Raw genomic sequence first — 144179 nt, 5'->3', positions numbered from 1 at the left:
TATGCTCACCACAAGTGTAGCTACCATCTATCATGATACAATGCTACAATAATATCTCCATATTATTGGAGGCTTCTCAAAAATTTAAAATATAAACACCACGTGATCCAATAATTCCACTACTGGATATTTATCCAAAGCAAATAAAAACACAAATTCAGAAAGATATATGCACCCCTTTGTTTACTACAACATCATTTACAATGGCCAAGACATGGAACCAACCTAAGTGTCCATCAGTAGAGGAATGGATGAGGAAAATGTGGTAGATGTACACAATGATCCATCACACAGCCATAAAACAGAATAGGATCCTTCCATTTACAACACCATGGATGGGCCTGGAGTGTATTATGCTAAGTAATATAAGTCAGACTGAGAAAGATAAATACCATATGATTTCATGTATACATGGCATTTAAAAAAATGAATATGTGAATATTCATTTAAAAAATGAATGAACGAATGAATGAACAAAACAAACAAAAAGCATGATCAGACTTAGACTTATAACAGACATAACTTATAGCAGAGAAGAGACTAACAGTTGCTGGAGGGTGGAGGGTGGAGATGGGCAAAATGTGTGAAGGGGAGTGGAAGATACCAAATTCCCACTATGGAATGACTAAATGTAGAAATAAGAGATACAACATAAGAAATATAGTCAAAGATATTATTGTAGCATTGTATCATGATACAACACTTGTGGTGAGCATAATATAATGCATAAACTTGTTGAATCACTATATTGCACACTTAAATGTGTGTCATTGATGTTGTGTGTCAACTATACTCAAATACAAAAAATTTTGAAAAAGAAAAAAGAAATCAGGATCTCAAAGAGATATTAGCCCTCCTTTGTTAACCTCAGCACTATTTGCAATAGCCAAGACATAGAAACAACACACCCAAGGGTCATGAATAGATGAAGAAAATGTGATATATACATAAATGGAATATTATTCAGTTTTTAAAAAGGTAATTCTGCCATATTTAATAATACAGATGAACCCTGAGGTAGAACATTAGGCTAAGTGAAAAAAGTCAATCACAAACAACCAAATACTACATGATTCCACTTATATGTGGGTCTAAGAGAGTCAAATTCATAGAATCAAAATGTGGAAGAATTGTTGCCAGGCGCTGAGGGGGAAATGGAGAGTTATAAATCAGCAGGGGTAAAGTTTCAGTCAAGCAACCTGAATAAGCTCTAGAAATCTGCGTATAACTTTGTATCTATAGTCAACGTTAGTATACTGTACACGTAAAAATTTGTTAAATTGGTGTTTAGTGCACTTTTTTAAAAGAAAAAGTAAAATAAAAAATATAACTGAGGGAAAGAGCAATTTAACCAAAATCTAGGATGGAAAAAGAGAAAGAAAAAAATTATCACAAGTTTTATTGTCATTGTTTCTTATAATTCTTAAATTCTGGGCGTAATTATATGCAAAAATGGAAGTCGTTTGGATGTTATCTTGAATGTAATAAGCATGTTTTAGTAAAATTCTCTTTATTCTTTACTTTGCATAAACAGTCATTCCATTTAATGCAAATATGTGTATTCACATTCAGAATTTTTAATTCTGCTACAATATTCCTGAAACTTTGTTAAAGTAATGTTAAAGTTATAGTAATGATATACATCATTACTATAGCAAAAAGGGGCTTATCTGCACATAGAGCTGTATCCCAAACTAAATTTTTGTTTAAAGTTTTAAAAATTAGTTTAAACCAGTTCTAATTTAGAACCTTTTCCTTGATTTTGCACCACATTTATTTTATATTCACACTGAAGTAGCAGAGTCAGATAAGAATTTTAAGTGATAATAGCTTTAATAAAAGAATGGGTCTTCACTTAAATAAAAACATTTAACTTAAACTATGACATTTAAACTAAATTATTTAAAGTACGTTGTAATTTGTATGATACAGACACACAATTTTTAATTTGTTACTTAATTGCTCCTTCTTTCATATGAATAGTAAAAAAGTTGAGGCAGGAATTCTTTTTAAGTTGAACCTAACTGGTTTATTATCTCCCAGCATATGTCCATACAACACTTAGCTCCACAAGATTAAAAAGCCTGATTGGCACTGGGCACTACACGGTGTAAAGGGAGAATTCTAAGTATGGATCTTCTCAAAGTCTTTCCATGTGCAGTTTAATTCCTTAAGAGAACAAAAAATCTCAGTGTTTCTCAAACGTATTTCTTTATAGAATCTGGTACAAGGATCTTGTGTATGATTAACATTCTACAGAACAAATTAACACCATACTAGGGCACAGGTAACATAGGACATATGACCAGGAGCCTTATATGAGGGAAGAACAGGCAACGACACACATCAATGGAGACAAGAGAGCCTGGGGCTTCAGGAGTGTAGACCAAGTGATTAGCCCCTGTACCTAATGAAGGGGATTAACCAAAAGCCAGTGTCTACACAAGCAGGGAATCGAGACAAACAAATTAGTACTAGGATCTGGAAAGATCATCAACTGGAGCCAAAATAATAAGATTTTTGTCTTCTTTGCTAAAAACCCAAGAACACTAATTCCCAAGCAGATGGGTGAACCTCAGGTCCTCCTGGCTCTGACACCCAGCTTCAGCTACCTGCTCTCTATGCCCTTAAAGCTCATAGGAGAGGCAGCTGCAGAAGCCCAACATCAGACTATGGAAGCACCTGATGCCATCAGCATATTAGCACCCCTGGTTCAGATATGTTAAAGAACTGTGTCTCGAACTCTAACACATGGAAAATTGTCCAGGGATCATGTTCCAGTACAGATTCTGATGAAAAACATCTGGGATGAGGTCTGAGATTCTGCATTTCTATTCAGATTCCAGGTGATGCCAGTGTTGCTGGTCTGTAGACCAGACTTTGAGGAACAAGGTTTTAGATTATCATAAAGGGACATTTTGCCCCAAACTTTTTTTTAATTTGTTTTTAATTTATTTTCAGCATAACAGTATTCATTGTTTTTGTACCACACCCAGTGCTCCATCAGATTGTTTGCCCCAAACTTTTTATAGTTCACTTCTATCTAGGAAGAGTCCATGCCCATCCTTGTATGCTAGACTTCTCGGTCATGGCTATTGTTTCAAACATCAATTTGACTTTTACCTTGTTAAATCCAGTTGTCAGTTAGCAATGGCCAATTTTCAGTCTTCATCACACTTGACCTGTCAGCAGTGTTTTACCTAAACAATGGTAACTTCCTTGTAGAAATATAATTCTTTTAACTGGGTTTCCAGGATGCTGTACATATCTCATTTTTCTCTTCCTATAGTTTGTACCCACATCTCCAGTCTCTCAAGATTGAAATGCCTCCAGGGTTGACAGCATTAATGCCCTGTTGAGCATATTTCATCCCCAAACATATGTCTTCAGCTGGGATCTCCCTCACACCCCTTAGGTCAATTTCAGTCATAACTCCAGCAACCTATGTAAATTTTACAGATGGATATAACAATCTACTTCAACATGTTCTTCCTTCATAAACTTGTTCCAACCAAACCCTGTTCCCTCTCAGTTACTGAAAGTTTCTGAAGTCAAAAACCTTAGAAGCATTCTTAATGTTTTATTTTCTTTTATACTTCACCTTAAATTCATAGACAGATCCCTGTGACCTCTACTTTACAAATATATCCAGCATCTGATCATTCACCAGTTCCATCTCTCACCCTGATTATGGTTGTCATCTCCTAACTGGTCTTCCTGTTTTCTCTCATGCTTCCCCATAGCTGATTCTCAATACAGCAACCAATGTAATCCTGTAAATAAATAAGACAAATTATGGCACTTTGTTGCCCCAAATCATCGATGGTTTCTCATATTACTCAGGGTCGACATTCTTAAAATGGCTTACAAGGATCTATAGGATCTATCTTCTCCTTTATCTGCCTAATCTCCTGTCTTCTGCTTCCCCTACCCATTCTTACTCTGTTCCAGGACACTGTTTTTCTAGCCACTCCTTGAATACTGGACATATGCCCACCACAGGGCCTTTGCACCTGCTGCCCCTCTTGCCCCTGTTGCCTAGAACTATCTTCTCCCAATATTTGCAGACTGGCTTCCTTACTGCTTTCTGGTCTTTCTTCAGATACTACCTTTTCAAAGAGACTTTTCTTAACCTTCCTACTTAAAATTAATCCTCAGCATACACTTCCTATCTCCCTTTCCTGTTGTGTACTCCTTTACACCTCATTTCATTATCTTACTCACATACTTCACATCTGACTTACTTGTCGTGTTTATTGTCAGACTCCTGCCAACCCTCCCACAAGAATATGGCCTTCCTGAAAGAGGAGCTTTGGAATGCTTTGTCCACTGCTGTATTCTCAGCACCTACAGTTGTTCTGGACACCTAGTCCTCATCAGAACTTCAATAAATATTTGTTAAATGAATGAACAATGAATAAATTGACATCAGCAATATAGTGTTATTTAGTGATTTCTGTGTTAGAGTTTGTGAAGGTCTCCAGTGCAGTTGACAAAATGGCATGACCCTGGGGTAGTTATTGTCATCTCATCATCTCCTCCCCTTCCTCTTCTTCTTCCTTCACTTAATCCCCTGACACTCACTAACTCTACCATCAGAAAGGCCAGTGCCCTCTTGAAGCTCTCCATTTCTTCCTATCCTTGTTTACCAAAAGCTAGGGATTGCCTTCAAAACAAAAATTTTAGCCTCATCCACAAATCTTAAGAGAGAGAACTGGCACCACACAGGGCCCATCACAACCTGCTCTTGTCTCCTGTTGTCTGACTGTGTCATTATTAAACAATATTTTAGGGCTCTTTGTCAGGTGGCAATTTTCCACTGCTTCTAATTTGCCCTTTCCTATCTCATTCCTGACTGGAGCCACAGGAGTGGTCCTCAACGGGTACAACAATTACAACCCTGCCCTAAAAACTCCAGCAATGCTCCTAGAAGCTCAACCAATGTGTTCCAGGTGGAGCCCAGCCTGAGCTCCTTTTACCCTGAGCAGAGGTCAGGTTAGCTCTCAGCTTTGAAGAAACTGGCTGGCACAGCAACCTGTTTCCCCTAAGATCAACAAATTTCAATGTATTTATTTCTTTTCTTGCCACTGAGCTTTGTAATGGAAAACCCTAGTCTATTTTGATAGTCCCCAAATCTCCAAAGTTTTAGAGAAATGGTGTGGTGTTCCACAGGATACTTTTTACCCAAATGACTTTTGCCTCCTTATAGATTCTACATTTTCCCCATCAACCAATTCTGCATAAGAACTGGGACTCTTTCTGGAAGGGGGGGAAAAAAAAAAGAACAGGGACACAATTTCATCTAAGTTACAAAAGCAAAAACACTTTTTTAAAAAGATTTTACTTATTTATTTGATGCAGACAGAGAGAGAGAGCACAAGTAAGCAGAGAGGCAGGTAGAGAGAGGGGGAAGCAGACTCCCTGCCCATCAGAGAGCCAGATGCGGGGCTCGATCCCAGGACCCTGAGATCATGACCTGAGCCGAAGGCAGAGGCTTAACCCACTGAGCCACCCAGGTGCCCCCAAGCAAAAACATTTTTAAGAGTCATCCCCCAGTGGGTTAATTCTCATCTTCAGTCACAGAACTTAATCATAGCATCTGCTTCATGGTGATATTGTTACCTTATAGCAAAGCACTTGTCAACATTGAAATGGCATGTCATTGTCATTATTTTTGGAAACACTTAAGATAACCAGAAACATTGTTAAACAAGATTTTGAATTTTATTCTAAATGTACTAAGAATCATGCAGCAGTTTGAAACATGGTAAGGGCATAATCTGATTTACGTTTTAAGAAAATAATACTGGATTTGCAACGAATGTATAATAGAAGATCCAGGTTAAGGTTACAAGTAGTACAGATAAGAAATGATAAGAGCTTTGGCTGTGTTTGTAGTAGTGGACACAGAAAGAACCAAAAAAGAGTCAAAATATGTTTTGAAGAATAACAAGAATGTTGTTGGTTGGATGTGAAAGTGGAGAGGTACGAAGGATAAAGGATGGCCCCAGGCTTCTTACATGAACAATTGTCTGGGTAGTTCCATTTATATACACACACACACACACACACGCACGCACAAATTATATAAGTATATAATTTATAAAAATATATAAACTATAAATATGTATACTTATATATTTGTATATTATATAGAATATATATGATAAATATAAAATATATAATACATAATATTTAATGTTTGTATATAAAATATATTATATTTTATATATTTATATATAAAATGTATTTTTATATTATATATATTTCTTTCTTTAAGTTTTTATTTAAATTCCAGTTATTTAAATACAGTGTAAGATTAGACGTACTATATAGTGATATGACACTTGCAATACCCGGTGCTCAACAAAAGTGCCTTCTTTAGGGGTGCCTGGGTGGCTCAGTGGGTTAAGTCTCTGCCTTCCACTAGGTCATGATCTCAGGGGCCTGGGATCCAGCCTCGCTTCGGGCTCTCTGCTCAGCAGGGAACCTACTTCTCCCTCTCTCTGCCTGCTTCTCTATTTGTGATCTCTCTCTCTGTGTCAAATAAACAATAAAAATTAAAAAAAAAAAAAAGTGTCTTCCTGAATCCCCATCATCTATTTAACCCATGCCCCACCCATTTCCCTTCTGGTAACCCTGTTTGTTTTCCATCATTAAGAGACTGTGTTTAAAAAAAAAAAAAAAAAAAAAAAAAAGAGTCTATGCCTTGGTTTGCTTCTCTCTTTTTTTCCTATGTTGATCTGTTTTGTTTCTTAAATTCCACAAGAAGCAACAAGTATTAGCTAGGATGTGGAGAAAGGGGAACCTTCTTGGAGTATTGGTGGAAATGCAAACTAGTGTAGTCACTGTGGGAGAACAGTATGTAGGTTACTCAAGAAGTTAAAAATGGAACTACCTAAGATGTAGCAATCAATCTATTGGGTATTTACCCAAAGAATACAAAAATACTAATTCAAAGGGAAACATGTACCCCATGTTTATAGCAGCATTATCTGCAAGAGCCACAAGCATTATCTACAAGTTCTGTGAGGCAACAGCCCAAGTGTCCATCAACTGATGAATAAAGAAGTCGTATATATTAAATATATTTTAAAGACTTGTGAAGATGTCATATATGATTGGAAACATAATCATCAATTCAATTTGAACCTACTTATGCTGAGAATTCTGTGAGACATTCAAGAGGAAATATCAAATTAAATCATTGGGTATGCAGGTCTAAAACTCAGGAGCAAGATTTAAGCTAAAGAAATGTTTGTGAGTTATCTGGGTGCCTGGGTGGCTATGTTGGTTAATCAACAGCCTTCAGTTCCCAGAGTACCAGGATTGAGTCCCACATCGGGATCCCAGCTCCATAGGGAGTCTGCTTCTCCTTCTGACCTTCTCCTCTCTAATGCTCTCTCTCACTGTCTCTCTCTTAAATAAATAAATAAAATCTTTTAGAAAAAGAAAAGAAATATTTATGAGTTATTGACAGAGAAGATGACTTAGTCTAAGGAAAAATTATTAAGAGAAGGAAAGGATTCAGTATTGGGGGTCCCAGAAACTCAAATATGTGAATGAAATAGTACACAGCAGGTGTGATCAGGAAACCAACCCTGTCTTCATCAAGGTCAGTTTTGTGATGGATTTCAGGATTGTAAGAAAGTTAGAGAAGGTCTTGAGTCTAAGGAAAGTGTCAAGAAGAACATTTATATCCCTCACTTCTCCAAGTATAGTCCATGGACCAGCACGGACATCATCTCAGAGCTTGTTTGAAATGCGTACCCTCAACCCCTAGAACTTCTGAATCAAAATCTGAATTTTAATGGGAATTTGTAATTTATAAGAATGTTAACACACTTGAAGCCGAACTACAAACCTTGCTTCTCCACCTTGGCTGTACATTATATTCACCAGAGAATATTTTAAATCTTCAAATATCCATAGCATACTTTGGAGAAATTCATCACAATCTCTATGGGGGTATGTGAAGGAGGTGAGACTCAGAGGTCAGCAGTGGTTTAAGTTTCCTGTGAATCCAGTGTGCAAATAAATTTGAGAACTACTAGTCTAAATGTAAGCAAAATTAATCTGGGAAAAAATGAGTGCCTACTGAGGGAATAAAATTAAGCTACAAGTTTCAGGTGCGAACAACAATATGCTGCTCTGTTCTTTTCTAATTCGAGAATGCTGACACATCTCCAACCCAGTCAAGTTGGCAGGGAATCCTGTCCCAGTCCTACATGGGAACTTTTCTATATGTATACCTGTATCTGTATCTACATCATTTATATCATTTATACCAAAGCAAGAGAGCAGATATGTGTGACTCCAATTTTATTGGGTTTCAGAACAGGCTAAAGTATTCCATGATAACAAAAATCAGAAAATAGTTCTGTCTGGTAGGTGTGAATGGGAATTTAACTGAAAGGGGTCACAAGGATACCTTCTGGCATAATGGAAATATTTTATATCTTCACAGAATTGAATATTTGGTCTGTATATTTTACAGCATGTAAGCTATACCTTATGAGAAAATATAACTATTAGGGGACAGAAAGTTTAGGGACAAACAAATAGCCAAATGAAGGATGCCATACACCAGTATAGATTTCAAGTGAATTTATGATCTTGAAGAAAATAAAACTATAAAAGGGTAAATAGAAAACATAGCAAAATCCATTACAACTTTAAACAGGTAGGGGTCTTTTTTTTTTTTAATTTTATTCATTTATTTGACACAGAGAGAGATCACAAGTAGGCAAAGCAGCAGGAAGCTAGAGAGGGGGAAGCAGGTTCTCTGCTGAGCAGAGAGCTCCATGAGGGGCTTGATCCCAGGACCCTGAGATCATGACCTGAGCCAAAGGCAGAGGCTTTAACCATTGAACCACCCAGGCACTCCAGTAGGGGGTCTTTCTAACAATGATTCACGTCTACAAGCCCTAAGAAAAAGACAAAAACAGTCAAATATTCTTGTGGAGCTTCTTGTTTTGTCTAGAGTTTCAAGTATTTTTTTCTCATCCCAGCATGTTTAGCTTGCCTCAAAGTCTGGTTGGTTGTGAATTAGAAACATATCATTATAGTTAATGGTGAGCTAAGATGGTGAAATGATGGCTTTAGACAAATGTGGGTGGGAATGGGCCTTAAAAAATGACGCATGAGGGGAGCAGGATGGGAAGAATGGGGTGGCTTAGTGATGGTGATGGACATTGGGGAGGATATGTGCTATGGTGAGTGCTGTGAATTGTCTAAAATTGATAAATCACAGACCTGTATCCCTGAAAAAAATAACACATTTTGTGTTAATAAAAAAATTAAAATAATGGGAAAAAATGATGGCTAAAAACATGCTGATCATTCTCAGGGTCTGAAAACTCCATACCTCATGCGAGGCATGGTGAAATTCAAGATGGTTGAGGTAAATACCATAGAATTTGTAGACAGAACGTCACATCACCAAGGGACCCTGGCTGAGATGGAAGAGTAAAAGGAGGGCAGACAGAAGGTCCTTCAAGGCAATGCATTCTCACCGAGGGAGTAGGGAAGCCTGAAAACTCTTGATTGTTTTCAACCTTCATAGAGATCTAGGGCAATTTAATTTGAAGGATTTGATATTTTTCCCAGTGTACCTAATTTATCAAATTATCAAACTGGAAAAAAAAAAAGAAAGATGATCTCAGTGGTGATGAGGTAAAGATAAACATTTTATAAATGTGTGTGCTGGTGTAAGAGTATCAACTGATGCCACCACCCTGAATGACAAATAATGTTGGTAACCACTGTTGAAAATGTAAAAAATTTGCTTATGGATATCCAGAAGGTTATATTTGTTTCTTTTGTTGTTGTTGTTGTTGCAAAATAAAAGTTAACACCATAAAAAATAAAAACTTTGGATCAGGGTATGTCAAGTATATAGATGTGAATTAATTATGAGGAAGAAATATGAAAGTTGTTATAACTGAATCGTGTTAGGTTCTGAGCTCCCCAGCAGCTAACCCATAAAGCTAAACACTCAACTTTTTAATTTCCATTCCCAAGAAGATTAAACTACATCATCTCCAAGGGAAGGAAAGCTGTAAATGGAATTTTTCACCTGAGATACTTCTCATATCAGTTTTATATCTTTACTCTTTGGTTCCACTAGCTTTTTGTGTCTTTTAAGTAAAAGGGATATGATTGGGAACTTCCGTTATTTCAAGGTTTTTTTTTTAAAGATTTTATTTATTTATTTATTAGAGAGAGAGCATGAACACAGGCAGACAAAATGGTAGGCAGAGGCAGAGGGAGAAGCAGGCTCCCTGCCAAGCAAGGAGCCCGATGTGGGACTCAATCCCAGGACGCTGGGATCATGATCCGAGCCGAAGGCAGCTGCTTAACCAACTGAGCCACCCAGGGGTCCCAGGTTTTTTTTGTTTTGTTTTGTTTTGTTTTTTAATGGGAGCAATATCTATTCTAACTTTTAAAAATCACACGTGATAAAGTAACTTCTCAGCATTCAGAGATTTTCATGTATATTTGTCACAAAATTTATTATTTCTAACTTTAGCAGGACTTTTATCTTCAACAACCAGAAAAACAGATTATTCTTAATATGTTTTTTATTTTCCATTCTTTTGTTTCTTACCTTTCTTACTGGTTTCTCTTTTCCTCTTTTAATGATGCTAGCAATATGAACTGACAGACTCTTAAGAAGTTATTTGAAGGGTTAGGTAAATAAATCCATTTTCTACTTTTAATAAGCAGATTCTATCTGTATGGCAATCTTTTTAGCATCTGCTTTCAATATTTCTGGTTCAACTTGCAACTCCATAAAATGTTAAAAATATTCTGATTTAGGTTTCTTCTGGTGGTAAAGAGTTTTAACTGATATCATAGTTAGAGCAAATAGCCATTTAACTCCAGATTTTTCCTTTTGCCATCCCATTTAAAATATCTCAGCATCTGATTTTTGAAAGACCAGCATCAGTTTGTGTTCCATTTCCTCCCATCCCAATGTGTTTTCTCCTCAAAGTGCAGTCATATAAATAGTGCCTCATTAAAGGCAGGCAGCACCTGCTTTGCCTGGCACAACATTCACAAGTTCAAAACGTGACAAGCCAACCTCACCTGAATTTCCTCGTGTAACTTTGTGAACCTTCCATGTCTAGTCAGGATTCTAAATCACGTCTGTGTCTTTAAAAACAATAGCAATTCTTTTTTTTTTTTTTTTTTTTTTTTTTTTTAACAATAGCAATTCTTAAAGGAGCCTTTAGCAGCAAAATGGGACTTATGCCCCCATCTCTAGATCAGTTTTTCCCAGTTGAATTTTTCTCCTTGGTCACTTGATAAGATGCTGAAATGAATTATCCTAATATTCATGATTGTAAACATGCTCTGTTGATAGATGTGCCTATCTATAAGATGTTTGGTGAATGCTTTAAAAATCATACGTTTAAATATATATATTTTTACATGGGCAAACTCTTTCTGGTTTTACCATGAAGAAAAATAGGTTCTAGGCAAATGAAAACACAAAATCAGGTTGGAAAGCAAAATTACTCTCCCAGACACTGAGCATCCTGATGTTAATCAAGACACAAGGAGCTAATAGCGTACCCTCCCGCCCTGGCTCTCGCTTTCCTGCTCAAGCGCCATGCCAGAAGATGTAGGCTAAGAAACTTTGGTCATGCAGAGAAGGACTGGGAAGGAGGGAGAGTCCATGGAAAAGTTATACTGATACAAGTGTGGGTCTGGAATAAAGAGTCAAGTAAGAATGAGAGGGGCCAAGTAATGCAAGCACAGACTGATGGGGCCAAGCTAGGTTAGAGGAGGAGGGGAGAGACTCTAAAGGATGTCAGTCAGATCCTAAACCGAAGATGGTAAAGATGGATGCAAGGCTGGAACAAGAAGGAGAGCACAGACGGAGGCCGTGGCCGCAGAAAACAGGGTAACAACAAGGTATCGACTGGACATGACATTAAAAAAGAGGCACAGTTTTAGAAAGTGGGACGCTAAATATTTTGAACCTTTTACTCCATCTGTTGTACTTATATGGGGCAAGCAGGATAGCTTATGGAGGTTCAAGTCTGCCATGGCAAGATACCACTAGCTGGGTGACTCACAGTTATGGAAGCTGGAGTCTGAGATCTAGGTGCTGACAAGGTTGAGTTCTCTCTCTTGAGATCTCTCTCCTTGGCTTATAGATGACTGTCTTCTCATGATATCTTTGGAGGTCTTCCCTCTGTGCCTGTGCCCTAATCTCCTCTTCTTATAAGGTAGCCAGTCAGATTGCATAAAACCTACCCTTAATTTCTCATTTTACCTTAGTTACCTCTTTAAAGATCCTGTCTCCAAATATGGTCGCATTCTGAGGTACTGAGGTTAGGACTTTGGTGAATTTTGGGGGAATGCAATTCAGCTCATATCACAAGGGAGGCCCTTGACAAACATAAATAAGACATAAAATGTAAGAAAAGTGCATACATTTCAAGATGTTCTCTATGGCCTGCTTCCTATAGACAGCAATGGAAAAAAGTTCACAAAATGTTCCTCTGAGAGAATGATGGCAGCATGTAGTTCTAATGACTAATTACCCAGTTCTTTGGGCCATGTTTATTTGCATGACAGAAAAAGTATGCACCAATATGAAAAGAGGATCTTCAGCTAGTCAGTACAACTACCCCGATTTTGCATAAGTTGCTAGACATTGTCTTCCTTTAATGCCAAATGACTTTCCTAGAGACAAGTATAAGTTCTCCTTTTCTTCCCCCCCCCTTCTTTCTCTTTTATTTATCTTATTTCTTTTCAGTATTCTGGAATTCATTGTTTATGCACCACACCCAGTGCTCCATGCAATACGTGCCCTCCATAAAATACCCACCACCAGGCTCACCCAACCTCCCACCCCCACAAAAACCTCAGCTTATTTCTCAGAGTCCACAGTCTCTCATGGTTTGTCTCCCCCTCCAGTTTCCCCCAACTCACTTCTCCTCTCCATTTCTAATGGTACTCAGAGCTGAAGCTAAACGGTCAACCCTCGGGACAGTTTAGCACATCCTTGCAGCATAGCACCCTGACTTGATTCTGTTAGTCTCAGCTACTCCTCACTTACGGAGAGCTTTGTTTTCTCTCTGCACATTGGACTTCAGGTGGGTCTGTATTCAATGGCAATCTGGTGCATGGAGAAAGCTAACACCTTGCTCATCAAATGACTCTTTCACCAAGTATTTGAAATTTGCAGAGACTATTTATAAATATGGTAGAATCTGAACAAGGTTTCTTGATAGAAACATTAAAGTTTGGGATATTAATGAACCATGGGGAGGGTCTGTTTGAAGTCCTGCAGGCAGGGTCACTATTCAGTGCGTCTGTGAAAGTACACCCGTAGCAGTTGTTAAAATATTCAAAAACATCACTATTTGATGGATAGTTCCTTATTCCCTCACTGTGTCAGTTCCCAGCCCTCTCCTTTGGATCCTCTCCACTAGCACTAGATGGTGATTAGTGTCTGATATGGCAGGAAGGTCCCAGGACCAGCTCAGACCTATGCCATCCACAGAGCCCACATGGATGGCTGAGGTCAGAGCCCTGCTGGCTAGGTGTTTTGAAAATTACTCTTCCCTATAGGCACGTGGTACAGTGGGTATCTGTTTATTGGTAAAGGAAATGGAAGAAAACTGGCAAAAAGGCACACATTAAATTCAACAAATGGTTACAGATCACCTACTAGAGGCAGTGTGCTACTAGGTAATTTGGGAAGCCCTGAAATGAATAAAGCCTAGTCTTTGAACTCACAGAGGTTACAGTCTATGTAAACTGTGGTTGTTACAACTAACAGAGTTGAGATTTCATGAACATATTTGCTTTCTTAGATTATTCTGATTATGATCTTTCTTCTTAGATTGATCTATTTAGGTTTATGGACCTGTTTCACCGGTCTATTCTCTGCATGATCCTCCCTTTTCCACAACCCTTTCTGCCCAAAACTGCAGTGAAAAGTAAATGGACTGATGGTGGTTTTTTCTAATCTTATCAGAGCACACCCAGAAAGGGACACGGAGTTCTTCTGTCACGCCTGCCCTGCCAGGCTTTCAGCAAGCACAACATGCTGTTGTGTAACATTTAGTTTCAGTCTATCAATTCCCTGTAAACACTGGCGAGTCAAGGTCTGCATGAGCTCCGCAAGCAGTATCCATGACAACCGTACCTACAGCAGGGTACTTCGCATATGGGAAACAAGAGATCTCACCTCTCTCTCTCTCTCTTTGTCTCTCTCTCTCTCTCTCTCTCTCTCTTTTTTTTTTTTTTTGCAATTGCATGATGAATAATTGAATATTAGAAATGAAAACACTCCTTTTATGCTACCCAATATTACTTTGATGTTACTTTTTAACCTGTAGTTTATTCACACTGTTATACAAAAGTAAGATTTAAAGGGAAAAAAAGAAAAAAAAAAAGGAAGGAAGAAGGACACCCTGCTTGGCTTTGATTTAAAACATTTCCAGTGACTTTTTTCTGAAAGAAAAATACAATAAAGATGGTCTTGTTAATTTATGGCAACTTCAGCTCATAGAATAAGTCTGTGGAAAATCTTAAACATTTTCAATAAATATCAAATGATAATAGTCTCATGATGACACATAATTGAGTTGCCTTACACACCTCTGCTGCTCACATGAATATCCTGCTATGGCAAAACACTTTGCATGCAAACGTAAGAAAGAGGGCAGGAAAGATAAGACAAGTGACTACCACATTACATCAATAAAATTAATCATCAAATTTTAGCGTTACAGAAATGGTTGTAGCCTATTGTACCATCCCTTTGTGCCTCAAAGGGATAAGGACATTATTCTCAAATAGCTGGAAGTCTCATCCAGCCTTTATTTCGTTCTTACCCTCCTGAGTAATACAAGTCGTTTTTAGACGTGCTGCCCCAATCTCCTGAGATGGAATCACAACTTTTTTTTTAAGGGAAAAACTTTGATTTCCCCTATATCCTTTTATATCTCCAGCCCATCTTCCTGTCGGAGTTGAATAAAGTTCAGAAAATGATTAAAGTTTACCAAAAAAAGGCAATGCCTACAGAGATTCAAAAGGGATTTTATTGACATTGACAGTAGATCTGTCAGGATCTTTTCTTAGCTGCATCACAGACATTTTGTTGTTGCTTCTAATTGATGTTCACTATGAAAATTAATACCACATTTTGGCAAGTGATTTTTGCAGCCAAAGGAGGAACTTTTGTGCTGTATGTGTTAAGCGTATCTCCTGTCATCAAATAATAAATGCCTGGCATGTAACTAGATGTGCAAATATAGCTAGAGACATTAATAAGAAAAATACATGAGAACATTTTGTTTCATGAATAAGTACAGTTCTAAAATTTTAAATGAGTCTCCAAAGTATTTACATATTTATAGTCTTCTCGTATATTTGGAATTCTTTATCACTAAATGGAATCTTATATTATAGTCTGCATTTCTTGCTCATATACAAAGTTTTTTTTCATAGCTCATGTTTTTGTGAGACTACTCATTATTCCGTAGAGTAAGATTACAACTATTAAAATGTTGTAATCTAAATTTTCCTCCTCTTCAGTATACTACTCTATGTAGTACAGAAAGAGTAGTGTTGATCATAATATGTTAAAACCATTGAAAAGACAATTATGGGTCACATGCAAACTTTGTGCAGCATTTTAGAAGGGTGACATATCAGAGAATAGATTCTAAAATGTATACTTATGCTAGAACTGGTTGCATCAAAACAATAAAATAGGCTGGCTTAAGAAAGTTTTTGCCTCTTGATAGCATAACTGTTCTGACTGACTACCTCAGAAATTGTTAAGATAGATGAGAACAGTTACTCTGAAACTCACTGGAATCGGCAAGCATGTTTACACTCAATCCCACATATATCTAATGAAACATGTTTTTCACTAATCTAAGCTCATTTTCTCTTCAGCCAGAAGCTAGAAAACTAGTTTTCTGAAACTATAAAAATGAAATGTTAAGCCTGAGGAAGAGAGTTTCTGGCACATGAGTCTGACATTGATTGAGATGGAATGGGTTCGAGAATGTGGCTCTGGGTCTGAACCCAAGGCTGAGGCAGCACTGTTTTTATAGAGCAGATGATTATAACAACAGGTGAGGCAGAAGATGATGATTAATGTACTGAGGAAATTAAAAAAAAAAAAAGGCTCAACCACTATAAATGTGTAATGGCATTACTAACTCTGCATATTTCCATTTATTATCTTTCTTGTTCTTTTTATTATATTTGACCTTGCTGATTGCTCTTCTCTTGAAAAAGTAATATATATTATATATAATATATGTTAAGTGCATAAAAGTAGAATTCATCAATGAATTAAGATATGTGTGTGTATGTATATGTGTGTGTATGTGCGTGTATATGTATATATATATATTCCTTTCACTTCCAGAACACTATGGCCTCGTCCCCTCACCTTCTAGCCATACCTGCCCAGCCTCCTTTGTATATTTCTCTTAGTCAGCTTTTCTTAAATGTTGGTGTTGCCCCCAGTTTCTATTCCAGGCTATTTTTGCTTCTGAATTCATACATATTTTTGCCTACTCCAGAGGTGTACATTAACTGTGACTATAGTAGCCCAGAAAGCTTTATTTTCAAACCAGATTGTTCTTGTGAACTCTACACCAACTACCTAATTTCACCTTGCACATGTCCCAAGATACTCCAATCTCAAATTGAAAATATCCTTTTACTGCTGATCTACCTGAGTTCTATATCTAGGTTGATATTACTGCCAATTCATGTGCCCAAGCCAGAAACTTGAACATCACTCCTCTTTCCAACTCTACCCAAGATTAGGCCTTCATTTCTCTTAACCGCCCTGTAGCTAACAGTTTTTTTTTCCCCTTTCTAATTTATATTCCACATATATCTAGAGACATCTTAATAAAGCATGAATATGTCACATGATTTTTTCCCATAAACCACTGTCCGCTTTTCATTACTTTTAGGATAAAATCTTAACTACATGACATTGTTTTAAAAACCCTGCCTTACCTCTATTTTGTCATTCAGCCCACATACCTTACCCTTCAGGTATGCTGAGTTTTTTCCCAAAATAGAGCACTTGAATACATAGTTTTTGTCGAGATTGTTACTTGGACACTACCTAGAATACTTCACTGCTATCATATGCCTCCTAACTTTCCCCAAATAAACTAATAATTTTTTTAAATTTAATCATTCTAACTTTTCTGCAAAGCCTACACTGACCAGCCACCCCACAGCCTTGAGTTAGATGACCTTAAAACAGTCATACACTCTTAATTTTTTCTTTTATAGAATTCATCAATGAATTACGATGTGTATTTAACTTAACTGTGAGAATGGGGATCATGTCAATATTACTCATTGTTATAGTCCTAGTTGTTAGTGCAACACTTTAGTAGGCCCAAAAGTAAATGCATGTGCTTTTAGAGTGAAAAAATACATTTCTTGGTTCCCTGGGTGGCTCAGTCAGTTAAGCCATCTGACTTTAGCTCAAGTCATGATCTCAGAGTCCTGGGATTGAGTCCTCCTTTGGACTCCCTGCTCTGTAGGGAGTCTGCTTCACCCTCTCCCTCTCCCCTGACTCATTCTCTCTCTCTTTCAAAAACATTAAAAAAACTTAAAAAAATACATTTCTTCATAGTTCCACATGTAAATATTAAACTATTCAACTAGTAACAAACATTGTTTTTCTTTAGCAGGTTTTAGGTTTGTTTTTTATTCCATTTTAAATAACTTGTCTTGGGTTACTTAAAATTGGGGCAATTGATTTTATACAACACTATTCAGGAGTTCAAAGTACATTTAGTGACACACTCAGATAAGAGGACCTGGTTAAAGAGAGGAAATGACTGGATAATGAGACTTTGCATCTGTGACAGACTCATCTCAGAGCCTAGGATGAGGATGAACTGATTTATTGATTAAATAAACTCATCGGTGCCTGGTATCTATTGTTTTATAAGGTTTCCCTTAAAAGGACAATTATATAAAAGGAAGTAGTGAGGTCAAGGTTTCACTTCTATGCAGACAGCACATGCCGTATGACCAAGCTATGCTCAGTGAACCGTCAAAACACATTGTAGTTCCTGCTTCAAATGTTAGCATTTATCTAACAACTATTTATTCCTTCTAATTTACTACAATAGCACTGGCATTGAACTCCCAAACTAGATAGCTACTGTGTGGTAAACAGGCAGAAAACCACTAGCAAAGGAAAAAGGCTCAGGAAGGAGAACACTATGAGAAACCTTTACCAGCCTAAAAATGGCCACTGCACCACTACAAAAATAGGGAGCATCTATTAATGGAACATAAATTGACTGTTTTAAGCACAGTGTGTTCAGCTTGCTTGCAGGTACTTCTGATTATCTTTAAAAGATGACAAAGTTTAGTTCTGTTCTGCACAGTTTGGCAGCTGAAATAATAGAACATTGGAAATTTCCCTTATTGGTAATTTCTTTTATTGCATTATAAATTGTTTTTCCTATAGTAACTCACTAGGGAAAGAATAATAACCATGCCAAATGTTAGAGTAAATAATTAAAAACAACTACAATTTTAATATGTTTTGTTCAGTACATTATTTAATGCTAACTTGCGTGAAACTGCTGAGGAAGTGTTGAGTTTGTATACCCAGCAAGTACAGGAATTCCCTTTGATGATAGAGATGCAATAAAATAAAATCAATGATCATAATGTTATCTCAAATGACTTACACTGAGCCCTGAAGACATTCCATCTATTTGTCCTTTTGAAGCATGCTTTAGTTTATTATTTCTGTAGTCTGTCATGACTAATAAGTATTGTCATAAATTGTGTTTTCTGAGTCTAATAAATTAATATTATGCTGTTTCAATTATTTTTATTTTCTACAAGATTCATTAAAATATACTCTGGAATTTTAGAAATATTGAAATCAACACGGGTTGTCTAGTTGCTTCCATGTTGCATAATTAACTTACCCATGTCTTACTTGGCTTTCCCTTGAACATAGACCAGCCTGAAGGCAATTGGAAGTGCACCCCAACAGCACACTCCACTGAGGAAGCTTGTCAGGTTTCTGAAGTTAGCATTCAGTCCTTTCATTTGTTATTTGTCCTGGTATTATCTGTAAATTTTAATAATTCATTGATTCTAAAAACATTTACCATGTTCTTGTTATGTATAAAGTATATTTATAACATTCATATAGGAAATGCATAGTTGATCCTTGCCTCCAAAGGGTTCACAGTCTGGTATGATGGTAATATAATATGTTGAAGGCAATAGTGGCATCATACACATAGATTTTTACTAGAAAAAAAAATATTTCTAACTGGCCTTGGGAAGAGAGAGGGATAAAAGAAAACTTTCAGAAGGTGGCGATTCAGGAGTTGACTATTAAGTGAAAGTTATGAGTCAGCTAGGTATTAGAAGAACCATAAAGGAGACAGAAAGTAGGAAGGTATTTGTCCTTCCCTTTTCCTTTCCTTTTTTTTTTTTTTTTCCTCCTTCTCTTCCAATAAATACCAATTGAAACATTGTATGTGCCAGGTGTACCACAGGTGAATGAGATAAAATCTAAAGAGAAGGTACAAAGAAGCAAAGAGATAGAGGCTAGAAAGATATGGTGTGAGTGTAGAAATACACAAAATTCTGGGGCAAGAGTGGGAAACTAGCTAGAGATCAGTTTATATCGGGTTTTATTTTTATGCCCAGAGATGGAGTTTGGACATTATCCTATATGTAAAAGTTATCTATCTTTTAAACATAATTAATATTAATTATGTTGTAAAGATAACTAATGGACTTTGAGGGCATTATACTAAGTGAAATAAATCAGACAGAGAAAGACAAATACCATATGATCTCACTGATATGTAGACCCTCAAAATTCACACACACACACATAACAGCTCACAGGTATAGAAAAGACGTTGGTGGTGGGAGAGAGTTGGAGGTTGAGGGGTAGGTGAAGTAGGAGAAAGAAGTAAAAAAATACAAACTTCCAGTTATAAAGTAAGTAAGTTCTGAAGACCTAATATATGGCGTGTACATTTAGTTAACAATAGTTGCTAAAAGAGTAAATCTTAACAGTTCTCATCACAAAAATGTTTTAACTATGTGAGGTGATGAATTTTAATTAGACTTACTGCAGTGATCATTTTGCAATATATACTTATACTGAATCATTATGTTGTACACCTGAAACTAATAAAATGTGTAACAGTTATATTTCAATAAAAAGAAAAAAATAAACAAATAAATAAAAGTAATTACTAGATATAACCAAATTTGTGGCTGGCATTATAACTGGCAATGGTGTTGAAAATAGATTTGAAGTGCAAAGAATGGAGATGAGGTGCGGTTAGGCAGTTATTTCAGCCCTCTAAGGCAATAATCATCAAACCTTGAAATAGGAATGTGATCATAAGAATGGAGAGGAGAGAAGAGATTTGAAAATAAGTTAAGAGAGTGAATAATTTGAATCCAGAGGTTTGATGGATAGATGTGGAAATTGAGGAAGAGAGGAAAATAAGAGATGACACCCTGTATTTAGACTGGATAATGTGGTGGCGCCAGCAGGGAAGAACAGGTATGAGTATGATTCAGTTTTGAACATGCTGTGTTTAAGACTACTAGTGCACCCAGGTAGGGTGTCCATGAGGCAGCAGTTTATAGGAATCTGAAGGTAACTATAGAGTCTTGGGTGCATATTTAAATTTTAGAGTCCTTGATTTTTGATTGATAGTTGAAATACTAAAAGCATATGATATTATTGATAAAGAATTGAAGAGAGAGAAAAAAAATGTTCCATGAATAGTGGTGGAGGATTTTATTTTAGGGACTGATGAAAGATAAGGAAGGAACTACTTGATAAGCAGAAAAAAGGGAAATCAGAGGAGGATGAGAAAAATTAGTAATGCACTAAAGGAATGGAGAGCTTAAAAACAGATTTGGTTGACAACTGGATGGAACTAAAAGGCCAATAACATGGCACCTGAAATATGAGTGCTAAACATGGCTTATTGACAGCGGTTCCTGACTTTTCACAAAGGAAACATCAGTTGGGTAGAAAGGGAAGAAGCAAATTTGGGACAAGATGAAAAATAAATGGGGCATGAGGTAACTGAGTCTATGCTGTTGTTTATGCTGCTGTTTTAGAAGTTTGGATGTGGTAAGAGGAGACAGATTTCCAGAGGAGGCTGTGGAATTGTAGAAAGTCTCTCTAGGATGTGAAGGAGTGGAGACCAAAAATGATCAAAAATACCTGGGACAGATACTGTTGGAAAGGGAGAGTTTCTAGTACCAGATCTAGTTCATGAAATTTCCTTGATGGTAGGTCTTAATGTGGTTAGTTTTAGATATAGAAGGAGAAATAATGAAGCAAGTTCCCAGAGGAGGAAAGGCAGAAGAGATCACAGGCAGTGAGGCTGACTTTGATCAAGAGTACAGTACTCTAGGAATCTTAGAGACAGGTTAAGAAGGATGAATGTGGGTGTAGAGAGGTTGCCAGCTGGTGGCACGGAAGGAGGGCAAAGGCTGGCTATGGATGCTAATGGTTTATCTTCTGAATTTGGAGGGGTAGTTAGGAGTGGTCCTCTACTAAGAGTTGATGGGAGGCAGGTTGCAATCAAATATAGGATTTCCAGGAGCAGCAAGTGTTCTGTATATTTGATAAAGAGAAGAGGAATGGGAGCTAGCAAGGACAAAGGAACAGAGACAGCAACACTGAGGCTGACTGTAGTCCATGAATTCATTCTCCAGTACCACTCTGGCTACAGAAATGAGTGAAAACAGATAGCAATATAGATCTTGGACTGGACTTTTGGTGGGGTGAGGTGGAGCAAAAGGCTACGAACATCAGGGGACTGAGAGTACTCATGAAATTCTAGTTCAGGTGATCAAGCATGGATTTGTGCATCTACCCTGGGTATGCCTGAGGGCCAGCTGAGCAAGCACACAGCCCTGTCCCAGAGTCTCAGGGCTGGTTCAGTGTCGCTTCTCTTGCCACCATGACAGAAGTTGCAAGAAGAGCAAATCTCAAAGGCAGTACTGGTAGTGGAATTAGTAGAATGCTAACTATTGATGAAGCAAAGCAACCCTCATAAAAACTTCCAGTCATAGTAGGGATATTAAAGTGCAATAGGTCAACAAACAAAGATGCTCTTAATATTACACTCCTCTAGAAAAATACCAAGAACCGTGTATGTATGTCTGTGTGTGTGTGGTGTATGTATAGGTATACAAACATCTTAAAGTTTCACTAACCACATTTCTGTGATTATTTTCGAGTGTATGTTGAGTGTATTCTTTCAGATAGCCTTTTGAGATTGTCATCCTCATTTGGCAAATCATTAATCATTTGGCAAATATTCTTCACTCTTATATTCTCTATCCATATTGACTTAACTAATAATATACTGTAACCAAAGAAAATCCATATTTAATAGATTTACCGAGATATAATTTACATGCCAAAAAACTCACTGATTTGAACAGGAAAATTCGATGCTTTTTAGTATATTCACAAAGTTGTACAACCATAGTTAAGCAGCCACTACTATAATCAAATTTTAGAATATTTTCATCAGCAGCAAAGAAACCTCACACCCATTAACAATCCTTCTCTAGGGTCTCTCAGATCTAGGCAGCTACTAATCCACTTCCCATCTCTATAGATTTGCTTATTCTCTTTTTGATGACATTTCTTCTTGAGCTTCCTGAAAGCTGCAGTTGTGACTTGTTCCTTTTTCAAGAAACTTGGTCCACAACTGTCATATCGTTGCTCTGTGCCATCATCCTTGGGATTCCCTGTCTTGGATTTCATTGTCTTTTTCTTCTTGGATTTCACTTCTCCATTTTGGGGAGTCATACCCTTCAATAACCTTCTGAGAGAGGATTTGTAGATAATTTTTTGAAATGTTTAATACTTGAAATTGTTAAGTTCATTTTCACTCATAATTTATATTTTGTTGGGCAGAGAATTTTTGATTAGGATTAGTCTTCCTTCAAAATTTTCAAGGTAATGTTCAATCATTCGTAGTGTCAGTGTGGAGAAGACTGAAGATATTTTGATTTTTAATCTTGCTTTTGCCTTGCCTTTCTCTAAAAGCTTTTAGAATCTTCTCCTTATTCCCAGTTATATTAGAAAACCTAAGTCTCTTCTTTTTCTTCTTATACAGAACCTTTCACTTCTGACATTTCTTGTCACCAAAGGTGTGGGGTTTCTTCCCCTACCAAGTGGTCCTGTGATACTAGCTGGGTGTCCTAGAATTTAAACCAATCCTGACCCTATCTACCTAGAGGTAGCCTCAGATCCCACAGATTAAGGGCTACCCCCAAGTTCCAATGTCATCACAAGTCCATGTTGTCAATGCTGCTTCTTACTGACTGACATGATAAATCTGAGTTTCCCTTGACCCCTCCTCTGGTTCAACTAATTTTCTAGAGTGGCTGTCAGGACTCAAGAAAACACTTGGTTATGTTTACCAGTTTATTAAAGGATATAATAAAGAACACAAAAGAACAGCCAGATGAAGAGATACATAAGCTGAGGTCTGGGAAGGTCCCTAGTGCAGGATTCTGTTCCTGTGGAGCTGTGGTGTGTCACCTTACCCATACATGCATGTGTTCCTTGACATTAAAGAACACAGAACCCACAGTTTTAGTATTTTTATGGAGGCTTCATCACGTAGGCATAGCCAATTATTAACCACATTTCCAGCCCCCCCCCCCCTATCTAGCGATGTGGAAAGTAGCAGATCTTAAATTCTAAGTTTCTGATCTTGGCTTGGCTTTTCTAGTGACGAGCCCTCATCCAGGAGCTATGCAGACCCCACCCAGAGTCCCCTCATTAAAACAAAAGGCAGCCCTAGGGCTCTTATCACTTAAGAAATTATAAGGGTTTTGGGAGCTCTTTGGCTGGAACCTGTGGCAGAGACCAATATATCTATTTTTTTCTTAAAAAAAAAAAAAAAGATTTTAGGGGCACCTGGGTGGCTCAGTGGGTTAGAGCCTCTGCTTGGGTCACGATCTCAGGGTCTTGGAATCGAGCCTCACATTGGGCTCTCTGCTGGGCAGGGAGCCTGCTTCCTCCTCCTCTCTCTCTTCTCTCTGCCTGCCTCTCTGCCTACTTGGGATCTCTATCTGTCAAATAAATAAATAAAATCTTTAAAAAACAAAAATAATAAAATAAAATACAATTAAAAAAAGATTTTATTTAATTATTTGAGAGAGAGAAAGACAGAGAGAGCACAAGCAAGGAAGAAGGAGAGGGGGAAGCAGACTCCCTACTGAGCAGGGAGCCCAACACCTGGCTCAATCCTGGGACCCTGGGATCAGGACCTGAGCCACCCAGGCACCCCAACATATTTTCTATTATGAACCTCATAATGTACCTCATACTAGTATTCTTAGAATGTATCTTGAGGCAGATCTATTTTTGCCCCATTTTGCAGAAAGTCACAGAATCCTTCTGTCTGAAAATTTATATTCTTTAATTCTTAAAAGATGTCTTTAAATATATCTTAGATGATATATCCTCATTGTATTCCTTTTTCTATTTCTGGAATTGCTTTAATTTGGCTGTTAGACTTTCTAGATTGACTGTTTAATATTCTTATATATATTTTCTCCTTTTACTTTCCATTAGAAGTCTTTGACTTTAATTTCTGAGAGATTTTCTCCACTTTATCTTTCAGTTCATCCATTTAATTTTTAATATTTGCAACACATGGGGCACCTTTGGTGGCTTAGTCAGTTAAGCATCTGCCTTCAGCTCAGGTCATAATCCTGGGGTCGGGGATCTGAGCCCTGTGTCTGGCTCCCTGCTCAGTGGGGAGCCTGCTTCTCCCTCTCCCCCTGCCCCTCCCCCTGCTCATGCTCACTCTCTCTTTCACTCCCTTGCTCTGCACTCTCTCTCAAATAAATAAATAAAATCTTTTAAAAGAAATTTGCAACACATCTTTGATTTCTACGAGGATTATTTTCCCTCTGAAAGTCCTGCTCCTCTTTTATTTATAGCACTCAATTCTTGTGTCTGCAAATGTAATATTTTTTCTTACTCCACTGAGGGTATTGTTGCTAGCTTAGTTTTAGAAGTTTTGATATCTGTGCTGTGTGTAGTATCTATTTTCTCCAAGTTGCTTTTTCTCATTGTTCTGATCTCTTTCATACAACAGACTTTCCACAGATACAGGATGATCCTTGACTGCCTACCTGTATTGAAGACTGGGGCCCTAAAAAGCTGGTTGGAAGTTCTCTACCCATACTTAGAGCTTATGACTATAAGTTCTTATTGTGGTAATGTCACTAAGGCATTCTAGAGAGAAATACCAAATTGCCAGTATCTTTAGGGTTTTGTCCTCCTGCCTCCTTTTGAGGGTTGGATTGAATTGGCATCTTCCCCAGAGAAAAATCTTCTAATCTCCTCCAAAGCCTATTGCTTATGCATTATGTGTTGAAAAGGTAAGAGGTCTGGGTGTTTTACAGAATCCCTATGCTGGCTTATAATTAACATTTCTTAAGTTTTACAAGCCAATTATCACTTTTTTGGCTTTCAAAATTTTGCTGATGATTCTCTTCTTTTATTCCTTTGGATTTATTAGTTTGTAACTTAAAAAAAATTCTTTTCTTCTTTTTAGTAGAGCTTCAAGAAGGAGCAAGAGTCTATAAATTAACTCTCCACTTTTTTCACTTAATCATCCACAGTTAGGTTCTATAGCTCACACTTCTGTACTCCAACTTACATACAGACACATATAATTTTGAATTGAACTTAAATGCTATAATAAAGGAAAGTATCAACTGTGTTTAGTACATACAGGGTAAAAGTGAACTCAATTAGAAAAGTTCAGAATTTTTTTTTTCTTTTTTCGATATTTGGGCTAGGACTTAAAATATAAAATCATCTTTGCTATTCATTGTAGAAAAGGAAAGAAATCTTGACCCTAGGACTTTAAATTGGGCAGGTACATTTCTGGGTAGTTCATAAGGCTTCAGCTTTATATCCTTAAAACAATTCTCTCAATTGGAATAATATTCCATATTGTAGATAAGGAAAATGGAGTCCAGAGAGTTTTTTTTTTTTTTTTAAGATTTTATTTATTTGACAGAAAGAGAGAGAGATAGGGAAAGAAGCAACACAAGCAGGGGTGAGAGAGGCAGAGGAAGGCTTCTGCTGAGCAGGGAGCCTGATATGGGGCTCGATCCCAGGATCTTAGCTAGGATCATGACCTGAGCCAAAGGCAGATGCTTAACGACTGAGCCACCCAGGCGCCCCAGAGAGATTTATTTTTAAAAGATTAAAATTATCTAGTAAGAAATGATTGAGCTTGAATGGAAATATAGTTTCCCATTTCTCCAAAGCTATGCTTCCGGTGTTAGAAATGTACCAAGAGTAAAATAGGCATCTTTATCAGAAGCAAAAATGGCATTGATCTTTACTGAGAAATAGTTACCCCTCAAAATTGTTAAGAGTGATTATCCAATTTATGTAATACCTAAGTGTATCTTCTCCCCTTATCTCACTGATAAATATCTAACTTTGGAGGTTTTTTTTTTTTATTTGTTTGTTTGTTTTACTACTTTCCTGCTTTTGTACTCATTTTGTGTACAGAAGAGAGGGAAATCCCCCCCCCCCACCCCCGGGCCTTGTGGAAGGAAGCTAAATCAAATCATTTAACTTACACTTGAGGACCTGTGGATTAATTCTTCCAGCCCCTTTCTGTCTAATGTTTACAAGCCCCCCCTGACCTGACACCCGTAAGTGTTAGCAGAGGCAGAACTATAAAGCATTTTTCGGGCATTCAGCATTTACAGATGTGTGAATATTTTTTCTACCTGCTCCATCTTCCGTCTTTCCTCCCCTTTAGGGGCTTATCATCCTTGCTTCTTGATTCAGCCCTACTAAACTTTCCTTCTGTGAATTCCTTTCCCTCGGGAATCACTGGTTTGGACACAAGCGGCATGACATGTATCTCCTGATAATCTTTATAGTATTGCAGCAATACCATTTGATCAATCCTTTGCTCCTCTGGTCCCTTACTTGACCTTTGATGAAACACTGAACCCAAACTTTGTCTAGGGAACTGATTACAGGTAGGGAAACAGAAATGGCAAGATCTAGAATTCACTTAGTGCTTATTTTGCAGTAGATCCATTCTAAATACATATACTCTCTAGGTTCTCATATTTCATACTTATATAAATGTCCATTAATTGTTGTTATCATTAAAAACAATTGAGAAATTGTTATCATTAACAACAGATGAGAAATTAAGTAACTTCCTCCAACTCCAGTACAGAGTGTCAGGTAGAGCCTATATTTGTATAAGGATGGTCTAGCCGGAAAGAAGTTTCCACCCAGCACTCTGCACTGCAGGGTCAAGATTAACTTTGTTCCTGAGTGACTCCTTTGGCACTTACTGCCTGGAAGTTTTAGTTAACATTTTAAACTTATTAGTGGTTTCATGGACATTTTATAAGCACTCAGAGTAGAGGCCCTTCAGGCAAGCAGAATAACAAAGTAGGCACTTAGAATTTATAGAGGACTTTAGGCCAAATGCCCTGAGGGCCAGAAAGCTTTCATGAACCTCATTCTATACCAACTCTAGGTCATTGTTCATTGTTCAGAATGCTGAACAAGACTTGGAATTCTTTGTCTTAATTCTGGCTCTTTCTCTTATTTCAGTATGGGCATGGGGAATTGAAAACCAGTCACTTACTCTTTCTGCACCTTGGATTTTACATCTGTAAAAGAGTGAACAAAATATTTGACAACCTACCTTGTATTGTTTGAGTATAAAATTAGACAGTATATGGAAAAGTTATGCAAACTTCAAAGTACTAAAAGAAAACAATCATTCATAGTGTCTATGTGAAAAAAAGTAAGCAGCTGAGCTGTAAATGTAATCATACATTAAGTCTTGTTTCCTCTTCTCCACATTGGAAAGATTGTCATTTGTCTTCCAGAAGACATACTGTATCAGAATGTATCAGAAAGAATGGCATTTAGAAATCTTGGACTACAGGGAAGGTAGGATTGGATCTACAAAGCTACTGTCACACACATGGTTAAACTGCTGGTTTCCAAAACTTTATGTAGCTCCTGTACTACAGACCCAGGAGCCAATCTCTGACTTACCCTCATTAGGAAAACAGAGGAACTTTTGGAAAAAAAACTCTAAAAATCAGAATTTTCTATTATCTTTTAAAGATTTATTTTTAGGTCTTCTCGGGTAAGAAGGCAAACATTTTCATGTTCTCTAGGGTATTTCTACTCCTCCTTAAAAATACTTGACACTCCTTTAGCCAGTGATGACGAAATCCATTATTCTGTAGTTGAGAAAGAAAGAGACCCCAAATCTAAATGGTTTTTCAGAACATTTGTAGTTAATCTAAGTCTAATCTAATCTAAATTCTAATAAAGTAATCAAGCGATAAGTATAAATAGCTATTATCAGATGCCTTCCTATTTCCAAAAAAAAGGAAGAGTATAAGTCACTTAGAAGGCTCAAGATTCTGGATTTTAGGATCACACCAGTGAAGGAAAGGGACACACAGTAGGAGTCTGAAAATGACAGCGGTAAATGTTTAAACAAAATTGCAGTCATCCTTGTTTATCTTTGACAGACAGAGGTTTTACAGGCTTTGTCTGGGGACAGAGAAGAGGTGGCACTGAGTCACAGATGGGCCCTGAGTCAGTCCTTCCAGCATGCTGGAGGTCATCGAGCAGAGCAGGATGAGGACCCTTCTAGAGACTGAATGCATGTATCCACCTAAAATTTATATGTTGGCTCTTAGTCCTCAGCGATGGTACTGGGAAGTGAGGTCTTTGATAACTGCTTAGGTCATGAAAGTAGAACCATCATGAATGGGATTTGGGCCCTCCAGTGTGTGAGGTCATCACAAGACGATGGCTGTCTATGAACAAGGAAGCAGGCTTTCCGCAGACACTGAGTCTGTCAGTGCCTTCATCTTAGAATTCCCTGAATCCAGAACTGTGAGATGAATGTTTGCTATTTATAAGCCCATGATCTGTTATAACAGCCTGAATGGATTAAGACAGACCCATGGGTGTTGCTGCAATACCTTTAGCCATACTACCTCTGTTTTCCACTGGTATCTACTCTGTACTTTAAAAAAAAAAAAAAAAAAAAGTCATTTTTTATATTAATAGGAATAATTAACCAAATATTATTGTTCATAAAACAAAATTAATTAATTCTTTAATCAAATGATAAGAGTTCAGCAAACTACTTCAGCTTAGCCTATGGCACCAGAAGGAACAGCTTGTATAAACACAGTTCTCTTTGCTGAGTGGAATGAATTTCTTACTTAATTTTCCACTCTATTAATTGGCTATTTTTTTTTCAGAAATAATTCCCATTTTATGCTTATTTTCAAGGTTTATGATGATATCTACTTGTAAAAATACTCACCACTCATAATTCTTTACATCATCTGTGCCCAAGTACACATATGGGCACATGAAACAGACTGAAATCTAAGGGTATGAGAAAAAAGTGTGCTTACACAAAAAGTGTTCTACATAATCTCTTCCATGGTTTAACAATGTATTTATTCAGGTGTCAACCAAAATAGCAAAGATCATGACATATTCTAATTGTAATTTGATGGGTTGATTAACATTTTGACCATTTGTTTTTAAAATAGAACATAGAATTGTTCTCCACTCAGTTCAGAGCCTAAATTAGATAAAACCTCAACTGTAACAAGTCACACAGAAAAGGATTATCAAGTTTCATGACCTTGAATATAAATGTCTTTCTTACTTACAATGCTGGGATTTATATTGTTAGTCACACATCTTACGGAATAAAACAAATAGCATTGCCTATTAAATCTTTGCATGTTAGAGAATTGTGTATTTTTTATTGATTCTCAATTCACTGGACTATTAAATTCATTTTAGTCTGTATTTCGTGGAGTGATCTAGAGAAACTGTGAAATTATCTCATGTTGTTAACAGAAGGGGCAGCTTAAATCTATAAACAACTTGTTAGCACAGGTTTTAAACCTTTAAATATTCATTTGGTATGAATCATGTTTCAAAGCCTATCTTCCATATTATTTCTAAATGCACAAAAACAGAATCAATTGGTTACTGGAGCCAGCTTCATAAACTTAGCCCTTAGTATTTTCCTCTCTTGGTTTATCAATTTCTTTAGGCTGGGTGACAAGAATATCCCCTTCCCTTGTTCTTGTGCAAAAGCAAATGGAGTACTGCAGATGCATTCCAAGGTATTTGGAAACCTCATTCTAACATAAGGATCATTTCTCCTATTGGAGAGAACACTGAGGAACCACAGATGGTTCAGGAACAGGCAACTGGGCCAAGTTTTAACATTTTAGTGTTGCCACATTGGGTTTTGTTTCCTACTAATAATGCAGCCAAGTATCTTGAAACTTTTGCCCCCACCCCCCCAGCAGGAGGCTGCTTCCCAGTGGTCCTTACTCAGGAGATCAGAATCCCATTTTTTCCTTCATTCGATGGATATTAAGTCAATGCACAGCTTAGTAATATTTGGCCCAAACATGTCATATCTCATTTTTAAGTTAGACAACTTATAGCTCCTGGAAACATAAATAATTGAAAAGCACTTTATATTTTATCGGTTTCTCACAACACCTTTATGAAGTGGTACAGTGTTACTGAGATATCATTGCAAATGCAATGATGGGTGATGTGTTTCCTTTTCACATAATAAATAGCAAAATGAGGTCATGAATGGGAAACTCTAATCCATTTAGATATTTTTTCTTTTAAAAATGATCATTATCACTTATCAGAATAAAATAAATCACCTTAAATTGAATGTGGCCTGTATTTACATCTGCATAGTAGGTGCAGAAGAGGCTAGGGCTCCCAGTGACCCAGGTGAGGTAAGAGCCAGGAGGATGTGAACGGAAGGTCAAATCTTCTGCATGCACCCATATTATAGGAGGAGGAAAGAAAACCTGGAATCTAATGGGATTCAAGCTCCTAATTCCTCAAGATACGTATTCTTTTAAATCATGAATTGCAAAGGGAGATCTGTAGAAAGTCTCAGATCCTGCAACAGAAGATGAGCCACACAGTGGAGGCTGTGACTCACTGGCTAAGGTAATGTTTACCTTTTCCTTGGTGTGCCACTTTCTCGTGCTCCTCTGGAGCCTTTTCTTTTAAATTGAAACCAGTCCCTAAAAAATGAGAAATCAGGTAATGGGAAAAGTCACTTCCTTAAGCACCAGATTACTATAATAGCCTGGGTTTCTGTCTCTGGCATTTTCCCTCCTACCTAGCCCTAGTCCACTGCCACGGGTGTGTGACTTTGTTTATTGGAATGGAAAAAATGCATCTTTCTTTTCAGTTGAGCTCTTTTTACATGCCAGCTGTGTTGTGTGCTGAGGCTCTGTCTGGCTTGGTTTGGCTGATGGCGGAGCTGCTGAATCTCACTGGAAGGACACAGCATGAAGCAGAAGTGCACTTTCAAACAAGAAGTCCCTGAGGGCACACTCCAGTGGTCTAGCATGGCAGGTCCCCAGGGGAGAAGAGAGAAGCACAAGGATGGGCTCTGACTGCCCTCTTAATTCCCAACCTCTGAGTCAGGCTAAGTAGCCAGGGCAGAGGGATGGTGAATAAGTACAAATAAGTGATCTGAATTACCTCTGAACTTGTGCAAACATGTCTATATGATTCTTAAATCAACACCAGTTTCCTAGTCTTAAGTACTTCATTTACTGTTTCATTCTAGAAGTACATCTGGGGACTTTCCGAACGTAGAGACTCTAAGCATTCTGAAAGCTAAGTCAGGATAAGTCCAGGTAGGTTCCTCAGTTATGGGTTTATGTGATGGTGAACTTTGTCTTTGTGACAAGTGTACTGAGAAAAGTCCCTCACAACTCCTGTGGTTCTAGCTTTGTGCTTCAGGTAGAGAGGCATTAAAATAACTCAAGATATGTGATAGCTTTTCTGCTTTAGAATGTCTTTAGATGGTCTGTCTTCAGTTATAAATCTATTTTTTGAAAAAGAAACTCCTAGGTGGAAATTTGCTTAAACATTTACATTAAGACTTCCTTTGAGGGACGCCTGGGTGGCTCAGTTGGTTGGACGACTGCCTTCGGCTCAGGTCGTGATCCCGGAGTCCCGGGATCGAGTCCCACATCGGGCTCCCAGCTCCAAGGGGAGTCTGCTTCTCCCTCTGACCTTCTCCTCGCTCATGCTCTCTCTCACTGTCTCTCTCTCTCAAATAAATAAATAAAATCTTTAAAAAAAATAAAAATAAAAATAAAAGACTTCCTGTGAAATACTAATAATTATCTCCAATCCTAACCCTGTTTATTATAATGACAACGACCTGGAAAGATGAGGGATGTGGAAAAAAAAAATTAAGTGCATGTTAAATTCTTAATCTTCTAGAAAAAAAACATAATGAAATGAATTGTTCTTACATATATTAATGATTATTATTTTTTTTTCTAAAGAAGTGGGAAATACTTGGATCCTGTTCAGGTCAAACACGTGCACCTTCCTTATTGTCAGTAAAATTGAATATATAGAATATACTCAGCAAATAATATGTGGGTCTTTGACCCCAATCCCAAAGGATTCCTATAAGCTAAACTGGCTCTTGAGGACACCATTGTTCCTTAAAGCTGGTGGATTCAAGAATTTATTATTGCCCTAATACCACACCTGAGACTTCTGGTAAGTCATTTAGTCCAAAGCCACAAGCACTAGGAGCTGATTGCCAAGTGGTATGTACAACACTGTTGCCACTGCAAGCAAAAAAAGGGAAGAACTGGCAAGGAGGAATACAACACTGATACCTTAAAACCTTGATGTGTTTCATCGACTGGGATTGATTCAGTAATACCTTTGATTTCTTGGACTACCTGTGGTGAAGACAGAGTGTAGCCTGTCAAAATGCAGATTTATTGACCATGGATGAGTGAAGTGCAGGGTTGTAACTGGCAGACTGGAAGCAGGGGCTCCATACCTTTCGGCCGGTTCATCTTCTCTTACATTTTCCTCGAGACTAGAGCAGGGTGCTCACACACTTGGGTTCACTTCCTCCACAACTCACTGCCAAAGTGGAAAGGATGTTCATATTTCCTGGCTACCATTTTGAAATCCTAAGGGAGACTCTTAATAGGGTCACTTTTAGCAATTATTTTGGCCGGGGAGATTAAAGACTGAAGACCCCGTCTGATTTTGATAATGTAGTATCTAGGGGTTAAGTTCTGCTTCAGTGTACACATGGGCCCAGTAGGTGGATGTTTACTGAGAGCAATTGTTGATGCTGCTGTGGCTGATAACTCAGACAATCAAAAATCTGTAGAAATATGGGGCAAGATCTGGACAAATGAAAAGCAGAAGCTTCTAGGGAGGGACTGGGGATATGGGATGAGCAGATGTGGGGCAAGGAACACTTTTCTGCACCAGCATTTCTTTTCTTTTAAATTAAATTAAATTTCTTTTAAATTAAAATGCAAAAGTTCAAAATCAAAAAAAAATGTTGATGCTGGGTTGGCATCACCAGTGTTTACAACCCTTGTTCTGAATATATTGAATTAGATCTCTATTTTTTGCCTTGGGTAAATTAAATGTAGTAAGAGAGGACGGGAAGAGTCCAAATAAATCTTATCTCTTTTCTTTCTCCCTGTTTTCCTTCCTTCTTTCTTTCCTCTTTTTTTTTTTTAATAGTAGGAAAAATTTACATGTTTCTAATTGTCTTTGGCAGAGGTTTTTTTTTTTTTTTTTTGGCAGAGATTTTAAGAGCATATTTGAGGTGTGAAGAGGTCTTGAAATAAGACAGCATTCAGATTCCCTTTTAGCTCTTTGTTTTACTGGTCTTGACAGCACATTCCGAGGCTTCACTAGTATGTTTTTAACAGTACACAATGCTGTACCTTTATTTCTCCCAATGAGCATAATTATAATTTAGTATTTAAAAACAAAAGTTGCTACTTGATTATCTCTTGGTATGAACCACGGGCATTAAAAACTGAGAGATTTTTGGCTTTTTGTTTTTCGGTTTTTGTTTTTGTTTTTTACTCACTCCTCAGACTTAATTAAAATTTCCATTTTAGTTAAGAACTGTTAAAGCTAGAAGGCTCAGAAATGTGTCATACGTCACATTTAAGTGACAGTGACAGTGACAGGATCTTCTGGCTCTCAATTCAGTATCACGTACAGATTTGCTGTATCATGGAGTTTTGTGTCTTATCCATGCAAAGTTTGGCATTATAATTAAAAAAAAAAGTTCTATATACCAAATATTTAATGACTTTCATAATAATTTCAGTGTGTGATAAATGGAGACAAAGAAGAAGTTTATATAGATTCTTATATAGATTCTTATTACTCATTGTATTGCTATGTAGCCAAACCAAATATTTCTAATCTCATATTAACTTCCTAATGCTGCTGTAACAAATTGCCCCCAAATTAGTTGCTGAAAACAACATGAATCAATTATCTTACAGTTCTGGATATTAGAAGCCCTAAAATGAAGGCAAGTTTGGGGCTGCCTTCTTTCTGGAGGCTGTAGGAAAGAATCCATTCCTTGCCTTTTCTAGTTTTTAGAGGTCACCCACATTTTCAATTTTAGGTACCAAATCACTGCAACTCATGCTTTGATCACATCTTCTCTGATCTAGACGATCCCATTTCCTTCTGTAATTTATAAGAACTTCTGTGATTAGCCCATCCAGATAATCTAGGATAATCATCCCAAGATCCTTAACTTAACCCTATCTACAAAGATCCCTTCTATGTAAGGTAAGACAGTCATGAGTTCCAATCATTAGTACTTGGATATCTTCGAGGACCATTACTTTACATACTACAAAGGTCATCTAGAAATAAACATAGAAATCTGAAAAAGGAGAAGCAGCCCCAATGTACCTCAGAAATTCCTATGTAAACCACCGACCTTAATGGGAAGGTACCATGCAGAACACAAGGTAGTGAGAATCCTCCCCTTCTTGACTCACCTGATCCCAAACCAACTAGGCTGTGGGGTCGGGTTTTCATTGGAGGTCTTCAAGGAAGACAGAGATGTGCAAAGAGAGAGGGTTTTGTTTGTTTGTTGGTTTGTTTGTTTGTTTTTTAAGTGCCTAGAGGATGAATCTAGCCAAGCTGAAGATCTGCTCTCTGGGGATTTGTGTAAACTAAGGAGAATGAGAACATATTCCTCATGAAGCTGAGGGACAGGAAGGCAATGGGGGAAACCTATCCAAAGAAGGATGGGTTTGCTATGAAGTTATTATCTCAAGGGAAAAAGGAAGCCCTTGTTGTTGCTTTCGTTTCATCGGTGACCAATCTTTTCTCTTTCTTCATGTCTCATTATTTTATTATTGTAGTCAAACATTTGCTATCAGACGGTCACAGTTAAACTAAGTCATAGTCTTCAGGTTGTTCATGCAAGCAGAAACATTTGCCCCCACTGCTGGCCAGGTGGTTTGGGAGGATTGCTAAGGATACCCATAGGGTTAGCCTGCAGCTGAAGCAGGGGGCAGGCTCAAGCACCCCTCACTATTCTTATGCTTCCCCGGTTGATTAAAAAAAAAATCAAAACACAGTGACAGGAATAAAATCTCTCTTTCAGGAAGGATAAATGTCTTTAATATGTACTCATATTTTTAGTAAGCATTTGTAAGCAGGACTATATTTATACAAAGTATTGATGAGTAACTCCAGATACATAGATTCATTTTCCCAGTAGAATCAGAAGACAGGCAGCAATCTGTTCCTGAGGGGATAGCAGGTCAGGGAGTTCCCTAGAGACTTGATCAAGAGTCTTTTCGCATGGTGAACAGAAAGTCGAGTAAATGAAGTAGAATATGAATATTCCTTCAAGATAAGAATAGTCAGGGGGATTTACTGGGTAAGAGGGCATTATGAGAGGTGTCTGTGCAATAGGTCCAAAGTCAGACTCTCTTAGAGAACAAAGCCTATGGATTATCAAATCTGGACTCCCTTATGCATTTGAGCCCTGTAACAAAGTAACCCTATCATGAATCTACACTCAACAAGCAGCGTCCAACTTCCTCTCTCTGGAATTGTTCCTGAAATAGTCCTGTGCACATGATGACTTTGACTTTACTGGACATCATGACATAAGCAGTCCTGCAAGACTGGGTAAAGTCCAGGATACTCCCAGGCTTGGGATCTAAGAGAGTGAGGGTATCCTTTGGTCAGTGCTGCTGTGTGCTCACCTCTGAGCAATGCATATTTATTTTCAGGTTTTTACACTTTTTTTTAAAGAATTCCCATTTTTATCCATACCTGTAGAAAGACTTTTATGGAACATAGAACAGGGAAATTCCCCTCTAATTAACAATATACTTCTTATTAATGCATAGTGTGCCAGAGTCCCAGGTTATTCCAAAGGCTGAACTCGATGCCTCAGAATTCTACAGCAGAGCAATGAGGCAGCTTCAGAGTCCAGTGGTATCTGCCTGTATCTCAGATAGACCATTGTAACCTATTGGTTTCCCTGCCTGTCATACCGAACATCACCCTCGGGCCCATCAACTCACCACTTTGTTGAATTCCTCCCCATAGAGAAAAGCCCAATGCAAAAGCTTGCCAAGGAGACTGATGTTTGCCATCATCTTGACCCTATGGGAAATTTGATTTGGTGGCCTTTCACGGCCCTTTAGAAATCACTTTACCATTTATCTTTCCCTCTGAGGGCATCTGGGTGGCTCAGTCATTAAGCATCTGCCTTTGGCTCACATCATGATCCCAGGGTCCTGAGATGAAGCCCCACATTGGGATCGCTGCTCAGGGAGACTGCTTCTCCCTCTCCCACTCCCCCTGCTTGTGTTCCCTCTCTAGCTGTCTCTCTCTTTGTCAAATAAATAAGTAAAAATTTTAAAAAATCCCTCCCTCTGTTATTTGATACACTTATGTTACATTCTGGTAGTTCAAAATCCCCACCTTTTCTGGTCTAGGCTTGTATTTCAATAGCAAAATGTCCACAATCTCATCCAGTGCTGTGTCCTCAACATACCTGTAGTACCTGGGGCCTGATCAAAGTAGATTATTTCTGAAAATGGGCTAAAATTTACCTAGTCGGTGTTTTAGTTTCTTGAAAAAGAAATTGACTGACTTGAAGAAGCCTCCTATATAATTTACATGTTCGACATTTCAACAATATGGCACAATTTGTCTCCCATACCATTTTAGGGAAAGCAGCCCAGGTGTGTGGTGTGGGCAGAGGGGAGAGAGTGAGTGTCTGGGTGAATGGACTCTGGGAATGGTGCAGAAGCCCATTTCTCTCACTTAGTCGTGTTCAGCAAATGAGCAGGTGCAAAGTTATTTTTAATTGAGTTCTACCCAAGGGCCTACACTGAACCGAAGCTGTCTGTTGTGACCAGCTTTCTGAACATTCAGAGCTACTCATGCATCCCCTGAGGACGCTTTTCAGTTCATCCACGGTGTTATCTACAAAGATGGAAGCATTAAAGAAAAAGTACTAACCACTCCCAAACAGTCCTCTTCTGAGATAAAAATCTAATGTTTCCACTGACAATTGGTTAATACAACAATTGCACTCTGCAAGAGAACTTTCTGTGGTGATGGAAATGTTCTCTATTTGCTGTTATTGAGCATTTTAAATGTGATTTGTGTGAAAGGAGAACTGAATTTTTTATTTTATTTAATTTTAATTACTTTTAATTTAAATAGCCAGATGTGGCTGGTGCTATTTTATTATAGTGTGCAAGGGTAGTATGGTTTGAATAATGACAATAAAATCTATCCAAATAGCTACAGAATTGAATGTAATTACTTAAGAATCATCCTCTTGCTAATCTGCTATATATTGGGGATGTCTTATTATTTCCAATCAAAAAAGGAGTGTGATGAGACTAGATAAATTTTGCGACTTTAATCAAATGCCTTTCACTTGTACTTATATTTGGATAAATAAAGAAGATTTTATCTGTAAACTACATTTTAAGCTAGTATAACTTCCAGTGGAGATAAAATGACTGTCTTTTTCAGTACAAGAGGTTAATGAAACACTATAATGTCTTACATTTATTTGAGAAGATTTTGATTGCCAAAATAAAGAGAAGGAAATCTTTTTTTAAATGCTATGTTTGTGCAGCATTTCAAAAATAGAAACTTTGGGAGGAGAAAAAAATTTTTCAATTACAGTTACTTCTAGTAGCATGGAAGTTAAGAATGCAAGTCCCTAAACCCCTGAAAATGTTTTATTTAATCGGTCTGTTGCTGAAATTTGTATTTCCCTAGCAACAAAGCAGCAGATAGTGTTCTCCTTCCAAGGTAATCAGGCATGTACTGAACAAAACCACATTTTATGCTATTCTACCATTAAAATAACAACAGCAAACATTTATTGAACATTTACTAAGTGTCAGGCACCATTCTTTGTAGTTTACATGTATTAACTCCTTTTATCCTTATTACTGTCATTATTCACATTTTGTAGCTGGATAAACAGAGAAAGAAGTTGGATAAGTTTCCCAAGGTTACAAAGTAGTAAAGAAAGAGGTTTCTAATTTTGTGATTTTTATTTACATGTTAACATATATATTTAGTTTCTGCAACTTGATTATAATCGTACTAAGCCATGAGAATGTAAAACTGAAAGAAAACATTTTTTCATACTCCTGTCTATTCAGAGAGATAAGTAAACTAAAAGGTAAAATATATTGTAAAGAAGTGCTTATGTTTTTGCAGTTACATTCCCTACTTCCACTCACATTTGTTTTTCCCTTTTATAGCAATTTGGTTCCCTCCCCTATAGATCTGTCTGTAGGGACTGTTGACCAATAAGGTCTGGGGTAGATACATGCTGGAATAGGACTACTCTGTGCTCCTGAACTCAGAAGCATGGGCATCACTTGAAAACTAGCTAGAGGGGCACCTGGGTGGCCCAGTGGGCTAAAGCCCCTGCCTTCAGCTCGGATCATGATCTCAGGATCCTGGGATCAAACCCTGAATCAGGCTGTCTGCTCAGTGGGGAGCCTGCTTCCCTTTCTCTCTCTGCCTGCCTCTCTCTCTGCCTACTTGTGATCTCTCTCTCTCAAATAAATAAAATAAAATAAAAAGAAAACTAGCTAGGAAATGCAAATTCCCAGACCCCACCCAGAGATACTCATTCAAATGGATGTTGAAGGGTGAGGTGACTTTTGGGTTCTTTCACTTAGCAAAATGCGTTTAAGATCTGTCCATGCTCTTGAGCGAAATCAGTAGCCCATTATTATTTATTGCTGAGTATTATTATATTTTACGAATATGTCACAGTTTATTTTATCCATTACAGAATAGGGAACATCTTGCTTTCAATCAGTGGGTCTCATGGACACAGGTTCCATTGGCTTTCCATTGGCTTTCAGTGCTAGATGTTTTGGGAGTTTGTCCCTCATGTGCAAGTCTTAGTTATTTATTTATTTTAAGATTTTATTTATTTACTTTTTGACAGACAAAGATCGCAAGTAGGCAGAGAGGCAGGCAGAGAGAGAGGAGGAAGCAGGCTTTCCGCTGAGCAGAGAGCCCAATGTGGGGCTCGATCCCAGGACCCTGAGATCATGACCAGAGCCAAAGGCAGAAGCTTTAACCCACTGAGCTACCCAGGTGCCCCATGTGAAAGCCTTTAAAGTGGGGTCCTGGGTATTGGATTTAAACCCTTTGCTCTTTAGGGAGGAGCTGGGGTTTGTGATTTCCCACCCCATTATGTTTCCATCCCCAGGGTGGGGTGGTGGTAAGATTGTTTCTGCCTCTCCTATCCAGTTCAAGATGAGTTTTCTCCTTATTCACCTGATATGTAGGAGTCACTCAGCTAGTTTCTGGATTTCTTTCAGAGGGAATTCTTCTGTATGCAGCTGTAGATTCAGTTGTCAGAATGAAGAGATAAGTTTAGGAGCCTCTCAAGTCTCCATCTTGAACTAGAATTTCATTCAATTTCTATTGAATCAAAATACTTTTGATTAGGGAAACCGTATACTTAGTTATGTAGTTTTCTTGTGACTGTCAAAGTACTGAATCTCCGTATGGCTATGCTTCAGCCATACTATTGGTGTGAAGATACTATTCCTTTCTGTCGGATTTATAGTCTCCCTCAGCAATGTCCCAAATATCACCACCTACTCTACTCTGCTACTTCAGATCCTCTCAGCCCTTCTACCTCTACTTCCTTTCTGCATTGTTCCAATCTCGCTGGCTCCATATAGGCATAACCCAACAGCATCTTGCCTCCTGCCTTCAATAGTCATTTTTCATCACCTTTCATAGGTTTGCCTATTGGCATTGAGGCATAAGATTCCACAGGAAATGCTCTATACCTACCTCTGTGCAACTGGAAATGCTGGGACAACAAAGTACTTTTGGGATGATCCTCCAACCCATAGGAAGTGAAGATCAGTCAATACATTCTTATTCCTTCCTTTCCCTGTTTCAACCATGCTGAAATATAGGCATTCGCATTGCCTTTCAGAAGATGAACCCATATGGTTGAACAGTCATGTTGATGAATGAGATAGCTGGTTCTTCCTTCTTCCTTGTCTTGCCACCTTTCCCCTCACTCCAGCTTTCCTGGAATTGTACTTTCTACGTAGTAATACATAACTTTTGCTTCAGGCTTTGCTTTCCAGGGAACCCTAGCTAAGTTGTCATTCTTTCCTTAACAAATATAAATGTGTAAAGGTGAGATGACACCAAAGGCAATGCTAGTAAGAAAAAATTAAACAGAACATCTTACTAAGAAGCCTAGCTTACGATCTCTGCCCTTCTAGGGTTTGTCACTCATAAAGCACTGCCTCATTCTTAAATTGTCCCTGTGGGAAGCATCTCAAGGAAGCCAAGATCTAAAATGTACCTTATGGGAATACAGCCCAAGTATTTTAGCTTTCATCACTGACAGAGCAGTGGAAGACAACATTTTAAAATAAAATGTATTCATTTAAAAAAAGCTAGTTATGCAAGATGAGTAAGTTCTAGAGATCTGCTGTACAACATAGAGCCTGTGGTGGACATTACTGTATTGTGCCCTTACAAATTGATTATGAGGGTAGATCTCGTGTTCAGTGTTTTTATAACACCCAGACATACACAAACACAAAGGGGCACAAGGAAACATTTTGGAGGTGATGGATATGTTTATTACCATGTTTGTGGTGATGGTTCCATGCATATGCATGTGCATATGTCCAAATTCATCAAATTATGTACATTAAATATATGCAGTTTTTGCATATCAATTATACCTCAACAAATCTGTTAAAATAATAATAGGGAAGCTGAGTACTGAAGGAGGAGATAAATGCAATATCTGTGCAATATCTGTTCAATTTTTCTATAAACCTAAAACTGCCTTAACAAAATAAAGTCTGCTGATTACAAAAATAAAAGCCAACTGTCCCAAGTAGACGTAAGTGAAAAGTTAAGTCAGAGGCAGACAGTCAAAAGGTGAGAACACACAGCCTAGATTAGAAATGAAAATGCGAGAATCTGAGCTTCCTAGGGACCAGTTCCAAACACAGAAGAGTGATAATAACGTGCAGTCAAAAAAGCGTGAAGAAGACTAGAGGGGGAGAAAAAAACCTGCAGAGCTGAATACTAGAAAAATAGCATAAAAATAGCACAGAAAATGGAAAGAAGCCTCTTGCAAGCTGACTGCTTTTTAATCTCAGAGGAAAAACTCATAGTAGAAATATGGGGTGGAAACCTCCAAACACCTGTTTTCTAAAAAAGTCCTTCCATCTCAGAGCCACCTTTGAAATGCAACTTTCTATTTAGATCTCATCTTGTCATACACCTGGCTTTTTATGTTTTCCTCTGATACCTGGTCCTGTGTGTGGCAAATGAGATCTACTGAGTGCTTCCTGGAAGAAATCAGAGGTAAATGTAAGTTTTCCATTTTTCTGTAGAGAAAAACATGTGCAGTATTTTTTCCTGGTGAGCATGAGATGTCAGTAGGGTGGAAAAAGATGTTTATAAATCCCAGCACAACCTTGATATCACAGAATGCTTCCTAAGTTTTCACCTATTTCAAGCATTGAATTGAATAAAAATTATTCAGGGAGTGATATGGATCAGCTGAAAGAGATTGTTCTGAATGTAACACTATTGTGCATGATAGAAGGTGTAGGGAAAAGCAGCAATTATTTACTGAGTACTAATTATTTGCCAGGACTCACTCTACCGAATGCATTTGACATCAAGCCTGAGAAGTATACACTACTTTAATCCTTTTTAAACATGAAGAAATAGACTTTGTACTCACATAAGGAGTACAGAAAGCAGAGGTGTGAGTGACACAGGGCATCCCCTATATTCCATATGACGTTTATGTACCAATAGCCACTGATGAAGGAAATCACTCTGTGTGCTATGGTTTACAGAAACTATTTGTAATTCACACAGAACTTTGTAAAGCAGGTGGTTATTGTTATTTTACTGATAAGAAATCTGAATTTCAGTAAGTTGAATAGCTTAAAGAAGGTGACACCGTAAGTAACTGGAAAAGTCAGAATCTGGACTAGTTAACTAGACTTCAGAATGTATGATGTCACTGCCAGTTATCTTACCAGCAAAAGATAGATTTACTTGGCAATAGCAGAAAATTGCAATCCGGGGCTAGCAAGCCACAGAAAAATCTTAAGTGATTCCAAAAAATACAAAAGAGAGGCACATTTTATAGAGAAGAAAGAAGCTGGAGGGATTGTTTTGAAAGAAATTCCACTGGAGAAAAGCAAGAGCTCAGGGCGATGACAGTTTCTCATTGGCTGAGTTGCATGGGGAGTCAATTTATTGTAGAAGATGCAATGTACATCTTTCTCTATTGAGACCTGTAACATGGTTCTTTCCTATTAAGGATTCTTCTGTTGGGTCTGTAATTGACGGTTCTTCCTGTGAGCCTCACTGGGTGGTATGGCTCCCCCTAGCTGCCTCCCTGTGTAGCATCCTGAGTCCACTGAAGTGAGTGAACTTCAAGTCCACTTAAGTCCACTTTATTTATTTTCACAATGGGACTCTTGTGGGTTTTGTTTGTTTGTTTGTTTTATTTTTAATATACTAACATCATTATATATTTATATTATATATATTATATCTGAAGCTTCTCATGTATAACTGGACCCACTGTGGATGCTCAACACATATTGGTGTTCTCTTCTGCCTGGTCTTAGACAAGTCGGTTATCTCTGTCTAGAGCTAGCCAAACAATAGCAATAACAACAACACAGCAGTGGCCTCTAAACCCTTAATTAAGCACAGCGAATCTACCATTCCTTGTCAGTTTGCCTGTCAAAGTTCTAACAAGGTATACCTAATCGATATAACCCATTCCATTTCTTTGTATACCAGGAAGCACTTGGAAATCAGTAAAGCAACTATAATTTCCTGAGACACAGAAAGAAACAGCTCCAGGAACTGAGAAGCCACCGCTGGTGTGTCACCATTCAGTTACACGGCACCTACCAACTACTTGTGTTATTTATATAACCAGCAGATTAGAACACCAGGGCCATGATTTGTCTGGGTGTACCCTAGAAGGAATCTCAGAGATAATCTAATTTACCCCCCCAACTTTCCAGATGAAAGCATTATTGTTAGGAGTTAATTGGACACTTAAGTAATCAGGGCTAGGGTCCCCAACAAGAAAGAAAGAAAGAAAATAAGCTAAGACAAAAACTCACTAGCATCTTCTTTTATAGCTTAGACAAGACCATAATAACATCTTGTCTAGCAGCCTCTGCAGAAGTGACTTTTTTGCAAAACATCCTGAAACAAAACAATTAACCATAAAAACATTGGTCACTATCACAAGTTGAGGCAGTTAGTTTCCAAATGTCAGCCCAAAGGCCATCAACATGTGAACAATAACCCAATAGGTAGACAGGTGCATGATCAAACCCCTAATTGGCACACCTTAGCAGTCAGTCCACAGCGGGCCCACACTTAGGATGATCAGGATAATTTTGCAAAAGAGTTTATAAAAACCCCTAGATTTGAACACCAAAATGGCAACCCTCTTAGGCCCCCTCCCTGTCTGGGAGCTTTGTACTATCACTCAATAAATTTAGCTTTGCTGCCCACAATTCTTCATCTGGTCTACCTCCTCATTCTTAGAACTGTGGGCACTAGGGAATTAAAATCCTGTAACATTAAGACTCTGAAAGATGAAACGTCTAGCTAAGTTCGTGTGTTTTGAATTCCTCTTGTCCTTTATTATGCTCCGTTTTCAGCCTGAAGTCCAGGAGCTGGTCAACACTGAATGTTCAACAGGCTGGGTAGATTGCAGCCCTGAGAGAGGTCTGTGGTGACTGAAATCAGAAAACCAATAGGTAGAGTAGGGTTGATCTGAGAAGGGTCTACTTCACCTCCCAGAACGTTTTCCTGCCCCTGGCTGGAGCAGCCATTCCTCTACCCCGTCTCCAGGAATACTCCTGTACTCACTTTGTAGCAACTGAGAGGGAGTAATATCCTCTGTGTCAGCATAATCAATCTTCTCACATATAATCAGAGACAGAATCTTGGGAACTAATATTCAGGGAACAAGTCCTTTTTTTTTTTAAGTTAACACACAATGTTGTATTAATTTCAAGTTACAATATAGTGATCCAACAACTCTATGCTTAGGCTGTGCTTACCACAAGTGTAGCTACCATCTGTCACCATATAATGTAACCACAATACCATTGATTACATTTCCAGGGATCATATCTTATATTGAAGATGGTAACTTAGTACTTAACACACATTATTTTATTTAATCCCCCTAATGACATTGTGTAAGGTAGTGATTATCTCTGTACTAGGGGGGAGAAAACAGAGGCTCACACATGTCCAGAGGGTTTTTTTTGTTGTGTTTTTGTTTTTGTTTTTTTCTAATTCCCTTTTAGGAAATGGGTGAACACAAATCTGTGTGATTCCAAATCCTAGACATCCTGAGAAGTGTTTAGTTAGAATAACATCCTCGTGTTGAAGTGACCCAAAGAACAAGTAAAATTCCTTTTTCCAAGTTTGTGATTTACCCCATGACACTTGAAGATTTTCTTTTCTCTCTCTCCCTCTCTCTCTCTCTCTTTTTTAATTAGAGGACTGATAATAGTAAAATTGCAAAATGGAAACCCAAGCTGGTAAATATGTGAAAAAATGGACACTTAGGCCACATTTATATATCTACAGTCAACATTTAGAGAGTGTAGATTAATAGAGCAAACAGTGATGGCTATTACCCTGGTAACAAAATCTCCATTAAGCCTTGCTTGAGGAGAAAATGAAAAGCTCCGACATCTGTCAGGTTCAGCCAGAGTTCATTGAGAATAGAAAGTGTTACATGCTTTGCTTTTTATTTTCTCCCTTAGAATCAAACCAGCATGAACACAGATCATCTAGTGTCTGGGAGCCCAGGGGTCCGAAGCTCCCACTAACGTCCAGGGAGCTTAGTGGAGTGACCCAGGGGTGCCCACACAGCCTCTAGGGCTCAAATCGGGATTATTTTCATGAAAAAACAAACCATTGCCAGAAATTTTAACATTTCTTTAAACCAAATTTAGTCACCAATTTTAGGCTCAGTTTTAAGGGAACTGTTAACATAGGAGTTGGTTATTTTTGCCAGAGCTATGGGGTCATTTTTTCAGTTGCCGTTCTTGTCTGACTAGAGGAAGAGCTATTCACCATAAAAATTAGCTTTTCTTATCTTCTTGGGCAGAACAGTTGAATTTAAGCAAACCCCCTCACATGAAAAGAATAGCAGTTTTATTCTGGCATTTATTGAAGACTTTCCCCACTCCCACTCACTTTTTACACTGCCAACATCTACTATCAGTTTGTTAATATCTTGCCATGCTTCTTTTTTTTAATTGAAATATATTTGACATATAACATTTATAATTTAAGGTGCACAACATCTTAATTTGATACATTGATGTACTGTAACTTCTATGTTACATTAATTATCATTTTTTTAGTGATTGGAGTAATTACATTTGATGATTATAACTCAATATTGTTTTCTATATTCACTATACTGTGCATCCAGTCTCCAGGGCTTATTTACTACTTGTTGAAAGTTTATGCCCTTCAACATCTGTCCTACCCTCCCACATGTCTTGGTAATCACCATTTCACTTTCTTTGTTTTTACAAGTTTAGCTCTTTAAAATTCCACACAAAAGTGATATCATCCAGTACTTGTCTTTCTCTTTCTGACTTATCTCATTTAGCATAATGTCCTCGTGTTCTATCCATGTTGTCACAAACAATAGGATGTCCTTTATTCTCATGGCTGAATAATATTTCATTTGGTCAAAAGGAACAGAACACGATGTTCAACATCACTAATCACCAGGGAAATGTGAATCAAAACCCCAATAATATATTACTTTATACCTGTTAGAATGGCTATCATCAAGAAGACAAGAGATAACAAGTGCTGGCCATTATGTGGAGAAAAGGGAACTCTTGTGCACTGTTGGTGGAAATGTAAATTGGTTCAGCCACTATGGAAAACAGTATGGCAGTGACTCAAAAAAGTTAAAAATAGATCTACCAAACTGTCATACTTCTTAAAGACATGTAGACACATAAACATACCCACTAAAGTTAGTATTTAGTGCTGTTTGCTATTTTACATATCATTTTGCAATGGTGGTTTTTTTTTTTTCCTACCAAATGGGATGTTTTGGAAGTTGTTCATTCCATAAAAGTCTGCCTTATCATGTCCAACTGCTACAGTGTATTCTCAAGTATGCACTATCCATTCCATTGTTGATAATAGCATTTTATGATTTTTTACAATTTACAAACAAGAGACTAAAAAAATACCCCGGGTCATGCCTACTAATTCATGTTGGGTTTCCCTACAGTACTGTGACAGATTTTGTTCTAATGATTCACACTGCATCATGTCCATCCTACCTTTGTCATGCCTTCCAGCAAACAAAGCACATTCCCTGTCCCATTATTGTCTTTGAACATGGGGTGAGCACCACATCCGAAGGGAGATCTGCTGGTGGTAGTGTGGATCAGCTCTACATGCCGCTTTTTTTCTCTTTGCCTGAGGAACAGTTTATCTGAGATAAGGGCTGCTTTTCCTCCACCCACAGCTCCAGAATGGGAGCACATGCAGAGAGGACCAGAGCCAACCCACAGCCCCCATGTGGTGTAATGCAGAAAGAGATGTTTCTTATTATTCCCACTGGGATTTTAGGGTCATTCAATACCATAGCAGAAGCTGAAAATTGCAACTAAATTCTAAGAAGTAGAATGATTGAGTCATAAGTTTAAGTCAATTCCACTAATATTTTGCAGTAAAATATTTTGAACCTATTGTTCTGGATTCTGGGGTTCAGGGCAGTGTAGAGCAGTGAAGAAAATCAAATTCCCACTATTAGGGTATTTATGTTATGTACATGTTACAAATTTTCTTAAGTTTTAATAAATGTCATCCAATTGCCTTCTCCCTACTGCATATTTATAAAGGAGTGGTTTCACTGTAAGATTGGGCTCAGCAAAGCTGGATGTACAGCTAAGTCTCACCCCAGCAGACCCTGGTAGCAAGTCTAGCTGTGGATATTCCACCTGGCAATATTGTCTTTCAGCTTAATTTTGACTACTCTTTTGCATGAAGGGATGACTCTAACTCTACTCATAGCATAGCGACAAATGAAATTATGGAAGGTCATGTTTTACAGTGGCTTGAAGTCTTGGGCCTTTCCATGCTTTCATGGCTCTGATAGTCCACAGAGCTGAGGGAACTCAGTGCAGTGGAGTGAATGGAGAGGTTGGGGAGAGAGCAGCTGGTGCTTTAGGGCAAGTTCAGCAAACAGGGGCCCAGGGGCCATGTCCCAGGCAAAGATGCAGGAGGGGCCAGAAAGAAAAACCTGACTTTGGAGTTCATCCTGACCTGGCAAAGATGTATCTCAGAGGTCCGCAATACCTTTGTTGCCATTGTCCTGATGTCCTGGCTGCCTTGGATGAGCCTTGGCTCCTGAATGTCCTGCATGTCATACACTTCTCGCCAGAATCTTCTGTTCTTTTCAACATCTTCTTTTCAATATCTAGCGTCCTACTAAGGTGGTGGCCCTTTTCCTGATGGGCAACTATTGTCAAGTTCTGTTTTAGAAAAACTGAGGTCAGCTGCATGAGTTCTTCAGAACATCCATCCTGGCTAGGGCCCTGTGAGTCCAGCCTGTCTCCTCTTCTTTCCCTGCATTCTGCCTCTGCTCTGCTGCATCTGTCTGGGCTCTTTTAGCCTGTATTCTAGATAACTTCTTCCAGCTCCTGTTTTTAGCAAACCTGGTTTGCCCAAGTGGTCTCTATCACTGAGCTAAGTGCCCAGGGTTATAACCAACATGCTCCTGTGCTCTTGAATTGCCTGAATCCCATTTTTCAGAAAAATGCTTGGAGAGGTCTTGATTTTGATTTTGAATCCCATTCTGAATGGGAGAACACACCTTCTCGAAGTCAGACACAACTGCATAGTAACAGCAGCAAATATGTGTATAATGCTCACTTTTTGTGTGTACTATTCTAAGAAATTTGCATATATTAATCTTCATACAACTCTGTAGAGTAAGTACTGTTATTATCCTTTTTATTTTATTTTTAAAATATTTTATTTATTTATTTGAGAGAGAGAGAGCCCAAGCAGGGTGAGGGGCAGAAGCAGAAGCAGACTCCCTACTGAGCAAGGAGGCAGATATGGGGATACAGGGCTTTGATGGTGGGACTCTGAGATCATGACCTGAGCCAAAGACAGATGCTTAACTGACTGAGCCACCCAGGCAACCCTGTTATTATCACCTTTAAAGGTGAGAAAATTGAAGCACAGGGAAGTAAAGTGCCTCGCTCAAGATCACACATTTAGAAGCATCATTGAAAGAAGTCTCAGAATAGTCCCAGGTGATATAATCCTGGAGAGAGGAAAAGTAATTTTTTCCCACCAATGGAAGAATTTCCTGAACAACATCTTGAAGATTACTTGAGTATTTCAAAGGCTTATGAGCCCAAGTTTGTTGCTACATTGCCATACTTACTGAATATATTTTCTGGATGAGTAGTTTGAATTTACTCTCAATTTTTTAAAAAATTATCTCATTCCAAAGTTTGTCCCCAAAACTGCCTTTATTTTTTTTTTAGAAAGAGTGCACCCATGAGCAGGGGGAGGGGGAGGGGTAGAGGGTAAGGAAGAGAGAGAATCTTAAGCAGGTTAAGCAGGATCCATGCCCAGCATGGAGCCAATGGGGGTTTAGATCTCATGACCCTGAGATCTTGACCTGAGCTGAAATCAAGAGTCAGCACTCAACTGAATGAGTTACCCAGGAACCCCTCAACAGCGCCTTTAAATGAAATATTAAAGGGGAAAATAATGTAGTGGTGACTGTTAAGGGAAGAAAATTAGCAGAATTCTCTAATGTATTCATCACAAGGAGTAAGGGTGAAAGGCAATAAAGAATGACTTCCAAGTTTCTAGTTTAGACTGAACCTCCTGGTACTTGTGAGAGACTCAAAAGGCAGAGTCACAGGCCTTGGAATACTAGGCCGGGTGCTAAGTTTGGGACTGCTGGATGCTCGGTGCTCAGGGACTGCTAAGTGGACCACAGTCGCTCAGCTTGTGCCATGGAAAGTCAGACTCCAGACTGTATCTGGGCCCCAGCCCTTTGTCTGTGACCTGTGACAGTTATTTAATACTGAGACCATCATATTCTCAACTATGACATGGGCTGATGGTAATTCCTGCTTCATAGAATCATTTGATATGGAGCTATAAACTACAGATGACACTATAGGCTTGAGCATTGCTGTGTAAAGCCCACATACACACAGGCATAGTGGGTAGCAGCTTCCAGGCAGAGAGTCCAGAAAGCCATTGGTGTGTTTGCCCCTTTCAGTGAGGAGGTCAGTCCACCAGGTAAGTGCTTGGTGACATTCCAGATTCCTAAACTTTAGAGCTTTCCTTATATAGAGGTTTTAGAATTTACTTGCTTTTTGGACAAACTGAATCTCCCAATATATATCAGTCTTACAAAATAAGCAATAGCAAAATAACTTAGTGGTAAAGGCCAACTCACTTGTGACCTAAAATTTCAGGAAAAAAAAAAAAATCTGAAGCTGGAAGAGGAGTTCTGTGTTCCTTGAGAGAACATAAAGCAAGATGGAAGTGGAGGTCATAATGGAACAGCAAATACAGTGACAAGAACACCATCTTTGCTGGGAAGGCATGCTGTCCTTTTATTTGACAATGCTGGAAAAACTATTAGACAAAAAGAGAAACAAAAAATTGTGGCACTGATGGCACATTCAACTGGCGTCATTTAAGTCTTGCATATGAAATGCTAGCTTGGAGGGAAATGGGAGAACACCCCTTAAGTTCTAGACTCCCTCTGACACCCAGAAAAGTGAAGCTTGGAAGTGCAGAGGTAGGGGCCTAGCACCCAGATCTCCTGTTTCCTGGTCCTACTGATCTTTAGTATCCAGGTTTTATTTTTATTTACCTCTTTTATTTTTAATTTTATCTTATTTTTTCAGTGTTCCAAGATTCATTGTTTATGCACCACACCCAGTCCTCCATGCAATACATGCCCTCCTTAATACTCACCACCAGGCTCACTTAACCCCATAACCTCCTCCCCTCCAAAACCTTCAGTTTGTTTCTCAGAGTCCACAGTCTCTTATGGTTTGTCCCCCCTCTAATTTCTCCCAATTTACTTATTTACTTCTTGTTTTCTAGTGCAATGCCTAACTTGTCTGTGCAGTATCCCTTGGCCCTTGTGACGACCTACAGAGGTGTCTCTCCACTCTGACCTCCATGTTCCACTTTCTGACACCCTTAGGTAGTGACACTGCTCTGTCTTTTGTCATTTTCCCTCTACCAAAGACTCAACACGTGCTTCAACCTTCTGTTGCTGGGGCACCTGGGTGACTGAGTTTGTTAAGCGGCTGCCTTGGGCTCAGGTCATGATCCCAAAGGTCCTGGGATTGAGCCCTGCATTGGGCTCCCTGCTCAGCAGAGAGCCTGCTTCTCTCTCTCCCTCTCCCTACCACTCTGTCTACTTATGCTCTCTCTCTGTCAAATAAATAAAATCTTAAAAAAAACAAAAAACTGTTGTTGTGTCACTTTGTTGACTACAAACAATGGCCCTGTACACAAAAGTTCACAAAAATCCAGGATTGCTTTCTTTCTTATCATGCTTTCCCCTCTTGGGTTCAGATGACCCATGGAGGAAAGCAGAGATGATTTCCTTTTACAAGATTACTACTGCTTCTTAGAGACATTGTGCAAAGGAGGAAACATACCTGGTTTACACTGGAATGTAGGAAGTAGCACTTGTTTTAATAATTAAAATTTCTTTCCCATAGTTCACTGGAAAAACCCTAGCATAGGATGGCTGGTTGTCATTCGACATCAATAAAAATAGCAGCTGTTTACTCTTTTGGTTAAGAAACTGAAATTTCCTTGAGTTGCTGTGTTTTATGATAAATCCACATTCAATTTTCAGTATGGGAAAAGAGAAACAAAAAGTTTCAAATATAAAGGGATTTTGCACAATGCAGTATGCGTTTTTTTAATTATAAGTATTAGGAACCATAAAGGCAAGGCATTGAGCAGTCCAGTATCTGTGAAACCTAGTTACTATGGCAACAATGGTGATTACAATGTTGTAGTTACATAGCTGTTCTGGGTGGACCTATGCATTGTACAAAAGGAAAAGAGGGATTTGAAGGTGTGATGTGCCCAGCTCAGAACATGGTTAGAAAAATCAGCCAGTCTCTGAGTGACATCTTTGCTTTCTTTAACTGCAGGGCAGATGTGAAAACCAAGCCCACTTTCCTACTATTAGTAGTAGAGTTGCAGTTCCATTTATTTATGTATTTGCCTACTGTGAGAAAGAGTTGTTAGTTGGTGATGACTTTTTCCCATGCTTTTATTGAGATATAATTGACATATAACATTGTGTTAGTTTCAGGCATGCAGCATAATGTTTTGATATATGTATATAATGCAAAATGATTACCACAATAAGTTAACACCCATTACTTCACATTTTTTTTCTTGTGATAAAAACTTTTAAGATTACTCTCTTAGCAAATTTCAAATATACACACAGTATTATTAACTATAGTTTCCCTGCTGTATAGTACATCCCCAGAACTTACTTATATTACAACAGGACATTTATACTTCGATCACCTTTACCCATTCCCCCTACCTTTCAACTTGCCTCTGGCAACTACAGTCTGTTCTCTCTTTAAGTTTCTTTTTATTTTAGTTTTTGCATATAAGTGACATCATGAGGTATTTATCTTTCTTTGACTTGTTTCCCTTATCCTCAGTTTCCATCCATGTTGCTGCAATGTGAGGATGTTCTTTCTCGTGGCTGAATAATGTTCCATTGTACACATACATGACGTTTTATTTGCTCATGCGTCTTAGATGGGCACTAAGGTTGTTTCCACGTCTTGGCGATTGCAAATAATGCTGTGTTGAACATGAGGGTACACAAATATCTTTGAGATAGCTATTTTATTTCCTTCAGATACATACCTAGAAGTGAGACTGGTGGACCATATGGTAGTTCTATTTTTAATTTTTGAGGAACCTCCACACCGTTTTCCATAGTGGCTGTACCAATTTATATTCCCATCTACAGTGCACAAGAGTTCCATTTCCATTTAAATTTACAACCTCGCCAAGTCCCTTGTGTTAAGATCAAGATACTTGTGGAAAAGACTAAAGACTAAAAGTTCTAAGATAAGGGATGGAGATTGTGCTAAACAGATTCTGAGGTGTCCTTCATGATCACCATACCCCAGTGTTTCGACTATTATATAATCCACTCCCTTTGTCTGTGAGTGGGAACTGTGACTTGCTTCCAAACTTTGGAAGATGGCAAAGGGGACAGAATGCATGTGATTACATTTCATAGGATTGTAATTTGTCTTGCTAGGATACTCTTTCTCTCTATGAATTTGAAGAAGTGAGTTGCCAGATTGTGAGCTACCACAATGGAGAGTGCCATGTGGTAAAGAGCTGACATATGACAAGCAAGAGGCTGAGGCTCTTAGTCTGGCAGTCTATAAGAAATACTATCAACAACCACATGATCTTAGAACCAGTTCCTTCCCCAGAGCGTTAGATGATATAGCTAGCAGCCCCAGCTGACATCTTGCTTGCAGCTTGTGAGACCCTGAAGCAGAAAACCCAGCTAATTCATGTCCAGCCTTCTGACACAAAAACCACGAGACAAGAGATTTTTGTTGTTTTAAGCCAGTAGGTTTGCAGTAATCTTGTTATACAGCAATAATGCATGGGTAGAATTTGGCCAAATAGAGATAGAGCTAATGATTGTGACCCCACATTCCAGTGAATTTTCCTCCTGACCCAACTCTCCCGCCCCCAAGTCTGAAGGACCAATTTTCTCCAGCAAAAAGTCTTTTCAGTGGCTGCATTTAAGGCAATTGCCTCAGAAGGAGATGCTAATTTTTCTCAGCACTCCTCATGGCATCCAGTTCCATATGGGTATCAGATCTCAGCATAGCAAGACAGAGAAGAACTAGTCATCTTTATGAAGATAACACAAATACCAAAGTTACTGTAAGATCTCGCCAATTTTTATCTGCAAGAGTCAGAGGGAACATGCATGAGAGCGAATTTTAAGAATATTAGACCAAAATGGCCAAAATCTGAAATGAGATTGGACTGAAATTACTAATACCAATGTAATCACGTGAATGTAATTTGTTGGCTTACCCACAGGGAATGGTATCACCAGTCTGCTAAAGTGTAATTAAAAGCTACATTCAACTGTTGCCCACATTACTGAGACTGAGAAGTCAAAAGCTTCCTGGCAACCTCTAGAGGAAGGAGTACAAGAGTTGAAGAGATGGGCATTTTGGAGTGTATCTCATGTGCAACCTACTTAGCCAGTCCTTAAACAGCTTCACAGAGGACCTGGAAGATAATCTTTTCACCAAGACACAAAGAATTCATTGGTGTAGATGGAACTAATATACTTGAAAAATTCATTTGTAGCTATCAGTTGTAGCTGGAGATTAACAGTAGAAGGTGCTACATTGGATGGAGGATTCCCTATTCCCAATCAGAATAGTATGATTCTGGAATGGTAGAGACCAAATAATGGAACTAAAAAGATGGAAGATTAGCAATTAGAGTGCTTTTTAAAGGAAAAACATTCATTTTGGAATATTTTTAGATTAAATGAAAAGTTTCAAAGATAGTACACAGAGTTCTCATATATAGTTCACCCAGCTTCCGTTAACATGAGCGTCTTCTGTGTCCATAGTAAATTTGCCAAAACTAAGAAATTAACATTACATAATACAACTAGCTACAGAATTTACTGGAATTTTTCTGGTTTCTCCTCTATTATCTTGTTCTGCCCCCAGATCTAATCCAGGGATACCATGTTGCTTTTAGTCATCTTGTCTCTTCTGTCTCCTCTGAATCTATGGCAGTGTCTTTTTTCCTCACCCTGTGATTTTGATGATTTTAGGTAGTATTTGGGCATGTGGACAGGTATTTTGTAATGTGCCCTTCCATTTGGATTTGTCTAATGATTTCTCACAATTAGAATAGGGTTAAGGACTTTGGGGAAGGATACCATAGGGCGTACAATATAGCAACTGACTCATTACTAATGATATTAACCTAGATAACTTGGTTAAGATAGTATTGATGAAGTTTCCTCACTATAAGGTTGATATTTTTTTTTCTTCTTTTTATACTTTCTTGTTTGGGAAACTCACTATGTCCAGTCCAAACCCCAGAGTGGGGAATTAAGTACTATCTTTTGGAAGGAAGAATAATTTTATTTTAATTGGAACTCTTCAGCAAAAAAGATTTGTACCTTCTCACATTTATTTACTTGTTCAGTTATTTATTTACATCATTGTAGATTCATGGATTTTTTTCCTTTGGATTATAATTCAATATTTTCATTATTTATTATACTGTTCAAGATGCTTCAGCTGGGGCAACTGGGCTCAGTGGGTTAAGCCTCTGCTTCAGCTCGGGTCATGATCTCAGGGTCCTAAAATGGAGCCCCGCATTGGGCTCTCTGCTCAATGGTCTGCTTCTCCCGCTACTTCTGTCTGTCAAATAAATGAATAAAATCTTTTTTTTTTTTTTTAAATGCTCCAGCTTTGACCATTGTGAGTGCTTTCAGGATGGTCTCTATATCTTTTTTATATCTAATCATTTCTTTAAGCAGTTCCAAAATTACTTTCTGGCACAGCAAGATGCACTAAACTATCTTCTATTTCCCCTTCCCCAACCCTAGAATCAACCATTTCTCCAGAACCAAAAACGTGGTTCTTTTTATTGGAGAATAGATTTAGAAACCGAGATCTAGGTGCTGGGTATGTCATTACTAATGTCTTGTTACTGCTTCTAGACCGTCTCTGTAGACACAGATAGGAAAAAGTATATAAGTCTATTATCCATGTACACATATATGCATAATTATCTTTCTCTATAGACCTACATATCTATCTATACAATTGATATGCAGGTAAAAATTGGCATGAGTTCATGATATTTCTCAATACTTAGGATTTATTCCAGCTTTCCTTTTCCTTACATATTATTAACTTTATTTTTGACAATGAGAAACCTGGTTTTTATTTTCTACAATTTAATTATTTATTTAGCTCTATTATACATAGAGCAACTTTAACTCAAAAGTTATGTATAACTAATTGTTTATGAACAGGTTTTTTATCTTTAACCTTACAATATTCAGTCAAAACAGTTTTCCAAAATTCTAAGTTAGCTTATTTTTGCCATGTTCAATTTAATGGGATTATGCATACATTTATAATAGTTAGATTCCTTTATTGTAGTATGCATCCCATCCTGGGATCTCCCCAGTCTTGGATAATTCATTTGATATTTCCATACAGTTAAGTTTGCTCTGTAATATACAGTTCTATGTTTTAATAGATACATGGATTCATAGATCTACCATCATAGTACCTCACAAAACAGTCCTATTACCCTAAATTTTCCATGTTTGCTCTCTTTGGAGTCAACCCTACCTGCATCAAACCCCTGGTAACCACTGATCTGTTTTCTGACCCTATAATTTTGCCTTTAAAAAAAAAAAAAAGTTTTATACAGGGAATCAGGTAGCCGTTTGAGTCTTGTTTCTTTTATTTCACACAATTTATTTAATATTGACCCAATAATTATTGATCCAATTTATTTAATATCAGTTGTGTGATTCAGCAGCTCATTTGTTTTTATTGTGGAATAATATTCCATTGTATTACATACCACAGATTTTTTGTTTTGTTTTTAAATCCATTCATTAGTTGAAGGGCATCTTGGTACTATTTGGACATGAAGTTTTGTTTTTGGTGGTGTTTTGGTTTTTTTGGGAAGTCTTTACTTTCAAATTCAATTTATTTAATAAATATAAGGCTTTTCAGGTTAGCTATTTTATTTTGAGTGAGTTTTGGTAATTTGAGTCTCCCGAGGAATTAGTCTATATCACATACATTTTCAAATTTAGGGCCACAATGATGTTTGTGAGATTCTGTTATTGTTTAATGTCTGTAGGACCAGTATTAATGTTGCCTGTTTGTTTCATGATAATTTGTGTTTTCTTTCATTTTTTCTTTATGGTCCTCACTTGAGGAGTGTCAACTGTATTGATCTCTTTTAAGAAACAACTATGACGATTTTCCCTATTCTTTTTCCATTTCTATTATTAATTGTATTGACCTATTCTAATTTGTCTTATTTCATTCTTTCTGCTTATTTCAGTCTCAGGTTTTTTTTTTTTTTTCCTTCTCTAGTTTCTGGTTTTTCTAAGTGGAATGTGAAGTTACTGCGTTTAAATCTTTCTAATAAAAGCGTTTAATGTTCTGAATTTCCTTCTAAAACACTTACCTGTATTTCCTTAATGTTGACATTTCCTTTTCATTCTCTTTTTTCTTCTTTTAAATTAATATATTTTAATTTTTAGAACAATTTTAGGTTTACGAGAAAATTGAGTGGTAGTTCAGGGAATGCCACTATACCTCTTCTCACCTCCCCTGTACACTAACATGTTTACCCTATTATTAACATCTGGAATTAGTGTGACACATTTGTTACAACTGAGTCAATACTGAGGCACTCTTAAAGTACATAATTTGCATTAGAATTCACTCTTTGTATTAAACATTCTATGGGTTTTGACAGATATGTGATGACATTTATCCTCCGCTGCAGAACAATACAAAGCAGTTTTACTGCTGTGAAAATCCTCTGTGCTCTGCCTATCCATATCTCTCTTCCCCCTAACCCACGGCAACAACTAAATTTCACTGTCTCTGTAGTTTTGCCTTTTCCAAATGTCATATAATTGGAGTCATATAGTATGTAGCCTTTTTATATTGGCTTCTTTCACTTAATAATATATATTTAAGGTTCCTTCATGACTTCTTGTGGTTTTATGGCTTATTTGATCTTTACTACTAAATAATAGCCCATTGTATAGATATACCACAGCTGGTCCATTCACCTATTAAATGACATCTTAGGTGCTTGCAATTTTTGGCAATTATGAATAAAGGTGCTAAAAATATCCATGTGCAGGTTTTTGTGTGAACATAAGTTTCAACTCATTTGGGTAAATACCTAGGAGTGCAATTGCTGGATCATATGGTAAGCATATGTTTGATTTTGTAAGAAACCTCCAAACTGTCTTCCAAAGTAGCTGTACTATTTTGCATTCCCACTAGCACTGAATGAGAGTACTTGTTGTTACTCCATATTCTTGCCAGCATTTGGTGTTGTCAGTGTTTTGGATTTCAGACATTCTAATATGTGTATAGTGTTATCTCATTGTTTTAATTTGCAATTCTCTAATGACACATGATGTTGAACATCTTTTCATGAGATTCATGTGCTTATTTGCCATCTGGGTATATTCTGTGGTGAGATGTCTATTCAAATCTTTTTTCCTTTTTAAAAAATGGATTGTCTTCTTATTATTGAATTTTAAGAGTTCTTTGTTTATTTTGGAATCCAGTCCTTTATCAGATATACATTTTGCAAATATTTTCTATAAATTTGTGGTTTCTTATTTTTTAATAAATTTTTGCAATGCAGAATCTTTAAAATTTTGATGAAGTCTAACTCATCAAATTTTTCTTTCATGGATCATGCTTAGGTGTTCTATCTAAAAGTTCATCATTAAACTAAGGGTGACCTGGATTTTCTCCTATGTTATCTCCTAGGAGTTTAATAGTTTTGTATTTTACATTTAGGCTTATGATCCATTTTAAGTTAATTTTTATGAAAGGTATAAGGTCTATGTGCTTTTTTTTTTTAATGTAGATGTTCATTTGCTAAAAAGATGATCTTTTTTTTCATTGAATTGACTTTGCTATTTTGTCAAAAGTCATATTTAAGTGAGTGTTGTGGGGGCCTCTTTATTTTGTTTCATTGATTTACTTATCCATTGCTTTACTAATACCACATAATCTTGATTACTGTAGCTTTATTTTTTAAGAGTTTATTTATTCATTTATTTGAGAAAGAAGTAGAGAACATGCACAGGAGAAAGCATGTGCAAGAGGAGGGGCAGAAGCACAGGGAGAGGGACAAGCAGATTCCCAGATAAGCAGGGAACCTAATGTGGGTTTTGATCCCCGGACCTGAACTGAAGGCAGATGCTTAACTGACTAAGCAACCAGTCGCCCCTTGATTTCTATAGCTTTATAGTAAGTCTTTTTTTAATGTATTATCTCTCTTATATTTGGAATCTAAAGCAAAACAAAACCAAAAAACAACAAAAACAAAAGGAGCTCATAGCTACAGAGAACATATAGTGTTTGCCAGAGGTAGTGGTGGGTGTTATATGCAACTGATGAGTCATTGACCACTACATCAAAAACTAATGATGTACTATATGTTGACTAATTGAACATAATAATATAAAATAGACCTCTAAATTCATTTGAGGTTGTTGATCTAATTCTTTCCTGTAAACATAGGCCCTTAGGCCAGAGATTCACAAATTTAGCCCTGCATTAGAAGTGGTTGGGGGCTTTAAAAAGTCCCAATTCCAAGTTGCTTCTTTATCATTTATTATTTTTAATGAATCACTCTAAAGTGTTTTAGCATATATATAAGTATGTATATGTTTATATATATAATGTTAATATTTTGAAAATGATTTAAAATGTCTATATCTATTTTACTTAAGCTGCATTTTTTTTTCATCATACCTGTTGACTTTCTGATCTTTTCACCCATTTCTTCCATCTTGAAGTTGTGTAGAATCGGTATCCCAAAGTTGTTCTACTTCAAAATTATATTGGTTTTTCTGGATCTCTTGCCTGTCTCTATAAACTTTAGAATAAGCTTTTTGATATCCACAAAATAACTTGCTGTGATTCTTACTGGGATTATATTGAATCATGTTGGGAAGAACTAATTTAACAAGATTGTTTTCTTATTCATGCATATAGAATGTCTATTTATTTAGCTTTTCTTGATTTGCTTCATTATTTTTGTAGTTTTCCTCATTGAACTCTTGTACATATATTGATAGATCTTATACAAAATTTATTAGATTTATACCTATTTCTTTCAAAGGGGTGCCAATGTAAATTGTATTATGTTTTTAATTTCAAATTTTAATTGTTCATTGCTGGTGTATAAGAAAGCAATAGATTTTTTTATATTAACCTCATAGCCCACAATCTTCCTATAATCACTTACTAGTTCCAGGAGTTTTTCTGTTGTTGATTCTTTAAGATTTATATACATAGACAGTTATGTCATCTGTGAAGGAATTTTTAATTTTTTTGCAATCCTTTTCTTGTCTTATTGCATTTTCTAGGTCTTCCAATAGGATGTCAAAAAGAGTTGAGAGAAGACATCCTTGCTTTGTTCCTGCTCTTAGCAAGAAAACTTCTAGCTTCTGACCACTAGACAGGATGTTAGCTGTAGGATCTTTTTTAGATGTATTTTATAACTTTGAGAAAGTTTCCTTCTACTCCTTAGTCTGCTGAGAATTTTTATCATGAATAGGTATTGGATTTTATCAAATGCTTTTTTGCATCTATTGACATAATCATATTATTTTTCATCTTGAACCTGTTGATGTGATGGATGATTAAATGTTTTTTTTAATAATAAATTGGTCTTGCAGATCTGGAATAAATCCCCATTTGGTAATGATATATTTAATTCTTTTAAACATTTTGAAACCAATTTGCTAATACTTTGTTGACATTTTTACTTTTTATTATTTATTTCAAAATATTATTTTAGTGTTCTCTTGAGACTTTCTTTTAGACTATGGGTTAATTTTAGCATTTTTTTTTTAAGTTCCAAAATGGGATTTGTCAGATATCTTCTTTTGTTATTTCTAGTTTAAACTTTTTGGAGGTTAAAAACATAGTTTGTATGATTTCTGCGCTTATAAATTTATTAACTTTTTTTGTAATGGTCTGATCTGGGATGTGTTATGTCTTGGTGAATATTTCATGGGTCTCTTGGTGTTATTGAATGGACTGCTTTATAAAGCAATTAGATTAGGAGGATGGATAATTTCTTGTCCTCTATATATAACCCTATTGATATTTCATCTACTTATCCTATCAACTATAATTGTATATTTGTCTATATTTGTTTTCAAATCTGCCATTTTTTAACATCATAGAATTTGTAGCCATTTGTGATGTCATTTCCTATTTGTTCATTCTTAAAAGATACTGCAAAAATATATCAATAATTCTGGTCTAACAGGTTATTTTTCTTTTAGCATTTTATAGTTTAAGCATAATACTCTATTTATTTTCTTGTTTCTGTGATTTCTGATGAGAAGTTTACAGTCATTCTTATCCTTATTTCCATTTAGGTTATGTACAGTGTGTGTGTATGTTTCTCTGCATTGTTTTGGTATGTACCACTAATCTTGGAAGATTTTCTGCCATTTTTAAAAAATTTATTTTATTGTTTCAATGTTCCAAGATTCATTTTTTATGCACCACACCCAGTCCTCCATGCAATACATTCCCTCCTTAATACCCACCACCAGGCTCACCTAACCTGCCACTACTCCACTCCAAAACCCTCAGTTTGTTTCTCAGAGTCCACAGTCTCTCATGTTTCAACTCCCCCTCTGATTTCCCCCAATTCACTTTTCCTTTCCTTCTAATGTCCTCCATGTTATTACTTATGCTCCATAAGTAAGTGAAAACATATGATAATTGACTCTCTCTGCTTGACTTATTTCACTCAACATAATCTCCTCCAGTCCCATCCATGTTGATTCAAAAGTTGGATATTCATCCTTTCTGATGGAGGCATAATATTCCATCATATATATGGACCATATCTTCTTTATCTATTCATCTGCTGAAGGGCATCTTGGCTCATTCCACAGTTTGGCAACTATGACATTGCTACTATGAATGCTGGGGTACATAGGGCCCTTCTTTTCACTGCATCTGTATCTTTGGGGTAAATACCCAGTAGGAAATTGCAGAGTCATAAGGTAGCTCTATTTTTAATTTCTTAAGGATTTTCCACACTGTTTCCCAAAGTTAGCCATTATTTTTCCACCATTTCTGTTGCCTCAATCTCTCTTTCTTATCTTCCTGGGATTTCCATTACTCATATGCGATGTCACATATCTTGAATTCTCTGTTCTGTGTTTTGTTGGTGAATAGGGTTTATATTTTCTTGGTTTTGGTTGCTCATTATTTGTTTTGTTTTGTTTCTTTTACTTTATTTTTTTCCTTTTTGCCTTTAGTAATTTTTATTGTACTATATCTTAAGTTTACTGGTTCTTTGTTGGGCTGCGTTTAGTGTGATGATGAGCCTATTGATATTCTCTATATGTGTAGCAGTGTTCTTGCTGTTGTTGTTGTTGTGGTTGTTTTCATATTTCTTCATTCTGCTGAATGAATCTTGGCTCTAAAATGCTCTCTACTTTTTTTCATTAATTACCTTAAATTCCCTGATAGTTTCGACATCTGTGTCCTGTATAGGTTTGTTTTATTTCTTTGTTTCAAAGAACTTTTTTCTTCTCTTTTTTTTCTCTCCTTTTTGTTCTGCAATTTTTATTGAAAGTCAGACATTTTTTTTATATTTTTCACAAAGACAACAATTTCTTTTATTGCACTTTAATAGTTTTTTTTAATTTATAATTTTTTATTTTTTATAAACATATAATTTTATCCCCAGGGGTACAGGTCTGTGAATCACCAGGTTGACACACTTCACAGCACTCACCAAAACACATACCCTCCCCAATGTCCATAATCCCACCCCCTTCTCCCAAACTCCCTCCCCCCAGCGATCCTCAGTTTATTTTGTGAGATTAAGAGTCACTTATGGTTTGTCTCCCTCCCAATCCCATCTTGTTTCATTGATTCTTCTCCTACCCACTTAAGCCCCCATGTTGCATCACCACTTCCTCATATCAGGGAGATCATATGATAGTTGTCTTTCTCTGCTTGACTTATTTCGCTAAGCTTAATACGCTCTAGTTCCATCCATGTTGTCGCAAATGGCAAGATTTCATTTCTTTTGATGGCTGCATAGTATTCCATTGTGTATATATACCACATCTTCTTGATCCATTCATCTGTTGATGGACATCTAGGATCTTTCCATAGTTTGGCTATTGTGGACATTGCTGCTATAAACATTCGGGTGCACGTGCCCCTTTGGATCACTACGTTTGTATCTTTAGGGTAAATACCCAATAGTGCAATTGCTGGGTCATAGGGCAGTTCTATTTTCAACATTTTGAGGAACCTCCATGCAGTTTTCCAGAGTGGCTGCACCAGCTTGCATTCCCACCAACAGTGTAGGAGGGTTCCCCTTTCTCCGTATCCTCGCCAGCATCTGTCATTTCCTGACTTGTTGATTTTAGCCATTCTGACTGGTGTGAGGTGATATCTCATTGTGGTTTTGATTTGTATTTCCCTGATGCCGAGTGATATGGAGCACTTTTTCATGTGTCTGTTGGCCATCTGGATGTCTTCTTTGCAGAAATGTCTGTTCATGTCCTCTGCCCATTTCTTGATTGGATTATTTGTTCTTTGGGTGTTGAGTTTGCTACGTTCTTTATAGATTCTGGACACTAGTCCTTTATCTGATATGTCGTTTGCAAATATCTTCTCCCATTCTGTCAGTTGTCTTTTGATTTTGTTAACTGTTTCCTTTGCTGTGCAAAAGCTTTTGATCTTGATGAAATCCCAATAGTTCATTTTTGCCCTTGCTTCCCTTGCCTTTGGCGTTGTTCCTAGGAAGATGTTGCTGCGGCTGAGGTCGAAGAGGTTGCGGCCTGTGTTCTCCTCAAGGATTTTGATGGATTCCTTTCTCACATTGAGGTCCTTCATCCATTTTGAGTCTATTTTTCTGTGTGGTGTATGGAAATGGTCCCATTTCATTTTTCTGCATGTGGCTGTCCAATTTTCCCAGCACCATTTATTGAAGAGGCTGTCTTTTTTCCATTGGACATTCTTTCCTGCTTTGTCGAAGATTAGTTGACTGTAGAGTTGAGGGTCTATTTCTGGGCTCTCTATTCTGTTCCATTGATCTATGTGTCTGTTTTTGTGCCAGTACCATGCTGTCTTGATGATGATAGCTTTGTAATAGAGCTTGAAGTCCGGAATTGTGATGCCACCAACGTTGGCTTTCTTTTTCAATATCCCTTTGGCTATTCGAGGTCTTTTCTGGTTCCATATAAATTTTAGAATTATTTGTTCCATTTCTTTGAAAAAGATGGATGGTACTTTGATAGGAATTGCATTAATTGTGTAGATTGCTTTAGGTAGCATAGACATTTTCACAATATTTATTCTTCCAATCCAGGAGCATGGAACATTTTCCCATTTCTTTGTGTCTTCCTCAATTTCTTTCATGAGTACTTTATAGTTTTCTGAGTATAGATTCTGTGCCTCTTTGGGTAGGTTTATTCCTAGGTATCTTATGGTTTGGGGTGCAATTGTAAATGGGATTGACTCCTTAATTTCTCTTTCTTCTGTCTTGCTGTTGGTGTAGAGAAATGCAACTGATTTCTGTGCATTGATTTTATATCCAGACACTTTACTGAATTCCTGTACAAGTTCTAGCAGTTTTGGAGTGGAGTCTTTTGGGTTTTCCACATATAGTATCATATCATCTGCGAAGAGTGATAATTTGACTACTTCTTTGCCGATTTGGATGCCTTTAATTTCCTTTTGTTGTCTGATTGCTGAGGCTAGGACCTCTAGTACTATGTTGAATAGCAGTGGTGATAATGGACATCCCTGCCGTGTTCCTGACCTTAGCGGAAAAGCTTTCAGTTTTTCTCCATTGAGAATGATATTTGCGGTGGGTTTTTCATAGATGGCTTTGATGATATTGAGGTATGTGCCCTCTATCCCTACACTTTGAAGAGTTTTGATCAGCAAGGGATTCTGTACTTTGTCAAATGCTTTTTCAGCATCTATTGAGAGTATCATATGGTTCTTGTTCTTTCTTTTATTGATGTGTTGTATCACATCGACTGATTTGCGGATGTTGAACCAACCTTGCAGCCCTGGAATAAATCCCATTTGGTCGTGGTGAATAATCCTTTTAATGTACTGTTGAATCCTATTGGCTAGTATTTTGTTGAGTATTTTCGCATCTGTGTTCATCAAGGATATTGGTCTATAGCTCTCTTTTTTGATGAGATCCTTGTCTGGTTTTGGGATCAAGGTGATGCTGGCCTCATAAAATGAGTTTGGAAGTTTTCCTTCCATTTCTATTTTTTGGAACAGTTTCAGGAGAATAGGAATTAGTTCTTCTTTAAATGTTTGGTAGAATTCCCCCGGGAAGCCATCTGGCCCTGGGCTTTTGCTTGTTTGGAGATTTTTAATGACTGTTTCAATCTCCTTACTGGTTATGGGTCTGTTCAGGCTTTCTATTTCTCCCTGGTTCAGTTGTGGTAGTTTATATGTTTCTAGGAATGCATCCATTTCTTCCAGATTGTCAAATTTATTGCCGTAGAGTTGCTCATAGTATGTTCTTATAATAGTTTGTATTTCTTTGGTGTTAGTTGTGATCTCTCCTCTTTCATTCATGATTTTCTTTATTTGGGTCCTTTCTCTTTTCTTTTTGATAAGTCGGGCCAGGGGTTTATCAATTTTACTAATTCTTTCAAAGAACCAGCTCCTAGTTTCTTTGATTTGTTCCATTGTTTTTTTTTTTTGTTTGTTTCTATTTCATTGATTTCTGCTCTGATCTTTATGATTTCTCTTCTCCTGCTGGGCTTAGGGTTTCTTTCTTGTTCTTTCTCCAGCTCCTTTAGGTGTAGGGTTAGGTTGTGTACCTGAGACCTTTCTTGTTTCTTGAGAAAGGCTTGTACCGCTATATATTTTCCTCTCAGGACTGCCTTTGTTGTGTCCCACAGATTTTGAACCGTTGTATTTTCATTATCATTTGTTTCCATGATTTTTTTCAATTCTTCTTTAATTTCCCGGTTGACCCATTCATTCTTTAGAAGGATGCTGTTTAGTCTCCATGTATTTTGGTTCTTTCCAAACTTCCTTTTGTGGTTGAGTTCTAGCTTTAGAGCATTGTGGTCTGAAAATATGCAGGGAATGATCCCAATCTTTTGATACCGGTTGAGTCCTGATTTAGGACCGAGGATGTGATCTATTCTGGAGAATGTTCCATGTGCACTAGAGAAGAATGTGTATTCTGTTGCTTTGGGATGAAATGTTCTGAATATATCTGTGATGTCCATCTGGTCCAGTGTGTCATTTAAGGCCTTTATTTCCTTGCTGATCTTTTGCTTGGATGATCTGTCCATTTCAGTGAGGGGAGTGTTAAAGCCCCCTACTATTATTGTATTATTGTTGATGTGTTTCTTTGATTTTGTTATTAATTGGTTTATATAGTTGGCTGCTCCCACGTTGGGGGCATAGATATTTAAAATTGTTAGATCCTCTTGTTGGACAGACCCTTTGAGTATGATATAGTGTCCTTCCTCATCTCTTATTATAGTCTTTGGCTTAAAATCTAATTGATCTGATATAAGGATTGCCACTCCTGCTTTCTTCTGATGTCCATTAGCATGGTAAATTCTTTTCTACCCCCTCACTTTAAATCTGGAGGTGTCTTTGGGCTTAAAATGAGTTTCTTGGAGGCAACATATAGATGGGTTTTGTTTTTTTATCCATTCTGATACCCTGTGTCTTTTGATTGGGGCATTTAGCCCATTAACATTCAGGGTAGCTATTGAGAGATATGAATTTAGTGGCATTGTATTGCCTGTAAGGTGACTGTTACTGTATATGGTCTCTGTTCCTTTCTGATCTACCACTTGTAGGCTCTCTCTTTGCTTAGAGGACCCCTTTCAAGATTTCCTGTAGAGCTGGTTTGGTGTTTGCAAATTCTTTCAGTTTTTGTTTTGTCCTGGAAGCTTTTAATCTCTCCTTCTATTTTCAATGATAGCCTAGCTGGATATAGTATTCTTGGCTGCATGTTTTTCTCGTTTAGTGCTCTGAAAATATGATAGCTCTTTCTGGCCTGCCAGGTCTCTGTGGATAAGTCAGCTGTCAATCTAATATTTTTACTTTTGTATGTTACAGACTTCTTTTCCCAGGATTTTCTCTCTGTCACTGAGACTTGTAAATTTTACTATTAGGTGACGGGATGTGGGCCTATTCTTATTGATTTTGAGGGTCGTTCTCTGAACCTCCTGAATTTTGATGCTCGTTCCCTTTGCCATATTGGGGAAATTCTCCCCAATAATTCTCTCCAGTATGCCTTCTGCTCCCCTCTCTCTTTCTTCTTCTTCTGGAATCCCAATTATTCTAATGTTGTTTCGTCTTATGGTGTCACTTATCTCTCGAATTCTCCCCTCGTGGTCCAGTAGCTGGACCCTCTTTTGCTCTATCTTTATTCTTTATTCTCTATCATTTGGTCTTCTATATCACTAATTCTTTCTTCTGCCTCATTTATCCTAGCAGTGAGAGCCTCCATTTTTGATTGCACCTCATTAATAGCTTTTTTGATTTCAACTTGGTTAGATTTTAGTTCTTTTATTTCTCCAGAAAGGGCTTTTATATCTCTCAAGAGGGTTTCTCTAATATCTTCCATGCCTTTTTCAAGCCCAGCTAGAACCTTGAGAATTGTCATTCTGAACTCTAGATCTGACATATTACCAATGTCTGTGTTCATTAGGTCCCTAGCCTTCGGTACTGCCTCTTGTTCTTTTTTTTGTGTTGAATTTTTCCATCTTGTCATTTTGTCCAGATAAGAGTATGTGAAGGAGCAAGTAAAATACTAAAAGGGTGGCAACAACCCCAGGAAAATATGCTTTAACCAAATTAGAAGAGATCCCAATTCGTGAGGGGGGAGAAAGGGGATAAAAAGAGGTTCAAAAAGGAAGAAAGAAATAAAAACAAATAAGAAAAATATAAAAAAATATATATATATATTAGATAAACTAGTTAAAAAATGTTAAAAAAGAAAAAGGTAAAAGTTAAAAAAAAAATTTAACCAGAAGGTGAGAAAAAAACAAAAAATGAAAGAGAAAAAAATTAAATTAACTGAAAGACTAAAAAAAAAATACAGGGAAAAAGCCATGAGTTCCGTGCTTTGCTTTCTCCTCCTCTGGAATTCTGCTGTTCTCCTTGGTATTGAAACCGCACTCCTTGGTAGGTGAACTTGGTCTTGGCTGGATTTCTTGTTGATCTTCTGGGGGAGGGGCCTTTTGTAGTGATTCTCAAGTGTCTTTGCCCCAGGCGGAATTGCCACGCCCTTATCAGGGGTCGGGGTGAGTAATCCGCTGGGGTTTGCTTTCAGGAGCTTTTGTTGCCTGATCAGCTAGAGCGCTTTCCGTAGAGTTCCGGAGGATGGGAATACAAATGGCGGCCTCCTGGTCTCCGGCCCGTAGGAGCCGAGAGCCCAGGGCCGTACTCCTCAGTGCGCCCTCAGAGAACATCGCCCAGTTACTCCCGTCTGCCTGACCTCTGGCCACGCTCTGAACTCACCGAGCCTGCGACCGGTTCAAGGTAACACCGAGCTGTGAGCTTACTGTCGGCTCTGTCTCTGTAGCCGGCTTTCCCGTTCCAATACCCGCAAGCTCTGCGACACTCAGACACCCCCGATCCTTCTGTGACCCTGCAGGACCTGAGGCCACGCTGACCCCCATGGGCTTCGCCCCGGTTTAGCCTCTGGAGCGATGTCCCTCAGCGGAACAGACTTTTAAAAGTCCTGATTTTGTGCTCCATTGCTCCACTGCTTGCCGGGAGCCGGCCCCTCCCCCTGGGGTCTATCTTCCCGTCGCTTTGTATTCACTTCTCCTCCGGTCCTACCTTTCAGAAAGTGGTTGTTTTTATTTCTAGAATTGCTGTTCTTCTTCTCTTCAATCTGCGAATGGATTTTCAGGTGTTTGCAAACTTCAGATAAGCTATCTAGCTGATCTCCGGCTAGCTGAAGTAGTCTCAGCCTGCTACTTCTTCGCCATCTTGACTCCTCCCGAAAGTCAGACATTTTATAGTCTATTTGATATTGAAGTAAATAGCTTTCATGCCTAGAGATGAGTATGCCTTTTCTTCTGCTAAGCATTTAGTGTGAGCTCTTTCTAAAAAAAAAAAAGAAAAGAAAAGTTCTCATCATAAACTTTACCATCTTAACCATTTTTACTGCACATTGCAGTAGTGTTAACTATATTTACCTTATTTTGAAACAGATCTCCAGAACTTTTTCATCTTGCACAAATGGAAATTTTGTACTCATTAAACAACAATTCCCCTTTACTCCCTCCTCCAGTCTCTGGTAACCACCATTCCACTTTTTATATTTGTGAATATGACTACTTTAAATACCTCATATAAGTGGAATCTCAAACATTTGTTCTTTTGTGACTATTTCATTTCATATGTCTTCAAAGTTCATACATATTGTAGCATGTAATAGAATTTCCTTTTTTTTTAAGGCTGCATAGTAGTCAATTGTGCATATATACCACATTTTCTTGATCCATTATCTATTGATGAACATTTGAGTTGCTTCCATTCCTTAGCTATTGTAAATAACGTTGCTATGAACATAGGTGTGCAAATGTTTCTTCAAGATTCTGCTTTCAATTCTTTTGAATACATACCCAGAAATAGAACTGAAGTGTGGAATTTTGCATTAATTTAGTTAGAGGTTGGGCTGAGTTTGAAGTCTATTATTACTATGATTAACCTCAGTACACAATAGACCTCAAATTCAGTTTCTTTAGGGATATGCTGGTTTTGTCTTCCTTTTATGCTGCTCCCTAGAGTCTATCTCTTGTAGCTCTCCAGGTCCCACTCTGTTATTATTTTTATCCTACACTTGTTAGTGGGAGAATGACACTTGTTAGAATGATGGTGAGGGTTGAGGGACTCTCAAGTGTTCCTTGCAAGATCACACTTTTGACCCACATAACTGAGGTTATGGTCAATTGATCATGGATTTCTTAAAAATGAAACAGATTATATGTTGATTAAAAATTTTCAAGGCAAAAAAGCACTAAGCTTACTGGACAGAAGCTTGCTACCACTTGCTCTAAGAAGATTTATAGACTTTCTTTTTCCCTCATTGACTAGACCTAAGACCAGTTCATGTAATTGAAGTTCTTTGATTGAGGAGTCGCTGGTTCATTTTGAGGCTGGACCTGACCATAGAGTTCTAGCTATACTGTGCATCTTCCTCTAAGCCTTCCCCAGAAGAGCATGCTGAGTTATTTGCCAGAATTTACCAGATTTATTTGTTAGAATTATTGTACATTAAGGAAAGGAAAATACTCACATTTTAGCTCTGAGATCCCTGGAAAGCCACTGTGATCCATCACTCAGAGAATGTGCCATAGGTAATATAGGTGAAAGGTACTTGGCTTGAATTCAACTTATATTGGAACCTGTGGTGATGTGGACATACTATGTGGTTGCTCTCTGAATCACAAAACATAACTGGGAATAGTTACACTTAGGAACATAGAGAGTCCCCACAGTGGCTTCCTGATTTATATAATGGTTATTTTGGTAGACAAATCCAGATAGATGGAAACCCCTAGAATGCTCCTTCTACAAGTTATTTAACAAAGTGAAACCACATTCCTGGGGAAATTTCAGAGATTAATGCCACTATATAGCTTCTGAAAGATAAAGGGTTTGTTAATTTTAGTGTTTCTCAATTAATTCTCTTTTATAAACCAGTGCAAAAATTGGAAGGATCTTGGAGAATGACCAAGCACTACTGGACACTTACTCAGATAGTGATGTTCCTCAGGATAATATTTTAACTATAGTATATCACTCTAGTACCTGGCATCCACTATGCAGCTATTGAACTAATATTTTCTTTCTAAATCTCACAAGCAAACATCATTGTTTTATGCAGTTTGCTTCACATGATAAGGACAGCAATGCACCTATTTTGTTGTTGTTTTAACCCCAGGCTATATTTGCTTTCTTATTCTCTTTCAATATATTGTTCGGAGAGAGCTTGATTATGTTAATGATCCATAGAACATCACATTGGTCCATTATAATGATGTTATCATGCTAAATGGGTCTTGAAAGTAGAATGTAGTAAATAGCCCTGGTGAGATCCAAGCATATCCAAGGCTGAGAAATAAGTCTTCCAAAAGTTCAAGGACCTGATATATCACTGAGTTGTCCAGGAGCTTGTGAAAAGAAGAGTGAAATATAAAAGTATTTAAAAAAACAAAAATAGAAGAGCGGGAGAAAATCAGACTTCAGAAGACTCAGCATGTCAAATTATAGCAGACATTTAAATGGGAAATACTTCTACAAGACTGTCAAGGTTAATGAGTTTATACTTAATCTGTTTACGATAGAGAAAGAGTGATTTTCTCACATGATTATCATATCCATAAAGACATGACATATCTTCAGATATACTCAGTTATTAAAGATGAAGATTGAGGTTGCCTGGGTGGCTCAGTGGGTTAAAGCCCCTGCCTTCGGCTCAGGTCATGATCCCAGGGTCCGGGGATCAAGCCCCGCATCCGGTTTTCTGCCCAGCAGGGAGCATGCTTCCTCCTCTCTCTCTGTCTACTTGTAATCTCTGTCAAATAAATAAATAAAATCTTTAAAAAAAAATAAAGACAAAGATTGAATTTCTTTTTGTTAGAGAATCAGCAACTGATAGGAAATTCTCATGGTTTTATTTATTCTGGGGACTAAAACTATACAGGTTATTTTTGGTTTATCTCTGGGAACAAAGTGGTTTTTTTGGTGTGGGTTTTATTGTTTGTTTATTTGTTTGTGGGATGTACCCACAGGGAATGCAGGAAAAGGTGTCATTTTTGCCCCCAAATAGCACATATTAGGAGTTGGATTGAAAGGTTTGGAGGTTCTGGTGATCAAGAAAGAAATTTTTCCACTAGAGAACCCATCCTCATGGCATTAAACTGAAACTGTCCATCTGGGGCTTCAAATGCCAATGAAACTACATGCAGTTAAGTAAGTTTACTCTACTGCTCAAAGTACTTCAGGTTTGAAGTATGGGAGACTGATTTGATATCTCCCCATGGTGATCCTGTAGCTGATGGGACTTTGTGTTTTCCCTTGGCTTGAACACTTGCTTTTCACACAAACATAGACATAAGTGGAGGTTGACACAGAAAAGTAGAGGACTATGCTGGCTATCTTCTTTTGCTTTTTTGGCACCACCTTCCACTTTCCACATCCATCTGTGTTCAGGATGTGCTGCTTTACGGAGAACTACCATGGACCCCCTTATCTTTTGACTTCCTGTTGAGCTCAAGAGAGTACAGTGTGGGGAGAGAGTGCCATTATGCCACTGGGCCCCTCCATACTGAAATCCTGGGTTGGAAGTGGCTATTTCACTTTTCTGATAGCTTCTGTGCTGTGTCTTTCCCTTAAAACAGCAGTTTCCTTTATAAGGTTTAGTGGTCCCTCTCTCCAGTGGCCTCTCCCGTGGTCCCTGGGAAATTTGGGGTTCTTGCTGTTGCTGACCTTGGTGTACCTCACCATTCTTTGTCTTTTTCCATAACCCTGTTCATGTTAAATGACTGGATGTTTTACTGAAGCTTTCCTCAGTGTGCCACTTGTTTCCTCTCAGGAGACTGATGTGATGGTAGCCACAATTTCAGAAAATACCAGGAGATGTAAGGGATCACATAAAAGCCATGTAAAAAACAGTTTCTTCTTCACTTTTCTTCTTCACTGGAATTACTCATTAAGGTTAGTTGACATGCAGTCAGCTCTGCAGTGACTCAGTTGAGAATGTAGTGGGAAGTAAACAGGCCAGGAAGCTCAGACACACCATTGAAACTAACACATACACCGCATGCCAAAACCAGTCCAGGTAACACCTCTGGTTCCATCTTAACATGTCCATGGGAAATACCACCACACCCAAACCTCATCCAACATTGTCCGTCTTTAATTCGTGCTCAAAGCCAGTCTGGGGATGCCTCTTTGGAAGCAGTGTGGTCTAGTTTCAAGGACACTGGGAGTCAGGGAACCTGGGTTCTAGTCCCAGCTCCAGCGTTCACTTGCTGTGTGACTTTGGGTGAGACACTTAATCTCTCTGTGCCTCAGTTTTCCCTATCTGTAAAATGTGGGTAATAAGTTAACCTACCTCACAGGGCTGTTATAAGGAATAGCTAAATGATTGTAAAGCACTTTGAACGTATAATTGCTTATTATTAAGACTAGAACAATAATAAAGAAAATTGATGCAGAACTGAATAAATCAGTAAAGTTTGGTGATCATCCTTAGAGCTCTGGAGAAGAACTCAGACATTGGACAGTCATTGGACTAAATGAGCTTTAGTGTTCTTCCAACCCTCCCAGCACAGACTTTTATTGGTTCCACCTGGACTGAGGAATCAATTTTATGTTTTCTTACCAAATGTGTGTTATATAATTACTTATAAGAATATGGTTTTGGCAGTAAAGGGCTCTGATATTTTTCATAAAGCTGGTCATATAATGTACAGATCCAGAAACAGACACAAGTCATCTATTATGCTTCCATTGTAAAAGTCAGTTCAGAGATGCTGGTCAGGAATGAATAATAAAAATAACAAAAACTCAGAAATAAAGAGTAGAGTGAAGGACCAATAGCTGTGCAAAGACGAAGGATGGATTAGACTGCTTGATTCAGATTGCCGTAACAACTGAACAGCCTCGAGTAAGATGGGTTGTGGAGGGAAGCTAGAAACCTTGAAGAGGCAGACTAAGCAAAGCCATAATTTATATTTGGTTAAATCATGAAGAGAATCTTATGTACAGTTGACCTTTGAACAGCACAGGTTTGAGCTTAAATACAGTTTTGTGGGGGTTTTTGTTTTGTTTTGTTTTGTTTTTAGTTAAGGACAGTGCTGTCAATGTGTTTTCTCATGATTTTCTTAACATTTTCTTTTCTCTAGCTTAATTTATTGTAAGGGTACAGTATATAATATACATAATATATAGAACATGTGTTAATTGACTTTTTATGCTATTGATAAGACTTTCAGTCAACAGTAGGCTACTAGTTAACTTTTTGGAGAGTCAAAAGTTATACACAGGGTTTTAGACTGCACAGAAATCAGTGCCCCTAAATCCTGTGTTGTTCCAGGGTCAATTGTAATTATAAGGCTTTGTTTTTTGATCTTTGGCTTTCTATTTTGCAAAATTTTTTTGACATTTAAAACACTATGATGTGTGTGGTAGGTTCTTAACGAATATTTGTCAAGAGGAAGAATATTATTTCTATTTAAAATTGTAAGAGTGATCGTAACAATTCCTGTAATTGGCATAAATATGTCACATTAAGAAAAGTCAGAGAGTATATAAAGTAGTTTACTTCTGTTTATTATATCAGGAAGGCCAATGTGCCAGAAAGAACTAAGCCCTGTCACATGTGTACCCAAAATTCTTGCACAGTCATGTAAAAGTCTACTCATAAATATCAGGCGTATGAGTGAGGGGAGGAGGGGTGATGAGAAGAGAAGATCTTCCTCTGTTGGTAACTCAAAGCTGGATGACAAAGGAAATCACATTTTCTCTAGCTTTTCAAAAGATTATACTCAGTTCCATTTCTTCTTCCGTTATGCTTTGGCATCTTCTATTCTCATCACCCCAGTCAGTATAGTTGTTAAGCAATTAGAAGCCAAGAAAAAATTGCTGCATTGAACAAAACTATTGTCTTTCACCCCATGAGCCTAAAAGTGACAGAAAATTTCCTCATTTTATGGGCAGAAGATATGAACAGACACTTCTCCAATGAAGACATACAAAGGGCTATCAAACACATGAAAAAATGTTGATCATCACTAGCCACTAGGGGAGATTCAAATTAAAACCACATTGAGATATCACCTTACACCAGTTAGAATGGCCAAAATTAGCAAGACAGGAAACAACATGTGTTGGAAAGGATGTGAAGAAAGGGGAACCCTCTTACAACTGTTGGTGGGAATGCAAGTTGGTGCAGCCACTTTGGAGAACAGTGTGGAGATACCTCAAGAAATTAAAAATAGAGCTTCCCTATGACCCTGCAATTGCACTACTGGGTAGTTACCCCAAAGATACAGATGTAGTGAAAAGAAGGGCCATCTGTACCACAATGTTTCTAGCAGCAATGGCCATGGTCACCAAACTGTGGAAAGAACCAAGATGTCCTTCAACGGATGAATGGATAAGGAAGATGTGGTCCATGTACACTATGAAGTATTATGCCTCCATCAGAAAAGATGAATACCCAACTTTTGTAGCAACATGGACGGGATTAGAAGAGATTATGCTGAGTGAAATAAATCAAGCAGAGAAAGTCAATTTTCATATGGTTTCCACTTATTTGTGGAGCAAATAACATGGAGGACATGGGGAGATGGAGAGGAGAAGGGAGTTGAGGGAAATTGGAAGGGGAGGTGAACCATGAGAGCCTATGGACTGAAAAACAACCTGAGGGTTTTGAAGGGGCAGGGGATGGGAGGTTGGGGCAGCCAGGTGGTGGGTATTAAGGAGGGCAAGTATTGCATGGAGCACTGGGTGTGGTGCAAAAACAATGAATACTGTTACGCTGAAAAGAAATTTAAAAAAAAGAAAAAAGAAAAAAATTTCCTCATTTTACATAATGTCTATGTATGTTTTATTTCTTTTATAGTAGTTGTACATGCATTATTTCAGTAGTGCTACATGAGCTGCTTTGAACTACAGGTGTAGCCCAGCTGTTGCTCTGCTTTTCCAGGGAGAACTGGGTTATCCACACTGTGGGTTGTGAGATATTGCATAGAGCTCATATCCTCTCAGTGTAGTCACTGAGTGCCTGCCATGCTTGTCTACCTTCTCAGTGGTTAGACTCATGCAACAATGATTGAGGACAGAAGAAAGTAGGTAAGCTAAACACAATACTGTAGGCATAAAATTTATTTTGAAAGTGATTGGCAAAAATGCATTTAACTTCCAAAATTCTCTGAAATGGATCTCTAGATATCAGATATTTTTTAGTAGCCTGGGAGGAGAAGTTATATCTGAATCTCAGAATACTGCATGCTTACATCTTTTCTTGGGAAACTAGTAAAAATGGCATCCTTGATTTCATGTAAAGTATATTAAAGGTAAGTCATCTTAAGTAATAAAACAGATCACTTTATCTCTTGTTTTTAGTGTTTGGTAACCATGGAAGTACATCTTGATTTTTATAGGATATTATTTCTAAGATAATTCCTTAAGGCTATTTAGATGTAGCACATCCTACAGACTATAATTTTGTATAAGAGTACTGTTAAAGGATCTATATTTAAATATTTTAAAATCTTTAATAAATGCTCAGCTTCACGAGCTATATAGGTCCAAATTCTAGGAATTAAAGGCAGCATTAAAATTCTGTTGTACATATATCTTTCTCCAGCCTGCGGAGTTCTCAATCCTGACACTGTGGTAAAATCTCCTGGGGGAGCTTTTTTTATTAACTATTGATGCCTAGGTGCTAACTTAATCAGAATGTCTCAGGTGGAGGAGGGAATCCATGTCTATTTTCTAAAAGCTCCCCAGGTGATTCTAATGTGTACCCATGGGATAGTACTCTTGACTTTAATTCAATGAAATGAATCAAGAGATTAAATTAAGTTTTAACAACCCAAAGCTCATGAAAATTTACACAAGAATTCCATGTCATAATCTCTTCTGTTAGTATATAGGAGATCAGTTAGGAACTAGGCATCCTCTGACAAGTAATTACCTTCCATGGAGAAGATAAGGTTGTCAATAGCTGGAAGGTGATGAAGGGAAGACAAGGGGTACCATGCCACACTGGGTGAGGCCTCGTATCTGAATTCATCTGAGTTCCTCTGCTGTAAGCAGAATGTCATCTGAAAATAGCACAATCAAATGAGATACCTAGAGGGAAAAAAAAAAAAAAAGACTAAACTGCTTCCTCAGCATGTCTCTTCTCCTGGTACATTTATTGGTTTCTATTATCAACTATAAATCAAGTTTGATTTAAAACTAAGGTCTGCTTTATCAGGATTTTTCAGTTACTCTATGGGAATTCCTTAATATGATTTTATAAAAAAAAAAAAGTTAAGGCTTCAGAAAGTGTATTTCTGGGAATGTACAGCAATTATTCTGGCTTTTATTGTCTATATGTTTATATAATACATTTTTTTAATTAAAAAATCTTTAGAACTGCCACAGAAACATCAGTAAGTGCAGTGACTTGAAGAGATTCAACTAAAATTGTCTTTCAGTGCATAAGCTGTCAAATAATGACACTAACAACTTTCATAACAGGAGCTTCCACATACCTCACCAAGCTTATGTGCTTTGACTTTTTACCTTGTCAAAAGATACTCTGAAAAGACTGATCAGTCTGATTCACCTAAAAATCAAAGAGAATTTCCAGCATGCATTAAATACAGAGAAAAGTACAAAACAACCCAGCCAGCACCTTCTGTGCTCTATCCCCTAACATTAATAGCAAGGAAACCTTATACAGAAAGGTTCAAGAAGATTTCTTAAGATAGACATGAGTCATCCTCAGAAGAAAGATTAGCCTTTGAAAAGAATTACTTGGTCTTGAATGAAGAGACTATCATTGTATCTAAAACCCACTAGAAATGTTCTCACTAGATTTTAAAGCACCCCTTGCTCTCTCACTCTCTTTTTTAAATTTATTTCTTCTTTTAAAGTAGGTTCCACACCCAACATGAAACTTGAACTCACAACCCTGAGATCAAAAGTCGCATGCTCTATGGACTGAGCCAGCCAGGCACTCCTTATTCTCTCTCTTAATCAGTATGTTCAAAAGATGAGTAAGACCATCTCTCAACGAAGTATAGAACAGCAACATATCATTCTTGGCTTTCTTGTCTTGCCTTAGACATGCTATGCAGTTGAGATCTGAGGGGGCTTGAGACAACTCCAACTTCAGTACAGAGGTCTAAAATTTATATCCACCAAAAAGTATACAGATCAAACATGTACTCTTCACAGAAAGTGTGACCAACAAGAATTGGTGTGCCAGATCCTCCTAGTTAATCTTATAAGAAGAAAAAAATGGGCAATACAACAGATGATAAGAAATGGCTGGCAAGAATAAAAAAAGTAACTTCCTTTTTATTAAGGCATTATGCATTAATGGAGAAGGCATAAAAACTTAGAGGAGGTTATAAAAGTTAAATGTGGACATTAGATATGCTGATGTGATGCATTATGTTTAACAATATTCAGCCCCCAATGCAGACATATAGAGAAGAATGAAACAGGATTGTTTTGTGCTCTTAACTTCTTAGAATGGTTTGTGTTATAAATAAACAAATAATTAATTGATTAATAAGGTGGTGATGTTGGAGGTGTAAATACTTAAGATTCTAGGTGCATACTGTGTACAAACACTGTTCTAAGAACTTTATAAGTGTTACCTAATTTAATCTTCATAATAACCATATGAGGCGGGTATTGCTATTATTCTCCATTTCACAAGTAGTTGAGGCTCAGGGATATTAAATACCTTGCCCAAGGTTATATAGCCAACAATGATAGGGACAGGAATGAAATCCAATTTGGAACCCTAAATCTATGCTTTCAAAGCATGTAGCAAAATGTTGTATACAAATATATGGCAAATATATTATAAAATACCTGTACAGTATTTTGCTTCCCTAAAATAGAACAAAATTTCAAACACGAAATTTCCATGTAGACTCTTAAACCAATTATGTTTGGGTCTTATCCAAACAGTATTTTCTCTTACATATAGCTGATATCACTTTCTCAGGATGCCTGGTCACAGTAACTTCATCATACCCTCCTTCCTCCCTCTGTGGGACCTCATATCACACAGCATTCTGCATAATTATTATTAGGTAGTTTCAACCAGTACCTGGAAATCAAGTGGGTTTTTTTTCTTGACAAATGTTTTTCCTTCAGCATTTATTTATTTTTTTTTTTTAAAAGATTTTACTTATTTATTTGACAGAGAGAAATCACAAGCAGATGGAGAGGCAGGCAGAGAGAGAGAGAGAGGGAAGCAGGCTCCCTGCTGAGCAGAGAGCCCGATGTGGGACTCGATCCCAGGACCCTGAGATCATGACCTGAGCTGAAAGCAGCGGCTTAACCCACTGAGCCACCCAGGTGCCCTCCTTCAGCATTTAGACAATGATCATTATTGGTATTACACTCTGGCATTCTGACTAATGTTAATTAACATGACCCCAGGAAGTACAGAGCAGGTACAGATCAAAGTACGTCTCCTTTGTTCATATTTCAGGTGACATTCTCCATACGTTTCACTTAAAGGGACAGGATTAGGGCTCTGTGGAAATATCTTGTTATTATCCAGATCAAAAGAAAGGCTGTGAAATCCGTTATCACCTTCATCTTTCTGTATTCATGGAAGTGGCACAGAGCTAATGCAGTCACATGATTATGGTCACAGAGTTAGGAAAAGCAGACTAAATTTTAGCATTCAAATGTCAGCGCATCTTTAGCTGTAAAATAAGCTGCAGAGCTATGAACACATCCAAGGCACCAGTCCAGGTGCCCAAGGGAGCAAGTGGTAGTTCAAGCTGTTGGCAGGTTGTCGTCAGAGCGTCACTCCAGGGCTGCTTTCCTGGGACCTCTAGTTGGAAAGCAAAAGAGGTTTCAATGACACTGTTTTTTGTACCCTTTTATTCATTCTACAAATATTTATCGAACATGAACTATAGGACCCAGCAGACAGGTCCTGGCCTCAATATGCTCACAGGACTCATGCTCATCATGCTCAAAGGGCATGATCGAAAATACCACCTGTGTGGTTTATGAGCATAGAGAAGGGACTTCTGATCCACGGCCATAGAAGCCTTTCTTCCACAAAGAAGCCAATTGATAGCTGCATCCTGAGAAATAGTACTAGTAGCCCTGAGAAAGGAGTGCTGCCCAAATGAGGGTAAAGCAGGTAAAAAGCTTAAGAAAACAACCTGCTCAAGGAGCTTGATGAGACGAGGACATAATGGGCATGTGAAGGTGTGCCTGGGAAGAAACGGGAGTGGGAGTCAGATCATGGAAAACCTATAAAGAAGTTACCTTGGAAGACCATAAGAAGATCTGAGGAATATTACTAAAGAAAAGAACACAGGCTAAGTTTTAGAACTATGAGATACCTGCAGAGGCCAGGCAGGAAGATGGAGACTTGAGTGAGAAAATCATCTTAGAAGATTATGGCCTCATTAATAATGAATTCTGGAACACTAAAAAGAAATTTAAAAAATAAATTAAAATAAAAATAAATAAAATATATGTATTTTTATATATCTTTTAACGAAGAAGAAAAAGAGGATGAGGGCGAGGAGGAGGGGGAAGGGGAGGAGGAGGGGGAGGAGGAGGAGGAGATTATTATAGCCTTGGCCCAGAGCAAAATCTATTGGGAAGCAGTAGTGGTGATGGATTTGGATGGGGTGGTTGTTTGATATGTGGGCCCAAATATGAAGACTGACTCGGGTATAATTTTGATAATCGTGTAGAAGATATTTCATGCTAACTAAGCAAATAAATACAAGTGTTTGGGGACCAAAGAGGGAGGGAGTAACATTATAACCTCAGTTTGAAATATGATGGGCTTAAGGTGTTTGTAAGATGCCGAGATGAATCTGAAGCAATGTGTCTAGAGTTGAAGAAGGCAGACAGAGTTGAAAAGAGGAATTTGGAAGTTTTTTGCAGTATGTTGTAAATGAAGTCATGGAAGTGAATACATTGGGCCAAACAGATTTTATCTCATAAAGATGAGACCCAGGGGCAAAATCTGGAGGAATAGCAGTATTCATGTGGCTCCAAAAAAGAAGAGGTGGGGAAAAAAAAAAGTGATCGGTTAGAAAATATTGGCCTGAGTAGGTGGAAGAAACCCAGCAGACCAGAGCATTATAAAAAGCAAGAGAAGCCTTCCAATTCAACTCAGACATGTAAAGCACTTGGAAGTTTCTTTAAAATAATAAAAAGTTGGACAAATGAAAAAAATGTTGACTTTTCTTGAATCTACCAGGGAATCGAAGTTGCTGGGCAAATCATCATCACATGATCATGAGAGTCTGGTATATGAAGAGAGCTATAGCTGTCAAGATTGGCTTACCTGGGGGGGCCTGGGTAGCTCAGTGGGTTAAGCCTCTGCTTGCAGCTCAGGTAGTGATCTCAGGGTCCTTGGATCAAGCCATGCATGGGGCTCTCTGCTCAGTGGGGAGCCTGCTTCCCTCTCTCTCTCTGCCTGCATCTCTACTTACATGTGATCTCTCTCTCTGTCAAATAAATGAATAAAATCTTTAAAAAAAGAGAGAGAGAGAGAGAGAGAGAGAGAGAGGTTGGCTTACCTGAAGCAGAAGGCACTGGATGCTCTAAGTTGGTAGGAACACTCACATAGTAATTTTGATGATTTGCTGGAGTTCCTGGGGACTGTAGTCATAAGAGAACTTCCATACTTTTGCAGGCTCTTCCTCTAGAAATTCCACCAGATTCTCATTGAAGGGATCCAAGAAAGCTCCTAACAGGGCCCTGACAGGAGAAGGGGAAGAGCAGCAATCTTGAAACTCTTCCAAACCTACCAAACAATAAGCAATTCTAAAACCCTATCTCTCTTGGTGGAAGGGACATCTGTTCTACTCCACGCTGTTCCAACTTTCCTATCCCATACACACACACACACACACACACACACACACACACACACACACACAATGCATCAACAATAGGAGAAAAAGCTTAAAGAAATGGACCAGGAATGCTAGAATCAGGAAAGAGAACAGGGGTTGGAAGAGGAAAGATGTTTGAAACCTCAAAGATGAACAGTCTTAAAACACTTCTGAAGACAACATTCCTGAATCACAGGACCACTAAAAGACTGACATTTAATGAGAAGATTAGAGAATGTCCTACTCTCCCAGCTATATCCTTTTTTTTTTTAAAGATTTTTATTTATTTATTTGACAGATTACAAGTAGGCAAAGAGGCAGGTAGAGAGAGAGGTGGGGAAGCAGGCTCCCTGCTGAGCAGAGAGTCCAATTCGGGGCTTGATATCAGGACCCTAAGATCATGACCTGAGCTGAAGGCAGAGGCTTAACCCACTGAGCCACCCAGGCACCCTCCCAGCCATATCCTAAAGTAAAACAAACAATCCACTAATAATCCACAAATAATCCATTAATAACAGTGGATTACAGTTAAAGAACTGCAAGACACATACTGTATGAGGACAGGACTAAGGGAAACCCAAAAGACAAGAGAGAATTAAAAAACAAGTTCACTAGAGAAATTTGAAGCCTCTGCTACCTATAGCTACATCAAACATTAAATACAGCCCAAATGATAAACAGCCCAAATGAAATAAATTCTTATATGAAAAGAGCTTGCCTATTATCCTATAAAACATGGCTGGATTTCTACAAGTATTGGAAAACATGCCAGGAGTGCCTGGGTGGCTCAGTTGGTTAAGCAGCCAACTCGTGATTTCCACTCAGGTCATAATCTCATGGGTCATGGGACTGAGCTCAACGTTGAGCTCCATATCAGCAGGGAGTCTGCTTGAGGGTCCACCTTCTGTTGCCCCCATCTCCATTCTCTCCCTCAAATAAATAAATAGATATATTTTTTAAACATTTTATTTATTTATGACAGAGAGCGAGAGAGGAAACACAAACACAGAGGAGCTGGAGATGGAGAAGCAGGCTTTCTACGAAGCAGGGAGCCCTATTTGGGACTCAATCCTAGGACACTGGATCATGACCTGAGCCAAAGACAGATGCCCAATGACTGAGCCACCCAGGCATCCCAATAAATATATCTTTAAAAAAAAAAAAAAAAAGACATGCCTGTAACTGTCCCTCAGAACAATGTATTACTTAAGGTATAACTTATAAGAAATTGTACAAAAGCATGCTTAAATATTACCTTAAGAAAAACATGTACCAGCAACAGGCCTCTGGGGGAAAGGATGATATATATCCTTGAAGCCGAGCAGCTGGGGATGCCTGTCCCACTCAGGGTGAAACACCACCTGCTTCTTTTTTCTGTTGTCTCCCCTTCTCCAGAGATTGCTGTGGTGAATTAGATGATCCCTTTGAATGTGCTTGCCCAACTATAAATTCTATACTGCTTGACCAGGCATATCCTGTTTTTCTTCTTGCTTATCTATAAAACTTATAATCAATGTATAACTCATATTCCTTCTTGTTTATCTACAAGGCAAATGGTTAATGTATAACATTCTTTGGCTTCTTTGTTGATTACAGTCCAATAAATATGAGACTGAGGAGTTGTTTGGGATGACCGTCTTCTCTATCTTCTCGACCCCTACTCCCTCTCCCTTCCAGCTGAGTTGTTTGTGCCTCATTCTTCTCCTGTGCGCCATCAGGAAGCAGCAAAGCCAATAAGCAAGTAAAAATGTCATGTGATGACACAAAGCAATCATGAGAACCAAACTCAGATATAACACATATCTTGGAATTATCACATGAGGAAATTATGGCAAGGCTACTAACAAATAGAGAAGACAACATACACAATCAAAAAGTAATGGTAGAAGAGAGAAACTATAAAAATTAGAAGGAAATACTCTGAATCAAAAGCACATTGATAGAAATGAATACTTTTGACAGGCTCCTCAGAAGACTCAACATAGCTAGGAAAAAAATCAGTGAACTTGAAGATAGGTCAATGGAAACTTTAGAAATGGAAACACAAATGTAATGTAAATACTTGAGAAAACTTCTCAGAACTGTGGAAAATATAACTAAGTGTGAAATAAACATAACTGGGATAGCAGAAAGAACAGAAAGAAAATGGGGCAAAAGAAATATTTGAAGAAATACTGATTGAAAACTTCCCCCAAATTAATGGCAGATTTAAAACCGTGGTTTCAAAAAACTCACTGACTTACCAGCAGGATACAGAGATTTTAAAAAATAGACAAATCATTTTCAAACAGTGGTCATAAAAAGAGAGAGAGAAAATCTTGAAGGAAGCTAGAGGGAATAAAACACCTTACTTATAGAGAACAAAGATGAATTACAGCGGACTTCTCATCAGACACCATCCAAAGAAGAAAAGACTATAGTAAAATTTTTAAATTGTTGAACGAGAAAGACCATGCCAAACTAGAATTCTACATCTGATTATATTTAAATCCAGTTTTTTCTTAATAGTGAAAGAAAAATATTTCTTAACGAAGAAAATCTGAGGGGGTTCATTGCCAGTAGACCTGCCATATAAAAAATGTCAAAAGATCTTCAGGCAGAAGGAAAATTGTATGTCAGTAACTTGGATTAACAAAATGAAATCAGTGAAGAATAAGTCCATGTGGACAGACTTCCCTTTTAGTAGGAAAAAGTCAGCCCTGAATTGCCTTCATTTGGTGGGTGAGGATGTAGGATGCCCTGCCACCCTATTGTTCCTCTAGTTACTTACCAGTTCACATTCCGCTTTAAGTTGCTTTTAGCTGTAGGCTTTTAGGCACCTAGTTTTTATCATGAATAAATTTTGTCGTTTCCATAAAATATGTTCACATTTATTGAAATATTACATGTTTTTCTTTTTTGTTGTTGTTGATTTGGTGATTTACATTACTCTTTATTATTATTATTTTTTTTAATGAAAGACCCTTGCTAATAACACCTTGGTGGCTTGGTATTAGGGTAATGCTGGTCTCATTTAATGACTTAACAAATTTTGTCCTTTTTTTTAAAGACTTTATTTATTTGAAAGCCAGAGTGCATGAGTGAGAGGGGTAGAGGGTAGGGGGCAGTGACGGAGGGAGAGGGAGAAGCAGATTCCCTGCTGAGCAGGGAGCCTGGGGCAGGGGGAGGGCCTTGATCCCAGAACCTTGGGATCATGACCTGAACCGTAGGCAGACTCTTAACCAACAGCAACCCAAGCGCCCCTCCTATTGTATTCTCTTAAGAGATTGTGTGGCCTTGCTACACATTTTTCCTTAAATGTTGTGTTTGCCAGTAAATCAAGTCAAAATGCTTTACTATTTCTTATGACTTCTGCTTTGACCTATGTGTTATTTCAGCATGTGTTATCTCATTTTCAAATAATAGGGGTTTCCAGGTAATCATTTTGTTACTGACTTATAATTTAATTCCATATCATCTCAGTTCTTTAAAAAACTGTGTTTTGTTTTATGGCTCAGAACATTATCTCTCAGTGACTATTCCACATGCAGTTAAAAAAAAACATACATTCCCTTGTTTCGGGATAGGGTATCAGTTAGGTGAAGTTGCTTGACAGTGTTGTCCAGGTTTTCTATATTTTTGCTGATATTCTACTTGTTCTTTCAAATACTGAAAGAGGTGTGTTGGTCTCCAACTATAACTGTCATTTGTCTATCTCTTCTTTCAGTCTGTTAGCTTGTGCTCCATGGCCTTTAGAAGCTATTTTGTTGAATTATGTTTTTGCTGTGAATTATCATTATTAGGATTATTATAAATCAACTCATTACTGTGTAATTTACTTCTTTATCTTTGGCCTATATTCCTAGTTTTGAAGTCTGCTTTGATATTAGTGTAGGATGCCCTACATTGGTACATTGCCTGTACCACTCTTTCTTTTTACTTTTTCTGGACATCCAATTACATGAATTAGACACTTTTTTAAAAGGATTTTATTTGACAGAAAGAGACACAGTGAGAGAGGGAGCACAAGCAGGGGGAGAAAGAGAAGGAGAAGGAGAACCAGGCAGGAAGCCTGATATGGGGCTGGATCCCGGGACTCTGGGATCATGACCTGAGCCAAAGGCAGATGTTTAATGACTGAGCCATTCAGGCACCCCATATTAGACATTTTGATATTGATTTTTGACTTGAGGATCTATAGATTTGTTTTTCTCTCAATACTTTCTATTTCTTTTTCAGATTAGTTAATTTCTAATAATTTAACATAAAGTACAATGATTCTTTCCCCTGTCATCTCTATTCTGCTATTCAGCCCATACAGTGAATTTGTTATTTCAGATATTTCAGGTTTTCATTTCTGATTTTTCCATTTGTTTCTTTTTTTAAAGCTCCTATCTCAAGAATATGCATTGCTCCCTCTTTGAGTGTAGCTTTCTCCATATTGGCCAGCACTGAAAATCTTTATACTTTCAACTTTTATTGTTTCTTCATATTTGAGGACAACTCATTATAAGCAGTATATAATTTGTCATTCTAAAATTGATTCTGACAATTTTATTGTTTTACTTGGAGTATTTATAACATTTTCATATAATGTAATCATGGATATACTTGGATTTATGTCTGTCAGCTTACTATCAATTCTATTTGACCCCCATGTTTTAGGCTCTTTTCTTCTCTTTATTACTTTCATTCAAATTAGTTAAAAAAGTATCTTATCTTAATTAACATGCTTATTTTATTTTTACTCTTCTTTTTTTTTAACATTTTATTTATTTATTAGAGACAGAGAGAGAAAGCACAAGCAAGAGGAGTAGCAGGCAGAGGGAGAAGCGGGGTCCTAAGCAGGGAGTCTGATGAGGGGCTTGATCCCAGGATCCTGAGATCAAGACCTGAGCCAAAGGCAGATGCTTAACATACTGAGCCACCCTGAAGCTTCTATTTTTACTATTCTTAATCACTTTTTTACTCCATAAACATAAAAGTATTCAGAATAAGGATATCCATTTTATTGATTTATCACAGTGAAAACCAATGCAAAAACTTCCTTGGCCATGAAAAAAAATATTGTCTACTTTCAATTACTCTCCACCCACTTCTTCTTCTTCTTTTTTTTTTTTTTTAAGATTTTATTTATTTATTTATTTGACAGACAGAGATCACAAGTAGGCAGAGAGGCAGGCAGAGAGAGAGGAGGAAACAGACTCCCTGCTGAGCAGAGAGGCCGATGTGGGGCTCGATCCCAGGACCCTGGTATCATGACTTGAGCTTAAGGCAGAGGCTTTAACCCAGTGAACCACCCAGGCGCCCTCCACCCACTTCTTCCTTATATTAACTGCAATCCTGATTTATGATAATGATGTCCTAGATTTTCTTGATAGATTAAGCCTGCAAGCATGCATCCCTAAACATTATCATTTAATTTGGACTGTATGTTTTACGTATTCTTTTTTTGTTGTTGTTCAACATTAAGTTTGTAAAAGTTAGGTCTGTAGGTATTATACTGTAAGTTTTCAGTGAGCATATATGCCAATGTTTAAAAAAAGAAGTGAAAGGATACACCTGGGTGGCTCAGTCAGTTGGTCATCTGCCATCCCAGTCTCCTGGGATGAACCACTGAATCAGGCTCCCTGCTCAGTGAGGTGCCTGCTTCTCCCTCTCCCTCTGTCATTCCTCCTGCTTGTGCTCTTTCTTTCTGTCAAATAAATAAATAAATAAAATCTTTTAAAAAAGAAGGAACTAGAAGTGACAGAAGCTTTGGAGAACCTTCAAGAGCTATGCTTTAGCTATTTTTCTTCATTGAATAAACTGATATACAATTTCTAGAGAGATAACAGAACTAAACTTTAATCTCTTTGAGAAGAGGCATTGAATCTTTGACTTTAGTCATACACTATAGTGATGCTTTATATCCATATGAAAGCTTAGAACACTAATGTGAGAGTAAAACTGTTACTTGCTCTATAGAAGAGGAAAATTCTACATTTTAAAGATGATTTTTATTCTCTGTTAAATAGACCTTTATTTTATACATAGATTTTTCTGATGAGTTGGTTGGGGGTTCCAAAGGACTCATAGGACTCAGAAAAGCTGACTACACTCCTGGTTAGTTTACTACAGCAAAGTGACAGTTTAAAATTAACAAAGGGCAAAGATGCATGTGGCAAAATCCAAGAGAAATTGAGTTCAAGCTTCTATGTGTCCTTTCCAGTAGGGTCTAAGGCAGTTAATTAACTAATGCAGTTAATTTTCTCAGTAATGGTGTGTATGAAAATGGGCGCAAAGTGGTACCCACAAAGAAAGCTCACTTGAACTTTGATATCCAGAGTTCTCATTAGGAGTCAGTCATATAGGCATGCAACAACTGCATTACTTACCTCTGCTACCCAGACCTTTTTTCCCAGCCTCCTTTGAGCAAAAATATTTACAAAAGTCATATCTGTTAGCATAAATTCTAATCAAACTAGTAATCAAACTAGACCATAATACATGGTCTCACACATACAAAAACACTGTTATCAGGCATAGTATTCCTAGGGCTAAAAACTCATCTCTCAGGAGCTGGCTAAGGAACTTTACTGGGATGTGCAGGATTTGAACAACTCAGGTCTACGGAGTTAACCCTTGTCAGTATAGGAAAGGATGAGCTAAGGTCTTTCAAATTGTTCCTTTTGTTTTTCAAAATCCGAAATTTCTCCTTCTGGGTTCTTTTAATCAGTCACCAGTACACAAAGAATTCATCTCCCTTTTCAACATTTACTCCCTTTCCATCCCAGAAACAATGCATTTGGGAGACTGTTACTTCCATGTAATCCCCATGTAATTTTTAATCTCTTCCCTAAAATCATTTCTCTGAAATACTAAGACTCCCCTCTAAAGTGTGATTTTGTTCAATCTTAGGCTATCTTTTTTTTTTCCTTCCTCTTCCAGAGTTTATTCAGGGTCCTCTTGCTTGTTCCAAGTTCTTAAACTAGAAGATTGAGCTACAGCTCCACTAAATTTAGTGATTTTCATATTCCCTGTATCTTCTTTGTATAATAAATATATATGTAAGTATTTTTATTAAAGTACATATTTTATTTGTTTTTTAAAGGTTTTATTTTTATTTATTTACTTTAGAGAGAAAGGGAGCAGGAGAGGTGTAGAAGGAGAGAATTTCAAGCAGACTCCCTACTGAGCAGAGCCCATCATAGGGCTTGATCCCATGACCCTGAGATCATGACTTGAGCCAAAGTCAGTCAGACACTCAACCAACTCAGTGTCTGACTGACATAAGGCACCACTTAAAGAATATATTTTAAAAAAATTAAAAAATAGAATCTATATATCCTGTTTTGTAACCTGATTAATATCATTTATTATATTATAAAAGCATTTCCCTGCAGGTGCCTGGGTGATACCATGGGTTGAGTGCCATTTCTTGGTTTCAGCTCAGAATGTGATCTCAGGGTCATGAAATGAAGCCCCATGTCAGGCCCCATGCTCAATGTGGAGTCTGCGTGGAATTTTTTTTCCCTCTCTCTCTGTCCTTGGCACTTGTGCTCTCTCTCTCTAAAATAAATAAATAAATCTTAAAGAAAAAAAAAACCCACACTACATTTTCTTGTCAAAAAGTCCAAATCATCCTATTAAGTGGCTATCTTGTATAAATATATTTAATGTCCCCTTCTTGGTTGAATGTTTAAGATTGGTTCATTTTCTGAATATTTATAAAGAAAAAAACTATAGTTCCTTTAAGAATCCCTGTGTTCTCATCATACTTTATCTTTTATTTTTCTATATAAATAAAAATATATCTCAAATTTCATCTACAAGTTGTTAACATGGCTATTAATACAATTTGCTATCCGTGTGAGCTGTGTTAGAATAGGTCATTAATTATCGCTGCCATTAGACAATATGAATAGCTCTTGTTTAGCCTACTCTGCACTCTTTTCCCCTTGAATCCAACACCAATACAGGAGGCAAAAACAGAAAAAAGGAACTTCTTTGATTTCAGATATTCAAAGTTCAGTGATTTTAATAGAGTTCTGTGAATTTGAGTTTTCATTTGTGAAAGGAACCATATTTCAGAAATTTCACTTTTTAGCTTTGAGCTATATTTCAATAAACACAAATCTGATCCCAGGTAAGAACTGTGCTATTGCATTCAAAATAATGAAAACTCTTGCTTCTGTTGTAGTCTCAACACAAGGTACGGTTTTCATATAATTGGATCATAGAAAGAAAAAGAAATATACACAAAAACTACAGTTTAGAATTAAATGTAATTTCAATTCAGTGCCTATTTTATTTTTCATAATTACTTGTTCAGTTTTGAAATGCTAAGTGGAAGCTACACATTCTCTTTCTGTTCTTGGTGTCTTTAAGTTATTAATACACATGCTTCAACAAAGTAAGCAATTAATGTCTGTATCTTCTCAAACAAGATAAAAGTCCTAGCATGATACAATGTCTCTACCCATCTTCCTCCTTCCGATAATATTTGATACTTTATTATAAGATGTATACAGTAAAAGTAAAAAACAACTCCCTTAGGGGCGCCTGGGTGGCTCAGTGGGTTAAAGCCTCTGCCTTCAGCTCAGGTCATGATCCCAGGGTCCTGGGATTGAGCCCTGCGCCAGGCTCTCAGCTCAGCAGGGAGCCTGCCCCCCCCACCTCCTTTGCCTCTCTGCCTATTTGTGATCTCTGTCTGTCAAATAAGTGAATAAAAATCTTAAAGAAAAAAGAAACAATTCTTAAAAAAAAACCAACAAACAAAACAAAACAACTCACTTAGACAAAAGGATCATTCCCAAATATCTTTTTTGTATTCTAATTATCTTCTTTTCATTCATTTGCTGAAATATAATTTCTGTTCATTTTCATAGTTTGGTAAAAATTCTGAGTTCTTAATGATCTAAGAGTCCTCATTTTACTCTCACATTTGAATGATGGTTAACTGGATATAGAATTTTAGTTTAAAAAGACCCTCCTGGGGCACCTGGATGGCTCAGTGGGTTAAAGCCTCTGCCTTCTGCTCAGGTCATCGTCTCAGGATCCTGAGATCAAGCCCCACATCGGGCTCTCTGCTCCATGGGGAGCCTGCTTCCTCCTCTCTCTCTGCCTGCCTCTCTCTCTACTTGTGATCTGTCTGTCAAATAAATAAATAAAATCTTTAAAAAGACCCTCATTCTAACACTTTTAAAATATTACTCCATTAATATTCTTGGGCTAATTGTTGTTAATAAAAGACTAATGCTAATTAAGTCTTGCCATTTGTAGGTTATTTGTTTTCATCTTTCTGGTAACTTAGAATTTTTTTTTTTTTTTTTACATTTGATCATGTACAGAAAAGTTCGCAAAATATAAATGCACACTCAGCAACTTAGCACAAATATGATACTCTGTGTAACACCATCCACAAGAAGAAAAAAGAAATTACCAATACCCCAGAAACATCACTTATGCCAGTCATCAGCAAATTAAGAATAAAAAGAATTATCCTCAATGCAGTAAAGAACATCTACAAAAATCCCTACAGCAGACATCATATGAAAGCTGAATCCTTTCCCACTAAAGTGGAAGCAAAGCAAATAATCTACTTTTACCACTCTTATTCAACACAGTGCAATAAGGCAAGAAAAAGAAATAGAAAGCATACAGAATTAGAAAGGAAGAAATAAAATTACCCTTATTTTAGATGATATGATTGTTTACGTAGAGAATTTCTAGTAGTCTACCAAAAAATGAGTAAGCAAACCAAAAAGCCTCCAGAACTTAGAAGTATGTTTAGGATATTGCAAGACACAGATTTACACCCCCAAATTAATCTCATACCTATATACTTAATAATGAATGTGTGGAAATTGACATTAAAAACAGTACCATTTACAATCACTCCACATTAAATTATATACTGAGATATATAAGAGCTGCATGATGAGAATGACAAAATGCTGTTGAAGAGAATCAGAGAAAAAGACATGCTGTGTCCATGGACTGAAAGACTTGGCATCACCAAATTGATCTAGAGGTTTTACACAATACCTATCAAAATCCTATCAAGACATAGAGAAGTTTATTCTAAAATTTATATGGACAGGAATAGACCCCAAAGTAGCTAAAGTAATCAATAATTAAGAATAAAGTGAAAGGAATTACTCTACCTGATGTTCAAGATTACTGTATAATTCCAGTGGTCATACTAGTGTGGACAGTGTGGAGGGGGACATGTAGAGTAATGGCACAAAATGGAGAACCCAGAAACTGATACACACAAGTAGGTTCAGTTAATGTTTAACAGAGATGCAAAAACAATTTAATGTACAAAGAATAATTTTTCAACTGATAGAATCACTTGAACATCCTTAGGGAAAAAATTAACCTCAACCTTAACCTCATACCCCATTAAAAATTAATTCATAGTGGACCATAAACTTAATTTTAAAATACAAAACTGTAAGTCTTAAAATAAAAAAATAAGAGAAATCCTTGGGATATAGGAATAAGCAAGATTCTCAGACTTAACCCAAAAGTACAATTCATAAAAGGAAAAAAATCAATAAATTGTACCTCATTAAAATAGAAAACTTGGCTCTGTGAAAGACCATGTGAAGAGGATGAAAAGGCAAGCTACAGACTGAGAGAAAATATTTGCAATCCACATGCAAAGGACTAGTATCTGAAACATATACAACATATAAAGATCTGCTAAAATACAAAAGTAAAACAAACTAATTAGAAAATGCACAAAAGACATGGAGAGATTTTTCACCAAAAAACATGTACAGATGGCAAGTAAGAAGATAAAATGATATTCAACATCATTTGCCATCGGCAAAATGCAAATTAAAACTGCAATGAGATGTCGCTGCATACATATCTGAAGAGCTGACAGAAAAAATACTGACAACACCAAATGCTGGCAAGGATATGGAAAAATTGGATCTCACACATTGCTAGTGGAAATATAAAATGGTATGTAGCCACTTTGGAAAACAGTTTGTCAGTTTCTTATAAAACTAAAGTTAACAATTACCATGTGAACCAGCAACTGCACACCTAGGCATTTATCTCAAAGAATTGAAAACGTTTTTTTACAAAAACCTGTGCACGAATGTCAGTCCCCTGATTTGTAATTGCTAAAAACAGGATTCAGCCCCCATGTCTTTCAATAAGTAAATGGATAAACTATTCCACATACACACCATGGATTATTACTGGGGAAATTAAGAACAATGTATTGATACATGTAACAACTTGGATGATCTCCAGGGAGCTATGCTTAGTAAAACAAAACAAAACAAAACAAAACAAAAACAAGAAAACTAACCCCAAAGTGTTACATACTATATTTTCCCATTTACATAATAGTTAAAAAAAAAAAAAAGGAAAGAAAGAAATGGAGACCAGATTAGTGGTTGCCAGGGTGTTGGGGGAATGAAGTTTGCATAGTTATAAAAAAAAGTCAACACAAGATATTTTTGTGGTATTAGAACTGTTCAGTGCCTATCTTACAGTGGATATACCAACCTCTGCGGGTGATAAAACTGTAGAAACTGTTCAACATATACACATGAGTACAGCTAAAACTGGGAGAATCTGAATAAGCCTGGTAGAGACTGGTAGATTAAATCAATGTTAATATCTTGGTTGTGATATCAGAATGTAATTTTGTAAAATGTTACCACTGGAGAAAACTGTTGGAACAAAATAAACAAAGGTATTATTTCTATAGTTACATGTGATTCTGCAATTATCATAAGAAAAATTTCAACTAAAAAAAAAAAAAAGGCAAAACTGGCACAGACTAATGAACCCTTGCTAGGAATAAGTAGTAACTTATTCTTAAGCAAAAGAGCTCTACCTTGTGACAGTGCTAAAACCAGGCACTGAGTTAGTCAGCTCTCAGAATGGGAACCATTTGTGACTTTACAGTCGTGATGTACAAACCCCTATAGATTAAATACCACACACTGAGCCACATTTCACTTTTGGGAAATGTCACTTTGTTCATATGAGCTAACTGCTGAGGATATGTAATTATTTTCTCTCTAAGAGACAGTCTAAAAGCATGCATGGGGGAAGTTAATATAGAATGAATAAACAAGGAAGGCACATGGGGAGGTTTGTGTGTACTTGACTCTTTCAAGAATCAAATATTTTGTCCCATGATCATCACAGTCGAGGGGGACTTCATTTTTCAATATTCCAATTTGATTCTATCAAGACAAGTAGGACTTGAAATGATATGGGCATTTGTTCTCAAATATGTTAAATATTTTCATTTTTGTGCCATTCCACAAATGTATTTTGTATTTGGAGTTAAGTAAATGATTCCCGCTGCACGCACAGATCCCTTCAGTAACTCCTTACAGTTGAGTCACTTTGAATCCAATCTTTAGACTCCATAGCCCTAATCACAACTTACTGAAGCAGACATGGGACTGACCCAGGGTGTGCCATCCAAGCAACAGCTTGGTGGGACAACAGTACTCAAAGTGGAGTGGAATCCTGAGTAAGACTGGCCAACCCATTCAGATGCCTCATCATACATTTTTAGAAATCAGTATTAAACATACAGAAAGTTTCTAGAAGAATCCATGAAGCAGTAGAAGCCTCAGAAACAAAGGAGGCTCCTGGGTGACTCAGTAGGTTAAAGCCTCTGCCTTAGGCTCAGGTCATGATCCCAGAGTCCTGGGATCCAGCCCAGAGCATCAGGCTCTCTGCTCAGCGGGGAGCCTGCTTCCCTTCCTCTCTCTCTGCCTACTTGTGATCTCTGTCTGTCAAATAAATAAATAAAATCTTTTAAAAAAAACAAAAACAAAAAACTGAAGACAGGAGAGAGAAAAGTTATAGACAATGGTAGAATAAGGAGACTCAATAAGGATCACAGCAGGACTTCTAAGCCATAGGCTGAGCCATGAGCCACACAGTCAAGACAGTCAGAGCTGTGGAGGAGAGCAGATGAGGCCAGTTTCTTTGCTGGATTCCTGAATTACTATGGAGAAAATCAGGCTCCCTGCTAAGCAAGGAGCCTCATGCGGGACTCCATCCCAGGGCCATGGGATTATAACCTGAGCCAAAGGCAGACACTTAACTGATTGAGCCATCAGGCATCCCTAGAAATTTGTTATATTTTTATGCAAATGACCTTTGACATAGTTTGAAAATAGCAAATATGAAAGAATTTGGAAAATCCAAATTTGGATTTGAAAAACCCAACTTTGGATTCGGTCATCTTACTTCCCTCCCTCTTTCACACTAGTTTCCTGTTTGTCCTTCCAGAGATACTTTGTGCTAATATTTGCCACTATGAATATATATCATCTTCTTTCAGTTATGTATAATACAGACTAACCCTAAATTTGTGTGCTTTCTATTAATTTCTGACTTCTACAAATAGTTAGACACTACAGTGAACACCTTTGGCAAAAAACTGATTTACTGGACAGATATTAAGATAAAACAAACACAAATTACAGCAGATGACAAAATAAATAAATATCCTTGAGAGAAGAAAAACTAAAAATACATCTCAATTTTTTTAAAAAAAGCACACATTGTTTTTCTAAAATCTAAGATAAATGTGAGTTTGTGATTTTATAATTCTTTTTAAATTAGGAAAAATTAACCAAAGCTAATTTATGATTTAATATTGAAGCAAAGGCCCTAAAAGCAAGGAGGCAAGGACTGATTGCCTATATTTTCCAACACAAAACACACTGGCTGGCACATAGTAGGTGTTCACCTATGTAGGTGTTCTCCTAAATAAAAACCTCATAAATTAACAATGGGGAATGAGGTTTTTTATTTAGAAGAGAGACAGATCCAATAATATAGTAATTATGAAAAGTCAATAGTACTCAAAGAAAAATATACTAGACCTGTTTTATAATACTGTTTAATAGTTTTCCCATGTATTAAAAAACATATAAAAATAATGAAATTTAAGTTGTGAATCAAATCTCCCTTAAATTCATGTAAGGCTATATGTGTGATTTGAGAATGGTTGCCACTCTTTCAGGTTCTCTAGCTGCTTTAGTTCATATAATTGTGCACCATCGTGGAGGGAAAAACGTAGGCCCAATGTCTCTGATCTCTCCAGTCTGAGATAAACCAGTGAATCAAATGTGGATCCTATTCTCTCCTCAATGGGGCAGCACATCCACAGTCTCCAAACACAATAGAGAAAACACTAAGCTTTTTATAGGACATTAGTGAAAAATTGGGAGTAGTGTAAAGCAGCCATACTCTACAGAATGCTCTTTATTGCACAGACCCATCCCCTCTTGAGGTCCTAGGGTGAACCAGGCTCCTTCCTCACTCCTACCTTCCTGGCTGACCAGGGGAAGCTCAGTTTTCAAATCCAGCAGGGTCAAGAAAAATGTCTGCAGTCTAGTTCCTTCTCAAGTTTGTCCAAATCCCTAAACAGATGGTGTGATAATCATTATTTCCTTCCATGGAGAACCCACCTTTACCACACTCAGAGTCTGAGTGGGTCTGGTTCCACAACCATGTGCTCGCTTCGGCAGCACATATACTAAAATTGGTTCCACAACCATATAGGCCAGCACTTCATGGGTATAGCCAGTCTGTGTTACTCAGGCTTCAAATCAGCATATATAGGAAATCAACAGCACAACCTAGGGACTGCAGGAAGCTCAGACATTTCCTTTTAGTTCCACCTTATCAAAAGTGCAGGACCCCTGAGTTTCTTTTCCCACAGCAGTCACACATGTAAGCCCCATGGAGAACTAACATGTATGAGAGATCCTAGCAACTCCCATCTCAAAAACAAATTAGGCTGGCCAGTGCCAGCCAGGATTGCATCCCACCTTGAGCGCTTATTTTCCAAGGAGCTTTTACCTGGATGGCAGCAGCTGGGTCAGACCCACCTCTGCCTCAGTAAATCCTGACTAGGGCTGCAGAGTCTAAAGACCAAGGTCAAAGTGATTCAAGTGTAAGAAATTACTGAAGGGGTTTGTGGGTACAGCAGGCCTTAGCAAATCATTTACTCCACTCCACAAACAAAGTGCACTTATAGAATGGCATAGATGCAAAAAGATTTACTGCACTGGAGTAACCTAGACTATTTGCTCTATAGCTTCTCACTCACTGAAGTCTGGTATATGTCTCCACCTCCATCAACAGCCACCTCTACGTTCTTTACTATCTATATTAAAGGACATATCACATTTTGCCTTGAATCATATTCATTTATGTTTGTATCTATTTCACCCACTAGATTGAAGCTTTTCACAGGTCCATATTGTCATTATGCATAGCTCCTAGCAAAGAGGCTTGCACACTGAATGATTTCCATAAATATGTTGTATGGATTTAGCTGACTCATACTCTCACCCTTACCCAAATTTATAAATGGAAAATAATAAATGTTAGAAGTACCATTTTTTTTTCCAGCTCAGTGGTGAGACTGCCATAGACTTGCCCATCTAAAGTCTCTGATATTGCTGTAAGGGGCTGTGGGGAAGTGGTAGTTAGAACCCATGGAGGAAACAACACCAAAGAATAGCACATCAAAAGATCCTTTGGGGTAAGCAGATCAATGTTTCTCTCCACAAAATTCATCTGTGTGGAAAGAAGTTGTGTTGTTTTTTTATCTAATCCAGGCATGTCAGTTGCCTATACCTACAAATAACACATTTGAAATTTAGTGTCTTTAAACAAAAACCATATAGTATCTCTCACAATGATGTGGGTTGAGTCCCTAGTTTCTCCATGGACTATGCCTGAGATAACTCGTGCAGTTGCAGTCAGTGAGGGTCAACTGTGCTAAAAGGGCCACGGTGACCTGACTCATGCACTACCATTGGTGATGGCTATTGGCAAGGTGCCTCAACTCTCCTCCATAATTATTCTCATCACCTGTAGGTCAGACTGGCTTTATTTCACAGTGTTCTTGGCACTAAATTCCAAGAGGATGAAAATAGAAGATGCAAGATCTATTAAGGCCCATCTTCAGAAGTTTTAGAATGCCACATCTGCCACATTCTATTGAATAAAGCAGGTCACATAGTCCACATTTGGTGGAATGTGTAAAAAAGCCACATTCTGTGCACACCAAGATTGAAGGAATATGTGGCTATTACTAGTCTACCACACCAAATATCTATGTGATATAACCACATAGTTGTTGTATACAACAGTTGTTGTTGTATACAACCAGAGCCCAGGAGGCCAATAGAACACAAGCCAGATCTTTCACTTTAGACAGGAGCAGCATCAGTCACAGTTCCAGAACCCGTAGTTTCCACGTTTCCCATTTCTCTAGAGTAGAAAACCCAAAGGGTCTCTCTCAAGTGGCATTGTTCTTTGTGGGCACAAATTATATTTTAGAACAGATTGCAATCACCCCCCCCAACAATGCCTGTGGAGACCTGTCTAGGAGACTTTCCATCCCTTCATCTGGGGGTAAAGAAGGAAATCCTCTATCTCGGAATTAAGAACGATGGTAGCATGAAAGTGGCTCTAGATGGATGCAGTTGCTTCTTTTATCTTTCCCCCAAATTTTCAGTGTTTCTCCATAATGCACAAAATAATCTTTAATGTGGTCTTTCCAGACCCTTTTCACACCCACACATCCTGCCCCAACTCAATTTTCCAACTTATTGCCTGCTATCTCCCTTGTGATCCTTTATTCAGCCTCAGAGACTTTTCAACATTATTTCCTCTGTGCTGTACTTGTGCCTTCTACTAATTATTGTTTTCTTTTCTCATCCCTGTACCAGTAAGAATGCCACCTCCTCAAGCACAGTAGAATAGATTGTGTAATTTTCCAGCATTCACTGTCAGATTCATCTCACTCCTCTGTGTCTCCAGGCCAAGACAAATCTTCTCTGTGACCCCTTCCCACCAGCATGGTGCCTTATGTAGAGGCTTTAGGAAAGACAAACAAGCCTGGACCATTGTTAGATCAGCCGGTGAGTTAGCTGAGAGGTAAAATTAGACTGTGAAAGCCTCAGCTTCCACCTGTACTAAATAAGTAAATACTGACTTCCTTCATCATGAGGCTGATCGGATTTAGTGAGGTAGCCCATGTAAAGCTGAGAACCAGTCGGCAATAGCTGCTAGCAGCCACAGAGCAAGTAGTACAAGTAGTAGTATTGAAATATAGTTCGGTCCTGATTAACCTTCAAGCTTTGATATCAGATAGTCTTATCAGTCCCTCTCCCTCTCCTCACCAGGAATTAGATTACATGTCCTTGGGGGATGCTTAGGTGGCTCAGTTGGTTAAGCATCTGCCTTCAGCTCAGGTCAAGATCCCAGCATCCTGGCATTGAGTCCCGTGTTGGGCTCCATGCTCAGCGGGGAGCCTGCTTCTCCCTCTGCCTGCCACTCCCCATGCTTGTGCTCTCTCTCTCTACCTCTCTCTCTCTGACAAATAAAAAAATAAAATCTTAAAAAAAAAATACATGTCTTTTCATTCTCTACCACAAAGCATGCCCATTTTCTCCTTTACATTCAACTCATTTAGGGTAGGAAAATCATGCAAATTATAACAATTTCACACTGAGCACTCTTGCACTTTTTTTGTCTGGGTCTCTGGACATTGCATATAATTTTTACCTAACTCTTGAGTCATGCTTCCGTATTGGGAGTGTACTTGGATTTTGATGAAGATGATAAGCTTCTGTGAAGTGGTCTGCTTATCTCCTAGAGCTTTTTTTCCATTTCACCCTAACCTCTCTTCTGCTCTTTTTCTTTTTGTCCTAGTCTTCAAAAAAAACGAAGTAGGCTCTACCATATAAAAAACACTGCAAGTAAAAAGATCGGCAGTCATTCTTTCAAGGAGTTCACAGTCTGAAGGATGAGGCCAAGTAAATCAGTAATTCTATCACAAGAAGCTAAATGATAGGGAGAGAAATCCATGGGAACCTAGAGAAGGGATATTCCCTGAGTTTAGGGAAAAATGGAATCTAATACATCCTAGAGTACTTGTACTCTCAGAATACAACAGTATTTCTTTTTTTTTAGTAAAAATAATAATGAAAACTGATGAAGTCAATCCTTGTTTCTTTCTTTCTGTTATTGTTTTTTAAAACAGTTTTATATAGTTCATGTAATATAAATTTCACCCTTTTATTGTGTACAATTCAAGGTTTTTATTATAATCATGGATGTATGCAACCATCACCACAAGGTAAATTTATAATATTTTGTCACCCTTCAAATAATCCTGTGTGCACATAAGAAGTTGTCCTATTCTGCCTCGCCACGACCCCCTGGAAAACACTAATCTGTATTCTGTCTTTTTAGAAGTACTATTCTAGACATTTTATAGGAATGGAATCATACAATGTGTGCTCTTTTATTCCTGACTTCTTTCACCTAGTATGATATTTGCCAAGTTATATCTATGTTGGCGTGTGTCAAAATGGCATTCCTTTTCATTGTTGTATTAGTTTTCTGTTGCTGTTGTAACAAATCACCACAAATTTGGTTAGTTAAAACAACTTATATTTATTATCTTACAGTTCCATAAATTAGAAGTCCAACACAGATATATTGGATTAAAATCAAGTCTTCAGTGAGGCATTCAGGTGGCACAGTCAGTTAAGCATTTAAGTCTTGGTTTTGGCTCAGATCATGATCTCAGGGTCATGATCCCAGTGTCATGAGATTGAGCCCCAGCTCAAGCCCCTTGGTGGGGCTTGGGTACTCCGTGTGGAATCTGCTTGAGTTTCTCTCTCCCTCACCTCCCATCCCCTCCTATTTTTGTGCTCTCTTTCTCTCTCTCTCAAATAAATAAATTTTTAAAAAACAAAATCAAGGTGTAAGCAGAGGTGTCACCCCTTCTGGAGGCTCTAAGGGACTATCCATCTCTTCACCTTCCCCAGCTTCTAGAGGCCACCTTGGATGGAGGTCCTCTTCCTCCATCATCAAAGCCAGCAACATTGCATTTCTCTGATCATGCTTCCATAGTCTCATCTCCTTCTGACTCTCATTTTCTGCCTTCCTTTTTCACTTTTAAGGATACTTAAGGGTAATTACATTAGACCCACCTAAATCATACTGAATAATTTTGGCATCAAGATCCTTAATGTCATTTGCAAAGTCCTTGTGCTATGTAAGATATTTGATTTATAGATTCTCAGAATTAGAACTTGGATATCTTTGGGGCAGGGACATTATTCTGCCTACCACAACTGTTTATTAATACACCATTTGTTCCATATCAGTTCATCACTTGAAGGACCTTTGTACAATTCCCACTTTTTATATATTACAACAAATGCTGCCATGAACATTTTTATACAAGTTTTTCTGTGGCATCTGTTTTCATTTCTCTTACATATATACCGAGTAATAGAAACTCTGGATCAGATGGCAACTATATATTTAACATTTGGAGTAAATTTCAAATTGTTTTATAAGCTTGTATATGACAGAGATGTTTAAAATAGTCATCATGGGGCACCTGGGTGGCTCAGTGGGTTAAGCCACTGAGCTTCGGCTCAGGTCATGATCCCAGGGTACTAGGATCAAGCCCCGCATCAGGCTCTCTGCTCAGCAGGGAGCCTGCTTCCCTCTCATTCTCTCTGCCTGCCTCTCTGCCGACTTGTGATTTCTGTCAAATAAATAAATAAAATCTTTAAAAATAAAATAAAATAAAACAGTCATCAGACAGGGAATTTAAATAGTTTAAAAACAAAAATAATTTAAAGCAATCATGATTAATATGTTGAGAACTCAAAAGGAATTGGTAATGTAAGCAGGGAAAGAAACTCTAAGAAAGAGTTAAAAAAGAAGGGCTAAAAACAAAAACACTCTCACATAAAAAAAGAAAAAAAATGCTTTTAATGGGTTTATCAGTAGATTGGGTAGGAAAAGGCTAAAGAGAATCAGTGAGCTTGAAATATGCCAATAGCAATTTCCCAAAACAAAATGCTAAGACAAAAAAAAAAAAAAAATGAAGATTTTAAAAAGGGGAACATAACAACCAAGAACTGCGAGATAATTTCAGAAGATGTGAATATATATAATTGTGATACAGGAAAATAATCCAATAGAAGAAATATTTGTAGTAGCTAAGAAATTTTCAACAGTAATGCAAACACAAAGCCATAGAACAAAGAAGCACAGAGAACAAAGTAGGACAGTTTCCTAAATAAATAAACAAAAAAGTGATACATCCCATCATATCCTAACTGTAAAGGGGAAAAAAGGGAAAAACAAATGAAAGAGAGAGAAAGAAGATCTCCAAAAAAGTGAGAGGGAAAACATTACTTTACCTATGGAAAAATGAAGATGAGAATTACAATGTGCAACTTGTCAGAAACAATGCAAGCAAGAAAGAACTGGAATAAAACAGTTAAAGTGTCAAAAAAGAGAGCAACTTACCTCGAATGCTACATTCAGAGAAATTATTCTTTAAAAATGAGGAAAACAAAGACTTTTCCAGACAAATAAAGACTGAAGTAATTCAGCAGCAGCAGACATACCTTGCCCCCTCCCCCGCAAAAAAAGTTAAAATGTCTTCCACAAGGAAAATGATATAGGTCATAAATTTGAGTCTAGATCCAGAAAGGAAGAGCACTGGGGTAAATTAAAGAAATATTTTATCGTTCTTATTTCTAGACGATTTGAAAGATAACCTTAAATAAATAATAGTAAATAATGGTGACAATTGGGTGATTATAGCATATGAGTAAGTGAAGTGAATGATAGTAATGTCATAAAAGAATTTTGGTTTGTCTGATGTTTTTTTCATGATTAGAGTGAAGTTAGGGTTTTTTAGAAGAATCCCACAAGTGAGGTGCCCTGGGTACTTGATAACCACATGACATCATTGGTGATGTCAACCTGATCACTTAGGTAAGGTGGTTTATGGTAGGTTACTCCATGGAAAGTTTCTGTATGTGTGTGCGCATTTTTTTAATTTGGAATTCATTTGTAAGCACATTTGTGTCTCTTGGTAGCTGATTTCTATTTCTATTCTATAGTTCTATTCCTTTAGGTTTCTTTGTTTCTCCTTTACTGCCTTCTCTGAGTTCCTCTGAATGATTTTTATGATTCCTTTTTAACTCCTCTATTAACTTATTGACATTTCTTTTAAAATAGTTTTTAGTAGATGCCCTAGGATTTAATATATCCATATTTAAATAATCTGAACACACTTTGAACATTTTAACACATCATGTGTAAAGACAATACATCTTCAGTTCTTCTGATCGCTTATTTCTGTCATCACACATTTGACTTTCACATGTATTATAAACACACAATGTTTGTTATTAAAAGCATATAAAACTAATGCTTTAAACAGCATGTTGTATTTTAGGACAAATTAAAATTAGGGAAAGAATCTCATCTTTATTTATTTCATGTCTGATGCTCTATTTTTAGATTTATTTGTATAGACTCAAATTTCTAGCCTATACCACACACCTTCTACCTGAAAATTTTCCTCTAACTTTTCTTCTGGAGTGGGTCTGGTTGCAATGAATTTCCTTGGTTTTTCTTTGTCTAATAATATCATTGTTTCACCATACATTTTAAAATAACCTTATTGAGATATAATTTACATACCATAAAGCTTACCCATTGAAAGTGTACAATAGTTTTTAATATATTTATTATTTTCTGTAACCAGCTCCACAGTCTAATTTTTAAACACTTTCATTCTCTCTGAAAGAAAGATTGTCCTGCCTGCCTGTCATTTCTATCCTCCTCCTTGGTTCCCCCCACCAGCTCTAGGCAAGCACAAACAGGTTTTTGTCTCTGTGGATTTTCCCATTGTAGCTATTTCACATAAAAGGGATGGTAACAATAGGCATTGTCTTTTGACTGGTTTCTTTCACTTCGCATAAAGTGTTGGGTTAATCCAGTTTGCTGCATCTACCAGTACTCTATCCCTTTTCATTGCCAAATAATATTTCATTGTAGCTATGCCACATTCTGTTTATCTGATCATCAATTTAGTTTGTTTCCACTTTTTAACTACTATGAATGATGCTGCTATAGACATTAACGTTTAGGTTTCTGTGCTGACATGATTTTTTTTTTTCATTTCACTCACTTGGGTAGATATTTAGGATAGGAATTCCTACTTTATATGGCAACTGTATATTTAGAATTTTAAAATCTGAAAAACTGTCTTCCAAATTGACCAGACCATTTTACATTTCCATTGCTAATGTATAAAAGTTTTGATTTCTCCAGGTCCTCTCTATCACTTGCTTTGTCTTTTTTTTTTTAATTAATTTTATTTATTTGAGAGAGAGAGAGAGAGAACATGAGTGAGGAGGGAGAGGCAGAGGGAGAGGGAGAAAGAGACTCTCCACTGAGCAGTGATCTGAAAGAGGGGCTCAATCCCAAGACCCTGAGGTGACACCCTAAGGCGAAGGCAATCACTTAACCAACTGAGCCACCAGGTTCTCTTTGTCTGTCTTTTTTGTTTTAACCACATTGTGTGTTGTGGTATGTCGTTTTGGTTTTGATTAGCACTTCCTCAATTAGTAACGATATTGAGCATTTTTTTTAAGATTTTATCTATTTATTTATTTGTCAGAGAGAGAGAGAGCACACATGCACAAGCAGGCAGAATGGCAGGCAGAGGCGGAGAGAGAAACAGGCTCCCTGCTTGAGCAAGAAGCTAAATGTGGGACTCGATTCTGAGACCCTGGGATCATGACCTGAGTCGAAGGCAGTGGTTTAACTGACTGAGCCACGCAGGCGTTGCGAGTATCTTTTTTTATGTTTATTACACATTTATGTATAGTTTGGACAAAGACCTATTGAAATCCTTTTCCTATTTTTTACTTGGGTTTGTATCTTTCCCTTATTGAATTGTAAGGATCATTCATATGTTCTTAATATAAATTCCTCTATAGGTATATGATTGGCACATATTTCTTCTAGTCTGTGGGTTTTCTTTTATTCTTCTGATGATAGCCTTTAAAGCACAAAAGTTTTTGATTTTGAATAAGTCTGATTTATCTATATTCTCCTTATTTATTTATTTAGCAATAGAGTGAGGTCGAGGGAGAGGGAGTGAGAATCTGAAGCAGACTCCGCACTAAGTGCAGAGTCCAAAGCAAGACTTGATCCCACCATGGTGAGATCATGACTTAAGCTGAAACCGAGTCCACCATTTAATCTACTGAGCCACCCAGGAGCCCCATCTTTATCATTTATGTTTTGAGGTTTGTATCTAAAAAAAATTACTGTGTAAACCAAGATAATGAAGATTATTTTCATGTATGGTTTTCTAAGGTTTTTTTTTTTTTAATGTGTGGCTATTAAATTTAAATGCATGGTCCATTTTGTGTTAATTTTTTGTATATGGTGTGAGGTAGGGGTTCAAACTCATTCTTTTACATGAGGCTATCTAGTTGTCTCAGAAACATTTGTTGAAAGATTATTCTTTTCCACTGAACTTTGTTGGATCTTTTGTTGAATCAAGTGAACATAAACGTAAGTGTTTATGTCTGTATTCTCAATTATATTTACTTGATCTATATGTTTACCTTTGTCCCAGTACCACACTGTCTTGATTACTGCACCTGTGTATTAAATTTTGAAATTGGAAAGTGTGAGTCCACTTACTTCATCCTGCTTTTCAAAGATGTTTTGCCTATTCTGCAGCCTTTGTATTTCCATATGAATTTTAGGGTTGGTTTATCTGTTTACTGGGTTTTTCTCTAAACAAGACCATATAATCGGTTAAAAACTATATCTTTATTTCTTCCTTTTCATTCTGGGTGCCATTTATTTCTTTTGCTTTTTTATTCTTTCGTTTTTATTTCTTTTGCGTAATTGTCTTGATTAAGACCTCCATTACAGTGTTGAATAAAGAAGAATGAATATCTGTGTCTTGTTCCCTGTATTAGGAGAAAGGCACTCAATCTTTTACTATTTAGTATGACATTAGCTGCAAGCTTTTTGATGATTCCTTTTATAAACTTCAAGAGATTGCCTTTGATTCCTGTATTTTTGAATCACTTAATCAACAATGGGTGTTCAATTTTGCTAAATCCTTTCTCACTATCTACTTAAATAATCATGTATTTCATTCTTTACTGATTAATATGTTATAGTATATTGACTTTTGTTTTTGTTGTTGTTGTTGTTTTTGTGTGTGTTTTTTTTAAATAAATGTAAACTTTTTTTTTTAAGATTTTATTTATTTGACAGACAGAGATCACAAGTAGGCAGAGAGCCAGGCAGAAAGAGGGGGGGAAGCAGACTCCCCGCCGAGCAGAGAGCCCGATGCAGGGCTTGATCCCTAGACCCTGGGATCATGAGCAAAAGGCAGAGGTCTCAACCCAGAGCCACTCAGGCACCCCAGTATATTGACTTTTGAATGTTAAGCCATGCTTGCCTTTCTGGGGAATATTTTGCTGGCCATGATAAATAATCTTTTTATAGACTGCTGGATTATGTTTGCTAGTATTTTGATAAGAATTTTTGCATCTATGTACAAAGGATATATTGGTCTTTTTTTTTTTTCTTCTTCCTATGATGCCATTGTCTAACTTGGGTATCAGGGTAATAATGACCTCATAGGATGCGTATAAAAGTATTTATAGTATTTTATTTTCTGGAAGAGTTAGTAAAGGACTTATGTCCACTCTTCTTCAAACGTTAAATAGAATTCACGAGTGAAATCATATGGCCTCTACTTTTTGCGAAGTTTCAAAATTATTAATTCTATCTCTTTACTTATTGTTGGACAATCCCAACTTTATATTTTTTCTTGATTTAGTTTCAGTAATTTGTGCCTTTCTAGGAGTTTGCTCATTTTATTTATTTTTTTAAATTTTTTTTTAAAGATTTTATTTATTTATTTATTTGATAGAGAGAAATCACAAGTAAGCAGAGAGGCAGGCAGAGAGAGGAGGAAGCAGGCTCCCTGCTGAGCAGAGAGCCCGATGCGGGACTCGATCCCAGGACCTGAGCCGAAGGCAGCGGCCTAACCCACTGAGCCACCCAGGCACCCTGAGTTTGCTCATTTTATCTAAGTTATCTAAGTTTTTGGTGTCATTATAATCCATAGAGTTGATAGTGGGCTCCCTCTTAACTCCTGATTTTAGTAATTTGTGTCCTCTCACCTTCTACTGTCAGTTTGGCTAGAAGTTTGTCAGTTTTATTGATCTTATTACCAAATAACCAACTTTTTTTTTCAATTTATGTTTTCTTTTATATTTTTATTCTCTATATTAGTGAAGCCTATTTCCTCTGCACTGATAAGCCTCTGATGTTACTCCTCACAGGGTGCAGTCATATACACATAGTCTTCCTACCCACCAGATATCACTATAATTTAATCTGTGCTATTTTGACTGTTTCTTACCTTTGTCTCTTCATTGAGTATTTGGCTGGTCTGCATCTATTGTTATCACACCCAGCTGTTAGCTTTCAGATAATTATTGTATTGCTTTTGACAATATCCTGGACCACGAATTGCTCCACAGTCTGATCCAGTCAGATATGAGCCCCTTGGAAGGAGTGGAGCAATACCAATCTTTGAGACTTGCTCCCACCCTTTTCTGAGGTTGATCTCTGCAGTAAAATTCAAAGCCTCGTGGGGGAGGAATTTTGGGTTTTACTGGCTATCTCATATATATCCTTTGTATATATTAAAGAGTTGTGTATGGTGAGCGATGAAGTGGAGAGGGAGAGGGGAACAGATGTAACAACATAACTTCCGCCAAACCACTCAGTATGGATATTCTACAGCCTAAGCAGAGAACATGGGATGGACCAATATTCACTGGCTGCTGAACCAACCAGGAATAGATCTGCCTTAGGAAGCTGGGGAAAGGTGGGAGCCTCCACTTAACTTCCAAGCCCACTGGACCAACTCTCCTAGAACACAGAGCTTGGATAGAAAAAGAGACTTTGTTCTTCACTAGTTGCCTTTCCCAGATCCTCCCTTCATAGAAGGAGTTGAGACTGGGGAAAATGGCACCACCCAGATGCTGATACTAACTTGATATAGGCCTTTTTTTGCATGGAGCTGTGAAAAACAGTATTTGATAATGTTCAATACTGCCGAACCATCAACAGTAGCTTTTCTACTCCAGAAAGCTGGGTGGATATAGCTGCTGTTCAGCTGTTGAGGGCACTGGAGCAATTGTCCCACAAGATAGAGTTTAGGAGAATGAGTATAGTAACTATGTGCCATATTCATTCATCATTCTTGTTGAGTCTCCACAGATTTTATTAAGTAAATGGTTCTCAATTTGTTGAAGGCCCTTTGACCAGTTCCTAAATATTGAATGATTATCTTTGCTAATTTTACCAATTTAATTTATGTCTCTTCAGGGGAGAGGTTTCCCTATGCTGCTCAGACCACTATCCTGGACTGTATTTTGTTTTCATCAGAATTTCCTAAGATACTTTTTAATAAAGTAAGATGTATAAAAACAAGCAGCATTTACAAGAACATTTTTAATGCTACTATATAAAGCTTTCCTCTCATCCATCAGGGGCACTGATCCTGACATCTATTTGCTTAAATTGTTAATATTTCTTCAATTCAACACATACACACACTCTCAATATTTGTAAACTCTTTTGCCATATTCCTTGTGTAATTTGAGTCTTTCCCAGCTCCAGCTGTGGTTCCTCTCCACTTAGGGTATAATTATTTGTACAGCCAATCATGCCCTGCCATCATCCTTTTTATATAGGCTGATATTATGTGAGTAAAACCAACTTTTTATTTTCTTTTTCTCACAGTGTAGCACTGAAAACCTTAGAATTTTTCTACTAGCTCCACCTATGCCTTTTCCCCCAAGATCTACTTTTAAGATAGCAAACCTACCTTTTTTAATCATTACTGTTACTATTTTTGATGGGGTTTAGCACAATCCCTAAAACTTATATTTCACTGACAAAAAAAAAGTGTGTGTGTGTGTGTGTGTGTGTGTGTGTGTGTGTGTATAGTTTGAATACAAAAATTTGTTTCTTCAATTGTTACATTTCTCAGTGTATAGTTTGCTAGCATGGTTAGGAAAAAAAATCACTAACTGATTTAAAAGACAAAATGTATTGTCTTAAAGTTCTGCAGTTTAGAAGTCCCAGATCAGGGTGTTAGCAGGGTTGGTTCCTCTGAGGGCAGACAATATGTTTCATGTCTCTCTCTCTCTCCTACGTTCTGTGGTTTGCTGGAAATCATTGGCATGACATAGCTTATAGAAGCATTATCCCAATCTCAGCCTTCATTTCACATGGGATTCTCCATGTTTGCTGTCTGTATCCAGATTTTCTCATTTTATATGGACACATGTCATGTTGATTTAGGGACCCACCCTAGTCCAGTATCAACTGTATCAGCAACAATCCTTTTCCCCAAATAAGATAACATTCTGAGATAATGAGGCTTAAGAATTCAACACATGGGAGGGGGGCAAGATGGCAGAGATGTGGGAGACCATATTTCAACTGGGCCCCTAAGGTGAAGTAATTATCTACCAGAACATTCTGAACACCCATGAAATCATCCTGAGATGTATGATTATACACTTCTGGACCTCTATGGGGCAGAAAACACCAGTGGAGAGGTAAAGCAGAGGGGCAACAATCAGACTGATATCTGAGGATAAACAGAAATGCGGGGGGAGCCACCAGAAGCAACCCAATTGGAAAATAACATCCCAGTAAGAAAGTACCCTGTAATTGGGGACCAGCATTATTTTGGAGTCTGGTTAAAAGCACTCAAAAGTAGCAAAAGATCTTAAGGGGCAACTGGTAGAATTGGACAGTCACAGGCTCAAGCCTAAACGCATGGTCCAGGACAACCATTGTTGGTGACCACCCATGGCAGAGAGATTGTGGTGACAGAGCCTCCAGTTCCTAGTCCCGGGGCCCCCAGGGTTGTACTGCTTGCACCACCACTTGACTGGGATGCACTCCCGTGCCCGCACGAGGGAGTCTGGTGGGCCCATTCTAGAACCACAGCCTCTTTTACTTTGTGCTCACTGTGTGACTGGGATCTGAATCGAGATCCCCCCCAGCACCTGAGACTGCTCTGTGCAGGTGCTAGCCAGTGGTCTCTAAGACCAGCCAAGATTCTGGACACTCCTAGCCCAGACTTGAAGGAATTCAGCAAGATCTCTGGACAGGATCTCTCAGCAGGCAGCAATTTGCAAAACCCTGAGGTCTGAACCCCAGACAAGAGTTCCGGCAAATATAGCCACTGGAAGTAAACTCCCTAGACCAATATTGTTCGTGGATTTAGTAGCATGGGGGTGCAGAGACAAGCAGGCACTTCGGATGATCCCTGAGATTGGTGGCTGGGATGTGCACTGTCTGTGGGAGGTAGCACAGCTCAGAGGAGTTTACAAAGAAGATTCTGTGTGTTCTGGACCAACCAGACAGGAGCAGACTGAGGCTTCTCTCTGAGATGGAAGTCTGGTTTGCTTTTCACTAAACCTCCAAAAAGCCATGAAAAGCTGCCAAAACCCAAAAAACTGCAGAGAACACAAGCCTGAAAAACTGGTTTCCACAGTGCCTAGCCCCTTCATAGGGGGCAGAAGGACTCAACCCAAGCAAGACTGACTAAAAAACAATGCAGCAGTCACCTCCCCCAGAAAGCCAACCAAAAGAATGAGAGGACAACCACCACAGGGTCCCCATAAAACTGTTCAACCCCAATATCAAGGAAAAACAATATGTTAAGCTCCTGATATTGCCTTAAAATCTGTATATTTCATAGATACAACTTTTATTTTTAATTCATTCCCATTATTCTTGTTCTTTTTAATTTCTTTAACCTACTTACCATTACAATTAGAGGTTTACTAGAACATATTGCATAATAACCTTTTAACTTGAACTTTTTTCACACATATACCTGCGTTTTTCTTTTTCTTTTCTATTTTTTTAATATACATTTAATACAAGCTTCAAGATAATCCTCATTCCCTAATCAATACTACCCCTATATACAAACCAGTTTTAATCTCCCGTTGTCTCTGGAAAGTTGAGTCATTTAACAAAGATATCAAGATATACCCCGGAAGAATCAAAATAACCTTCCTCCCCCACATCGAGAATTTATAACCACCTTCCTATCTTCTGTCAGTGTTTCTGAGTATTTGCTTTTGTTCTGGTATTATATAAATCTTATCCTTGGGGTTCATTTTGGCTGGGTTCTTTTTGTTTTTCCATTTTTGTTTGAATACTTTATAATTCTTACCTTTGGGGCCCATTCTGGCTGGGTCTTCTCTCTCTCTCTCTCTCTCTCTCTCTCTCTTTTTTTTCTGTCTCTATCTCTCTGTCTCTTTTCTTTCTCTTTGGTGATGACTTTTAATTGCTTAGAAGCATTCCAGGGTGCAGCTTGCCTGGACCATGGTTGATATATTCAGCTACATGTCCCCTCACCAACCTCTCATCAAAATGAATAGGAGAAGGAACACCCATCAGAGGAAAAATTCAGAGACTTTGCCCTCACCATCAGAGCTACTGGATATGGACATAAACAGTATGTCGGAAAGGGAATTCAGGGTAACAATTATCCAGGCAATGGCTAGCTTGGAGAAAAGCATTAATGACAACATGGAATCAATTAGGACAGAGGTGAAAGCTACCTGAGAAGAAGCTAAAAATGCTATCAATGAGATCCAATCTAATCTACTCTAACAGCTAGGGTAACCAATACAGAAGACAGAATTAGTGATCTAGAGGACAAACTGATAGAGAAAAAGGATCAGGAGGAGGCCTGGAACAAACAGCTTAAAAGCCATGAAAACAGTATTAGGGAAATAAATGATGCCATGAAACATTCCAGCATCAGAATTATCGGGATCCCTGAAGGGGAGGAGAAAGAAAGAAGACTAGAAGATATAGTTGAACAAATTCTGGATGAAAATTTCCCAAATCTGGGGAATGGAACCAGTGTTCCTGTTCTGGAGACAGAAAGAACACCCCCCAACAACTATAAATCTAGAAATACCTCAAAGAACTTGATTGTGACTCTGATGAATCGTAATTTTAGACAAGAGCTTTTGAGAGCAGGTAGGGAGAAGAGATTCCTTATGTACAGAGGAAGGTCCATCAGAATAATGTCAGACCTGTCCATAGAAACCTGACAAGCCAGAAAGCGCTGGCAAGACATAATCTGGGCACTAAAAGGGAAGGACATGCAGCCAAGAATATATTATTCAGCAAGGCTGACATTCAAAATGGATGGAGAGATGAAGAGCTTCCAAGACCAGCAAGGTTTAAAAGAGTATGTGATCACAAGCTGGCAGTATAAGAAATATTAAGCAGGGTTCTTTAAAAGAAGAAAAAAACCAAGAGTTACATAGAACAGAAATTTACAGAGACAATCTATAGAAACAAGGACTTCACAGGCAACATGATGTCAATAAAAACTTATCTTTCAATAATCACTCTCAATGTGAATGGCCTAAACGCTCCCATAAAATGGTACAGGGTTTCAGGCTGGATAAAACTACAGGACCCACCCATATGCTGTCTGCAAGAGACCCATTTGGAACCTAAAGATACATCCATACTGAACATGAAGTAATAGAGAACCATCTTTCATTCCAATGGACCTCAAAAGAAAGCTGGAGTAGCAATTCTCATACCAGATAAATTAGACTTTAAGCTAAATACTGTAGTCAGAGATACAGAATGATATACATCATTCTTAAAGGGTATATCCACCAAGAAGTTATAACAATTCTAAATATTTATACCCCCAATATGGGAGCAGCCACCTATAAAAGCAAACTGTTAATAAAAATAAAAAATCATATTCATATGAATATATTAATAGTAGGGGATCATAACACATCACTCAGTAATAAACAGACCATCCAAGCAGAAAATCAATAAAGAAACAAAAGCATTGAATGACACATTGGACCAGATGGACCTCATAGATATATACAGAACATTCCACTCTAAAATAAGAGAATACTCATTCTTCTCTAGTGCACATGGAACTTTCTCCAGAATAGACCACACACTGGGTCACAAATCAAGGTTCGACTGATACCAAAAGATTGAGATTATTCCCTGTATATTCTCAGACCACAATGCTTTGAAACTGGAACTCAACACAGTGTGGAAGGAATTCAAATGCTTGGAAGCTAAAGACCACCCTGTTTAAAAATGTTTGGATCAACCAGGATATCAAAGAAGAACTAAACAGTTCATAGAAACCAATAAGAATGAAGACACATCAGTTCAAAACTTTTGGGATACGGCAAAGGTGATCTAAGGGGGAAATACATAGCCATCCATGTCTCCCTCAAAACAAAATTTAAAAATCCAGAATACACCAGCTGTCTTTTTTTTTTTTAAAGATTTATTTATTTATTTATTTATTTGACAGAGAGATCATAAGTAGACAGAGAGGCAGGCAGAGAGAGAGAGAAGCAGGCTCCCTGCTGAGCAGAGAGCCCGATGCGGGACTCGATCCCAGGACCCCTAGATCATGACCCGAGCCGAAGGCAGTGGCTTAACCCACTGAGCCACCCAGGCGCCCCACACCAGCTGTCTTTATACCTTAAAGAACTGGAGAATCAACAAGAAATTAAGCCAACCCCACACACAAGAAGAGAAATAATCAAGATTAGAGCAGAAATCAATGAGATAGAAACTAGAGATAGAGTAGAACACATCAACAAAACTAGAAGCTGTTTTTTTGAAAGAATCAATAATATCAATAAATCATTGGCCAAACTAATCTAAAGGAAAAGAGAGATGACTCAAATTAATAAAATTATGAATGAAAATGGAGAGATCTCGACTGACACCAAGGAAATAGAAACAATCATCAGAAATTATTATCAACAGTTATATGCCAATAAATTAAATAACCTAGAAGAAATGGATGCATTCCTGGAAATTTATAAACTTCCAAGCCTGGAGCAGAAAGAAATTGACAACCTGAATAGACCAATACTTAGAAAGGAGATAGAATCAGTGATCAAAACACAAGAGCCCAGGACCTGGCAGAATCCCTGGAGAATTCTACCAAACATTCAAAGAAGAAATAATACCTATACTCCTGAAGCTGTTTCAAAAAATAGAAATAGAAGAAAAATTTCCAGACTCTTTTTATGAAGCCAGCATTACCCTGATCCCCAAACCAGGCAAAGACCACCAAAAAGGAGAATTTCAGACCAATATCCCTGGTCAATATGGATTCCAAGGTTCTCAACAAGATCCTAGCTAATAGGATCAAACTGTACATTAATAAGATTATCCACCATGACCAGGTGGGTTTTATCTATGGGACGCAAGGGTGGTTCAACATTTGCTAATCAATTAATGTGGTAGAACAAATCAATAAAAGAAAAGATAAGAACCACATGTTCCTCTCAATTGATGGAGAAAAAACATTTGACATGAAATAGTGTCTATTCCTGATTAAAATGACTCAAAGTATAGAGATAGAGGCAACATTCCTTAACTTCATAAAATCTATCCATGAAAAACCCACAGCAAATATCATCCTTAATGGGGAAAAGATAACAGCCTTCCCTTTGAGTTCAGGAACACAAGGATGTCCACACTTGCCACTGTTATTCAACATAGTACTAGAAATCCTAGCAACAGCAGTCAGACAAGAAAAAGAAATAAAGATTTTCAAATTGGCAAAGAAGAAGTCATATTCTCTCTCTTTGCAGATGACATGATACTTAATATGGAAAACCCAAAAGACTCCAACCCCAAACTGCTAGAACTCATACAGCAATTCAGTAATGTGGCAGGATACAAAAGCAATGCACAGAAATTGGTTGCTTTCTTATACACTAACAATGAAAATATAGAAAGGGAAATTAGAGGATTGATTCCATTTTCTATAGCATCAAAAACCAGAAGATATCTGGGAATAAACCTAACCAAACAGGTAAAGATCTATACTAGAGGAAGTACAGAATATTCGTGAAAGAAACTGAAGAAAACACAAAAAGATGGAAGAACATTCCATGCTCATGGATCAGAAGAATAAACATTGTTAAAATGTCTATCATGCCAAAAGCATCTATACTTTCAATGCCATCTCTATCAAAATTTCACTGGCATTTTTCAAAGAGCTAAAACAAACAATCTTAAAATTTGTAGGGAATCAGAAGAGATCCTGAATTGCTAATAAAATGTTGAAAAAGAAAGCCAAACTGGGGGCTGTCGGTTGCCTGATTTCAAGCTTTACTACAAAACTGTGATCACCAAGACAGCATGGTACTGACACAAAAATAGACACATAGACCAGTGGAACAGAGTAAAGAGCCCAGATATGGACCCTCAATGCTATGGTCAAATAATCTTCAACAAAGCAGGAAAAAAAATACAGTGGATAAAAGATAGTCTCTTCAATAAATGGTGCTGGGAAAATTGGACAGCTATGTGTAGAAGCATGAGACTCAACCATTCTCTTACGTCATACACAAAGGTAAACTTGAAATGGATAAAAGACCTCAACGTGAGGCAGGGATCTATTAAAATCCTAGAGGAGAACATAGGCAGTAACCTCTTCGGCAACTTCTTTGAAGATACGTCTCCAAAGGCAAAGGAAACAAAAGTTAAAATGAACTTTTGAGACTTCATCAAGAACAAAAGCTTCTGCACAGCAAACAGTCAACAAAACAAAGAGGCAACCCACAGAATGGGAGAAGATATTTGCAAATGACACACAATGCAGATAATCATGTCAGAAAATGGGCAGAAGACATGAACAGACACTTCTCCAAAGAAGACATACATATCATTAACAGATACATGAAAAAATGTTCATCATCATTAGCCATCGGGGAGATGCAAATCAAAACCACATTGAGATACCACCTTATATCCATTACAATGGCCAAAATTAACAAGATAGTAAACAACATGTGTTGGAGAGGATGTGGAGAAAGGGGAACCCTCTTACACTGTTGGTGGGAATGCAAGTTGGTGCCACTTGGGGAAATAATGTGGAAATTCCTTAGTAAGTTAGAACTCAGAGCTACCCTATGACCCTTCAATTGCACTACTTGGTATTTACCCCAAAGAGACAGATGTAGTGAAAAGAAGGGCCATCTCTACCCTAATGTTCATAGCAGAAATGGCCACAGTCAACAAACTGTGGAAAGAACCAAGATGCTGTTCAATGAACAAATGGATAAAGAAGATATGATCCATGTATACAATGGAGTATTATGCCTCCATCAGAAAGGATGAATACCCAACTTTTGTATCAACATAGAGGGTACTGGAAGAGATTATGCTGAGTGAAATAAGTCAAGCAGAGAGAGACAATTGTCATATGGTTTCACTTACTTGTGGAACATAAGGAATAACAAGGAAGACTTTGGGAAATGGAGAGGAGAAGTGAGTTGGGAGAAAAACCATGAGATTCTGTGGGAATCATGAGAAACAAACTGAGGAATTTGGAGGGGAGGGCATGAGGGGTTGGGTGAGCCTGATGGTGGTTATTATGGAGGGAACGTACTGCATAAAGCACTGGGTATGTGCATAAACAGTGAATTTTGGAACACTGAAAAAATAAAATAAAATAAATTCAACATATAAATTTGGGGGGCAAAATTCAACCCATAACCCTCAACAATTTAATTTTTATGTATTTTTAACTTAGTTTATATTCTTTTGCAGGGTACTAGCTTACTTAATATCAATAAAAATACAAAATGTAAGGAAATAGGAGCAATGAAAATAGTGTTAATCACACTGATTTTTCTCTATGGGAAGATCTCTTCTGAACATATTAAAGAAAATTAAAGAGAACATACCAAGTTCAGCTGTGAATTATTAATATATGTTCTATATATCATTGAGTCTATGCATTAATGTGGGAATTGAAAAAGAACCATATTTTACTAAAGGCATCATTCACTTTGTATCAGAGCAAACACTGTCCACATGTAGGGAAAGCTTTCACAATTTACAAGAATAGTGACCTAATTAACAAACCATAAAATTGCCAAATTCTTACTTCTTATTGTTCAGTGTGCTCAGGAAACCCACCCAGGTTGTAGACTATCAAGTGAGTTTGATAACCTGATACATTGATGTATACTGATATATTGATAACTGCTAAATTTCTTCTTTTCCATTCCTCTACTTTTTTAAAGATTTTGATTATTTGAGAGAGGGAGAGAGAGAGCATGTATGAATGGGGGAGGGGTAGAGAGGCAGATAGAGGGAGAAAAGCAGAGCAGGGAGCCTGATGCAAGGCCCCATCCCAGGACCCTGAGATCATGATCTGAGCAAAAGGCAGATTCTTAACAGAGACTGGGCCACCCAGGTGTCCCCCACCATTGTCTTCTTTAAATATAAATACATTCTCTGCTGGAGATAGAAAACACAGCTCCCTTTATTTCCTCTGAACTCAGATATGAAGCCTGGTGAGATCACAAGGACAAGTATTTGACAATGCTAGAAAATAAACACAAGTGGGCAGATCCAGGAAGAACACAAGAATCTGAACTACCATAGAAAAACAGCAAACTTAACAATTTTTGGATCTGCTATCCTTAGCCTGAACTCATTACACACCAAAACTTGGAAGTAAGTGTAAGGGTTTATAGGCGAGATAAACAGGACACCAGGCGAGGTAGGCACAAAGCAAGATTTATTAAAGGAACTCTCCAGCAAAGTTTCAGAGCTCAGGAGAAGGGGAGCCAGGAAAGTCACTCTGGAAGGAGGTGAGCACCCTTGGGCGAGGTTCCGCGGCTCTGGAAAGTGGAGTCCGGGAAGTTGCGCTGGGAGGGAGGCGGTGGGGGTCTTTTACTGGGCCAAGGCAGGGCATGCGCTCACATCCATATATGGTAGGGTATTTGGTGATCAGAGGGTATGGTATGGGGGGGGGGGGAGTCCTGATATTTCTATTTCCTGCATAGGTATCGGGTTACATATGGAGACATGACCAGGGCATACATCCTTTTGGTGGGAGAGTCAAGGGTTGAGGAAGGGGGTGAGGGGGCTGGAAGTTGGCAACATTGGCGGTCATTTCTATTGTTCCTCCTGCATTCCCGGAGCCACCGACCCAACAGTAAGCACTGGGTAAAGATACTGTGAGGTACAGAAGAAATCCTCTAATTTTGGCTAAATGGGCAGAAAAGGCAGCCCTAAAAGTTAGAGGCAAAGAGAGCAATCCATAGGGGCAGTAGGGGGTGGGGATTCTTTTTCTTCCTTCTCCCAGTGCCTAAATGGTCCCATAGTGGGTTATCAATGTACCAGTAGTGATGTTAAGGAGAGATGCGATAGCTTCCAAGAACAAAACTGGTGGAAGAGGACCTTTCACTGCATGAAAATGTGGTATCATTAGGGTGGGATCCTGAAGATTTTTTTGTTTCTGTCTTCCTGCCACTGGCCTTGAAAGTGTGATAACCAAGGAAGTGAATAGTTTGTGGCCAAAGGATCCAAACAGCGAGTTTACTGAAACAGAAAGTACTAAGTGATAATGGAGATGGAAGAGCTCGGGAAAATTGTCCTATAAAATTGTTTTGAATTCCCTAGTTCACCCAACACTTGGGTATGCACAAATCTGATGGTAATTTGAATACCAAAGACTTTGAGAACATCTATCCAGGTGATGTTGACCACAAGATGTTGTACAGGCAGGACAGATTGGAGGAATACTGCAAAGGCTTTGAAAATTGAACTAACATTGGAAAAGCCCACCAAAGCAAAATAAACAAAAATAAGACCCCAAATTTCATTATTTAAAATCTCTAAATGTCCACGATACAAACAGAAGTCACTTGACATATCAAGAGCCATGAAAATCTCAACTCAGATGCATGGGGTCTCAGATTGGTGCCACCAAACATGGGGTAGCCCAATTGGGTGGAAGCCAGAGTGTGCAGGTGGTGAAAGAATTTACCCAAGGCAGAAAAAAGGAGATAAGTTTATTGAATACACTGGAAAGGAGAAGTAGGCAGGACAGCAAAGGAGAGACTGCCTGCCACAAGGCTGTGGTGCGGGGCTGTAGTTAAAAGGGAAGGTGAAGAGATATGGGAACATATGGAATTTTCCCTTTTTGGTCCCTATTTCCTGGTGTAAGTAACTCATTTGTCTGTTAAGGCTTATGGGTATTTTGAGGTGGGTCACCAAATTGAGTAAGGGATGGGTGGGGCTAGGTAGGAGACTACAGGATCAGTCTCATAAAATCCCCAAAATGTGGAGATGTAAGGAAAGCAGAGATAAGGCAACAAACCAAACTATCCTGTCCTAGGTGTCAGAGGTATGGTCTTGTTATAACAACTACTTGTGATAAAAAAAGAATTGACATACTCTGAAAAAGAAGTAAGCCATTAAAGGTGTTATTATTAGTCCTTAGTCAATGGTGCTATCAATAGAGATGTAAAAAAGAATTATGTTCCCTGGTTAGCTTTCCATAAAAGACCAACCCTAGAAGCCCCCAGTGGCAACCATTTTGAGAGCCCTCTCACTCCTGAGAGCTTTTTTTATACCCTCACTTAATAAAAATCTATCACTCACTCTCCTTTGTGCGAGAGATTCATTCTTCAACTCCTTGACTCTGGGAGACAAGAACCTCACTCTCCTATTTCATAATGGGCCTGTTTGTACTCAGCTAGGGGACTGCCAGTAATTATGGGCCCTTCTACCTTACTCTGTTGTTCAAATAGATTGCCTAAAAGTGGCTTTTAAATTCCCTCCTGACAGATCTACAATGACAAATCTTTGTCATTTGAATGGAGATCTTCAGTAGCTGTTTCATGCTGAATGAAGGGAGTAGCGATGTCGCTACCTATGGGTCAACATTGGTCTGTTGGGAATTTAATAGGAGTTATGGAAGGCTGAGGCTGCTGTGTCTAGAGTTGATAACATATGGGAGTTTCCTTGGCAGAGAGGATCATCTATCTGTTTGAAGTTTTGACAGTGAGGGAGTCTTGACACCAGGTAGGAAGACACTGAAAATGACACAAAATGATGTTAGTATTATTGTGGGGTGGGGGAAGCCTCATAAAAAAACCATCAATAGTTGACCAAAATTTTTCTCCAAACCAGGAGTTAACCAGTCAATAAAAAGAGAAAGATAGTTTGAAGCACCGATTTGAATATTTGTATCTTTTAGCAATATCTGTTACATTTTTGTGGTAATTTAGAATATATACAAAACATTCTGGGTTTGTTTGTTTGTTTTTTTTAAGATTTTATTTGTCAGAGAGAGGAGGGGTGATAAAATGCATAAACAGGAGGAGCAGTAAGCAGAGAGAAGCAGGCTCCCCCCTGAGCAAGAAGCCTGATGTAGGACTTCATCCCAGGACTCTGGGATTATGACCTGAGTTGAAGGTAGACACTTAACTGACTGAGCCACCCAGGTGTCCCACAATATTCTGTTTTAATAATGGCACATGTTCCTCCTTTTGCTGCTATCAAGATATCCAGGACCATTCTATTTTGTAAGACTGCTTTATGCATTTGAGTTATTTCAGTGTTTAATAATGCAATGCCATTTTGAGAGTCATTTAAGACCTTAATTGTGTAGCCATCATATATTCTGTTTTGTTTAGCAAGCAATCATGTACTTAATAAGAGGAACTTTTATGGAAACAAAAGAAAAATATAAGTTAATGGCTGGAGCAAATTACAAACTCTGTGTCTTGAGTCTTGAGTGCTGCCCATGAGAAAATTTTTAGATGTCTGGCTTAAAGCATCCTTGGATGGAGTGGGAACGGGCCCCAGGAATTAGATGGGTTTTTCTAGTTTGTAATTCAAATGTCTCTACAATTCAAAGTATCTGGTGATTCTTTTGAATGGCCCTTAAAGCCATAGGCACAAAGACTGTCTATAGAAGAGTTTTGTAGCAGTCTCTCTGAAGCTGACCTCAAGGCATCCAGCATCAGTTTTCAGGGCTTTCGGGGGAAAAAAAGCAGTTTTAGCTGTCAATGGCTTTAAGAGAATGAAAGAAGATTGAAAATCCTAGTCTGGAAGGCCATTGCTAGATATATGAGGAAACCAAAGAATTCAGAATGCAGTCTAGTTTATGATAAAGAGTGATGTGGTTTTGGAATATAGGTGAGGTTCAGTGGGGTGGAGTCCAGAGCTGATGACCAAGAAAGAATTCTTGTGACATTTTTGGTGCAAAATGGTGCTTTATTAAAGTATGGGGACAGTACCCATGGGCAGAAAGAACTGCTGCACTGGAGTTGTGAGGGGTGGATAATTATACACTATGGAGCTGGGGAAGGTAAGGAAAAAGAGAGGTTTTAAAAAAATAGTCATATGCTAAAGGGGACCTAAGAGATACTGGAGGCCTTGACAATGGCAAGTTCAGGTTGTTTTCTCTTCTAGCAAGGCATTTACATTAAGAGAGTTGGGAGATTCCTGGAAGAGTGTCACACACTTCCCATCCAGGAATGATGGGTCGGGGGAAGTTGCAGGGTGTCAGCTTTTGCTTTGTCCTTAGCTTGACTTCTGTTCCCTCATCAAATAATATTAATGTTAGGGTACGGAGTTGACCACCCCTCAATTAGACAGAGAACTCTCGATAATGCCAGTCACGCAGCAAGGTTTATTTCCAGCCAGCTGGGGTCCAAGTATCTGCCCGGTACAGTGGGTTTCAACAAGGACCCTGAGCACTCAAAGCCAAGGGTTTATATAGCATTTTCAAGGCACTTTTTCATAGCTACATACATATCTTGCACCCCACTTTGACAGTTTAACTTTGTTTAACTTTTTGCCATCCTGGTGTCACCCTGGCGGTTAAGTGAGATTTAGGTTTAAAAAATAATTTAACTTTATTTACATTTCTGTCCACCTCAGCCTCCCTCAGTTTTATGGTGGGGAGGGCGACTTTAGGCCTTGAGGAACTGAACCATTTGTCTCTGGAAATAGGGCCATTGAAGAGATAGCCTTTTTGTTATAAATCACCAGGACATTTGCAAACCAAGGGAAACTCCTGACTTGCAGGATTGTGATCTCTGCAAGTTAACTATTTGTTTTTCTTTAACATCTGGTCCCTGTGATGCCACCATCTAACCACCCTGGTGGTATATGATTAAGCTGTTTCTTAGGTTTTAGCTACTTTCTCTTATCTCAAATTACGTGCACATATGGGCTGGTTAGGGACGCTCAGTAAAATGGCTTCCTGGCCTTCAGGATGGCCATTCTTATGCTAATCCACTCTTAGAGTACAAGGTGCCAGCTATTGCTTTGCCAAGATGGCTGTCCTTATGTCAGGGCTAGATTTGAGGTGGGTACAGCCTTGTTTTTCTTGGCCTCCACACCTGGAGGCTGGTTTCCAGGTCTTGTTTTTAAGTCCCGTGGGGGAAGGGGAGCAGGGACAGTTTAAGGATTAAACAACAAAGTTACTGTTTAATTTCATTGGAAGTCTCTGGCTAAAATAAAAATATAAAATAGGTCCTTACATTAAAATCTAACATCTACAAAGGTGTTATTGAAACATATTTTCTCTCTATAATCATCTTCATTTTTGTCTAATTTTAACAAACTTGGTCTATTTACATAAGCTTAGCAAGAATAGTGATTAATCATATAGATCCTTTAAAATCAGCTTTGCTGAACTTTTTATAAGGAATTTTTTTTTTAATAAGGTATCAAGGCCAGAAGCCAAGCAAATACTTGCCATCAGACATGCTTGTAATACCTGTAGAATTGGGTGTATTCCTCTTTTCAAAGTCCCTTCAAAATGCTGAGGTTCCTGCACCTGCCAGGAAGTGACATCCTTTTAGTCACCTTGTAAGGTTGCTGGGGACTGTGTAAGGAAGTATTAGGTCAACACTTCCATTCATTCCATAAAGTCAACTTTAGTTCCTTAAAGCTGTCTGCTCATATCTGAATTTATGTATGTCTCTGTCAAATATGACATGCCAGTCAAAACCTTGGTAAGATAATCAATGTTTCCCATGGTGTCCTGTTATAGGAGAAGAGGTTTTTTATTGAATTTATGCAAATAACAATAATTGCCAGGAAAGTAAGAATACTTATTGAGACTTTTCTGAACCCTGAAGGGTTCAGGTAGCTATAAGTCAAATGCTTCAATTTGTTCACAAAAGATTTTTATCATATATCATGGATATCTTGAGAAAATTTACTTAATCTGGAAGAATAATCATTAGAGAACCAGCAATGTTTCAAACAAAAGTCATAAAAACTATAATCATCTTCCTCCATTAATTTAGTTCCATGTTACTAATTCTAGTCCAGTTTGAATGCAGCTTTTTTTAGTTAGGTCTGGAAATTCCTATCCATTTTAGTTTTATGATTTTAAAGGTATCAAAAACCTGTGTTTGTCAAAAATCTTTATGAATCTCCTTGAAGATGAAACACATTTTGCAAGAGAATAAGAACAATAACTATAAATGACAAAAGATTAAAAAATGGATATGGGACTACATTATTATATGGCTGACAAGGAAATCCAGTTATTTTTGTGACACATAACACATCAGAATATCAAGTGTGACACATAACACATCAGAATATACCAAAACATATTAAAACTTAAATTCCATATAATCCCTAGAATAGTTATACCATTTATTCAAACAACATAACCTAAGGCATAATATTATTTGTTGACTAATGCTTCCCAGTAACTTAACATACCAAATAAAAAGGCCTAATTACTCAAAATAACTTCATTTACAATTTAAATTTCAGGGAACTTTGTTAAAAACCTCAGACCCTTATAAAGCATGCTTAAACAGGATTATAGACTTTATGTGACCTATAAAGGCAAAACATAAGAACTTTAGTTTTCTGGGCAGAAAAAAAAAATGTTGTTTACATTTTCTTATCAAGAGGAGACCAATAATCCAGTAAAACTTTGCCTTTTTAACAGATTCAGTCTCATACCAGTGTACTTTTAAAATCCATTCATCTCAATTTTAGTCCACCTTGACCACAAATAATTTTTTCCAGGCTTCCCTTCACAAGACTTCTACAACTTTCTTTTGCATTCAGATTTTGTCCAGAGTCTTTTCTGTATAAATAACAGTTTCATTTTAGGGTAAAATTACTTTCTTTTATCTCAATAAAATATATTCCCGTTCCTTATATTTTTTTCATGTATCTTCTACTTTCCTATGTACAGAATTGCTTCCCTTATTTCTATCAGTCTTAATTATATTAGCAAAATATTAACTCTTAGAAATCTTAGTCTCCAGTGAAAACTAAGTAGTAAACAATTGTGAACTGTTATACCAGAATTCTTTATATGGCAAATTTACGAATCAATTAAGCACATTTTCCAACACACACAGATATCTTTAGTTTCCCTTCAATAAGAATCCAAAAGCAGATAAACTTTAGAAAATCATGTTTCAGTATTTTTAGCTTATTTGGAAAAAAAGAAACTTCAATATAAAATGAATTCAATCCAGCTTATCATTTAACTTAGCAAAACGTTAGTGTTTCAGTTTCAATAGCTATCCATATGGTCAGACAGCCGTGTAACTGAGAAAGACACTTTCTACAGTTTTGTGAAGGTGAAAGTTTTGGAGACAATGTGGTGAAGACTTACACATATGAGACCTCTGATCATTTGGAGGAGTTTCAGTTTTTAAGAATCCAGCCCAAGTGTGAGTCCAAAGGAATAGAGAGGGTTTGTCCCATAGTGGGAAAGACCAGCTGCTGTTTTCCAAAGTGGTATCCTACCAAAGAGAGTGGAGCTCCAACTCATGATCATGATTTCATTCAGGGACATCCCACTGACCTGAAAAAAGACCAGTCCTGATTGTAAGGGTCTATTTAGCCAGAGCAATTCTATCTTGGATTAAATAGCCATTTTGTTGTTTATGCAGTAAAATATGGTCTACCAGTCCCAGGTTACAGAGCCCAAATACAAGGGTAGGTCAGGCCAGGTGGACACATCCAATTAGCGGGTCAGTCTCCCTAGCTACCAAGGAGTGTGGGCCCTGCCTTTTGCATGCCTTTTGGGCACCAATTCTGACCAAAGTGACAGACTCATTCAAATATCTACTATAGGGTAAATTGTAATTCAATTGGCCACCCGTGTGTGACCTAGCATGACTGTGCAGCTTTCTCTGTGTGTTACAATCTCATTGGCTGCCTGTGTGTGGGCAGCCTCAACCACATGGCCTTTGCCTTTTAAAAGTTAGTCCATAAGGCTGGAAGGGGTCACCCTCTCTGTAATAGGCAGCCCTGACAGGTCAGTTTGATTCTCAATGCTTGGCATAAAATAAACCTTTGCTTGACCTTCCTTTGATCACGGACCTATCACTTATGGGTAACTGACTCTACTGTGGTGTTCCACCAAGAAGAGGGTCAACTTTCTGCTGGAGTGTTCCCTGCAAGAGGAAAAGCCAGACACTGGGTGCCCAAACTGGGTCAGAAAGAAAAGGGGGAGGACTCACCACTCAGATGCTCAGATGCATAGGTTCATCTTTGCCCATATATCAAGGTGGTGGCTAGACTCATGGGAACAAAGGAATAAGGTGGAGGGAGCAAAAAGAAGTAAGGTGGCTGAGAGTCAGCTAGTGTCAGGAAAGGGTACCAACTGATTTCCATAATGTGTGATTCACCCTGAGCAAGCTGCCACTGTTAATTGCACTACAGGTTCGGAAAAACTCTCAGGAAGAAAGAGTGAGAAAAGGGGTCCTTCACCCTCACAGGCAGACTGCCCAGCCTATTCATTCTCAGATCACACCAAGAAAGTGTCCTGACCAGACATCTTCAATTGTTGGAGGAGTACTAGGGTTAGGCTGCCAAAGGGCTGAAGAGAGAAAGGAGAGGAAGGGAAGAATCCTTCCAAAGGGCAATGGAAGAAATCCCTCGCTCTTTCAGGGAGGGTGGTCTGGCTGGTTCCCCCTGAGGCCTCCAGTTCTCACCAAGGAGTAACCTCAGATGGAAGTCATGGTTCCCCAAGGAGTACAAGAGTGAGTCTGTTGCAGAAAATCTGAGGTGACTGAGGAAATTCAAAATGCCACACAGGAGAGCAGGGAAAAGTTAGCTTTATTAACGTCAGCAGGCTCCGCGGGATTCCTTCCCAAAGACTGAGAACCCAACAGGGTTAGGAGTGTTAATGGTTACAGGCAAAGGGGCATGATATTCTCTCAAGGCCAAATGACCCTTTCAGGTGGAAGTATAATCCATGCAGAGGTGTCTCAGGAGAGTGCTAAATTACCCCTGGGGGCTGTTTCTCTTCCTTTTCTTATTCAAACAGGACCCTGCCTCTGGTCTTTTTTTTCTTTCTCAGCAGGAGCAATGACTTGTTATCTTATCTTAGTCAAACGGGATAGATATTTGGTCTTTCCTTGGCCTTAGTAGGAGCAAAGGGCACCCAGCGTCTGAAAGAGGCTGGAGCCAGGAGTCTCTGTCCACCTCAGGTCCATCTAGGGAAAGTCTGAAGAAATTCCCAGAGAATTCACACAAAACCCCAACCAACAAAACCTCCCCATATAGGCCAATAAATGTAGGGTCTCCCAATCATATGTGGGCCACCAAACATGGAGTAACCCAACCAGATGGAGGCTAGTAGCCCCCCTGGTGAAAGAATTCACCCCAAGCAGAACAAAGGAGATAAAATTTTATTGAATACACTGGAAAGGAGCAGTGTGCAAGACAGTAAGGGAGACTGTGCAATGAGGCAGTGATGGGGGGCTGTAGTTAAGGTGGAAGGTGAGGAGATATGGGAACATATAGAATTTCCCTTTTTTGTTACCTGTGTCCTGGTGTAAGTAACCCATTGGTCAGCTATTATAGATATTTTAAGATGGGTCACCTAATGGGCATGTTTGTATCCAGGCAGGAGAGTGAGGGTCACCATGGGCCCTTCTACCTTTTTTAGGCTTCAATTGCTCAAGTTGGTTGCCTAAAAGGCCTCTACAAGATGGAAAAAAATTAAAATAAACTAACAATGTGATGACACAGGAATTGAGAAAATTACACAGTCTCAACAATAGAGAGAAAAAAAGATTGGGGGAAAAAATGGAAGAGTCTTAGAGACCTGTGAAATAACAATAAAGGATACAGTGTTCACGTCTACAGGGTCCCAGAAGAAGAAAGTACAAACCAAAAAAATACATTTTTTTGAAGAAATAACGATGAAAACTTCCCAAGATTGGCAAAAAAAACATGAAATTAGATTTAAGAGGCAGAGTAAATTCCAATGAGAATAAGCCCAGGGAAATCCACACCCAGATACACCAGATAAATCATAATTAACTGCTGAAATCTTTTTTTTTCTTTTTAAGATTTTATTTATTTATTTATTTGAGAATGAGAGAGAGCATGAAAGAGGGAAGGTCAGAAGGAGAAGCAGACTCCCCATTGAGCAGGGATCCTGATGTGGAACTTGATCCTGGTACTCCAAGATCATGACCTGAACCAAAGGCAGTGTCTTAACCAACTGAGCCACCCAGGTACCCTAACTGCAGAAATCTTAAGACAAAAGAAAAGTTGTGTAAGCAGACACAGGGAAAATAGTGTGCTATCTACAGAGGAGCAACAAATAACTATAGAATTCTCATCAGAAGTTATAGAGGCCAAAAGAAAGTAGAACAATATTCTTAAAGTGCTGAAAAGAAAGGAATTAACTCAGAATTCTATATTCACTAAAAATAGCCTTCAGGAAAGAGATGTTCTCAGATGAAGGGAAATTAATAGCATTTGTAGTCAGAAGACCTGCTCTAAGAAAGGTGCTAAAGGAAATTCTTCAAATTGAAGAGAAATAGTACTAGATGGAAAATCGAAACATTCCATGGAGTGCAGCTGACATGCCTGGACATTGTACACAGTATAAACATAAGGTGATTCTGAAAGGTGGAGAAAAGAAAGACCATCTAAGCTTTTGAGACTCAAGGACCCACACTGTAATTAATGTCCTGTGCTTTCTTTTTCCTTATACATACCAGGAGTGTGCTACAGAAGCAGGCAAACTGGAAAATCAATGGGCAAGATAATAAGTAAAGCTTCAAGAAAGCTCTGCTTTCTCTAGCTAAAGGACCAGGAAAGGAGCAGCCTTTCAGAAAATAACTACCCATGGAAAAATATTACAGCTCTGTCTCCCTCCCCCAGATTAAAGCTCAAGGGAAAGCCTATATTACCACCTCACTCAGACATGACGGCCATCCTCTCCTGCCAGAATTGTTAGAAAATGCTGAGTAGGGATGCCTGGGTGGCTCGGTTGGTTATGCATGGGCTTTTGGCATAGGTAAGGATCCCAGAGTCCTGGGATGAGTCCCACATCGCATCAGTCTCCTTGCTTAGCAGGGAGCTTGCTTCTCCCTCTCCCTGTCTGCCCCTTCCCCTGCTTGTGCTCTCTGACAAATGATTTTTTAAAAAATTTAAGAAAGAAAGAGAAAGAGGGGAAGGAAGGGAGGGAGAAAATGCTGAGTAGGGTACCTGGACTTCCATCCCCACCTGGTGTTTCCAAGGAGCATCTCTTCTTCCCTCCCTACCTGGGTCCAAGAAAGCTCAGAGGAAAGTTGTGACTTCCAGCATTAGTAAGGACCATCATTCCTCTTGGCATCTTGCTATTGGAGGACACATGGAAAACACTGAGGGGACTCTCTCTGCCAAGCAGTGCCAGCAGAGTGGAGTGGGGAGCCAGAACTCCCAGTCCATCAGTAATGAGGTGTCTCTTCCTCAGAGCACCCCTTGAGGTGTGCCACAAGTTTAAGCACCCTCTTCAGCTTACTGAAAGAAAGAAAGGAATGAGGAGGCTGGTTATGGGAAGGTGACCAGGAAGAGCAAGGTAAAGAAAGATAAGGTTTGCTATGCAGATTTAAATCTAAACCTGCTCCACTGAGTCATTCCCTTCTTCCTGGTGCAAAGAGGGAGACACCCTTAGAAATGGAGATTTTCTTTATAAATGTAAATTTCTCTAACAAAAGAGTAACTTGTCTGTTTTCAGAGCTTGTGGCACCTCTGCTATTTCTCAAAATAATAACCACTAAATAATCCTTATGCCAGAGGCATATTTTACAGTGTCACAGTCTGCTGCACTTAAGCCTCATCACAGAATTCTCCAGGTCAGCCTCTGCTCTGTTGCTTGCTTAGGTCCTCAGGTGGTAGGTTAATGCTAACCTCTGGTTCACCTCAGACACAGGAAGAAAATGATCATATTCAGCACAATTCAGATTTTATTTTTCATATCTCAACAGCTCTTTTTAAATTGTTCCCTTTTGCCAGTAATAATCTGCAGCTCATTAAAAATGACAGCTAACTTCAGTGAGACTTCATTTTGAAGAATTATTGTGGAAGAATCCTTATCAGCTGTTATTTACACCTCTGGCTTCTACTGTCATTGATTATTCCATATATTTTCCTTCATCAAGTGTAGGTGATGTAGGAAAAGACGTTAGGGTTCAAAGTTAATGGCCAAGAGAAAAAAATCAAGATGTCTTTGGTGCAAAAAGGTGGCTTTCTTGAAGCACCAGGACAGGAATCATGGGCTGAAAGAGCTGCCCTGAGGTCATGAAGAGTAACCTGTAATATAGTTTCAAGTTCAGAAAGGGTTAGGGATAGTGTAAGCCTTCCAGGTTTTTTTTTTTTTTTTTTTTTAATTATTTTTATGTAAGGACCTATTTAGAAACTGTCCCTGCTCCCCTTCCCTCAGGGGATTTACTTGGAGACAAGTCCCAAAAACCAGCTTCAGGTAACAAAGCCCAGATACAAGGGTGGGGTCAGGTCAGGTGGAGACATCCGAACAGCTGAACAGCTGAGGGATGCATACTGTCTCCCTGGTTACCAAGGAGTATGGGCCCCACCCTTTGGGAGCCTTTTGGGCACCAATCCCAATCAAGGTGTAATAGGCTGGTTCAAATGTCTACTAGGGTAAATTGTAACTCAATTGGTCACCTAGCATCACTGTGGAGTTTCCTGTGTGTTACAATCTCATTGGCCACCTGTGTGTGGCCGGGCCCGACCGCATAGGCTTTGCCCTTACAAGCTAGTCTGTGAAACAGAGAAGGGTCGCCCTCTCTTGTAAGATTAGGTAAGATTCTTGATGCTTGGCGTGAAATAAAGCTTCGCTTGACTTTCGCTTTGTATCAGTCTCTCTCTTTTAATCACGGACCCATTATTGGGGCATAACAATTAACATATAATGTATTATTTGCCCCAGGGGCACAGTTTGTGACTTGTCAGGCTTGCACACTTCACAGCACTTACCATATCACATACCCTCCCCAATGTCCTCCCTACCCCTAGCAACCCTCAGTTTGTTTTGTGAGATTAAGAGTCTCTTAGGGTTTGTCTCTCTCCCGATCCCATCTCCTTTCATTTTTCCTTCCCTCCCCCCAAGCCTCCCACTCTGCCTTTCAAATTTCTCATATCAGGGAGATCATATGATAATTGTCTTTCTTGGATCGACTTATTTCGCCCACCATAATACTCTCTCATTCCATCCACATCATTGCAAATGGCAAGATTTCATTTCTTTTGATGGCTGCAAAGTATTCCATTGTATGTATATACACCACGTCTTCTTTATCCGTTCATCTGTTGATGGACATCTAGGTTCTTTCCATAGTTTGGCTATTGTGGACAATGCTGCTATAAACATTTAGGTGCATGTTCCCCTTCGGATCACTACATTTGTATTATTAGTGTAAATACCCAGTTGTGCAATTGCTGGGTCATGGGGTAGCTTTATTTTCAACTTTTTTAGGAACCTCCATGCTGTTTTCCAGAGTGGTTGCACCAGCTTGCATTCCCACCAACAGTGTAGGAGGGTTCCCCTTTCTCCACATCCTCACCAGCATCTGTCATTTCCTGACTTGTTAATTTTAGCCACACTGACTGGAGTGAGGTGGTATCTCATTGTGGTTCTGATTTATATTTCCCTGATGCCGAGTGATGTTGAGCACTTTTTCATGTGTCTGTTGGCCATCTGGATATCTTCTTTGCAGAAATTTCTGTTCATGTCTTCCCATTTCTTGATTGGATTATTTGTTTTTTGGGTGTTGAGTTTGATAAGTTCTTTATAGATTTTTGGATACTAGTCCTTTATCTGATAAGTCTTTTGGGAATATCTTCTCCCATTCTGTCAATTGTCTTTTGCTTTTGTTAACTGTTTCCTTTGCTGTGCAAAAGCTTTTGATCTTGATGAAGTCCGAGGAGTTCATTTTTGCCCTTGCTTCCCTTGCCTTAGGTGATGTTTCTAGGAAGAAGTTGCTGAGGCTGAGGTCAAAGAGGTTGCTGCCTATGTTCTCCTCAAGGATTTTGATGGATTCCTGTCTCACGTTGAGGTCTTTCATCCATTTTGAGATTGTTTTTGTGTGTGGTGTCAGGAAATGGTCCAGTTTCGTTCTTCTGCATGTGGCTGTCCAATTTTCCCAACATCATTTGTTGAAGAGACTGTCTTTTTTCCATTGGACATTCTTTCCTGCTTTGTTGAAGATTAGTTGACCATATAGTTGAGGGTCTATTTCTGGGCTTTCTATTCTGTTCCATTGACCTATGTGTCTTTTTTTGTGCCAGTACCATACTGTCTTGATGATGACAGCTTTGTAATAGAGCTTGAAGTCTGGAATTATGATGCCACAAACTTCGGCTTTCTTTTTCAACATTCCGTTGGCTATTTGAGGTCTTTTCTGGTTCCATATAAATTTTAGGATGATTTGTTATTTCTTTGAAAAAAAAAAAGATAGTATTTTGATAAGAATTGCATTAAATGTGTAGATTGCTTTAGTTAGCATAGACATTTTTGCAATATTTGTTCTTCTGATTCTTGAGCATAGAATGCTTTTCCAATTCTTTGTGTCTTCCTCAATTTCCTTCATGAGTACTTTATAGTATTCTGAGTACAGATTCTTTGTCTCTTTAGTTAGATTTATTCCAAGGAATCTTATGGTTTTGGGTACAATTGTAAATGGCATTAACTCCTTAATTTCTCTTTCTTCTGTCTTGTTGGTGTATAGAAATGCAACTGGTTTCTATGCATTGATTTTATATCCTAAGTGAGAGTTTGACTCTTTCTTTGGTGGTTCAGATGCATTTAATTTCTTTTTGTTGTCTGATTGCTAAAGCTAGGACTTCTAGTACTATGGTGAATAGCAGTGGTGATAATTGATATCCCTGCCATGTTTCTGACCTTAGTAGAAAAGTTCTCAGTTTTTCTCCATTGAGAATGATATTCGCTTTGGGTTTTTAATTGATGGCTTTGATGATATTGAGGCAGAGAGGCAGGTGGGGGTAGCTGGGGGGAGCAGGCTTCCTGCTGAGCAGATAGCTCGATGTGGGACTCAATCCCAGGACCTTGGGATTATGACCTGAACTGATGGCAGAGTGCCCTGTTCTTTCCTTTATTAATGTATTCTATCACATTGATTGATTCATGGATGTTGAACCAACCTTGCAGCCCTGGAATAAGTCCCACTTGGTCATGGTGAATCATCCTTTTAATGTACTGTTGGATCCTATTGATAGTATTTTGGTGAGAATTTTCGCATCTGTGTTCATCAAGGATATTGGTCTGTAATTCTCTTTTTTGATGGGGTCTTTGTCTGGTTTGGGGATCAAGATGATGCTGGCCTCATAAAATGAGTTTGGAAGTTTTCCTTCCATTCTATTTTTTGAAAGAGTTTCAGGAGAATAGGTAATAATTCTTGAAATGTATGGTAGAATTCCCCTGCCTCCTGGGTATCTTGGAAACAAGGTTTCCAGGATTTCGATAGCTAGCTACAGTTAGGAAAGGTCATTTATTACTATTTAGTAAGACCTTAGTCTTGAAACCCTTTAGATTTATATCAGTGGGTCATATGCTTGGGAGATGATTGTCAACATATATCTTAGGGGGTTTAGAAATAAAGAAAGTTCCTGAAGGAATTTTCATATGTTAAAGGAGACTCACAAGATCCTGGATGTTGGGCTAAGATTGCCTTTTGACCTTAGGAAAATATTAACATCCAAGGCAATCGAGTTCCTAGAGAATGTTACTCTGCCTGTTTCAAGTACTTGTCAATGGGCTGTAGGTAGTAAGAAAACTTAAAACTTTTCTTCTGCCTTTGTTTCCCACATCACAAGTAAGAAGAGATCTAAGAATATCTCTTAGACAAACTTGGAAATTTCTTTCATAATATTCTTTTATAGTAAAATATGATAAATTATGTATTATTCATAATTTAAGAAATTAAGATATGCTTAATTTTATATTCCTGTTAACAAAGAATTAACTGATCAGTAAGAATAACAAGGAAAGATTGGTTAACAACAAAAAAATTTAATTGTTGAAAGAAATGCATTTATTCTTAAACACTTTGAAGATTCAGCTGGTTCTGATGTTCAAGGATCATGCTTCATGTCTCAGTGCAATATTTAGAATATCAATTATTGTCATATGTTAGTTTGTTAAATACCTCCTCTTTAACATGTTTCTTATGTAGATTTTAGATAATGCTCTTTATTACAATGGATATATTTTGCATTTATAGAAAAATTTTCAGTTGGAGAACAAAGAGCAATTAGAGATTATCTTCCAAAGACTATTCTACTTAAAATTCTGTCTCCTCTTTTTGGCAAACAAAGCTAGTCACTTGTCACAACATTTTTATTGTACATCCCCCATATTGTCATTGTGCTGCCAAAGTGTAATTTACCTCCTATAAGAATGCCTTCCTGTTCCTTATATATATACTGCACCACTGTGGATCCAATTCCTACAGTTAATGTCCAGCCAAACCTTCTTAACCTGGGAAACCCATTTGAGGCCTTTACAACTGATGAAGATAATTGGAAGGCAGGCAGGTAGGGACAAGCTGCCCCTGCCCAAAGAGGAAACTGCCTTCAAAAAGATTTTACACCACACTGGAAGGAGCCCTCCACCCTTTCCCATGCATTAGATAGATGACAAAAACCTGATTGGGTGGCAGGTGCAGGGAGGGTTAATCAGAGTAAAACAGCTTGCTAACAAGTCCATAAAACTCCCAGACTTATAAACTCCAGTGTCAAACCTCTTTGGTCCCCTCCTTCCTCTGGAGCTTTGGGTTTTTTTGTTTGTTTGTTTGTTTGTTTGTTTGTTAAGATTTTATTTATTTATTGGAGAGAAAGCAAGAGAGAGTGAGCACGAGTAGGGGAGGGGCAGAAGTAGAGGGAGAAGCAGACCGTTGAGCAGAGAACCTGTTTTCGGGCTCTATCCCAGGACCCTGGGATCATGGACCTGAGCTGAAGGCAGATGCTTAACCAACTGAGCCACTCAGGTGCCCTGAAATTTACCTATTTTTAAAGTAAAACTTATTTTGACCTAAAAAGTCTTTCCAAGTGAGAGAACATGCAAGCTGGCATTATTGCTTCACTGACCAGCCAAGTTAGTGTATGCATCAAGAGAACAGACTATGATTTTAATTTTGACATAAATTATGTGGTACAGCTGGACATCTGACTTCCTCAGGCCTTTGTGTTTTGTTTGTAAAATAAGGGCATCAGATTCCTTGATTGCTAAACTACCCTCTGGGCCATTTATCAAATATCCTTTTATTTATAAATTTCAGTGTTATAATTATCATTTAAGGTATCTACATATACAGCTATTATGTATTAGAGACCCAAGTATAATTTGGAATTAATTGTTTAAAAAGCAAATAAGTCTCCTACTGTAACAGAAATGAAAGACATCAAATCCTGCTGAGTACTTTCTACATTTGCTTTCACCATAGCAAACTGTAAATTTTTCATGATAATACTTCATGGACCACTGTCGGTTTGTCCAGGCAAGGCTGTTTTAGTAATTTAAGATGTCACAATAACTCCTTTCCAGTCATCTCTAGGGAAAAAATAGCACAAGGATCTGAAACCCGAAGAGGGATTACTGAGAGAATCTCCTGGTTGATAGATTTACCTGAAGGGATTTTAACCAGGATTTCCTATTTGGTAAAGATGATTTGTTTTAGTGGGCAATTCTCATTACACTTGAGAAAGAACAAGTGATGAGAGATTCTCCTCTGATACTATTTTATTAACTTTCTAAAATAAGACTGATAAAATAACCTAAATTTGACTTCCAGATTAACTTGAGACCTTTCATTATTAATAAGATTGCTTTTTAAAAGTATTTTATGGATGATATTTAAAATAGAGCTAAACAGTTTTATTATCTACAGAAAAAGTAAGGTTGTTTTTTTTTTTTTCTTTTCCCTAATGTAATGTTTAAAAAATGTGCAGCACTGGAGATAGGTAAGGTAGAATATAGAGATAAAGATCAAGTGTACAAGATAATGAATCTTATTTTGAAATTGTTGATTTTAGTATCTTTTGATATCTCTTTGCTCATACTAACAAACAATTTAACTTGTGGCAGCCATCAGTTTTATGTTCAGCCTATTGTGAGGACATTTTCTTTTAATAACTCACATCATGTAAAGTTTTATAGCAATGTTAGGGAAAACTGAGAAAATCATATGTGTGTTTGTGTTAATGGAGATCATGGCAAAATTACATTAGGTTCTGTGATGAAACAATGGATTTTTTTTATAATTTCACGACCCAGTTTTAGATAAACAATATTGACAGTCCTTCAAGGTGGTCTTCTGGTAAGGTCATGGGCTTAATAAGGTTGCTGCCTCTATTTACAACATTTTTTGTGTCTTACTAACTGCTGATCCAGTGTGTGCAACACACATAAAATGACTGGTCTCACTACTTTGTGTCCAGCTATTATTTCAGCCAAGAAAAAAAAAAGGAAGAAATTATTCAGATTGAATGACATAATTTCAAAACTCATTTTCCTGTCTCTGCTTTTAGAAGTCTAGATTGTTGCCACTATGAAATGTGTTCAGTGTTCTAAAATAACCTGTGGGAAGGAATTTCAAACATTATGATAATGACTGCCTCAGTGGGGTTAATGCACATGTGTCTTACCAAACTCACTCCTCAGGAACGCAATCCTCATTTAGAGGATTATGTTTAGTGAGGTGTCTAAAAGATGTTGGCAGTGATAACTGTTATGCCATGGTGGTATTGAAGAGAAGAATCCAGGAGTCTGGAGGAGCCTGACATACCATGGTCCCCTTGGTGGCAGCCTACTGATTCCATCTAGCCAGTAGATAGGTCTTGGACACTTGCTCGGTGCTGGCAAGTTCAGGAGTAGTGTAGTGAGCAGGAAAGACAAAGTCTGGTGGGGGAGACAATTGAAAGAGTTCAGGACATGCCACCCAAAAATATGCTGCTTGGATATATTCATTATTTTGATCTATAGGCACTTGAAAAACAGCAAATGTAAGGAGAAGCTCTTCTGAACTATTATGTGCCTAAAGACAGGTTTTCCAAAAGGAACCCAATAGGAATCCAATTGTTATAGTCCCCCCCACCACTCCCCACTGCTTGGGATTTTCATCAACTCAGGAAGATTGACTTATCACAAGTGAGGAGACTAGAAATGGACAAATTTTTTCACAAAAAATCACTCCTCCCTTCTATCCTTCTAAAGGCCCATTCACCTTTCCCGTAAATCAATTACTCTCCCCTAAATGGCCTATATATCCCTTTCCCCTTCCCATATCAAGACAGGATACAAGCTCTCAAATCTCAACACCTTTTGCATGTTTACTTATTTTCCTGTGATGCCCTGTGCATGTAATATTAAAAATCAGTATATTAATTTTTTAATTGTTAATCTGCCTATTGTCAATTTATTTTACAGACCCAACTTTTAAACCTAAGAGAGCAGAGAAAAAGTCTTTCTTCCCCAACACAGGAAATAAATAATATGCCTCAGTGATAACAGTCATAAAGGGGAATAAATGGAAAAAAGGGCCCTGAGTGCCAAGGTGGAGAAGGTGGGCAGAGGAGCTCAGGTCAAGTGACAATTGGCAGAGATATAAAGACAATGAGGGAAAGAGCCACACCCATATGGATTAGAGACCAGGGGGCATGGAGTCAGTGGGGTCAAGTGCACTATAAAGATTAAATAGGATAAAGACTGCATTGGAAGATGGAGAGGAGAAGTGAGTTGGGGGAATCAGAGGGGAGACAAACCATGAGAGACTGTGTACTCTGAAACAAAGTGAGGGTTTTGGTGGGGAGGGTTGGGGGTTTGGGTGAGCCTGGTGGTGGGTAATAAGGAGGGCATGTACGTATTGCAGGGAGCACTGGGTGTGGTGCATAAACAATGAATTTTGGAACACTGAAAAAAATATTAAATGACAATAAATAAATAAATAAATAAATAAATAAATAAAAATTAGGGGGGGGGAAAAAAGGAAAGAAGACTGCTGGGGTTAGCACCATGGAGGTCATCATTGGCCCTGACAAGACCCCTTTTGGTGGACTGGTTAGAACTAACCCTGCCTGGAAGGATTTTCAGAGAACAAGAGAGAAGGAAGTAATGATTTGGGAAAAATACTCTTTCTGAATTACCATGATCTGAGTTACATACCTGGAATAGCCTGGCCAAGTTGAATCAGAAACAGCACTCTCATCAGAAGCGGGGAGGGGAAACTTTAGTGTAGGGACATAAGGAGCCTGAGCTGGTGACAGAGATCATAGATCCAGGAGGGTCTGTGTTGCAGATGGTGAAAGAGCAGCATCTACACAGGTGTACCCTACAGTATATCTGCAGAGGCTCAAATATGCCATGCCAGAGGCTTTTCAGCACTTGCATAGCTTTTGTAGGGGAGAAAAAAATTTTCCTTGGCCCTCTTAAGGTCCCTGGTTATATTTGAAAATTATAGCAACAAAGATAAATAGGAGAAACACTCACAAATTTTATAGAATTTTTTGCATGTACATGGGAGCCTTCATAAGAAAATGAATACCTAAAGAAGTGACCAGGGCAGGAAGCTTTTATACCTTTTAGACAAAGAAACATAAATTTGTGAAGAGTTGATGAGACAAAGGGATTTGTGGTAGGGAGAATAAATGGTGAAAAAGAAACTAGGAAGATAACAGTTTAACAAGCTTTGTTTATACAGATTTCCTGCTCCCCACCTCCCTTCCCTGGTCCCTGTCTCTTGTGATAAGAATGTCCTTCTTCCTTCCGGGTTAAGGAGGGTACCTTTCATATGGGAAATTTATGACCTGTTTCAGAAAAGGTCAAGGTGGGAAGGTCAGAGTGAACTTTTTGATTCTTCCATTTTCCTAAATTCCTTTAGCTCAAGATGTTAAATATGTCATGGTAACCATATTTTGAGGTCGCATGTCTTGAACCCCATAGCTTTCTTTTCTTGGAACACTTCTTGGAATATTTCTCCATACAGGTGGAAGAAACAATATATCTTACCCGTGAGGTCTGATATAATTACTCCTTCTGGGTTCCCCTAAACTTTCCCTATACTCAATCAATAGTTATCCAGTAAATGAATATGATAAATGATGTGGGTTGTTTAAAGGCCTTTCTTTATTTTCTGGGTCCTCTGACCAAAAAAGTGCTCATCTGATAAGTTATCTGATGAATGAGATGAAGGATAATGAGATGAAGGATAGTTGGAAGGCAGGCAGGCAGGGACAAGGGGCCCTCCCACCCTAAGAGGAAACCACCCTTAAAAGGATTTTATACCACCCTGGAAGGAGCCCCCCCCTTACCCACGTGACCAATAGGTGACAAAAACCGGATATTTGAAAATTATATGGCAGCCCCATCCTGGCGGGCATGTGGTTCAGGGCTTTGGGCAGAAGTCTTCAGACCAAATCTTGGGTAAGGTTTAGAGTCGAGGGGATGGCAGGCCATATTTGCAGACCCTGTTGTCGGCTCCTCCAGTTTGAAATTTGGGCAGCTGGGAGACAGTAGCACAAGTTTCCTGTTTGCACTGAGTGTCTCTGATGACCACGGAATGGATGGGTGGCCTCATGGGTACATGTGAGATTCTTCCTATCTGGGGATTCTGCCCGGCTCCCAAGAGTTTGGTGTCTTTCTCGGGGAAGTGAAGAGTTCTGTTTTCCATCTCATGGGTCCCAACCATGTGGGACAGCCACAAGCAGGGTTAATCAGATTAAATCAGTCTGCTAACAAGCCAGTAAAAATCCGCAGACTTAGAAACTACAGTGGCAAACCTCTTTGGTCCCCTCCTTCTTTGGGAGCTTTCTTCTCTATCATTCAATAAAATTTCCTATTTCATAATAAACCTTGCTTTGCTGCCCACCACTCTGTCTTGTCTACCTTTTCATTCTTCAAAGGGGTGAGACTAAGAATTTGGGGTACTATCAAAGAAAAAAAAAATCTTGTAACAATAATATTGAATTCTTATGACCTGTAGCATTCTAATCCTGGGGTCAAGAACATAGGTCTTTATGAGAAGTAAAGCTTTTCTTTTTCTAAGGAAGTACATGTCTGTATTCCAGCCTATTGTGTTTGCACAGAGGCATATGCTGCTGGTTGTCATCAATACTCATTTTTCCATTCTGAGTTAGAAACAAATGTGGAAAGAGCTCCATTTCCTAGCCTTACTCAAAGCTGGTGTGGCCTTATCTTTAGGCTTATATGAGTGGAAATCTTAAGTTCTCTTCCAGAAAGTCTCCTTAAAGAGAAACTGGATGTCCTTCTCTGTTCCTTTCCCATCCTGCAGCTTAGAAAAGGGTTATGATAGTGTCACCAGCTAGACCCCCAACACCTGACCTTCACTGCCTACCTGTTTGTATTCACTGACCTTTCCCTAAGCTCCTTCCAGTTTGTCACTTAATTCAGGCAAATGGAAACCCTTCAAGGGTGACTGGCATGACAAGAACTCTAGTAGTCCAGACTATCCAGACAAGTGTGAGTATAACCCCTGACTCATACCTGCACAGATGGACCATGGGGTGACCTCTGGAACAATCAACAATTACCTTGATGTCATTATAATACTAAAGTCTCCACCCAAGGTAGAGCACTAGCCTCATTTATATGGCATATAATGTATGTGCAGGTATGTTTCCTTAAGGTGCATGCATGATGGGTGCATGCAAGGGAAGCCTTGTCATCATATCTATAGCAGGTATAATTGGGCATGCACTTTAAGGAAACAGGCCTATACATATACTTTATGTTAGTAAATGAGTCTGTGGCTCCTACTTGGGCAGAGATTTTCATATTATAATGAGGTAAAGATGGTTGTAGGTCATTCTAGAGGTTACTCCATGGTCCATCTGTACAAGCACAAGTCAGGATTTAGCTTAAAATGTCTGGGTGGTCTGGTCCAGTTTTGGGTTTCATTTGCCTGAATTAAGAGATAAGCCCGAAATAAGAGCTTATGGAAAAATGTAAGATAAAGTTCAGTGAGTACAAGCCGTTGGGCAGTAAAGGTCAGGTCTTGGGGTCTAACTGAAAACAAGGCTGTTCTATCTAAATATTTATCCTAACAGTAAATAAAAGGAGCCCATTCACCCTTGCTCAAAGAGACATGGCTTTGGGAGTTACTCCCCCTGATCTCATTATTTGCTGCAAATACATTTATTTTGTGGGACAACTCCCTCTGGTATAATTTCTATCTGTATCTCATCAATGTTTGTTTGGTTACAATAACCAGAGTCCTAGTAGCCACCTTGGAACAGGAGATTGGGAACACAGCTAAGATTGAAAAGAACCATGTACTAGAGGAACCAAGGGTCCCTGGTTGCCTTATTCACCACCCCGGGTTTTTTTAAAGTGAGGAACGTAAATGTCCACCCTTTATTAATTCCATATGAAAACAATACAGCAGGCCTAAAATGGACTTGCTTATAATTAAGTCCCATTTTAACCAGACTCAAGTAGTTCACTGTATCAGATGCATTAAATGGAACACAACCCAAGGAAATGTTGAAAGCAAAGAACTTTGTATTACTTGTTACAACTAAGGAGATAGGGAGATAATTATCAAAGCACTGTCCCCCCTGTGGGGTTAGTACCCAGATGCTTCTATTAGTGTATTAGGAGTTGGGGGCAGAGAGCTTGCATACATTAAGGAATTTATACATATTCTACCTCTTAGGCCTTTCTGTTCGATTGCCAATGCCTAGCCCATGAACATGACAGCACATACGTTGTATGTTCAAAAAAGTGGAAGAAATCCCCACCCATAGGACTGATGTGGTTTGAAGTGTTGGGATTCAGAGCCGGTGGCTACCTTTCTCAACAAAGAATTATTGAGATGTCTTTGGTCCTAAAATGTGGTTGTATTAAAGCACAGGAACAGGATCCATGGACAGAAAGAGCTGTACTGGGGTCAGATGGAGTAGCCCATTATATTCTTCAAGTTGGGAAGGCATTAGGGATAGTGTAAGTCTCTAAGGAATTTGGAAGCAAGGTGTCCAGGACCTTGAGGGGGCAAACTTTGGTTAGGAAAAGGTCATTTAGGGGCACCTGGGTGGCTCAGTGGGTTAAGCCTCTGCCTTCGGCTCAGGTCATGATCTCAGGGTCTTGGGATTGAGCCCTGCATCAGGCTCTCTGCTCAGTGGGGAGCCTGCTTCTCCCTCTCTCTCTGCCCACTTGTGATTTCTCTCTCTGTCAAATAAATAAATAAAATCTTTTTTTTTTTTTAAAGGAAAAGATCATTTATTACTGTCTAATAAAACCTTAGTCATATGACCTTCAGATGTGTATCAGTGGGTTATATGCTTGGGAGATTATTACCAACATGTACCTTGCGGGGAGAGTAGAGATGAAATAAGTTTCCAAAGGAATTTTTATATGTTAAAGTAGACTCACAAGATCCTGGGGTTTGGGATAAAATTGTTTTTTGCCCTTAGCAAAGTATTAACAGCAAGGCGCTGAGTTCATAGAGGAATGTCACTCTGCCTGTTTCAAGGACTTGTCAGTAGGCTGTAGGCAGTAAGTGATTTGGTTCAGACTGTTAGGGTTCAGAGTCTATGGCCAAGAAAGAATTCTTAAGATGGCTTCAGTGCAAAAAGTTGTTGCACTGGGGTCCTAAAGAGTGGGTGATTATATACTTTTGGAGTTAGGAAGTAAAGGCAAAAGAAGCTTTCCAAAAGGACTTTCATATGCTAAAGAAGACTCACAGGACCCTGTACACCTAGCTATTGTCAAGCTAAGGTTGTTTTTCCCTCTGGCAAAGCATTAACCTTAAGGCAGCTGGGAGGTTCCTGGAGGAATGTTTTACTCTGCCTATCTCAAGTATTTGTCACTGGACTGCAGGTTATAAGGAAATTTTATTTTACCTGCATTTCATTCTGCCTTATTTTATCATAGAGCTAAGATCTCCCTCCTCCTGACATGGGACACAAAGGAAAAAGAACAAGCCCCTAAATGACCTTTTCCTAACCAAAGTTTGCCCCCTCAAGGTCCTGGACACCTTGCTTCCAAATTCCTTAGAGACTTACGCTATCCCTAATGCTTTACAAGCTTTTTCCTTTGTGTCCCATGTCAGGAGGAGATCTTAGGTCTGTCATGAGCTAAAGATAAGGTCAGGACACCTCATGGGATTCTGCCAGATCCTAAGCTCCCATCGGGCTCACTGAACTAGCTCATTCAAGGGACTATCAGATGGAACAACCCAGCCTGGTGACACCTTGGTAGGCAGTGTTGGTGCTCCAAAACAAAATACATTTCTTGGGGCATCTGGGTGGCTCAGTCAGCTAAGCATCTGCCTTAGGCTTAGATCAAAATCTCAGGTTCCTGGGATCAAGACCCATGTCAGGCTCCCTGCTCAGCAGGGAGTCTGCTTCTCCCTCTCTCTCTGCCCCTCTCCCCATTGCACACACACTTTCTCTCAAATAAATAAAGTCTTAAAAAAAAAAACAACCAACCAACAAACAAAACACATTCCTTCCCCAATTTTATCCCTTCCCCCTCCTCTCTTCTACTGGTAGTTTTCAGCTTTGAGACCTCTGATTTGAGTAGCTTCCCATTGCATCCCAGCTAATCCTATGTCACCAGCTGAGATTCAGTTTAATTGAAGCATTGGCTCTCCCAGAAATGGAATCTTAAAACCAGTCCATCAGGAATCACCTAATCAGCTCTAGTTAATAGACTCCTACCATCCCCTAAAGGAAAGCAACCTTACAATAATCAACCCATTCCATTTTTTTCCTGCTATTGTTATGGTACCTGGACTAGATTGCCTGATGGAAGAACCAAAAGGCACTGAGAGATCTTGGAAGATAGAAGGTTTATTTAATCCGGGCAGGCTTGGAGGAGAGTGATCTCCAAAGGTCTGAGCCCTGAGCACAAGCAAGGGGGTTAATTTATACCCTTCTACTTCTGTATCATTGCATTTTTGGTGCATGCAGCAAACAGGGCAGGAAGAAGAACCCGGAAGGGCCCTGGGGCAGGGACTGGGATTACCCTGCTGGTTTTGTCAGCCATCTTAGAACACAGATTTTTCTTATCATTCCCCCTTTGATGCCCCTTTAAACACCTAGTTTAGAGGGCACAATTTTCATTTACTATGGGTCAGTAACCCTGCAAAGATAATACATGGGCAGCAGCTCACCTGGTGACAGTATTTTCTATGAACTTTATGAGGTATTTAGTATGTAGGGGCCAACAGTGATGAGGAGGAGGATGGAGATAAGTGGCCCAGCTAAAGGGAATAGCCAGGAAGTCCATTGGCCAAATCCTCCAACTCCCCATGTTTCTAGCTCTTTCTTTTTAATATTCTTTCCTTTAATTCTTTAATTTTTGTGGTTACTATTCCTGAGTGATTTACATAGTAACAACATTCTTCTAAGTATACACATGTTTCTCTTTTCTCGGCTGTGAGTAGGTCTAGGGCCCATTGGATCTGGAAGGTGACAGATAGATGCTAGAGAGTTTATCTGGCTCTGTAGTGAAAAGAGGGAGTCGACAACTCTTTCCATGTCCTCATTTAGTTAGACTGGACAGAGATATCAGGGGTGAGGAAGATGGGCATACATAAGCCTGTCCAGTTTACTTGGAAGCACCGGAAGGCTGTTTCCTGCACAGGAGGAAGACCCCAGAGGGGGCACAGTAAGTCTCCAAGTGGTTGGTGGTGTGATTACCGGAGCACAGCTGGGCTGGGACTGAACCATAGCTAATATTGCCAGTCTCAAAGCTGGTCAGGCAGGTAATGCTGTCTTTGGTGGGGGGTGCTGAATGTTGAATGCTACCAGGCCAATCAGTTCAGCTGAGTTCTGGGCCATGCTATTCTCAGTCTCCTGGTCCAGATTCCGATATACAGGTACTGGGGTTTCAATATAGGCATTATGAACTAAGGGTAAGCAAAGCCAGCATGACTATATATGTTCACTAGTGTTCCGGATCAATGAATAGGCTGCCTCAAGGACCCGGCCAGCCTGGTGGGAGGGGGCTAGGACTTGGGTTAACTGCTGAAGCCCCAAAAAGTCAATGTCATGATAGGCTGTCTCCTTATTTAGTGCCTTTAAGACCTGTTTAGCCTTTTTGTCTTCTTTTCTTTGCACCTGATCCTGAACTCCACCCCCATCTGACATCCCTTAGTGGGTTAGATGGGTCCAGCAAACAATGGCATCCTTGTAACCTCAAATTTTTACAGTCCCATTAGGTGCTAGTTATTTGTGTGGTCCAATATTTTCTCCCATTATTCATGCAGAGGGTGGCCTTATTTTGTTGGTAACATTTGGCAAGCATGTAGGTGCAAGCACTAAACACAGTGCCCCATATGTCTGACTTTATGCAAGAACGTTGAGGTTCTCTGGGGGCAATGAGGGGAAAAGTGAGGGTGAGGAAACCTGTAAGCAGGTAAATGTAGCAATACATCCTAAGGTAACCTGATAAGCAACAACAATGGCAAGTCTCTGAGGGAAAGTCCAGTCAGAAGGGACGACAGTGTAGAGTCTGACTTCTAAGATGAGGGATATCATGCCAATGAGAGCTAGGGACCATGGCAGGCTGATATCCATTAGTCAGTGGGGTTCAATCAAAGGCAAAGGCAGAACGGGTCCACAGGTTCTGGCTGGACTTTCCACTGGTGTGACTCCTTGTCCGAAGGATGAGTTTTCTTCACTCTGGAGTGGTGGACCCAGGGGGTGACACCTGAGGCCAGGGTGGTTAGAACAAGTATGGGGCTCTGTTTACTATAGTTTGAGGGGGTCTTTCTTTCAATCTTTGATCCAAACTGAGTCCCCATTCTGGAGGGAGTACTTGAGACCCTATGGAGATTGCAGCCCTCTCAATGGTGTATTTTTGTAATTTATTTAGGGTGGCCCCCAGGCCTGAAGCTGCTTGCTTGCTTGCTTGCTTGCTTTCTTCCTTTCTTCCTTTCTTTCCCTCTCTCTCTTTCTTTCTTTTCTTTTTTTTTTTTTTTTTTATTATTTATTTATTTGACAGACAGAGATCACAAGTAGGTAGACAGGCAGGCAGAGAGAGAGAGCAGAAAGCAG

Source organism: Mustela nivalis, assembly GCF_964662115.1.
Source record: "Mustela nivalis genome assembly, chromosome: 6".
Classification (NCBI taxonomy): Eukaryota; Metazoa; Chordata; class Mammalia; order Carnivora; family Mustelidae; genus Mustela; species Mustela nivalis.
Note: the sequence above shows the minus strand (reverse complement) of the source record.